Source organism: Mobula birostris, chromosome 7 (genome assembly GCF_030028105.1).
Source record: "Mobula birostris isolate sMobBir1 chromosome 7, sMobBir1.hap1, whole genome shotgun sequence".
Taxonomy (NCBI): domain Eukaryota; kingdom Metazoa; phylum Chordata; class Chondrichthyes; order Myliobatiformes; family Myliobatidae; genus Mobula; species Mobula birostris.
Window position 1 is genome coordinate 16,754,707 of NC_092376.1, and position 127,790 is coordinate 16,882,496.

General features: G+C 43.5%; 1 protein-coding gene across 2 annotated transcripts; it reads right to left on the reverse strand.

Annotated features, from left to right (window-relative positions):
* Positions 1–7,904: 7,904 nt before the first annotated feature.
* Positions 7,905–88,777, reverse strand: akap17a (A kinase (PRKA) anchor protein 17A). Of its 2 annotated transcripts, none has more exons than XM_072262662.1 (5): positions 88,658–88,777; positions 26,485–27,264; positions 23,384–23,532; positions 20,585–20,816; positions 7,905–12,072 (listed from the first exon to the last, which is right to left on the reverse strand). In XM_072262662.1, the coding sequence occupies exons 2-5, from the start codon at positions 27,244–27,246 to the stop codon at positions 11,014–11,016; spliced, it is 2,202 nt and encodes a 733-aa protein (XP_072118763.1). In that variant the 5' UTR covers positions 27,247–27,264; positions 88,658–88,777; the 3' UTR covers positions 7,905–11,013. The 2 variants fall into 2 exon arrangements, with proteins under 2 accessions (XP_072118763.1, XP_072118762.1); XM_072262661.1 differs by lacking the exon at positions 88,658–88,777 and adding an exon at positions 48,487–48,755.
* Positions 88,778–127,790: the final 39,013 nt, after the last annotated feature.

A 127,790-nucleotide genomic window follows, 5' to 3' on the forward strand; every position in this document is an offset into this window, starting at 1 on the left:
CATGTGATCGACTTTGACAATCCCTTTGATTGTAATGCTGTTTGGGATTTAAGATAAGAACCTACATTTTATGTAATTCCTTTTATGGCCTTTACAACCTGTGCTGGTGTGAGGTTTTTTTAAAGTCTTGAGGCATCATTAGGACTCCTCACAGACTTAACTCACTCTTTAATTTGTTAAAATAATTGTGCGGTAATATTTGACATTGCAGTCGATATACTCAGTAGCCCTTCTATTAATGCAAGTATCAGCCAATCATCTGGCAGCAACTCAATGCATAAAAGCATGCAGACGTGGTCAAGAAGTTCAGTTGTTCAAACCAAACATCAGAATGGGGAAGAAATGTGATCTAAGTGACTTTGACCATGGGACAGAGAGGATGATTTGAGTATCTGTGAAACTGTTCATCTCCTGCAATTTTCACACACAACAGTCTCTAGAATTTACAGAGAATGGTGTGGAAAACAAAGAAAAAATCCAGTGAGCTGCAGTTCTGTGGGTGAAAACACCTTGTTAATGAGAGAGGTCTGAGGAGAGTGGCCAGACTAGTTCAAGCTGACAGGAAGGCAAGAGGAACTCAAACATGTGTTCAAACAGTGGTGTGCAGCAGAGCAAGTCTGAACACACAACACATCAAACCTTGAAGTGGATGGGATACAGCAGCAGAAGAATATGAACAAACATTCGCTCTCCACTTTACCAGGTACTGCGTGCACAATTATTTTTGAAAACAAAACTATGGACCATCTGCTGTGCCTGCGTACTGTTCTTGTATGTGGAATACAGTAAAACTCCATTAATCCAGTAGTATAGGATTCTGGTGGCACAAAGCAGATTTTATGGACTGAAGCACAAAATGCTGAAGGAACTGAATAGGACAGGCAGCATCTGTAGAGAGAAATGGACGGTTGAGACCATTCATCTGGACTGAAAGAGGAGACTGTCAGAATAAAGAGCAGAGGAGAAGCGGTGGGGTAAGATCTAGTAGGTTCCAGGGGAGGAGGGGTGATGAGCAGCTGGAGGAGGCAGAGTGGAAATAGTGACTGTTGCTGGGAGGTGATAGGTAGAGGCAAAAAAGGACTGCAAATGGATTCTGACAGGAAAGAAAGGTGGAGTCACCCATTTATACTGCCTCTATCCCCATTATCTTTCAGTCCAGATGACGGGTCTTGACCCAAAATGTTGAACAGCCATTTCGCTCCACAAATACTGCCTGACTTGTTGAGTTCCTCCAGCTATTTGTATTTTTTTTTTGCTCCAGATTCCAGTATCTGCTGTCGCTCAATTTTCTTGGGCTATTTGATACTCTAACTTGGCCTCTACCATACTCTTATGTCACTTTTTTAAAGACGTTGCACAGTAATATAACACGCCACAGTGGCGTAGCTGTTTGCCCAACACCACTACAGCCGGTTGCATTCCGGAGTTTGGAGTTCAATTCCGGCGCCGATCTGAAAGGATCTCTGTACATGTATATCCTCTCCGTGGAATGAGTGGGTTTCCTCCGGCTCCTCCAGTTTCTTCCCCTAGTCCAAAGGCCTATCGGGTGGGTTAATCGGTCATTGTAAATTGTCCTGTAATTAGGTTAGGGTTAAATCAGGAGTCTATCTCCTAAAACACGCCAGCATCTATAGATGTACCATGGAGAACATTCTGACAGGCTGCATCACTGTCTGGTATGCGGAGGCTACTGCACAGGACCTAAAGAAGCTACAGAAAGTTGTAAAATTAGTCAGCTCCATCTCCGTAGTATCCAAGATATCTTCAAGGAGCCGTACTTCAGAAAGGCGACGTCCATTATCGAGGACTCCCGTCACCCAGGGAATGCCCTCTTCTCATTGTTACCATTAGGAAGCAGGTACAGGAGTCCGAAGGCACACACTCAACAATTCAGGATCAGCTTCTTCCCCTCTGTCATCCGATAGATATACTTTATTGATCCCGAGGGAAATTGGGTTTCGTTACAGCCGCACCAACCAAGAATAGAGCGTAAATATAGCAATACAAAAACCACAAACAATCAAACAACAAAATGCAAACTATGCCAGATGGAAAATAAGTCCAGGACCAGTCTATTGGCTCAGGGTGTCTGACCCTCCACGACAGGAGCTGCACGTTCGATGGCCACTGAATCCATAAATACTACCTCACCTTTTATATTATTTCTGTTTTGCACTTTTTAATCTATTTAATATACATATATACTTACTGTAACTTATGTACTTAATTTGTTTCTTTCTATATTATGTATTGTATTGTACTGCTGCCGCTATGTTAACAAATTACACGACATATGCCGGTGATAATAAATCTGAGTTGCTGGAAGGCACGGCTTGAAGTGGCGGAAGAGTCTACTCTGCTATTTATCGCTAAATAAAATATATGTACATAATACATTTTCTAGTGAACCCGATGAGTTTAAAGGAAGCATTTAAGCTGGAGACCTGGTGAGTTTAGGAGTGCAGAAACCAGAGGTCCAATGTGGCAAAGGAAGCCCCGAGACCAGTACACTGGTGAGTTAAATGAAGGACAGAGATCAGCGCTCAGAGAGCCAGAAATATCAGAATTTCCAAACAACAAGATACCAGATTATCGAAGTTTTACTGCAGATTTGTTTCTCTTTAAGTGGATTCTATATTGTGAAACCTGCCACTCGAACCAAAAATGTCGACTGTTTATTCCCCTCGGTGGATGCTGCTTGGCTTGCTGAGTTTCTCCAGCATTTTGTGTGTTGCTCTGGACATACAGCATTTGCAAAATCTCTTGAGTTAATGATACTTCTGCTCTTGCAAACCAATTAATTTCCCAGTCAATAACCATACAACAATTATAAATAAATTAATAAATAAATCAATAAATTACTTTCACAGTGATGTAGGAATACGCACTCAGCTGAACACAGCCAGTTTTGAGGATTAGAAATAGGTCAGAGGGTTACCGACCTGGAGAGGATTATAAGTAATACGTAGCAGCAATCATAAAGGGATTTGAAACCAAGGTTGATGATTTATTTAAGAAGGAGACAAAGAGTAAATATGATGTCAGAATGAAATGCAGAGTTCTGGATGATCTCAGGATCACAGAGGGAGGACAAGACACATTTAATATAATTATTAGACAAATTAGAGGGGAAATAAGTTTCGTTTTCACTCAGGTGATAGGATCGCAGTATGAAAGTGTGGTGGAGGCAGAATCCTTCAAGTTAAAGAAGCGACTGGACACACACTTCAAAACTTATGACCTGCAGGGATAGAGTTAGTGATTGATTGAAAGTGAGATGGTCTTTTGGATTGGTAGTGACGTGATAATTTGAAAACAACTCCTGTGCCGTCTTGGGGAAGCCAGTCAAGAGTGTGGTGACATAGTGAAGTGTAGGGGTTACAAAGACAGGGTTGGGGGTGGGAGGAAGGTGGTGGGTCAGTAGTAATTAAGTTGAAACAACAATGCCTATGACTAGAAAAGCCTACAAGAAGTAGTGGATACAGCCCAAGTCCATCACAGGAAAAGCCCTCTCCACCATTAAGCACAGCTACGAGGAGCAATGCCACAGTAGAGCAGCATCCATCATCAAAGATTCTCCCTTCCCCCAACCATCCAAGGCTATGCTGTCTTCTTGCTGCTGCCATCGGTAAGGGTACAGGAGCCTTGTGTCCCACACCAGCGAGTTCGGAAAGTTACCACCCTTCAAGCACCAGATTCCCAAACCAGTGTGGATAACTTTACTCACCTCGCTACTGAACTAGCTTCACAACCCAGGGACTCGCTTTCAAGGATTATCCAACTCATTTCTCAATATTATTATTTTGTATTTGCAGGTTTAATCTTCTATTGTACATTGATTGCCTGTCTCTGTAGTTTTTCCATTGATTCTAACGTATTTCTTTGTATCTACTGTGAATGTCCACAAGAAAATGAATCTCGAAATAGTATATGGTGACATAAATGCACTTTGATAATGCATTTACTTCAAACTTTAATGTGGAAGTTGATGCCAAAGTGACGGTGCAGACATATAGTTCACTTCCTTAAAATTAATCATCTTGACTTGCAACCCCTTTTGTCTCCATCATTACCTATGCTGCTTCTTCCAGAGAATTCTACATAGGCTGCCTTTGGTTCAAGAATTTTTACTGGAGTGTTTTTTTTTTACATACTATTTATTACAAATTACTATAAATCGCACATTCAGAGATGTAACCTAAATATCTTACTCATGTATGTGAAGGGTGTAAGTAATAAAGTCAATTCAATTTTATTTTATAACTAATCTATTTTATCTTATGACCAGTCTATCAATCATTGTTCAAAACTCACACCCTTGCATGAGTCTTTTGTGATTAGTTACTAGTGAACTCCCAAATCAAAATGCACATGGCAAGCAAAGTGGTGATGCAAGGAAATTTGAAGTGTTATGCACAAAAGATCAGGTGCAATAGAAAAGTTAACTAGGTAATCAAATACTGTACATACTTAAATTGGGTCATTCTGTTAGAGATACAGTGTGGAAAGAAATGTACTGTATAGGGGCTCATGCTTGTTTTATGTTACTTTAGCTCAAATTAATTCATTAAGTCTGTCATCCAGCACAGAAACGGGCCTTTCAGCCCAAGACATTCATGCCACCAAGATACACTCATAGTACACTACAGAACAGTAATAGGTCTTTCGGCCAATCTAGTCTGTGCCAAACTATATTGCCTAGTCCTATTGACCTGCACCTGGATCATAGCCCTCTATATCACACCCACACATGTACCTATCCAAATTTCTCCTAAGCGTTGAAATCAAACCCACATTCATTACTTGCACTGGCAGCTCACTCCACACTCTCACCACCCTCTGAGTGATAAGTTCCCCTTAAACATTTCAGCTTTCACTCTTAACCTATGACCTCTAGTTCTAGTCTCACCCAACCTCAGTTGGGGGGGGGGGGGAGGAGCCTGATCGCATAGACCTTATCTATACCCTTCATAATTTTGTATACCTCTATCAAATCTCCCCTCATTCTCCTGTCTTATAGTCTTAAACTTTTCCTACCCAGGTGCTTAAAAGTTGTTAATATAACTGCCTCAAGCACTTTCTCTGACAACTCATTCAATCAGTATCTACAGCTCTCCCCCACACCCACCTTCACCTACTGAATTATAGCACTGACATCCCCAAAGAAAGATTCTAAATTTTGCAACTCCATTTTCATGTAACAGCTTATTTTGTGATTTGATTATTCCATGTGTGAAAAATTTACAGACAACAATGTTAAATTTAACTTTGTATGAGGTTGAGTTTGTCCTCTTTTGCCTCACTCCTGCAATTTAATTTTAAATGGTAGATCAGATTTTTCTATTCCCTTAGATACCACGTCTGCCTTCAGCACAGCAGTAGGCTGGAATAGGAGAAATATCCATTGGGAAGGATCTCATTCTTCACACAATAAATTGGAAATTATTTAATTACAGTGTCTTGGAAAAAGTATTCAGCTCCTACAACTATTTAATGTCTATTTGTCTAAATTTACAATATAGTGAAGTAAGATTTTTGAGCTAATATGTAAAACATTGTGCATCATATCAAATCAAAACATTCCAAAACATGTCAACAATTTATTAAAAATTTCCAACCAAAATTTTGCTTCTGAGAAAGTATTCATCCCCTTGGTAATTACTTTACTAATTTTCCTCAGATACCTTACCAACTTGCTCAATTTGTTGATGTAGAAAATTGGAGGATGACTCGTTTCAAGTAATTTAAAAGAATAAATAACCTCCCTCTCGGTAAGGTCCAACTTTATAGCAAATTTTCAACAGACCAAATCAAAATGAAGACAAAAGAGAATTCAAGACAAGCCAGAGAAATGGTAATAGAGAAGCTCAAATCTAGGGAAGGGTACAGGACACTGAACATATCTTGGAGCTCAGTGCAATCCATTGTGAAAAAGCAGATAAAATATGAAATCTCAGCCACACTGCCTAGGTCAGGCCCCCCCTCTAAACTTAGTCGCCAAAGAATGGCACTTTTACGAGAGGCTACTATGACACTCTCTCAGTGAGCTGACAATGTCAATGGCTGCAACTGGACCCACAATCTCCATGGCCTTGCACAAAAAAAAACATATTTATGGAAGAGAAGCAAGGAAGAAACCTTGGTTTAAAAAAAAACAAACAGCATATCTTTGCCCATCTGGACATTGCAAAGTGTCACCTAGAAGATATTGTAAAGACGTGGAAGGTTTTGTGATTGGATGTAACTAAAGTGGAACTTATTGACCTCAACATCATGTGGTACCCGTGGCTTAAATCTAATACTGTGCACCAGCCAGGTAACATCATCCCTACTGTAAAGGTATGGTGGAGGTAGCAACATGCTACGGGGATGCTTTTCAGCAGCAGGAACTGGAAATCTGGTCAAGATTGATGGGAAGATGAAAGCTGCTAAATGCAGAGAGATCCTGGATAAAAAACTACCAGCTTTTGCCAGAAGGCTTAAACTGATGAGGGAAGTCAAGTCTTTCAGCAGGACAATAACCAAAAGCACATTGCCAGAGCAACCAAGGCTGATGTCCTTGAGGGGCCCAGTCAGTTATGACCTTGACCTCAAGATTGTTATGTACTGCCACTCCCCAAAAAACCTGTCACAGTTTGAGCAATTTTGTAGGGAGGAATGGGCAAATCTTGCTACACAATGTTGTGCAAAGCTAATGCAGACTTATCCAAAAAAGACTGCTGGCTGTAATAGTTGAACCACCTCCCACAGCTAAGTACTCAGCAAGGGGGGGGGGGGGGTGAATACTTCTGAACTGCTGACATTTCAGTTTGAGTTTTTAGTTTTTCAGGCTTTACTTTTCCTTGTTTTTTGGACTCTACTGTGAAAAAAGGAGCATGTGGTACACAATTAAAAATTCACAGTTAAGTTGATCAAAATCCTTGGTTGTAATACTCATTTGTGTGAACAAAGGGTGGGGGGGGGGGCTGAATACTACGTTAGGGAGTAAAAATGTTTCCATTATACATGATTTTATTAATACTCCTCTAATTTAAGATTCAGTGATTTGATTATGCTATTCGTATCTGTATAGATATACATGTTATTTACAACTTTACAATTGATTTATGGCAAATTGACACCACAGTTTCCTATCTCCCTATTTCCCTATCCATTACAAAACCTCTTTACAGTTTCGTGCTCTCACACATCTACCCATTCTACTCTTCTCATAACACTTTTCCATAGATGCTGCTTGACTTGAAAGCACTTCTGGTGTTTATTGTCTTCAAGTCTATCAGAAAAGACTTACTTCACAAATTGTATTTAAGTTAGCACATTGGTAAATGTGAGACATTCAGATATTAAGTCGGGATTAAGACAGGTGACCAAGCACTTTGTCAAAAGTGTGCCTTAAACAAGGCGTAGGCAGGTGGGGGTGTTTAAAGAAATCCAAGATCTAGAGTCCTACACACCTGAAGGCAAGGTCAGCAATTGGGGGGCGGGGGGCAGCAAATGTAACACACTCAGAATGGAGAGATACAGAAAGAATTTCATCTCAATTTTAGTCTTTAAAATCAGCTAATCCCTTGATATATTTAAAATAGAAAAATATGTATTTCAGATTTGATGCATTTGAACCTTTCAATTGGCACATGATTCATAGAAGAAAAATTCAAGATAAATGTTAGTAAATTTGTTGTAACAATTGGTTCACCACTTCCTTCTATGTTTCTGTAAATCCATTTCTTTGCTCCCATTGGCAGGTTTCTATTCTAACATTTTTACCAGAAACTTAAACCCATCTTTACTGTACAGAGATTTGGAGGACAAAATTGCACAGGAAATGCAGGCCATACACAAAACATTTAATATATTATTAACAGATAATATACAGCTTCAATTTCAGTTATATATAGATCTTAATCAGTTCATGGTGTGAACATTTAATATTGTGTAAAGCTTTGATAAAGTTACATCTTAATTTTAATTTAAAAAAGACAAATGAGAAAGGTATTTCAAAAAAACTTTTTACTAAACGATGCAAATGATTAACAGTTGATTGGATAAAATAAATATAGGGAAATTTTTTTTTTAGAAATTTGGTGGGAATAAAAGCAAACGTTGAAGATTCAGCAAATGATAGGAAAGAGACAAATGGAAACAGAAACAGCATTTATTACACAACTCTCAGTGAGGAATTTTATACAGAACAGGAAATGCACACCACTGAAAACAAAATGATGCATTACAGCATTTGACAAGCTCAACATTCAAGATAAAAACAAAGGTTTGGGCTTTTTCTTTTTAAAATAAAAGTCTCAGAGCACAATGCTCTTCATTCTGCTATCAAATTACTAAAATAACTTTCAGTTTTAAAGTGTAATCTTAGATACAATCATAGGTAAAGTTTTCACTGTGTTATTGTTGTTCAGGAACCAAACAAAACATCTTTTGGACACCCTATTTTTTTATCTTTATTTCTACCCAGAGAACTATTTATAGCTTCTTAAGCTCGAGTCCTAATATTGATCTTTCTGCGTTTAATACCATTGACAATTTGATAGAGCAAAATTAGGAATTTCTAAGTTTTTTTGTTGTTTCAGGACACACCAATGGCAAGTGTGATTCAGAACGAGTTTTGACCTATGTTTTGCTGCAGTTTTCAATCTTTGTTTTCCACTCACTACAGCAAAATAAAAGAGAAACAGTAGAACAATCAAAGCAAACACACTCGTGTCATTAAGGAAATCTTCCAATAAGAACAATGCAATTGCTGATAGGAGAGGAGATGGCGGGGTAACAAGATGTACTTTTCCCACCCAAGTTGTCCCTCCTGCCCACCCTAGTGTTCACGGTTACAAACCTCAATGGAGAAAGAGAAGATGCTGCAGAAAGTCACTTTCAGGGTATGGCCCTTGCTATCATGGATTGAGATACAATAGGAAGATGCAAGTGAGAAAACTGATGACATTCCAGCTTCCATTCAATTCTTCTTACAGTTCCAAAGGCTCAGAGGTAAGCAGTATTTGTTATTGACTGGAAGATGCCCATGTCAATAGCACTAGAGTTCCACTAACCAGTCTTACAACACAACACCTACCTGCAGTTACACATCATCTATGTTGTGTATCCAACTGGAAATATTATGGAGCAAAGGATGATCTGCTGTCAGCAGCTGAGGTATTGAGAATTGTTCAGTCTATTTTGAATCTAACCGTACCTGGAGTTACACCATGGGATTGCCTCATAGGCAACATTCAAGATTTCCACTCAAAGGTAAACCATTGTCACATATTTGCATAGAATGCTAATCTTCGAGGAGGATTGCTTGACAGGTTGGTCCCGTTACTTTAAAACTGGAGTGAATGATATTACAGTATCACCATCAGAATGATAGACAGAAGATTAGACAATCCAATGGGAGGCACATTTGGAATTCAGAAATAATTTCTATTCAACTTCAGAAGGTGGAATATAAAGACGACAAACCCGACTAATGCTAATACAGTTCAGACCAGAACTGGCTGCTCCTAACAGACCAAAGATGGTTTTTTCAATGCAAACTTACTAATCCAAGTGGCATTTGCCTTCATGGCTTAGATTTGTCACACATAGCAATTTTACCACACTATAGTACTATGCTAAAGTTTTAGCCACATGTATATAGCTCGGGTGCCTAAGACTTGTGCACAGCACCATACATTGGTTAAAATAGGAAGGTGGTTGGGAAACAAATAAGAGTACTTAGCTTTTTATTAGCTCTGTAGTATTAAGTGTTATTTGGTAACTGTAACAACATAATATATAGTACTGTGCAAGTCTTGGGCACCCTGGCTATATACATGTACCTAAGATTTTTGCACAGTATTGTACGTCTGCCCATGGTTCATGTAAACCTCTGAATCGTTGAGTCCGTTGCCCTCTGGTTCAAATTTCTTTACATTGAAAAGATACAATGGAGATCATATGCCACTTTCTAGACTCCACATGAATCAGATGAACAATGGATTCATGCTGAAGCACTGCCACTCATAAACAGCCCACTTTCCCTTCTCAGCAATTGCTGTACAATGAATCAGATAACGGGTCAGAAACCCAATGGTACAAAATCCTGCTTCACTTGTTCTGTCATGGGTCATTAAAATGGGCTTTGACCCGAAGGGGTTCTTTTTAAGTAGTTGATGAAGATTGCTCTCCCTTGCAGCTTCTCATAATTTTACTTACAGCAATTGTCAGAGTTGCAACTGTACTGTCCAGATTGTGGCCATACTACGTTTACAATTAGTAACAATGTCCATTAATGGAAGGCAGGAAATAAGATTTAATTGGTAACATTTCTAAAACCTACAATATCCGTGAGAAATACTGAGACATCTGACGACAATTTTAGGTGCCTCTTTAAAACAAATTTGTCATTAATTTTTCTGGTCACTATTTATATAAATTAGGTGTTTAATTAACAATAAGGAACTGTGTTTTAAGATGTGGAATAATTAGAATACGGCATGTACAGCAGTATACAAGAGATTACAAAACATTCTTATATACAGTACTGATTAAAATTCACCAGAGAATTTATACTCAGAGAATAAATGCCTTATCCAGCTGCTTGCCACAACACAGCCACTATGTACACTCCATGACAGTAATAATTTGCAAACAAAACATGAAAGGTCATCAGATTTACATTAAAAGATTGGAACTTCTACCAGGGAAGTTCCGTATTGTAAATACCAAATGATTGAAATGTTAAACAATCTTGTAATCATAGCCAGCTTCTGTGAAGTACAGTATTACAATTTGCTGAACCTTTGATTGTATGTTTTTTCCAATCTTGGCCCCTCCTACCAAAACAAAGAAGGCTTCTTCAATGCAAACTATCAATCCAAGTGGCACTTGCCTTTATGGTTTAGTTTTATCTCACACAACAATCTTACCACACTACATTTGTAAATTAGTTTGTCCATGGTTCACCTGAAGCTCTGAATTGTTGAGTCTGATGCCCTCTGCTGTTATCTGTGGCTGGCCTGACTACCTCCGATGATGACTGCGTCCCTTAATGGAGTCCCTATGGTGGCTGCGCTCCCTGCTGGAGTCTCTGTGGTGCCGGCTGCGCTCTCTGCTCGCGCTTTTCCGGTGACGGGCCCGCTCTCTGCTCGAGCTGGGCCGCCAGCGCCTCTGCTCCCCGCCCAGGTTCCTCTCCCGGCTGGCGGCCCACCGGCCACTGGCCCGCTCCCTGCTCTTATACCGTTTCCGCTCACGGCTGGAGTCACGACGACCGCGGCCCTGCTCCCTGCCATGCCGGCCGCTGTCCTTCCTCGAGCGGGACTGGTGCCGGCTCCATTCGCGATGGCGGCAGCTACTGTCACTGCTCGAGTCCCTCCAGTTCCTGCTATGCTCACTGCTACTGCTGCTGCTCTTGCGGGAGTTGCCTCCTTTGTTAGGGTCCTTTTGCAACTGGCGGGTTTCAGCACTGATAGGGTCGCTTTGCTGCTCTTTCTCTTTGTGGCTGGGGCCATTCTGATATCTACTCTTTTTACCACAGCATTCCTGTGAGGAAAGTCCTTGACTATTAGCCACTGCGGTAGCACACTGCTCATTCTGCGCACACTTGTCACCACTTCGACGTTCGGCAGAATTCGTATTCCTTTGAGGTTGGGCCTGATCCAAATTATTGACATACCTTTCAGCCGCATCAGTGTGCCCATTTACATCCGCATCAAGCGGCACACTCTTGCCATGCACAACTGCATCATGGCTTACAGTCCGACTGGTACCAGCCTGAGCAGATGTAGCAATAGCAGTTGCCAACACAGGGGATACACTAACTATAGCCTTCTTGTGAGCTACTTGGCCTGCCTGGCTGGGCTTTGACACCTCCTCCTTCTGCTGATTTTCACTCTCCTTCCGCTTGAGGTTTTCCAGTAGTTTTTCCCTCAGCTCCTTCTCCTTCTGCTGAAGCTCCACGACGCGTTCTTTCTCCTCCTCAACCCGCCTGAGCTCAGCCTCTTGCTGCCGTCGCTTTTCTTCCATTCGCTGGAGGCGGGCAGCTTCCGCTTGACGTGCCTCCAGTTCCTGCTGTTTACCAACCTGTAGGCGACAGTCAGAATCAACGAGAGATAAACTAGTCTATTTGAAAATGAAAAGACTTCGACAGGGTATGAACTTTGTGGATGTTGGAAATCCCAAATAAAAACTCTAGGTTTACTTAAGATGTTGTTGACCTAGAAACACTTATAAACAAGAGATTCTGCAGAGCAACACACACAAAATACAGGAGGAACTCAGCAAGTCAGGCAACATCTATGGAAAGGAATAAATGGACATTGATTTGAGCTGGGACCCTTCAACAGGGCTGGTGAGGAAGAAGGAAGAAACCAGGTGGTGGTTTTTTGGGGGGGGGGGGAGAGAGAGAAGAGTGAAAGAGTGCAAGCTGACACATAATACACAAATCCAAGTGATGGTAAAGGTAAGTAGGTAGGGGAGGGCAAAAAGAGAAGGTGAAAGTGGATAGGTTGAAAAGGTAAAGGACTGAAGAAGAAATCTGACGAGGAGAGTGGACGATAGAAGAAAGGAGAAAGGGGCACCACAGGGAGGTGAGAAGTGGTGAGAGGGGAGCTAGAATGGGGAATAGAAAAAGAAGGGAAGGGAAGGGCAGAAGAAATTACTAATTTAGGATGAAAATCAATTTCTGTCAGGTGAGGCTACCCAGATAGAATGAGGTGTTGCTCCTCCAAACTGAGAGTGGCCTCATCCTGGACCAACATGTTGGAATGGGAAAGTGAAGTAGAATTAACACATGGGAGCAGAATTAGGCTATTTGGACTGTTGAATCTGCTTGGCCATTTCATTATGGCTGATTTATTATCCCTCACATTCTCCTCATAATCTTAAGATCTTAATGGGTGGCCACCAGGAAAGTCTGTCTTTGTAGCGAATTACACTGTTTACACTTTACGATTGATTTCACTTTATCAGTTCTTGTGACAGGTGAACTAAACCATTACCTAAGAACTTTAAGTGCTGGTAACGCTGAGCAATTGGAAGGTATCTGTGTAGACAGAAGCAAAGTTAAGTGTGGCAGGTCAATGACCCTCCATCTGAACTGATGATAATACGAGTCATGGTGTTGTTATCAGCAGCGATGGAGAGTTGCAGCCAAATTTGAAGCAATTAATCAGGCTTAAAATATGAGGAGCATTTGATGGCTCAGCCCCATAGTCGCTGGAGTTTAGAAGAATGAACGGATATCTCATTGAAACCTACTGAATACTTTAAGACGTACATAGAGTGGACATGGAGAGGGAGTTTCCTGTCGTAAGGGAGTCCAGGATCAGAGGGTACAGACTCAAAATACAAGAACGTCCCCTTAGAATAGAAACGATGAGGAATTTCTTTAGCCAAAGGTTGCTGAATTTGCAGAATTTATTGCCACAATGGCTATGGAGGCCAACTCATCTGGTATATTTAAAGCGGAAGTTGCCAGGTTCTTGGTTCTTGGCATCAAAAGGGTTGAATGGGATAATAAATCAACCATGATGGAATGGTGGAGCAGACTTTATGGGATGAATGACTTAATTCTGTTCCCATGTCTTACGCTCTCATTTTTCTCTGTGCATATGCTGCCTGACTTGCTGAGTACAGGCAACCCCATGCATTATGGCTGTTCAGGTAATAGAGAATTTGCAGAATTGACAAATCACCACTCAAAATTTGGAGATACAGAATAAAGTTTACTCACAGAGAAAGTGAGCAAAATTTATTTCTCTTTCAGCCCATAGTTCATGGCGCATTTGCAATTACATTGTGGAAAATTATGATACAGACCATTTCACAGAAAGGTCACCATATCCCCTCAACTCCCCGCACCTTTTAACATGGCAGTGATGAAGATTATTTATTTAGTAGGTCCTTCAAGATACACCACCTCAGCAATCCCTGACAAACTCAACTAACCTTAACCTAATCAGGGGACAATTTACAAAGACTAAATAACCTACCCAATGTATCTTTGGACTGTGGGAGGAAACCAGAGCACTCAGAGAAAAGCCCATGCATTCCACAGGGAGGACATACCGATACTCCTTATAGAACCGTGCCGGAACTGAACTCTGAAATGCCCTGAGCTGTAATAGTGTCACACGAACCACTACGCTACTGTGGCTCCCTCAGTATTTTCTGCCCAGCACTTTTATTTCTGATTTTCAATACCTGTAACTATTTTTGCTTTCCAAACTACAACATGAATTAGCAATTTTGCAACCATAATTGAAAGATTAAAATCCTCATTCAAGTTTTAAAAGTATGACTATTTTTCTGTTTATCATTTCCTAGAAGGCCAGTAAATGGATGTGCTGAACATCAAGCTCAGTAGTATACAATTTTTATTATAGGGAGGACCAGAATAATAATCCAAACCTCTTCAGAGAGTCACTCATCAGGCGTAAAACATCGGTGGTGAGGAGGCGTACATGCATGAGAGAGTGCATGCATGGCTAGTTGAGTGGTGTTGCAACCACAACCTCACACTCAACAGCAGCATGACCAAAGAACTGATTATTGGCAAGAGAAAATCTGCAGGTGCTGGAAATCTGAGCGACACACTCACACACACAATCTGCTGGAGGGACTCAGCAGGCCAGGCAGCATCTATAGAAAAAAGTATAGTCGACGTTTTGGGCCGAAGCCCTTCGGCAGGACTGAAGAAAAAAAGCTGCGTAGGTTTGAAAGGTGGGGGGAGGAGAAAGAGAAATGCCAGGTGATAGGTGAAGCTTGGAGGGGGAGAGATGAAACAAGGAGCTAGGAAGTTGATTGGTGAAAGAGACAGAAGGCCATGGAAGAAAGAAGAAAAGTGGGGTAGGGGAAACAATAGAGGGATGCAATGGGCAGGCAGGAAGATAACATGAGAGGGACAAGGGAATGGGAAATGGTGAAGAGGGGGTGGAGGCATTACAGGAAGCTTGAGAAATTGATGTATTTTTTTAAATTTAATTTTAAGCCCAATCCTTATTTGGTATTGTTGAGGAAACAGCTATAATTTTGGAGCCTTCTCATTTGCGGGTACTGGCTTTTATTTCTCTTATGGCTAGGAGGGCGATCTTGTTTAAATGGAAGCAGGTTGCCCCCCCCACACATGCTCAATGGTTATGCGATGTTATGTCATGTTTAAATTTAGAGAAGATTCACTATTCGATTTCTGATTCTAATCAAGATTTTCAAATGTTATGGGGACCCTTTCTGAACTATTTTGAAAACCTTTGAATTGTTATTGTTATTAAAATATAGATCTGGGCTATTATTATAAAATACTATATGGTAAAGTACTCTTTTTTGTTTTTTTTTACCAACTAGCTTTGTCTTGGTAGTGGGTGTAGATTCTTTAAATAATATAATTAACCATATTATTGTATTTCATAATTCAATTTATTTTATTTGACTGATCATGAATATGGGATACCGTGATTGTATCAGTATGATTTATATATAGTGCATTATTTGCTACCTTATTTTGGTTTATAGTAAGTATCCTTATGAATTCTGTACATATATGAAATTCAATAAATTTAATAAAAATATTGGAAAAAAAAGAAAGAGAAATTGATGTTCATGCCATGAAGTTGGAGGTTAGCCAAACGAAACACAAAGTGTTGTTCCTCCAACCTAAGTGTGGCCTTATCCGAACAGTGAAGAAGGTCATGGATGGACATATCGGAATGGGAATGGGAAGTGGAATTAAAATGGGTGGCCACTGGGAGATCCCACTTGTTCTGGTGGATGGAGCATAGCTGCTTGGCGAAGCGGTCTCCCAAGCTACGTCGGGTCTCAACAATATACAAGAGGCCTCAAAAGAACACAATATATGACCCCAACAGACTCACAGGTGAAGTGTCGCCTCACCTGGAATTACTGCATGGGGCCCTGAATGACAGTGAGGGCGGTGATGTAGGGGCAGGTGAAGCACTTGTTCTGCTTGCAAGGATAAGTGCCAGGATGGAGATCAGTAGGGAGGGAAGAATGGACAAAGGAGTCACTTAGGGAGCGATCCTTGTGGAAAGCGGGGGGCGGGGGGGGGGGAGAAGGAAAGATGCATTTGGTGGTGGAATCAAGTTGGAGGTGGCAGTGGTTTCGGAGAATCATGTGCTGAATACAGAGGCTGGTAGGGTGGTTGGTGAGGACAAGCGGAACTCTACCTCTGGTAGTATGGTGGGAGGATGGGGTAAGAGCAGACGTGTGTGAAATGGAAGAGATGCGGTAGAGAACAGCATTGATGGTGGAGGAAGGGAAGCCCTTTTCTTTGAAAAAGGAGGACATCTCCTTCGTTCTTGAATGAAAAGCCTCATACTGAGAGCAGATGCGGCAGAGACAGAGAAATTGAGAGAAGGGGATGGCATTTTTACATGTAACAGGGTGGGACGAGGTGTAGTCCAGGTAGCTGTGAGAGTCCGTTGGTTATAGACTGATTATAGACTTCAAGAAGGGCAAGTCAGGAGAATAAACACCAGTCCTCATTGAGAAGTCAATGATGGACAGAGTGAGCAGCTTCAAGTTCCTGGGTGCCAACATCTCAGAGGATCCATTATGGTCTCAACACTGTATATTGATACAATCATGAAGAAGTCACATCAAATGCTCTACTTCATTAGGAATTTGACAAGATTTGATATGCCCAAGACTTTACCAAATTTTTGCAGACGTAATGTGGAGGGCATTTTCATTGGTTGCATCACTGCCTGGTATGGAGGTTCCAATGCACACGAGGCTGCAGAAGGTTGAGACTCAGCTAGCTCCTTCACAGGCTCAACCACCGATACCAACAAAGACATTTTCATGAGACGATGCCTAAAGGCGGCAGCATCTATATTATCATCATATAATATAGGTCATTAGAAGGTCAGCTTGGATCAAGAAGGTCATTAGGAAGGAAAAGATGAATTATGAAAGGAAGCTGTCGACTAATATCAAAGAAGATACTAAAAGCTTTCTTAAGCATATAAAGGGTAAATGAGAATGGAGGGTAGATATAGGACCAATACAAAATGGTGCTGAAGATATGGTAATGAGAAATGACGTCTGCAGTATACCAGACATTCAAGAGTGTCAGGGAAGTGAAGTTTGTGCAGTGAAAATTACGACTGAAAAGGTGCTCAGGAAGCTTCAATGGTCTGAGGGTGGATAAATCCCCTGGACCTGATGAAATGCACCCTTGGGTTCTGAAGGAAGTAGCTGGAGACTGTGGAGGTATTAACCATGATCTTTCAAGATACAATAGATTCTGGCACTGTACCAGATGACTGGAAAATTGCAAATGTTACTTCTCTAGTTAATAAGGGTGGGAGGCAGCAGAAAGGAAGCTATAGACCTGTTAGCCTGACATCAGTGGTTGGGAAGTTGGAATCGATTGTTAGGGTTGAGATTACGGAGTACTTGGAGGCACATGACAAGACAGTTCAAAGCCAGCATGGTTTCCTGAAAGGAAAATCCTGCCCAACAAACCTACTGCAATCCTTTGAGGAAATTACAAGCAGGGTAGACAAAGGAGATGCAGTAAACGTGGTGCACTTACATTTTCAAACGGCCTTTGACGAGGTGTCGCACATGAGGCTGCTTAGCAAGATAAGAGCCCGTGGAATTACAGGGAAGTTACTAGCATGGGTGGAGCATTGGCTGGTCGGCAGAAAACAGAGTGGGAATAAAGGTATCCTATTCAGGCTGGCTGCCAGTTACCAGTGCAGTTTCACAAGGGTCAGTGTTGGGACCGCTACTTTTTACGATGTATGTCCATAATTTGGACTACGGTATTAATGAATTTGTGGCTAAATTTGCCGATGATACAAAGATAGGTGGAGGAGTGGGTAGTGTTGAGGAAACAGAGAGCCTGCAGAGAGACTGAGGTAGTTTAGGGGAATGGGCAAAGAAGTGGCAAATGAAATTCAATGTTGGGAAGTGTATGGTCATGCACTTTGGTGGAAAAAATAAACAGGCAGACTATTATTTAGATGGGGAGAGAATTCAAAATGCAGAGATGCAAAGGGACTTGGGGGTCCTTGTGCAAGATACCCTTCAGTTTAAGCTCCAGGCTGAGTCTGCTGTGAAGGCGAATGCAATGTTGGCATTCATTTCTAGAGGTATAGAATATAAGAGCAGGGATGTGATGTTGAGGCTCTATAGGGCAGTCGGGAGACCACACTTGGAGTACTGTGTGCAGTTTTGGGCTCCTTATTTTAGAAAAAGGATATACTGACATTGGAGAGCGCTCAGAGAAGATTCACAAGAATGATTCCAGGAATGAAAAGGTTACCGCATGAGGAATGTCTGGCAGCTCTTGGGCCGTATCCCCTGGAGTTCAGGAGAATGAAGGGGGATCTCATAGAAACATTCTGAATGTTAAAAGGCCTGAATAGATTAGACAAGGCAAAGTTATTTCCCATGGTAGGGGATTCTAGGACAAGAGGGCACGACTTCAGGACTGAAGGACATTCTTTTAGAACTGAGATGTGGAGAAATTACTTTAGACAGAGGGTGGTAAATCTGTGGAATTTGTTGCCACGAGCAGCTGTGGAGGCCAAGTCATTGGGTGCATTTAAGGCAGAGATAAATAGGTTCTTGATTAGCCAGAGCATGGGGTGAAGGCAGGGGAGAGGGATAGCTGGAATAATTGGATCAGCCCATGATTGAATGGAACAGCAGATTCAATGGGCTGAATAGCCTACTTCCACTCAAATATCTTATAGTCTTATCATCATCTGGGACATGCACTCTTCTCAATACCACCATCAGAGGCGGTAACTTCTCTTAAGATGGCAGTGGCTTCTATGGGGTCAATCAAAGCTGTTATTGTCTTTTTCAAACATATTCTTTGCTCTCACATGACCCAAATGGACATTAAGAACATAAAGTACCGCAGGTCTACCCCATCAGCGAGCTGCTTGTTGATGGAGAAAGTGAAGGAGCTGCTTGTACTGCTTCCTGCATCAGAAGGCACATCAGAGCAAAGGTGCAGAGCGTGATTGCCTTAGTCACTTTTCTTGTGATCACAAGGCCCTGTTGGACATTGTTAATCTGAAACGCTGCAAGTCCAATTCACCGATTCAATGGCAGACAGCAGGAGAGCTGCATGGCTTCGGTCGTAAGGGGGACGAGGACTCAGTGCAGGGTTGCCTATTTACAATTCCCCAGGGTAGAGGCGTCAGTTGCTGCACTCCACTGGAGGCTGTGGTGCCACGTCCAAGCTGAAGTCGCTCGGCAAAAGACAAGCTGTATTATGTTCAACTGCAGATTGCTGTAACATTTATGGACTCAGGGGGTCTTGGAGTATATTTTTTTTTGTGTGACTGTATTTTACTGATATCTTGTATGTGCATTGTGCTGTGTGTGAATGTTGGTACTGTGTTTTGCTCCTTAACCCTGGGATAAAACTGTTTCGTTTAGCTGTATAAATGGGTATTCATGTAGGGTTGAATGACAATTAAAATTAAACCTGAACTTGAGGTACAGGAGCTGAAGAACCACACTCAAAGCTTTAATAACAATTTTTTCTTCTCTGCCATCGGATACCTAAACAATCCACGAACACTCCTTTATCTGCCTTTTGCACTATTCATGTATTTTTGTATTTACAATAATTTCTTTGTCTTGCATTGCACTGCAAGACAACAGGTTTCACAACATACGTTAGTGAAAATAAAGCTGATTCTGATCCTTGCAGTTAGCATCCAATGATGCATCCAATTTGGCTGTGATCTGCTGTCTCTACAGTGATGCAAAATCAAGCAGTACTCAAGTACCATGTTTCTAAATGCCTTTCAATATCATTTCACTGACATTGTCATTTCAATAATAAAAAAAAATCCATGAGTATCTTCAATTCCTATGTATATGGGCAGCTCATTGCCTTGACAACACCACTGAGAAGTATACAAAGAAGCTTTAAAATCCGATCAGCACTACAGCAGGTAATTTGGTCTGTTGTAGTAATAAACACTCCAATTTATAAAGCTTTCTTCTGTAAGACAGACGGCTAAATTCAGTCTTGTCTTTGTCAGGCAAGGATATTAAGGGATATGTAATCAAGGTATCTGGATGGGATTAAGACTCAGATTTGCCATGCACTTAAAATAAAAACCTTGCACACATATTCAGACGTTCCATAGGTCTTTCCAGCCAATGTCATTTTGAGTAGCAATGTTAGAAACAGAATCAGCTTTATTATCAATGACACATGCATGAAATTTGTTGTATTGCAGCTGCAGGCAGTGCAATACATAAAAATACAATAAATTATAAGAAATATATATAAAAAATTAAATAAGTAGTGCAAAGATCGTGAGGTACTGTTCATTGTCCATTCAAAAACCTGATGATGGAGGGGAAGAAGCTGTTCCTAAAACATTGAATATGTGTCTTCAAGCTCCTGAAACCCCATCTCTGATGGCAGGTTAGTTATATCCATTACAGATTTTATATTCAAAACAATAATTTGAGGTATTTCTATGAGTGGCAGGACAATCTCAAGATCTTAATGTCTTACCAGAGTGTAACAGGATTAAGCAGCAGCTGATGACGTTAAATCCGAACAATGCAGCTATAATTTTCAGACACTCACCTTGGCTCTGCTGAGAAGCTCTACAATAAGGCGGATAGACTGCAGGTTCCTCTGTGCCAACAGGAGTTTTCTTTCCTCCAGAGCTATTTTCTCCTGCAGCTTCTTCTGCTCCTCCCGCTGCAGCTTACGCACATTCCGCCGCTCCTCCCGCTCCTTCTGCTTTTGCTCCCTCTTTCTGACCTTTTCCTCTCTCTTCTTTTCTCTCTCCTGCTCTTCAAACTCTCTCTGTTTCCTGGAAGAAACGGAAGCACATTAAGTAAAGCCATTAGCACTCCACTCTGCAGGCACTGTAAAATTCCAAAAGGTATGACATAGGGCAGGCTGACTTAAATTGGGGTCTGAGTAGAAGGAAAAACACTTACAGTCTTGAACAAAAACTAGCAATAGAAATCTCCATCAATATAAATTTCCTTTCATTATTACCTCAGGTTATAGCTATCGTTCGAATCACATGTGTTTCAATAATATTGCAGTATTCCTATTAGCCTGATAAGATCAATGAAAATGAAGCTTACCGAAACAGCTCAATGACAGTAAAACTTATAAGCCCATTTTAAATAGGATCAGGCCTGCACAAAACAGCAAACGTACCACATTAGCATGGCAGTAGTTTCTGGACCAGTGTATTCTGACTTAACTGTGAATGAATGAGACCATAAGATATGGGAGCAGAATTCGGCCATTCAGACCATCAAGTCTGCTCTGCTGTCCCATCATGGCTGATTTATTATCCCTCTCAACCACATTCTCCTGTCTTCTCCCCGTAACCTTTGATGCCCTTACTAATCAGGACCCTATCAACCTTCATCTATTGCCCTCACAATGCATATTCTAGAGGCTAGGATACTCCACCTAACAACTTAGCCTCCACAGATGCATGCAGCAATGAATTCCAATGATTCACCACTCTCTGGCTAAAGAAATTTCTCATTTCTGTTCTCAAAGGGATATCCTTCTATTCTGAGGTTGTGCCCTCCGTCAGAAACATCCTCTCCACGTCCACTCTATCCGGGCCTTTCAATATTCGATAAGTTTCAATGAGATACTCCCTCCCCACCCCTGTTCTTCTGAACTTCAGTGAGTACAGGCCCAGAGCAATCTTGACTAGATTGCTAGGAAGCAGACCAGTTGGACAGACCATTACTAAGGCCTTCAACAGTTGATATAAAGACTCCACAATATTATGTTTTATATGTTTTATCTCCGCAATCAATGGACTTCAAGGCACAAAATCTGGTCAACATGCACAAAATTCTGGAGGAACTCAGTCAGTCAGGCAGTATGTATAGAGAGGAGAAAGACAAGATATTGTGCAGATACTGGAAATTCAGAGTAACGTGTACAAAATGCTGGAGGCACTCAGCAGGTCAGACTGCACCCATCCTTTCTATAGATGCTGCCTGACCTGCCAACTTCCTCCAGCATCTTGTAGTATCTACAGAGAGGAGCAAACAGTCGACGTTTTGGGCCAAGACCCTTATATTCTGAGCTGGCAGTGCACAAAGTGTCTGCTGCTTTTCCTATCTTAAAATAGCAAACACCCTTCAAAACTATGATGTGATGCACTCTAGGGCATCTTGAGATGGTGAAAGGTGCTACATCAATTCAAGTTTACCTTTCAATGATACTGCATCCCTTCTTCTCTGTAGTGGACATCATGAGGCTGAAAGAAGCTATCAAAGCAAGCAATTTCACATGACAAAGATATCGCAGTTCAGAGTCACATAAAAAATGTTTATAAACATTTTTTTTGCTTCCTTACTTTCTACACACAGTGGTCACTTTATTAGGCACACCTGTTCTTTAATGCAAACCACCCAATCAAATGGCAGCAACTTGACGCATAAAGTATGCGGACATGGTCAAGAGGTCAGACTAAACATTAGAATAGGGAAGAAATGTGACCTAAATGACTTTGACCATGGAATGTTTGTTGGTGCCAGAAAGGGTGGTTTGAGTATCTCAGAAACTGCTGATCTCCTGGGATTTCCAGCACAAGTCTCTAGGACTTACAGAGAATGGCGTGGAAAACAAAAAAGCATCCAGTGAGCAGCAGTTCTGTGGGAAAAAAAATGTCTTGTTAATGAGAGAAGTCGGATGAGAACGGCCAGACAAGTTCAAGCTGGCAGGGAGGTGAGAGTAACTCAAATAACCACAAACTACAACAGTGGTGTGCAGAAGAGCATCTCTGAATGCACATGTCAAACCTTGAGGTGGATGGGCTACAGCAGCAGAAGATCACAAGCATACACTCAGTGGCCACTTTATTAGGTACCTCCTATATGTTTAATGTGCCTCAATCCCCCATGATAAAATGAGGATGTGCTTTTCAAAGTTAATGTTTAAGACAAGGAGAAATTGGTTCCCTTATCCAAGCATTCCAAGCTGATTCTACCTTCTGTCAAGACTGATCAAATGACAGATGTGATGCTGAACTTACGGTATCAATTACTTTCAAACCGAGTTAAAAAGAACAGATGGTTGGACATGGGAAAGTTCAGCAGGTGACATCTCAGCTCAGTCATTTGTCAAAAGCAATCTCAGCAGGTGTGGTACCCTGTGCCAAATTAATTCTACCTTTAGGTATTTTCCAAATATTATTGATGAAGCAACAAAAATAAATTAAATAATGTGTCACCTATACGGCTGATGTCCTTCAAAATAAAAGCAACACCTCTCCCCTGCTGATTGGAGAACTGCAACCTCTCCTTGACTCAGCATTAGTGATGTTTATACTGCATGTCTGCTGTGAAATACTGCTGTTCATATGTTGATTTCATCTCAGTTAAGCCAGTGTACCTTTCTTCATCTTTTCGTCGCTCTTCCTCCTCTTTCTCACGCCGCTTCTGCTCTTCCCGCTGTAGCTCCAGTTCCTGCAGCTTCTGTCGCTCCATCTGTCTCCTCCTGATTGACGAGTCACTTAGGTGCTTTGTCGTGTCAAATGTCACCTAGAATACAAGAATGCCTCTGAAAACATTTTTGGACCCCATTTTTCTTCTCAAATCATCAAGTATTAATCCTGAAGGGAAACTTCTACTTTATTCTGACAGGCTTCCATTATCTTCATCAAGCACATTCCGTGTTTGTGGCCCAGTGTTATGAAGAGAATAATGCTAAGTACTGACCTAATGCACCAAAGGGCATCCTTCACCGTCATCATGACCTTAAGGATCAATATTAGGCACCAACTCCCTGGATCACCATTTATTAAAGCCTGATGCCCATTTCACATGTGAATCCCAAATGAAAGAGCGATTAATGCCCCAAAATTTCAGGAAAAGCCACGGGTACCCCAAGATGCAACGGTAGATAGCAGGCAGAGCAAAGGCACCTTGGTTTGACACAAGATTTTGCTTTAGACCTTGAACTGGTGAAGGGTCTCGCTTGAAACGTTACTCTTTATTCATCTCCATAGATGTTGCCTGGTTTGGTGAGTTCCTCCAGCATTTTGTGTGAGTTGCTTTAGACCAGGGGTCCCCACCATTTTTTAAAATGCCAGATTGGGAATTCCTGCTTTAGACAGAGCCAACTTTCTATTTCTTCAGTTGCTAAAGTATAGAGGCACTGAGTTGTAACTTCAGCTGAGAAGAAAACAGCTAGCCCAACTCATGTAACCTTTCTGAAATATTAGCAATTTGCCATAAGAACTTAAAATGTTAGGAATGCTCAGCAGGTCAGGCAGCATCTGTGGAAACAGAGTTAATGTTCCAGGATGACGACTCTGTGTCAGGACTGGGAAAGGGAGAAATAAGTTGAATTTGCAAAGAAGGAGGGAGGAAGGATGGACAGGACATAGGGAACATCTCCGAGGGTGATGCCAATGAGCTGCCGATGAGGCAGAGAGAGAGAGCACAATAGTGTGAGAAAACAATGGAACAGACAAGACAAAAATAGTGAAATGCAGTTCAGAGTTGTAAAAACTATAGCTGTGAATGAAGAGAAAATAAAAGATTATAGAGCATTGTGGGCATGCTATGTTGGCATCAGAATATGTGGCAACACTTGTGGACTGCCCCAAGCACATGCTTGTGTGTGTTGGTTTTTAATGCAAACAACACATTTCACTCTTTCTTTGAAAATAAACTTGAAATTTCAACAATCTAGCAGAACTGGACTGTCCAGTTCTGATACACCTCAGGGATGTGTGCTTAGCCCACTGCTCTACTCTCCCTATACCCATGGTTGTATGGCTAGGCATAGCTCAAATACCATTTATAAATTTGCCGATAATACAACCTTTGTTGGTAGAATCTCAGATGGTGACGCGAGGGCTTATGAGACTAGTGGAGTGGTTTCGCAGCAACAACCTGGCACCCAACGTCAGTAAAACAAAAGAGCTGATAGTGGACTTCAGGAAGGGTAAGACGAAAGAACACGTACCAATCCTCAGAGGGATCAGAAGCGGAGAGAGTGAGCAGCTTCAAGTTCCTGGCTGTCAAGATCTCGGAGGACCTAACCTGGTCCCAACATATCGATGCAGTTATAAAGAAGGCCAGACAGCGTCTATACTCTATTAGGAATTTGAAGAGATTTGATAGGTCAACAAATACACTCAAAAACTTCTACAGAGGTACCATGGAGAGCATTCTGACAGGCTGCATCACTGCCTTGTATGGGGGGACTACGGCACAGGACCAAAAGAAGCTGCAGAAATTTGTAAATTTAGTCGGCTCCATCCTGGGTACTAGCCTACAAAGTGCCCAGGACATCCTCAAGGAGGGGTGTCTCAGAAAGGCAGTGTCCATTATTAAGGACCTCCAGCATCCAGGGCATGCCCTTTTCTCACTGTTACCATCAGGCAGGAGGTACACACTCAGGCACACACTCAGCGATTCAGGAACAGCTTCTTCCCCTCTGCCATTCGTTTCCTGAATGGACATTGAACTCTTGAAAACTCCCTCACTTTTTAAATATATTATTTCTGTTTTTTTGCACAATTTTTAATCTATTCAATATACATATATTGTAATTGATTTACTTATTTTTTTTCTTCTATATTACGTAATGCATTGAACTGCTGCTGCTAGGTTAACAAACTTCACGACACATGCCAGTGATAATAAACCCAATTCTGATACAAACATAGAAAGCAAGTTACTTGAAATTGTTGAATTTGAATTTCTGTCCAGAGGTGGTGTTAGAACAGTACAATTGGCCAGGGGCAAATAGAACAGTGGTGGGATGGAGAATTAAAATATCTGGCAACTGGAGTTTCAGGGTTGCTCCTGTGGAATAAATGCAAAGTGGTCATCCAACCTAAACTTATTTTCTACAAAAGGGAACAGGTTATGACTTCATTCCTTCATACAAGCACTTTTTCCATTGAGGTTGGGTGAGACCAGAACTGGAGGTCATGAGTTAAGGGTGAAACGTGAAATGAACATATGGGGGAAACTTCTTCACCCAGAGGGTGATATAGTTCTATCTCATTACCTATATGCTAACTGTACCCTCGATATGCATAGAACACAGAACATTACAAAGCAGTACAATCCCTTCATCCCATGACTTTAACCTCCTCTAAAAATCAAAGTAACCCCTCCTTCCTCCACAACCCTCCATTTTTCTATCAACCATGTGCCTACCTGAATGTCCATAATGATTCTGCCTCTACCACCACCCCTAGCAGGGCGTTCTAAGCACCCGCCACTCTGTGTGGAAAAAAAAACTTACATACTTAAGAAGACCTCTGAGCTAAGGTCACCTCATTTGGTTGGACTCACAACAAAGAACCAGCAAGTATTTTATAAATGTCAATAGGCACCCTTCTCTTTCAATTAATACAATAATCTTATTTAAAAGTAAATAATTGCTAATTAAATTTCACACATTTTATATTATTCTACTTTTGCTGTTCTTCTTACCCAAGATTTGATGCACAGAACACATGAAGCACTCACCTTTATGCTACAGGCTACTGCCTTCGCATCATCACCTTTGTACAATAGTTTCATTCCCCTCAGGGCATCCATAGCTTTTACAAACCCTATGTACTCCTGATACTGGATATAGGCTTCAAAGTTCAAATGACCACCAAAGCTGAAGGTGTGGAAATTCTTCCCTGTCATTTCCTCCCTGTAAGGGTCCAACATTGGGATGTCCACATTGCGAATCTTGCCAAAGGTTTCAAACACCTTGTGCAGAATAAAGTCACTGGGCTTTTCTGAGCTAGAGTTCTTCACTGCAAACCACTTGCACGGCAATCCTTCCAAATGGATGGTATCTGGCCTCTCCCCTGGTAAAGTCTCATTTACATCCTTGGCATCACGGAAGAAGGAGTCCCAGTCGTGACGGGTTGGGAAGTCTATTTTTACCTCAGCTGCTCGTACCTTTAAAGTGTCCGTGAAGCCACTGAGTTTAATAGTTTTGGCGTCCAGCTTAGACAGAAAACTTTTCACCATGTTCTTGTTTTCAACTTCCCCTTCAAAGCGAACAAAATCCATTGTGCTCTTGGACACGCGGAGCGTGGCGAACTGCTCAGGATGAACCATGCACTTGAGTCTCTCCATCACCTCCCAGTTTGATATGGATTTCCCAGGCTGCTTCAGTTGAGGAAGCGACACACTAATGGTCAGCTTAGCGATCGGCTTCAGGTACAGTCCCTGCGGGGCAAACAACTCCACAGCCTCTGAAGTGTCATGTACAATTGTAGCGGCCATCATTAACACTGGTCAGAGTAACTAGAAAAGGAGAGAATCTGAATAAATTGGAGTTCAACAGCATTTAGAAACAACATTTGTGGAATTAACAGACTGTACAACTCTTTCACACTTAATAATTAAGATTGCTCCTTTTATAAAGTCTTTATCACTTTGCTACACTGGGGATTAATGGGGTACATGCATCACTGCACTATTTTATATTCTTACTGTAACTTATAGTATTGTTACATATTGCACTATACTGCTGTCACAAAACAACAAATTTCATGACTTATATTAGTGATAATAAACCTGATCTGATTCCAATTCTGTAAGTTACCAAGGAGTAAAATATAATTAGGTGTTGGGTGATTCATCATGAACTGCAGATCCACAGAATACCGGTACCCTGAACATATTCAAAAGTGAGTGTGACTGATTACTGGCTGAGGACAAGCTCAAAACATCAGATAGTTTAAAAACCAGATAACGCAAGCATGCTGCAATATGAAAAGGTGAAAAGTCAGAGTAAGAAAGTGGGTGGAGGGGAGGAGGAAGAAGTACAAGCTTATAGGTGAAAGCGGGGGGGGGTTAAGGGGTGAAGTAAAGAGCTGGGAAGTAGATTGGTGAAAGATATAAAGGGCAGGAGAAGGGGGAATCTTACAGGACAGGAGAGAAGGCCATGGAAGAAAGGGGAAGGGGGAGGAGCACCAGAGAGAGGTGTTGGGCAGGTAAGGAGATAAGGTGAGAGGGAAATGAGAATGGGGAATGGTGATAAAGAAGAGGGGGTAGGGCAATTACTGGAAGGTCAAGAAATCAATGTTCATGACATCAGGTTGGAGGCTACCAGATAGAATACAAGGTGTTGTTCCTCCAATCTGAGCGCAGCCTCATCGCGACAGCAGAGGAGGCCAAGATCTAACACAATCGGAATGAGAAGGAGAATTCAAATGGACAAAAGAGTTGCGTAGGGAGCGACACCTGCGGAAAGCAGAATGCGAGGGGAGATGAGGGAGATCTGCTTGCTGGTGGGATCCCACTGGAGCTGGCAGAAGTTATGGAGAATTTTGCCCCGGATGCAGAGGCTGGTAGGGTGGTAAGTGAGGACAAGAGGAACCCTATCCCTGGTGGGGTGAGGGCAGATGTGCGTGAAATGGAAGAGATATAGGTAAGGGCAGTGTTGATGGTGGAGGAAGGAAAGCCCCTTTCTTTGAAGGACGAGGACTTTTCCTTAATTCTGGAATGAATAGCCTTATCCTGAGAGCAGATGCAGTGGAGACAGAGGAACTGAGAGAAAGGGATGGCATTTTTACAAGTGACAGGGAGGGAAGGGATACAGTCCAGGTAGCCATGAGAATCAGTGGGTTTATAAAAGATATCTGTAGATGAACTGTCACCAGAGATGGTGACAGAGAGATCGAGAAAGGAGAGGAAGATGTCAGAAATGGACTGGGTAAATTTGAAGGCAGGGTGAAAGTAAGAGACAAAGTTGATGAAATCAACGAGCTCGGCATGGGTGCAGGAAGCAGCACCAATGGAGTCATCAATGTAGCATAGGAAAAGATGGGGAGTGATATGGTGTAAGGTTGAAACACAGACTATTCCACATAGCTGACAAAAAGGCAGCCATAGCTGGGACCCATGTGAGTGCCCATGACTACTCCTTTAGTTTGGAGGAGACAAAGGAGAAATTATTGAGAGTGAGGACCAGAAAGAAATGGAGAGCTTTGAGGCCTTCCTGATGGGGGATTGAGGTGTATAGAGACTGGACATCCATAGTGAAAATGAAATGACCCAGGTAAGGGAACATTGGTGGCAGTAGATGGGAGATCCCCAGAGTTAACAAAGTCAGTAATGGCATGGATGACAATGGCCTGGTGTTCCTTAGTGGGGTCCTGTTCAAGGGGTAAGAGAAGGTGTCTCAGAGTTGTCACCTGTCCTCAGCAAGGTACAGCTCAGTCTGCCAGACTACTACAGCACCCCGCTTATCTGCAGGTTTAGTGCAGAGAGTGGAGAGCAGCACAGTCGGAAGGAGTGAGGTTAGAGTTGGAGGGGGGAGTTGTGAAGTTGATGTCTTGTCAGCAGTTAGCAATGAAAAGACCCAGGACATGCAGAAGACCAGAGCAGGATGTTCAGGAAGACGAGGAGGGTTGAAGATGGGAGAAGAGGGTCATTAGCTCGGACTGGAGTCCTTGCCACAGGAGTAGGAATGGAAACAGAGGCAGCGGAAAAAGAGCTCAGTGTCATGGCAGGTGTGGAACTCACCACGGTGTGGGCGCAGGGGGCCAAAGGTGAAGCCCCTACTGAGGACAGAAAGTTCTGCCTCAGAGAGGGGGAGATCAGAAGGAATTGTGAAGACCTGGCATGGATGAGAGCTGGGATCGGCAGGTGGGCTGGCGTGTTGGTAGTGTCTGAAGAGAGGGGAGGGTGGGGAGTTCAAGGGAAGGTAGGGTGAGAGGAAGATGGGAGTACCCAAGGACCCAAAAGACACCGGATTGTAGAGTGGTGGTGGGGGAAGGAGAGACCGGGGTTCCAGCTGCAGCTCATAAAGTCCTGGCCTGGAGGTGCTATCGATCAAGATCCAGGCTGGAGTCAGAGTTGGAGGTTGCACAATAGGCACTCGAAAGTGCCCAGGGTTGTTGGAACCTGCACTGAGGTGGTAAAGTCCAGGTTCTGAAACTACTCAGTATTGTTAGAACCGTTGAGGTCGGCAACAGGGATCACAGTCTGGGGATGTCTGTGGCTGTCGGCTTTGGAGACAGCAGGCTCTGTTGCCTGTAGACAGGCGATCTCTGAATTCTTGCTGGACGCGAGAAAGGTAAAGAACCGGCAATTGAAAGTGTATCCAGAGGGTAAAGTATCGGACAGGTCCAGTCGAGAGAGGATAAAGTATCACACGGGTCCATCCAAGAGTTGGGATGCCTTGTTGAAATTGTATAAGGCATTATTTGGAATGTTGTATGCTGTTCTGGTCACCTATCTACAGGAAAGATATCAATAAGGTTGAAAGCGTAGAGAAAATTTACAAGGATGTTGCCTGGACTTGAGGACCTGGGTTGTAGGGAAAGGTTGAATAAATTAGGACAATTTATTCCCTGCAGCATAGGAGAATAACAAGTGATTTGATAGTTATGAGGAGTATAGATAGAGTAAATGCAAGAAGACTTTTTCCATGAGGTTGGGTGAGACTAGAACTGAAGATCATAGGTTAAGGGTGAAAGATGAAATATTTAAGGTGAACCTGAGGGTGATCATCCTTTTTAGAGGGTGGTGTGATGTGGAATGAAGTACCAGTGGAAGTGGTGGATACAGGTTTGATTTCAACGTTTTAAGAGAAATTTAGATAGATACATAGATGTTGAGAGTTATGGAGGGCTATGGTCTGGGTGCAGATCTATAGAAATAGGCAGAAGAATAATTTGGCAATGACTAGATGGGCCAAAGGGCCCGTTTTTGTCCCGTAGTGTTCTATGATCTGTGCAACCTAGACCTTCTTGATAGTGACTACCATGTATCTGCAGGGTGGGGTAGGGGGGTGCTGCTAGGATGCAGAAGCCATCTTGCTGCTTCAGGGAATATTGCTGCTTCTTCGATTTGAACAAAGCACAGACACAGTAGAAACGCTCCCATGCAAGTCCCAGTACAGAGATTTAAAACCCAGTAGTCATAAAAGAGGGGTACTGCCTAGAGGAGTGGTCATCGGAGTGGTCTAAGTCAGAGTGGTAAGGCTTTGGCTCAACAGGGCTACAGCAAGAACAGGTGGAGGGTACAAGGTAAGTAGGCAAGTTCATTCCTTATTTCTTTTTTCTTACTTAACTCTTGAGAGAATAGGGGTATGTCTATAGGGCCAGTGTTCTGTTCTAGGTGTCAGGTATGGGATTTCCGGGAGACTACCAGCCTCCCCGATGGCCATATGTGCACCAGTTGCATTGAGATACAGCTCCTTAGAGACTGTGTTAAGGAACTGGGGCTGTAGCTCAGTGACCTTCAGCTTGCTAGGGTAAGTGAAGAATAGGCAGGAGCTACAAGGAGGTAGTCACCCCGAGGCTACAGGAGACAGATAAAGGGGTGACTGTCAGGAGAAGGAAGGGAGAATATCAGATAGTGGAGAGCACCCCCAACGCTGTCCCCTTCAACAATAAGTACTCCATTTTGAGTACAGTTGGGCGGGGGGGGGGGGGGGGTTTGAAGGACCTACCTAGGGGAAGCAACAGTGACCGTGCCTCTGGCACTGAGACTGGCCCTGTGGCCCAGAAGAGTAGGAAACTGAAGAGGATGGCAGCAGTAATACAGGACTCTATAGTTAAGGGACAGACAGGCAATTCTGAGGGCACGAAGAAGAAACAGGAATGGGAGATTGCCTCCTAGGTGCCAGAGTCTGTGATGTTTCTGAACGATTCCACAATATCCTGAAAAGTGAGGGTGAGCAGCCAGAAGTCATGGTACATATTGATATCAATGACATAGGTAGAAATAGGGAGAAGGTCCTGAAAACAGAATACAGGGAGTTAGGAAAGAAGCCGAGAAGCAGGACCTCAAGATTGCTACCTGTGCCATGCGACAATGAGGACAGGAATAGAATGAGCTGGCAGATAAATGTGTGGCTGAAGAATTGGAGCGGGGGCATAGCCTCAAAATTGAGGGGCAACCATTTAGAACAGAGGTAAGGAGGACTTTTTTTTAAACCAGAGAGTAGTGATTCTGTGGAATGCTCTGCCACAGAATATGGTGGAGGCCAAGTCCATGGGTGTATTTAAAGCGGAATTTGATAGTTTCCTGATTGGACAGGGCATCAAAGGATATGAGACTGGGTTGCAGATGATGGAGTCTGACAGGAAAGGAAGGTGGAGAATGGAATGAAATATGGAAAGTGGGGTGGACAAATGTAAGCAATGGGAGGGAGTCTGGGTAATGAGCAGATTGTTCTCTATCATAGTTTTGTAATTTCCTACCCCCTCCACCACCCACCCAGTCCTCAAATATTTTCTTACCAACTCTGCTCCCCACAGTTTTTCAGGCTCTTCATTCCAAATTGCAAGAACATGCTATTAAAAAATCGTTTGTGCTGCCTCTGAAAGTCAAGAACGATACCTGTTGTATGGGGGGTAAGAAACAGGGACCCTGCAAATGGGTTGCAGGAACAAACTGTATTAACCCAAACAACAGGAATTCTGCAGATGCTGGAAATTCAAGCAACACACATCAAAGTTGCTGGTGAACACAGCAGGCCAGGCAGCATCTGTAGGAAGAGGTGCAGTCGACGTTTCAGGCCGAGACCCTTCGTCACGACTAACTGAAGGAAGACTGAGTAAGGGATTTGAAAGTTGGAGGGGGAGGGGGAGATTCAAAATGATAGGAGAAGACAGGAGAGGGAGGGATGGAGCCAAGAGCTGGACAGGTGATTGGCACAAGGGGATACGAGAGGATCATGGGACAGGAGGTCCAGGAAGAAAGACGGGGGGGGGGGGGACCCAGAGGATGGGCAAGAGGTATATTCAGAGGGACAAAGGGAGAAAAAGGAGAGTGAGAGAAAGAATGTGTGCATAAAAATAAGTAACAGATGGGGTACGAGGGGGAGGTGGGGCCTAGCGGAAGTTAGAGAAGTCGATGTTCATGCCATCAGGTTGGAGGCTACCCAGACGGAATATAAGGTGTTGTATTAACCCACTGTTCATTTCTTTCTACAATGATATGGCATATCTACAACAGATTGTAACATCATAACAGTAGTGCAGTGATTAGCACGACACTATTACAGCTTGGGGCGTTGGAATTGAACTCTGATCCAACGCTATCTGTAAGAAGTCTGTATGTCCTTCCTGTGTGTGTATGTGGATCTCCTCTGGGTGCTCTGGTTTCCTCCAACCGTTAAGTAGTTAAATTGGTCAGTATAAATTGCTCCGTGGTTGCGGTAGGGTTAATAGGTGGGCTGTTGGACAGTGTGGCTCGTTGAGCTGGAAGGGGCTGTTCCATGCTGGATCTCTGAATAAATAAAACTGGCATTTACCCCAGAATGTGCAGCCTTTCCATGTACAGTTCTGATAATCCAGCACGCTTGTGAAATTGCTGGTAGTGGGCCCACAGATTTTCCAGACTAGGGGATATAATTCAAAATGCTCCATTTCACTTACCTACATTGCAATATAATTTTTTTTTGTGTAGAAACCAGTGAATTTAAAGGCAGTCCTGCTGAAGGGTCTCAGCCTTAAACATCGTCTATACTCTTTTCCATAGATGTTGCCTGGCCTGTTGAGTTCCTCCAGCATTTTGTGGTGTGTTGCTTGGATTTCCAGCACATGTAGATTTTCTCTTGTTTGGAATTTAAAGGGAGCTGGAAATGTACAACCCTAGTTCCAGCTCCAAGCCTACTCACGCTCCTGACCTTTGGTGCCCAGGACACCAACACCAACAATGGACGCGCACCTTACTTTCACTATGAATAATTGGATCACAATCTGGATATCTGAGTTAATCAGGTACTAGATTGTCACGCTCTTTGAACAAACTGATCCTGAATTAAAACATATAAAAGTATGGCACAGTATGGGCTCTTCAGCCCATGATGTTATGCCAACCTATATAAACCTACCCCTCCCTCTTACACAGCAATAAATCTCCATTTTTCTTACATCCATGTGCCTTTTTAATGTCCCTATGGTATCAGCCTCTACCACCACGCCTAGCAATACCTTCCAGCCACCCACCACTGTGTTTAAAAAAAAACCTTCCTCTGACATCTCTAAACTTTCCCCGACTCACCTTGAGTGTCCTCTGGTATTGGCCACTGTCGCCTGGAAAAAAAGTGCTGCCTATCCACTCCATATCTCTCATAACCTTATAGACCTCTATCAAGCCACCCCTTAACCTCCATAACTCCAAAGAAAAATGCCCTAGCTCATTCAACTTTTCCTCCTAAGACATGCTCTCTAATCCAGGCAGCACCCTGGTAAACCTCCTCTGCACCTCTCTAAAGCTTCCACATCGTTCCTATAATGAGGCAACCAGAACTAAACACAAGACCATAAGATATAGGAGCAGAATTAGGCCATTTGGCCCATTAAGTCTGCTCCACCTTTTCATCATGGCTGATCCAATTTTCCTCTCAGCCCCAATCTCCTACCTTCTCCCTGTATCCCTTCATGCCCTGACCAATCAAGAATCTATTAACCTCTGCCTTAAATATGCATAAAGACTTGGCCTCTACAGCCGACTGTGGCAATGAATTCCACAGACTCACCACACGCTGGCTAAAGAAATTCCTCCTCAATACTCTTAAGTGTGAATCAACAAGTTTTAGAGCTGTAACAGTAGCTCGTGGCTCTTGAATTCAATCCCCTAATGAGAGCCTTCTTAGCCACACGAATAACTTGATCTACGAGGGATCTATGGACTTGAATCCCAAATCCCTTTGTTCATCCACACTGTGAAGAATTATCAGAATTTTACAGTACTCTGTTCCTTCACAACAAGAATTCAGTTTTACTGTACTGTCTTCAATTACCTTATCTGCACTTTCTCTCAGCTAAAATTTTACTAACTGGCTGTAACAGTGAAAAGCAGAGAGCTGGAATAAATGGGTCATTTTCAGGCTGAAAGGGTATAACCAGCAGGGTACCAAAGGGAGTGGTCTCGGCTTTCAACTGTTTACTATTTATATTTGTGTCCTGGGGAGGAACAAAGTACAAGATTTCCATGTTTGCCAATGGTCGGTAAATAGGTGGAAAGGCATGCTGTGCTAAGGACTTCGTCATACTGCAATGTGATATAGACTGATCGAATGACTGGGCTAAAACTTAGCAAATGTGGGGAAAATGCGAAGTCATGCACCTCAGTGAGAGGAAATAAAAGGCAGATTATCTAAACCAGGGGTTCCCAACCGTTTTTTATGCCATGGACTAAGCAAGGGATCCATGAATGTCAGGTTGGGAAACCGTGGTCGAAATGAAGGGAACTCCAAATGAGCAAAGTTCAGAAGGATTCAGGTATTCTAATGCACAAATCATAAAAACTTAGCAGGTAGATCCAATTAAGTGGTATCAGAATCACATTTATTATTACTGACACGTTGAGAGGATGCTGTCCAAGTTGCATGCCATCTTGGACAATGTCTTCCATCCACCACATAATGTACTGGTTGTAGAGCAGTACATTCAGACAGAGACTCATTCCACCGAGATGCAACACTGAGCGTCACAGGAAGTCATTCCTGCCTGTGGCCATCAAACTTTACAACTCCTCCCTTGGAGGGTCAGACACCCTGAGCCAATAGGCTGCTCCTGGACTGATTTCCTGGCATAATTTACATATTACCATTTAATTATTTATGGTTTTATATTGCTTTATTTATTCTCTATTCTTGGTTGGTGCAACTGTAACGAAAACCAATTTCCCTCGGAATCAATAAAGTATGACTATGACTAAATGTCTTGTTTTGTAGCAGTACAGTGCAATATATAAAAATTACTATAAGCTGCAATAAGAAATATATTTTAAAAAAGGCAACAGAGCAGTTTGACCTTTTGTTTTTGCAGAACAGTTCGAGCTTAAGAGTAGGGAGATTTTGTTACAGTGATGCAGGGTGTTGGTGAGGCCTCACTTACACTGTACACAGTTGTGGTCTCCTTATGTAGTACTGGAGTCAGCCCAAAGCAGATTCACCAGGCTAACTGCATATTTTTATACACTAAGCTGCTGCCGTATGATTGGCTGGATATGTATTTGCATTAGTGAGGTGTACAGGTATACCTAATAAAGTGGCCACACAGTGTACATCTCTGCTCCTTCATTGTCACTGGATCTAAATTCGGCAGCTCCCCAGGCAGTAACACCATGGCAGCATCTTCAGCAGAAAGAAAGGAGTGCTTCAAGGTGATAACTCAGCCTTCTCATCAATGGGTAATAGAGAGTAGCTTTTTTGTCAAAGAAACATCAATACATTCATTGCAATGCGTTGCTTTGCGTCAACGACCAACAGTCCAAAATGTAGCTGGGGGCAGACTGCAAGTGTCCCCAACACAGCACAGCCACAAAACTTACTAACCCTAAGTTGCATACCTTTGGAATATGGGAGGAAGTGGAACACATGGAGGAAACTGACGCAATCAAGGGAAAACAAACTTACAGACAGTGGCAGAATTTGAACTCCAATCTTACAGCTGATGCTTAAAAAGTGTAACATTAATAAATGCTGCACCTACCAGCTGCATTCAGAAACACGTAAATTATAATTGTGCAACCCATTTTCTCCGAATTTCAACCTCGCTGAACGCCATCATCCTAAATCTCCTCTTCACCTCACAAACTACTGAAGGACCATCCATCTCCCTCACAATTGCAGACCAAAGAGAAAACTTAAGGTATTGAGAGTTCAAAGAATGAGTTGGGTAATTTTATTTTTTTTAAATTTCCATGATACGGACAAGATTTTTATAACTAAACCTAGAAATATAACCTCAATCACGAAACTGATAAAATTTTACACATCTCCTTAAGGGGAAAAGACACCAAAATCTTATTCCACATACTTATACAGGTGTCCCCCGCTTTTCCAACGTTCACTTTATGAAACCTCACTGTTACGGAAGACTTACATTAGTTACTTGTTTTCACTAACAGGTGTTTTCACTGTTATGAAAAAAGGCAGCACGTGGAAAAAGCATCGCACGATAAAAAGCAGCACGCACTCCCAGCAGCCGCTCCTCCCCTGGATTCGGAACTGCATTCTAGCTGGCATTGCTTAAACACGTGCCTGTGAGCAACTGTTAGCAAGATGAATTCTAAGTTATCGGAAAACCTAAAAGAACTCGTAAAGGTGTTACACTTAGCGTAAAACTAGACATAATTAAGCGTTTCGATCGTGGTGAATGAAGTAAGGACAAAGTAAGTTTGGCTTGTGGAAGTTGACGAAGATGATGTTGAAAAGGTTTTGGCATCCCATGATCAACAACTGATAGATGAAGAGCTGATGCCATTGGAAGAGGCAAGGATAACAATTGAAACCGAATGCAGTAGCAAACGGACCGAAAATGAATTCGTCCAGGAAGTGAACATGAAGCAACTGCGTGAGATTTTCGCTGCAATAAATACGACTTTAATTTTGAAAGGGTACGTCTGTTTAAGGCATATTTGCAAGATGGTTTGAGTGCTTACAAAGAACTGTATGATAGAAAAATGCGCGAGGCTAAGCAGTCAAGCATACTGTCGTTTTTCAAGCCTTCCACATCAGCCACAGCAGACGACAAACCTCGACCTTCGACATCGAGGCAGGCAGACATAGAAGAAGATGACCTGCCTGCCCTGATGACACCCCAGCCCCCAGGCCGCGGACAGATACTGATCCGCAAAGAATGCAGCGGTAGCCGGGATGCACCCAGCACATCTTTAAGAAAAAAAGCCGAAATAAACAAACTGATTAATTAGGTGCCGCTCGGCACATAATTGTCGGCCCAGATCAGAGGCGATTGCCGATTACGTCGCCTCTAATCTGGGCCGACATTTACATGCCGGGCGGCACCTAATTAATTAGTTTGTTTATTTCAGCTTTTTTCTTAAAGATGTGCTGGGTGCGTCCCAGCTACCGCTGCACCACTGCATGCTTCGCGGATTGGTATCAGTTGGTGGTCTGGAGGGTGGGGGCCACTGCACCACCCCAACTTCTGACGACTCAGCCTAACACACCATCATCAATGCGCTCGCTGTCTTCCCAATTCTGATAAGTGATACTACACTGTACATACATTATTTCTACTTTATATAGGCTGTGTATTTTTATGTGTTACTTAGTATGATTTGGCAGCTTCATAGCTTTAAGGCTACTGGAGAGAGTGTTTTTGCCGACAGCACTTGCATGAGATTTTCGCTATGGAGAACAGTGCAGACATTGATTGTAGAGAAGTATCTCTACTTTATATAGGGTGTGTATTAATCGTATTATTCCTGCTTTTACTATATATTACTGTTATTTTAGGTTGTATGTGTTATTTAGCATGATTTGGTAGGTTATTTTTGGGTCTGCGAACGCTCACAAATTTTTCCCATATAAATATCGTAATTGCTTCTTCGCTTTACGACATTCCGGCTTACGAACCACTTCACAGGAGCGATCTACCTTCAGATGGCGGGGGAAACCTGTATACACATACACTATGCAGGTAGATTGGTATAATCAGGTTGGTGCTGGTTCCCAAGAGATGGAATTTGTACAATGCCTATGAGATGGCTTTTTAGAGCAGTTTATGGTTGAGCCCACTAGGGGAAAGGAAAGGCAATTCTGCTATAGGTGTTGTGTAATGAACCAAATTTGATTAGAGAGCTTAAGGTAAAGGAACCCTTGGGAGGCAGTGATATGATAGAATTCACCCTGTAGTTTGTGAGGGAGAAGATACAGTCCAATGTATCAGTATTACATTGCAGTGAAGGGAATTACAGATGCATGAGAGAGGAGCTGTCCAAAATTGATTGGAAGGGGACACTAGCAGGGATGACAGCAGAACAGCAATGGCAATCCAGAAGTCACAGCTTAGATACATCTCAAAAGATGAGGAAGGATGAGGTAATTGTGGCTGGCAAAGAATGTCAAAGATGGCATAAAAAGCATAAAAGCAAAAGAGAGTACATATAACAAAAATTAGTAGGAAGTTATAAGTTTAAGAAGCTTTTAAAAACCAACAGAAGGTAACCAAAGGAAAAACCATAATGAGAAAAGACGAAATATTAAAGCTAGCCAATAATATCAAAGAGGATACCAAATGTATTTTAGATACACAAAGGGTAAAGGAGAGGCAAGAGTAGATATTGGATCACTGGAAAACAACACTGAGTTGTGGGGGTGGAGGGGGGACAAATAAATGGCGGATGAACTTAATAGTAATTTATGTCAGTCTTCAGCGTGAAAGACGCTAGCAGTATGCCAAAAATTCTTGAGTGACAAGGGGCAGAAGTCAGTGTAGTTGCTATTACGAAGGTGGTGGTGCTGGGGATGCTGGAAGGTCCAAAGGTAGATAAGTGACCTGGACCAGTTGGATTATTTCCCAGGGTTCTGAAAGAGGCAGTTGAAGAGATTGTGAAGGCATTATTAATGATCTGTCAAAAACCAACAGATACTGGAATGGTTCCAAAGGAATGGACATTTACAAATGTCATTCCACTCTTCAAGAAGGCGGGGGGAGACAGAAGAAAGGAAATTATTGGCCAGTTAGCCTAACTTCAATGGTTGGGAAGGTACTGGAGACCATTATTAAGGATGAAGTTTTGGGGTACTTGGAGGCACATGTTAAAATAGACCAGAGTCAGCATGGTTCCCTTAGATGGAAATCTTGCCCGACAAATCAGTTGGAATTCTTTGAAGATATAACAGGATAGACAAAGGAGTCAGTGGATGTTGTTTACTCAGATATTCAGAAGGACTTTGACAAGGTGCTGCACATGAGGCTGTTTAACAAGGTAAGAGCCCATGGTATTACAGGAAAGATTCTAGCATGGTGGAAGATCGGCTGACTGGCAGGAAGCAATAGTCAGCATTAAGGGGGCCTATTCTGACTGGTTGCCTGTGACTAGTGATGACCACTTTTCACGTTATATATATCAAAGATCTGGATGACTGAACTGTTGGATTTTTGGCCAAGTTTGCAGATGATACAAAGATAGGTGCAGAGGCAGGTAGTGAGTGCTAAGGAGGCAAGTAGTCAGCAGAAGGAAGAATTGCAAAGAAGTGGCAGATGGAATATAATGCAGGGAAGTGTATGGTCATGCACTTTGATAGAAGGAATAAAGGGGTAAACTATTTTCTAAACGGGGAGAGCAGTCAAAGATCAGTGGTGTGAAGGGTCTTAGGAATCCTTATGCAGGGTTCCCGAAAGGTTAATTTGCAGACTGAGTCAGTGGTAAGGAATACAAATGCAATGTTAGCACACATTTTGAAAGGACTATTATTCAAGAGCAAAGATGTGATTGAGGCTTTAAAGTATTGGTCAGACAGCACTTCGAGTATTGTGAGCAGTTTTGGGTCCCTTATCTAAAGAGTCCAGAGGAGGTGCATGAGAATGATACTAGGAATGAAAGGGTTAATGTATAAGGAGTGCTTGATGGGTCTGGGCCTGTAATCACTGGATTTTAGAAGAATGAGGGGGTTATATTGAAAGGCCTAGACAGAATAGATGTGGAGAGGATGTTTCCTATAATGGGTGAATCTAGGGCCAGAGGGCATGGCCTCAGAATAGAGGGGCATCTATTTAGAAATGAGGAGGAATTTCTTTAATCGGAGGGTGGTGAATCTGACGAATTCATTGCCAGAGACAGCTGTGGAGGCCAAGTCACTGAGTATATTTAAAGTAGAGATTAATAGTCTGGGAGTCAAAGGTACAGAGAGAAGGCAGGAGAACAGGGTTGAGAGGGATAATATATCAGACATGATGGAATGGCAGGACAGACTCGATCGACAGAGTGGCCTAATTCTGCTCCTGTCTTATATTTACATCTTGAGTCTAATTACCCAGGAAGAAAAACGCTCATATTTTTCAACAGTAGTTAACTTTTGTGCTAACATTCCACTTCAAAGACAAATCCATTGGGCACCTGAACAAATAAGAACATAAGAAATAGGAGCAGGAGTAGGCCATCCAGCCCATCGAGCCTACCCTGCCATTCAATAACATCATGGCTGATCTGTCCATAAACTCAGCTCCATCTACCTGCCTTTTCCCCATAACCCTTAATTCCCCTATGTAAAAATCTCTCTAACTGTATCTTAAATGGACAATAGACAATAGGTGCAGGAGTAGGCCATTCAGTCCTTCGAGCCAGCACCACCATTCACTGTGATCATGGCTGATCATCCACAATCAGTACCCTTTTCCTGCCTTCTCCCCATATCCCTTCACTACGCTATCTTTAAGAGCTCTATCTAACTTTTTTGAAAGAATCCAGAGAATTGGCCTCCACTGCCTTCAGAGGCACAGCATTCCACAGAACCACAACCCTCTGTGTGAAAAAGTTTTTCCTCAACTCTGTTCTAAATTGTCTACCCCTTATTCTTAAACTGTGACCTCTAATTCTGGACTCCCCCAAATATATATAGTGAAGGAGACTCAAATGCTTCCCTGGGCAGAGAATTCCAGATTCACCACTCTCTGGGGAAAACAGTTTCTCCTCATCTCCGTCCTAAATCTTCTCCCCTGAATCTTGAGGCAATGTCCCATAGTTCTAGTCTCACCTACCAATGGAAACAACTTTCCTACTTCTATCTTATCTATCGCTTTCAAAATTTTGTATGTTTCTATAAGATCCTCTCTCATTCTTTGAATTCCAGAGAGTATAGTCCCAGGCGACTCAATCTCTCCTCAAAGGTTCACCCCTTCATCTCTGGAATCAACCTGGTGAACCTCCTCTGCACTGCCTCCAAAGTCAGTATATTCTTCCTCAAGTATGGAGACCAGAACTGCACACAGTACTCCAGGTGTGGCCTCACCAGTACCCTGTATAGTTGCAGCATGACCCGCCTGCTCTTAAATTCAATCCCTCTAACAATGGCCAACATTGTTTGCTTTCTTAATAACCTGTTGTACCTGCAAGCCAACTTTTTGTGATTCATGAACAAGCACTCCCAAGTCCCTCTGCATAACATCATGCTGCAATCTTCCACCATTTAAATAATAACCTGCTCTTCTATTATTCCTTTCAACATGGATGATCTCAAATTTACCAATGTTGTACAGGTTTCCCCCGCCAACCGAAGGTACAGCGTTCTTATGAAACGGTTCGTAAGCCGAAATGTCGTAAAGCGAAGGAGCAATTACCATTTATTTATATGGGAAAATTTTGTGAGCGTTCGCAGACCCAAAAATAACCTACCAAATCATGCCAAATAACACATAAAACCTAAAATAACAGTAACATATAGTAAAGCAGGAATGTTATGACAAATACACAGCTTATATAAAGTAGAAATACTTTTCCACAATTATTACTGGACTGTCCTCCGGAGCAAAAATTTCACGCAAGTGCCGCAGCAGAAAATCTCACACAAGCGCCGTCGGCAAAAACACGGCACAAGCGCTCTCCAGTAACCTTTAAGCTATTAAGCTGCCAAATCATACCAAATAACACGTAAAAATACACAGCCTATAGAAAGTAGAAATAATGTATGTACAGTGTAGTATCACGGGAATGGGGACAGCGCCGAGCACACTGATGATTGTGTGTTAGACTGAGTCGTCGGAGTTTAGGTGGTGCAGTGGCCCCCCACCCTCCAGGCTGCTGAGCGATACATTGCCGTGAAGAACGCAGGGGTCCAGCGGTAGCCGGGAGGTACACATCTTTTAAAAAAAAGCCGAAACAAACATGCTAATTAATTAGGTGCCACCTGTAATTGTCGGCCCAGATCAGTGCCGATTTCGTCGTCTCTGATCTGGGCCGACAATTGCGTGTCGACTGCACCTGATTAATTAGCATGTTTATTTTGGCTTTTTTCTTAAAGATGTGCTGTGTGCCTCCTGGCCACCTTTGCATTCTCTGCGAATCGGTATCTGTCCGTGGCCTGGGGGTTGGGGTGGTGGGACACTGGGATGTCATCTCGTCGCTTGTTTCCATTGGAGCAGGCAGCTCATCTTCTCCTATGGCTGCCTGCCTCGATGTCGAAGGTCGAGGTTCATCGTCTGCTGTGGCTGATGTGGAAGGCTTGCTTGACTGCTGAGCCTCGCGTATTTTTCTATCACACAGTTCTTTAATAAGGACTCAAACCATCCCGCAAGTATCCCCTAAACCGACGTACCCTTTCAAAATTAAAGTCGTACTTTATCATTACTCATTCGGTTTCGATTGTTATCCTTTTTTCTTCCAATTGCATCAGCTCTTCATCTGTCAGTTCTTGGTGATGGGATGCCAAAACCTCTTCAACATCATCTTCGTCATCTTCCACAAGCCAAACTCACGTTGTCCTTACTTCGTTCACCATGATCAAAACGCTAATTATGCCTAGTTTTACCGTAAGTGTAACACCCTTACGAGCTCTTTCAGGCTTTTCCGATACCATAGAACTCATCTTGCAAACATGTGCTCACAGGCTCGTGCTTAAGCAATGCCGGCGAGAACCCGGGGGAGAGCGGCTGCTCAAGGCGCGCTGCCTTTTATCGCATGCTGAATTTTTTTTCGTAACAGTGAAAACACCTTCTGAAAGCGAAAATAGGGTACTAATGTAGGTCTTTCGTAACAGTGAGGTTTCGTAAAGCAGACGTTCGAAAAGCGGGGGACACCTGTATTCCATCTGACAGACCTTGACCCACTCACTTAACCTATCTATATCCCTCTGCAGACTCTCCACATCCTCTGTACAATTTGATTTTCCACTCAGTTTAGTGTCATCAGCAAATTTTGCTATGTTGCACTCAGTCCCCTCTTCCAAATCATCAATGTAAAAGGTAAACAGCTGCGGGCCCAACATTGACCCCTACGGCACCCCATTCACCACTGACTGCCAACCAGAGAAACACCCATTTATATCAACTCTCTGCCTTCTATTGGTTAACCAATCCACTATCCAATGCCAATATACTTCCTCCGACTCCATGCATCCGTATCTTATCGACAAGTTTCTTGTGCAGCACCTTATTGAACGCCTTCTGGAAATCCAAGTATACGACATCTACCTGTTCCCCTCTAACCACTGCATTCATTATGTCCTCAAAGAACTCCAGTAAGTTTGTCAAACAGGAGTTGCCCTTTCTGAACCCATGCTGCATCTGTCTAATGGAACCACTCCTTTCTAAATTTTTTGCTATTTCTTCCTTAATGACAGCTTCAAGAATTTTCCCGACTACAAATGTTAAACTAACTGGCCTATAGTTTCCTGTCTTTTGCCTACATCCTTTTTTAAGAAGTGACATGACATTTGCTGTCTTCCAATCCGCCGGGACCTGCCCAGAGTCGAGAGAGTTTTGATAAGTGATTACCAACGCGTCTATTATAACTTCCACCAATTCCCTCAGCACCCTGGGATGCATCCCATCAGGATCAGGGGACTTATCTACCTTCAGGCCCTCTAGTTTGCTCGTCACTATCTCTTTAGTGACAGTGATTTTATCGAGGTCCTCACCCCCCATTTCATCCATAACATCCTTCTTTGGCATATTAGACGTGTCCTCCACCGTGAAGACCGACACAAAATAGTCGTTCAATGCCTCAGCCATTTCCTTATCACCCAATATCAATTTCCCCTTCTCGTCTTCCAAGGGACCTACGTTAACTTTAGCCACCCTCTTCTGCTTTATATATTTATAAAAACTTTTGCTATCTGTTTTTATATTTTGTGCTAATTTACTTTCATACTCTATCTTCCCTTTCCTTATTTCTTGTTTAGTTGTTCGCTGTTGCTTTTTAAAGTTTTCCCAATCCTCCAGTCTCCCAATACTCTTTGCAACTTTGTACACGAGCTTTTAATTTGATACTATCTTGTATTTCCTTAGTTATCCAAGGCAGGCTCTCCTGACACTTACAGTCCTTACTTTTGACTGGAATATACTTTTGTTGAGCACTGAGAAAAATCTCTTTGAAAGTATTCCACTGTTCCTCAACTGTCCTACCAAATAGCCTGTGCTCCCAATCCACATTAGCCAACTCCTCCACCATCCCGTTGTAGTCTCCCTTGTTCGAGAATAATACACTAGTTTTAGATCTAACTATTTCACCCTCCATCTGAATGCAAAATTCAATCATACTATGATCACTCTTTCCAAGAGGATCCCTGACTACACGATCGTTAATCTTACCCGTCTCATTGAACAGGACTATATCTAAGATAGTATTTTCCCTTGTAGGCTCACTAACATGCTGCTCAAGAAAGCCATCACGGATGCATTCTATGAAGTCCTCCTCAAGACTTCCTTGACCAACCTGATTCACCCAATCTATGTGGAAGTTAAATCCCCCATGACAACTGCCATTCCGTTCTTACAAGCCTCAGCTATTTCTTGATTAATCGCCTCTGTCACTGCAATAGTTTTTATTAGGTGGTCTATAGACAACACCCACCAGTGATTTTTTTTCCCTTCACTATTCTTAATCTCTACCCAGATGGACTCAACTTTCTGCTCCGTAGATCTTCAATCACCCTGATCTCTCACAATCACCCTGATCTCACCCCTGATCAAGAGCACCACCCCACCTCCTCTGCCTTCCTGCCTATCTTTCCTTGGATGTTTAATTCCCAGACATCTCCACCTTGCAACCAGGTGTCTGTAATTGCCACTAATCACGTGCCTTGGTACTGATCTGTGCCACAAGTTCACTAACCTTGTTTCTAATACCACGGGCATTTAGATAAAGTGCCCTTATGCTCATTGTCCTTTTAGAATCTAGTGACCTATGCAATTTTTGCCTTTTTACTTTTATGCACTCTACTTTTACTGTTTTTCTTCACTAACTCTAGCTTTGGTCTCTGCATCACTTCCCTCTTCCTTTCTGTGTGGGTTCCCATCCCCCTGCTATATTAGTTTAAAACCTCCCCAACAGCACAAGCAAACAATCTCCCTAGGACATTGATCCCGGCCCTGCCCAGATGTAGACCGTCCGGACGGTACTGGTCCCACCTCCCCCAGAAGCGGTTCCAATGCTATTTGCTTCCAACAAGTATCCCTACAAGTTCGGGGAAGCATTACGGTAACACTAACGGGTTAGTAATCCAAGTATCTACAGACTACAAATATCTGCTTAATATAACCGCAATTGGTAGATTTAAATCTTATTAAACATGTAGCTCCTCAAAATTTGGTTGAAGGTAGTGGATTCTTATTGAATTAAAAAAAAACAGCTTGGCTAATGGAGACAAGAAATTACAGATGCTGGAACCTGGAGCACCAAACAACTTTTGGAACATCTCAATGGGTCGAGCAGCATCTGTGGCGGAAAGGAAAAGCCAACATTTTGGGTTGAACTCCTGCATCAGTACTCAGTGAATAAATCCTAGGTTAGGAATTCCAGCCTTGCCAGAAATGCTCACATCCTGCAAATGCATTTTAGAAAAATCTCTTCCCCTAACCCACTTCCCAGAAAACATAAAAACAATAATGCATCAATCAAGCCCTGGCTTGTGTCTTACAGTGCAGCCAGAGATTTGGGCTTGTGCAACAAGAACAGAAGTTGATGAAACAGCAAAGCAAGTGGATTTCAGTCTGCTAATTCACGAAACTTGCAAATGACAACACCTGGATAGAATTCCCTGACTTTAAGATCAAAATTATTCTTTTAAAATGTTCACTATTTAGGATTCTTATCCATCAATAAGCAGTTTGATTTTTGGTCTTTATTTATTTAGAGATACAGCGTGGTAACAGATCTTTCTGGCCCAACGAGCCTGAGCCACCCAGATACATCCAAGTGCCCAATTAACCTGCAAAGCCGAACACCTCTGCAATGTGGAAGGAAACCGAACAGCATCTGGAGAAATGTCACACGGTCACAGGGAGAATGGGAAAACTCCTTGCAGACGACAGGAATTGAACTATAAGGTGTCACGCCAGCTGCCACACCACCGGGTACACCTCCCAACATACATCATATTGAAACAATCCAAATTGCATCATGCAATTCATTTTTCGTGGGAGTACAGAGACTGTTTTTACACAAGAAAACAGATCCTTCCGTGCCAACAACACCCTGCAAGGAATAACAGAATGAACGATTAGACAGTAACAGCTGAGGAATTATACAGGCAGCACTGGGAGCAGAGCCTGCTCTTTAGCAACAGAAGTCAAAGATTAGCAGGGTTTTTTTTTAAAACCTTGCTTAACCCTAATTAACCTGATGAAATAGAGTCTGTTTCCCTGTTCTGTAGTACAGCACAATATCTCTTGGAAATGTCATCAGGAACACTTTGAAACTTCACTGGCCTTTTCAGAGTATTTTGTTAGCCACCTCCTTCTACACTGTCAATTCTATCCCACCATCTGTGACGACAATTACCACTGCTTCAACCTGTTGCAATTCAGCTCAAGTCCGTCTATATAGTGAAACCCAATTATGAAAAGATTAATTATCTACTGTTGAGATTTCCAAAATAATATACTTGTTAATGTGCCTCACTGAAACAACCTGATAAGGAAAAAATGTGCAGGTACAGTTACATGAAAAAAAAACTCCAGTATCTATTGCAAAATCAGAATAAAATTCTGCAACATCACTTAAATTATTTTTCATAAAATGTTTTTTTTCTCTCAGTATGCAAATGTTTCAGATGAGGAAGATTATTCTCTGACTGGTGGTAGATACGTGTTTATCACAGAGAAACAGGTCATTTGAGTTACTCAAGCAACACACATAAAAGTTGCTGGTGAACGCAGCAGGCCAGGCAGCATCTGTAGGAAGAGGTGCAGTCAACGTTTCAGGCCGAGACCCTTCGTCAGGACTAACTGAAGGAAGAGTGAGTACTTACTCTTCTTTCAGTTAGTCCTGACGAAGGGTCTCGGCCTGAAACGTCGACTGCACCTCTAGAGATGCTGCCTGGCCTGCTGCGTTCACCAGCAACTTTTATGTGTGTTGCTTGAATTTCCAGCATCTGCAGAATTCCTGTTGTTGGCATTTGAGTTACTCAATAGTTTTCCAGCTATCTACACCAGCAAAGCTCGACCCCAGTCGCCTCTCCACACACCGCCCCCCCACACCCCAATCTTAACAAACACAAAATTCAGTATAATCTTGACTTGAATCCCTTCACGTCAAACAGATTCCTTTAAAATAGACAGGGTTGTCTTTAAAAACACTTGCAACAGTGCAAACTAAATTGTCAACACGACCACTGTATAGAAACGTTTCCATCTTCCCCTTCAATTTGGACCAATCCCTTGATGATATCATCTCAAGCATAAGAGTCATGAATTTGCTTTACATTGCATTCATCAATATTGTTCATTAATAAATGCCATTTATGTCTTTGACCATCTTAGAAAGAGCTCATCTCCAATGCAGATGCATCACTTGAGAACGAAGAGATTCACTTCCAAGTGTTGTCCGCCTTCAGTAAGTCTCCTCCTGCCCAACTGGTGCTGGAAGGGATTTCTTCGGCCTCCCAAAGGCCAGGTGAGGAGGGTTTGGAGTGCGTCACCTGCCCGTTGCGGCCAACAATTCGGCCCGACTCCGGGGCTTCCGGCGGCCCATTCAACACGGGCCCAAAATAGCCGGCGTACAAGTTCCCTCCTTCATCTCACCCCTCCCCACCCCACCAGAGACGGTAAGCACGGCCCGGAGCCCCGCCAGTGGCAAATTCCCCTCACTTACTTCGCCGTCCTGACACGGAGAGTTTTCGCTCCGGGCTCCACCTCCGCCAAAACCGCAACGCCGTCGCCTGGCGCCTTCCAGGCCGCGACTCCCCTCAGGAAGGACCCAAATCCAGCCAACTACCACTCGCAACTCCAGCTCCACTCCATTAAAATGGTTACATGCATAATATGGGCATGGTTTTATGTATTTTTTTTGTGGATACCGGTCTCAGGAGTGTTTTCCAAATAGAAGGCAATGTTACCCGGCGACGAAAATAACAGGCTTCCCCTGCAGATGGCACGCATGCTCAGTGATGAGACGAGCGGCAGCCATCTTTGTGAGGGGAAAAGTGAGAACTGAGTGGGCTAGGACGTATCAGGCAAATGGGGGGTGGTGGAGACAAGAAACTACAAATTCTAGAATCTGAAGAAAAAATAAGTTGATACAGAGTCTCAGAATCATATAAGCGTGGAAACAGGCCCTTGGTTACAATTGGTCCATAGACCCGAAATGTCCTGATGAAGGGATTCAGCCCGAAGCGTCAAATGTTCATTCATTTTCATAGATGCTGCCTGACCTGTTGAATTCCTCCAACATTTTGTATGTATTGTTCTACATTTCCAACATCTGCAGGATCTCTAGAATTTATATTGCCTATCCAACTAATCCAATTTGCCTACGTTTGACCTATATCCCTATACATCTCTCCTATTGGTATATTTGTCCAAATATATTTTAAAAGATACAAGTCTTCCTCTGGCAGCTCATTCCATACATGCGGAAAACGTTAGCTATCAAGTTTCTATTAACTTTCCCCCCCACCAAAGGATTGCTGAGTCGTCCTGGCGGTATTCTTCGACATAGAGAAGGCATATTGATATGCTCTGGAAAGAGGGAGTGTTAATTCAATTGAAAGAATTAGAGGTGGAAGGAAATTATATAACTGGGTTCAAGACTTTCTTTTTGGTCGAACAATTCAAGTCAAGGTGGAAGCAGAGTACTCCAGGACATATTTGGTTGAAAACGGAACACCACAAGGTAGTGTCTGCAGTCCATTACTATTTACTATAATGATAAATGACATATTTGCGCAAGTGTAGGGAAATCCTTATACAGGTGTATGCAGATGACGGGGCTTTGTGGGTGAGGGGAAGAAATTTAATTTATATACAAAGGAAAATGGAAGATGCAATAAATAAAGTGGAGGAGTGGGCAAATAAATGGGGTTTCAAATTGTCTATAAGTAATTCACAAGTGATATGTTTCTCAGGAAATCACAAACCAGTTTCTGTGAAATTATATGAACAAAAATTAGAGCAGGTAATTGGGTTCCTTGCTTTGTTATTTGATGAGAAACTTATGGAAAAAGCAAATCGAGAAAATTACAAACAAATGTAAAAAAAAATAAGCAACTTATTGAGGGGTCTTGCTGGACGTGATTGGGGTGCGAGCAGGATACAGTATCGCTATTAAATATTTATCAGGCTTTAATGAAGGCTACATTGGATTATGGATGTGTAGCAAACACGTCAGCTGCAGAAAGTAATTTAAAAATGCTGGATGTTGAGCAAGCTCAGGCCCTCAGGATATGTAGTAGTGCTTTCAGAACATCACCTATATCAGCTCTTCAAGTTGAAATGGGGGAAATGCCATTAAGACTTAGAAGAATAAAGCTAATGCTACATTACTGGGTTAACATCATGGGACATAACTACTCGTATCCAGCTAAAGCTATATTAACAGACTGCTGGGAGCATAATAGTTCAAATTATAATAGCTTTGAATGGATCGGGGATGCAGCAGCACAAAAATATGGTCTACACGAAATGGAATATAGCGCTACAGTTCCAATATCAGCATACATCCAAACATTCAATTTACAATGAAGGTGGAGAAGAATGGTTGCCTCCTGTTCCTGGATATTCTAATACGATAGAAACCAAATGGTAGCCTAGGGCATGGTGTCTATCAGAAACCCACTCACATGGACTTATACCTCAACAATAATAGCCGCCATCACGCCTCCCAACGTAGAATGGTTCTTTCTCCTTTGATTACCGTGCAAAAACTATTTCAAACCCGGAGAGTCTCCCCAAAGAACTAAGATGATACACACTATGTTCCTACAGAATGTCTACAAGGTGAAGGAAATCAATAAGGTCCTTAAAAGGGCTGACAGAAAAATCAGGAAGCCTAACAATGAAGATGAACCCATCACTGCTGCCTGAGTTCCTTGTATTTCCATGGTTTCTGGAAGGGTCGCCAGGATCCTGAAGAAATACCAGATTAATACCATCTACCAACTCAGCTTGGTTGGCGTTGACAGGATTCCCTGTGAATGTAGGAGCAGTGTATATCGGACAGATGGGACGCACAGTGGAAACCTGCATCGAGGAGCACAGGTAGTGTATCAATTTGGATTACATGGAGAAATCAGAAGTTACAGAACATTGCATTCGCAATGGCCATAGGATTGACTTCAATGGCACAAAGCTACTGTGCCATTGGGACCTCCTGGTGATGAAAGCCAATGAAAAAAAATCAGAGGAAAAGAACTTTAACAAAGACGAGGGCCTCGCTCTAAGTAAGAACTGGAATTTGATTGTAAACAAGGTGGGAGAGTGGAAACTTGATTGGATGAGCACTAACCAATCGGAAGGAACAGACTACCTGGGTATAAATGCCACCAGACTAGACTTGCCCAGGCATCATCCCTAAAGAAGACGGCAAACTTTCAATGAAACATTGGTTATAGTCGAAACCTGTACCTGCCTGAAGCCTGAGAAGAGTTTACTAACCAAGTGCAGGGTCCACACCAAGGTGAAGCTATACCAGAGCTGTGTTCTGTTGACTCTCTTGTACGGGTCAGAATGCTGGTGCATGACAGAGAGTGACCTTGCCAGGCTGTCGTCATTCCACACCACGAGCCTCCGGAAGATCCTCTGTATTTTCTGGCCAAGAGAGATCTCCAACCACATTCTACTCCTTCAGTGTCACCAAGAGGACATGGCCACAATCATCATGAGGAAACATTGGAGATGGATTGGGCACGTGATGAGAACAGAGACCAACTCCATCATCAAGACAGCACTTCATTGGACCCCTGAAGGGCAGAGGAAATGCAGGAAACCAAAGACAACTTGGCGCCGTACTACAGAGGCAGAAATGAGGACCCTGAACCACACCTGGGGAACAATAGAGAAGATGGCCAAGGACAGACACAGATGGAGGACCTTCATTGCTACCCTGAACGCCAGTGGCATAATGGACAGAAGTAAGTTAGTTGGGGAGAGGTGGCAATGAAATTTTAACTCTTTATTTTATTCAGATAAATGCTTAAGATTTCAAGGTCATTAAAGGTTGTGAAGAAAGCAGAATATACTGTTGAACAGTATAGCCCAGTATAGACCCTTCATCTCTCACCTTTTTGCCTACTCTAAGACCAATCTAACCCTTCCCTCCAACATAGCCCTCCATTTTTCTTTCATCCATCTACCTATCAAAGAATCTCTTAAATGCCTTTTAAGTATTTCTCTCTATCACCACCCCCAGGAGTGCTTCTGACATCCCCCCTCCCAATTCTTTCCTCCAATCTCTTTAAAATTATGCCCCCTTGTATTAGTATTTACTGGGTAAGTGCAAAGTAGGGTTAAGATGAGATTCCAATGATGATACTTCCCCCATTGTCTGCTATATAGAATTAAAGATCTTGAAGATACTTAACATTAAAGATGAGTTATTAACAATTATGTCCCCCCTCCATAGCCTGCCGTACAGGATACTTTACTCACTAACTGATGTGATATTTGGTAGGATATCTTAATGTAGATTTTCCTGCTAAAATATGCTGATCTCTAGACTTTTCTTAATAACTGGGCCTCACAGTGACACAGCTAGTGGATTTGTTGCCCCATGGTGCCAGAGATCCAGGTTCAATCCTGTATTTGTGGTGTCTGCAAGTTCCCCCTGTTACTGTACGAGTTTTCTACATGTGCACCTGCTTCTTCCCAGATTTCAAAGCTGGTAATCACCCCGACTCTGTAGATGGGTGGTAAGATCCGAGGAGAGCTGGTGGGAATGCAAGGACATGTCTTTACACCTAGTTAAACTTTCCGTATTTGAAGTCACAGATTGTCAGGTAGATCTATCTAGAGACTGCAGATACTGGTACCTGGAGTAACAGACTTTCCCTCTGATGCCTGACATGCCGAGCTCCTCCAGCAATTTTCTTTTTGATTCAGGTAAATCTAAAACCCACAGTGATGGTGTACAGTTGTAACAGTGTGTGACATTATACCTCTGATTGAAATCATTAAATTCAATTTTGAAATTGGTATGCAAAATATTGCAACCACTCTGTGGCAGATTAGCCCTAATAACCTATCCTGGGCCCAGCAAAAAGGTGCAACCACAAGGAAGACACACTAGAGTCTTTACTTTATTAGGAGGTTAAAGAGCTTCAGATTGTCAACAAAACGCTCTAACAGATTTCTGTTAAGATACTGTATACTGAATGCTGATTGGTTCCGTCACGATCTGATACAGTGATGCGAATGTGCAGGAACTTAAGAAGCTGCAAAGAGTCGTGGGCTCAGCCCAATATATCATGAGTACTGATGCACTGTCAATTACTCCAAAAGACTGGAAGTAGAGTAAATACTGAAAGGCTTTTATTAACGGTAAAATGGATCTATGTCCATGCTGTCTGTCTGTTCTGGACCGAGGGAGGAGCAGTGTCACAATCGCCTTTATTCAGGGGTCTGTGGGAGGAGCCACAGGAGCAGTCAGCAGAGGGGCGTGTCCAGGCATGTCCAGACAGGTAACTCAGTTACAACCTATATACATGGTTTACCACGTCTGTCCTTCTCCCTTCATCAGTACTACCTACAGGAGGTGCTGCCTCAGGAAGGTGACATCCATTATCAAAGCTCTCCACCATCAGGGCCATTCCATCTTCTTGCGGGTACTATCGAGTAGGAGGTACAGAAGTCAGGAGACTCACAACACCTGGTTCAAGAGCAGCAACTTCCTTTCAACTTCATCATATAAAAGGTCGACTGCTTACTCTTTTCCAAAGGTGCTGCCTGGCCTGCAGAGTTCCTCCAGCATTTTGTGTGTGTTGCTTGGACTTCCAGCATCTGCAGATTTTCTCTTGTTTGTGATTGGACTGCTTTTCAACTATTCAGTTCCTGAACCAACCAGCCTAACCCCTGGTCACTACAGTTCAGCAACACAATAACCACTTTGAACACTTTGCATTAAAATGGATTGTGTTCTTTCCTGTAAAAATTATATATAATTTATGTTTAATTTCAGTTCTTTTGTAAATGCTACTTATCTGAAGTTATGTTCCTGTGTTGAAGCTGCAAGTAAGTTTTTTATTGCACATGTGCACACGTGCACACGTATACTTGTGCAAATGACAATAAACTTGACCTTGACATTGACAATACATTTCCAAGCAAGTGAGTTAATTAAACTGTGGTAAGTGAATCTCATTGTAGAATCATTCATCTCAGATCTGGAAAGGACAAATTGGAATATAAATAGGGTGAATGTATACGTAGGCTTTTTCCCCTGAGGTTGGGTGAGTCAGGAACCAGAAGTCATAGGTTTAGGGTGGAAGGTGAAATATTTAATGGGAATTTGTTTCTCTCAGAGAGTGCTGCTGCATGAATGAGCTACCAGGGAAATTTATTTATTTGAGATACAATATGGAATAGGCCCTTCCGGCCCTTTGAGCCATGCTACCCTGTAAACCCCCAATTTAATCCCAGCCTAATCACAGGACAATTTCATGGGGCAATTTCCAATGAGCAATTCACCTACCAACCCATATGTCTTTGGAAACTGGATTAGATTAGATTAGATTATGAGGACACGCAGTCCTCTTTTATTGTCATTTAGTAATGCATGTATTAAGAAATGATACAATATTCCTCCGGTGTGATATCACAGAAACACAGGACAGACCAAGACTGAAAAACTAACAAAAACTACATAATTATAACATATAGTTACAACAGTGCAACAATACCATAACTTGATGAAGAACAGACCATGGCACAGTAAAAAAGTTCAAAGTCTCTCGAAAGTCCCACATCTCACGCAGACGGGAGAAGGAAGAAAACTTTCCCTGCCATGCCCGACCACAGTCCGACTCTGAGTCGTCCGAAAACTTCGAGCTCTGATCAGCCATCCGACACCGGGTACCGAGCACCATCTCTATCCGAACGCTTCGACCTCAGCCCCGGTCGCCAGCAGCAGGCAAAGCCAGGGATTTTGGGGCCTTCCCTCTGGAGATTCTCGATCGCACAGTAACAAAGACAGCGAACTGGCATTTCAGAAATTTCTCCAGATGTTCCTCTGCTTCTCACATCTGTCTTCATCAAAACAGAATTGTCCACAGCCCCTATTTAACAGATACGATATCATTTCACCAGAGAGCTGCGCACGCTGCCATCTTCTCCTCCCGCCAAGAAAGCAGAAGGGACAACATACAACTCCTTACAGGCAGTACAGGAATTGAAACCGGGTCGCCTGTACTGTATAGCGTTGTGCTAACCACTATGCTACCGTGGTAGATGCATGTTCAACTGTAACAGTTAAGAGAAGATTGGGTAGGTACTGTACATAGATGAGTGAGGTATGGTGGTCTATGGTCTAGTTACAGATAGATGGGACTAGACAGAGATCAGGTTGGCATTGATTAGATGGGCCGAAGTGTCTGCTTCTGTGTCGTAGTGCTCTGTCATGTTGCAGCTTTATAAAGCAGCTTCTTTACACTATGGCACATAGGTGGTGTGAGAAGAGAGCCAAAATGAATACAGATATCACAGATACAGAGCAAGGAAGACAAAAAAAAAAAAACAAGCTATGCCTTTCATATGAGTTGACATGGCTTAAGCTTATACTCAGCTGCAGCCAAGCTGCTGATGGTTATTAAACAATATCATTGGAATCATATTGCAGTGGGTAAATCTCGTACCACATCTAGCACAATCTCAGTACTGTCCCAGTCTGGCAAGTAGTTAAAAAGACTATCGCACAGCTAGTATACAACAAAGGCTTTAGAACAGATGGAAACACTATTGAAATTCTAAAAATAAAGTCCTAGAAGCAGTTCGGAAGTTACCATAGCTAGAAAGAAGGTTCTTGGGAAACTGAAAGGTATGAAATAGATAAGTCACCTGCACCAGATGGTGTACACCCCAGGGTTCTGAAAGAGATGGCTGAAGAGATTGTGGAGGCATTAGTAGTGATCTTTCAGGAATCAGTAGATTCTGGAATGGTCCTGGAAGACTGGAAGATTGTAAGTGTCACTCCACTCTTCAAAAAGGGTGCAAAGCAGAAGAAAGGAAATTGTTAAGGATGTAGTTTTGGGGTACTTGGAGGCACATGATATAATAGGCTGTAAACAGCATGGTTTCCTCAAGGGAAAATCTTCCCTGACAAATCTGTTGGAATTCTTTGAAGAAATAACAAGCCGGATCGATAAAGGAGAATCGATTGATGTTGTGTACTTGGATTTTTAGAAGGCCTCTGACAAGGTGCCACACATGAGGCTGCTTAACAAGCTACAAGCCCATGGTATTACAGGAAAGAGTCTAGCAGGGATAAAGCAGTGGCAGATTGGGAGGAGGCAAAGAGTGGCAATAAAGAGAGCCTTTTCTGGTTGACTGCAAGTGACTAATGATGTTCCACAGGGGTCTTTGTTGGGACCGATTCTTTTCACATTATGTGTCAATGATTTGGACAATGGAATTGATGGCTTTCTTGCAAAGTTTGCAGATGATATGCAGATAGATTGGGGAGGCAGGTAGTTTTGAGGAAGTAGAGAGGCTACAGAAGGACCTAGACAGATTAGGAGAATGGGCAAAGAAATGTCAGATAGAACATAGTGTCAGGAAGTGTATGTGCATGCACTTTTGTAGAAGAAATGAAAAAGAGTTGACTATTTTCTAAATGGAGAGAAAATACAAAAAACTGAGGTGCAAACGGACCAGGGAGTCCTTGTGCAGGATTCCCTAATGTTTAATTTGCAGGTGAGGAAACCAAGTACGATGTTAGCATTCATCTCAAAAGGAGTAGAATATAAAAGCCTAGATGTAGCATTGAAACTTTATAAAACACTGGTGAGGCCTCACTTGGAGTATGGCGACCAGTTTTGGGCCCCTTATCTTAGAAAGGATGTGCTGAAACTAGAAGGAGTCCAAAGGAGTTTCATGAAAATGATTGCAGGTTTGAACGGCTTGTCATATGAAGAGTTTAATGGCTCTGGGCCTGTATTCGCTGGAATTCAGAATAATGAGGGGTGACCTCATTGAAACCTATCAAATGGTGAAAGGCCTTGATAGAGTGGATGTGGAGAGGATGTTTCCTATAGTGAGAGAGTCTAAGACCAGAGGACACCGCCTTAGAATAGAGTAACATCCTCTTAAAATGGAGATGAAGGAGGAATTTCTTTAGCCACAGAGTGGTGAATCTGTGGAATTCTATGCCACAGGCAGCTGTGGAGGCCAAGTCTTTATGTATATTTAAGACAGGTTGATTGATTCTTGATTGGTCAGGACATGAAGGGATATGGGGAGAAAGCAGGAGATTGGGGCTGAGAGGGAAAAGGCATCAGCAATGGTGAAATGGCAGAACAGGCTTGATGGACCAAATAGCCTAATTCTACTCCTATGTCTTATGGTCTTGTAGTTATAATGAACAGAAATAGGCCCTTCAGCCCAACTCATCCATGGCGACCAAGTTGCCTGCATGAACTGGTTGCACTTGCCTGTATTTTACCCTTATTCATCTAAACTTTCCTATCCACATATTGGTCCAAATGTCTTTTATAGATTCCGATTGTATCTTCCTCTACCACTTTCTCTGCCAGTTTGTTCCATGTATACACCATACTGTGTGAACATCTTTCTCCTCAGGTTCCTGTTGTCTTTCCATTTTCACTTTAAATTTCTGATACTCCTACCCTTGGAAAAAGACAGTGATCCTTCATCTTATCAGTGCCCCTCATGAATTTATATACGTCTATATGGTCACCAACTCCATCATTGACGGGCATCAAGCTCAGCTATGAAATGAGGCGGGTTGGACATGGGGCTTGCAACCTCATCCTTTAAAAACCCAGTGCTACAGCTCCAAAGACCTCATCCCTGGGAGAGGAAGATGGGCTACACCTGGGGATAATTTGAAAGACTGGCCCAGGACAGAGATCTCTGGTGAGCTGCTGTCAGCAGCCAATAGCCCAGAAAGGGTGATATGATTATATGGTCACCCCTTAGTCTCCTTCACTCCGGGAAAAACAATCCCAGCCTACCTAGCTGCTCTGCATAACTCACATTCAGACACAGATTTATTCATCACGTGTACATCAAAACATACAGTGAAATGCATCGTTGCGTAAACAACCTACTAACTCAAGAATGTGTTGGGGGCAGCCCACAAGCGTCACCACGCATTCTGGCGATGACGTATCATGCTCGCCATGTTTGGCAGAACAACACGGGACACAAAACAGAACATATCAAGCAACAACAGTGAAACAAGCCCTGTTCCTCCCTCCCTCCCACACAGATACAGAGTCCTCTGACCCCAGGACAGCTGACTGATGGATTTGCAGACACTGGGCCCCAACTTCCCCAGCAGACCTGCAGAGATTCACAAACTCACGCCTCGGCTTCTGGATCTCCGATCGGCATTCGGGTTTCTGTCAACTTCAGACTCAAGGCTTTCAGTGCCAGTAACGTCCCTGTGAATATGATCTTCACCCTTTCAAGATTAATGACATACCACTGATAGCAAGGTAATCAGAACTGCATAGAATAGCCCAAGTGTGGTCTCACCAACATCTTGTACATGATATCCCAACTCATGTACATAACACCCTCAACTATGAAGACAATTGTGTCAGGTGCCTTCTTCACCACCATGTCTATCTGTGCCCCCATTTCCATGTAAATACACAATTGTATCCCTAGGTCTTTATGTTCTACAACACTCTTCAGGGCCCTACTATTGACAATGTAGGTACTGTTCTTGTTTAATTACCCCAAATATCCCAACTTCACACTTCTCTGAGTAAAATTCTATCTACCAATACTTTGCCCATTTTCTCAATTGATTTAGATTCTATTGCAATCTTACACAACCTCATTCACTGTTCATTATACAACCTATTTTGGCGTCATCTCTAAAATTAATAAATATAACATCATCTAAGTCATTAAGACAAACAGGAGGAGCAGAACAAGTGTTAAGGTTAGTATTAGGATTTGAGTCTGCTTCACCATTTAATTCATCATTTAATTATGGCTGATTTATTATCCCTCTCAACCTCATTCTCCTGCCTTCTCCTCATAACCTTTGACACCCTTACAGATTAAGTACCGGTTGACCTCCACTTTCAATATACCCAATGAGTTGGCTTCCAAAGTAATGGATTGCACAGTTCACCACTCTCTGGCTAAAGAAGTTCCTCCTCATCTCTGTTGTAAAGAACCATCCTTGTATTCTGAGGCTGTGCCCTCTGGTCCTCGTCTCTCCCACTATTGGAAATATCTACTTCACGTCAACTCCATCCAGACCTTCCAATGTTTGGTAGGCATTTAATGATGATGTCAAACACCAGTGATCCCTGCAGCATATCATTTGTCACAGGCCTCCAATCTGTAAAACAAACGTCCACCATCCCCCTCCAAATTCTTCCACAAGACAAAGCCAATTTTGTATCCAATTGGCAAGCTCACCTTGGATCCCAAGTGATAAACCTTATCTGTCAACGGCCTTGCTAAAGTCCTCGTGGACAACATCTACTGCTCTGCCTTCATCAATCATCTAGGTCATCTCTTCAAAAGATTTGATTACCCACACGCAAGGTGATGCTAACTATCCCAAATCAGTCCTTGCCTTTACAAATAGATTCTGTCTCTCAGAATCCCGTCAGGTAACTTTCACCCAACTTAAGTTAGGCTCACCAGTCTGTGGTTCCGCAGCTTGTCCATGCACTTCTTAAATAAAGACACAAAATTAGCCACTGTCTACTTTTCTGGAGCTCATTAATGATATCAGTGATACTAATATCTCTTTCATGGCCTCTGGCCTCAGCAATTTCTTCCCAAACTTCCCACAATGTCCTAGGATACACTTGATCAGGCCCTGGAGGTTTATCCAACTTTATGTGTCTTTAGATTGCCAGTATCTCCTCTTGTGTAATGTGGACATGTTTCAAGACACCACTGTTCCCCTTCTTGATTTCACTAGCTTCTATGACCTTGTCCATGGTAAATACAGTTGAATAATTTTCACTTTGAATCTCACCTATTTCTTGTGGCTCCACACATAGATGACCACATTGATTCTTCAGAGGGTCTATTCCCTCCTTGGTTACCCTTTTGCTTTTAATCTGCTTCTAGAATCTCTTTGGATTCACCCCTCCCTGACCTGCCAAAGATATCCGCTAAAGGACTTCTGATACAAGTTTATTACCTCACTGAAGAAGAGTTCTGGTTTCCTCCCATATTCCAAACATGTACAGTTAGGGTTAGTGAGCTGTCGGCATGTTATGTTGGTCCCAGAATGTGGCGATGTTTGCGGGCTGCTGAGCAAAATCCTTAATGCAAACAGCGCATTTCACTGTATGTTTCAATGTACACGTGACATATAAAGCTAATCCCCTTTTAAGGCCAGTGCTGACGAAGAATCTTAGCCCAAGATATCAACACTTTATTCCTCTCCAAAGATGCTGCCTGACCTGGGGAGTTCCTGCAACATCTCTCTTCAAGAGAAAAAATTTCCATTAGATCTCATAGATAGAGGGTTCAAGAAAGGAATCAAATCTTATTGTAGTAATTATTGGAATGGTATCCCTGTGATTTTCTGTAGAGAAAACTATTGCAAAGAGCTCTGTCTGATTCTTTCCACCCAAGGGTCAGAGGGCACACTCAGAGTCACCTAGCAAATTCTCCCATTAGGTGGCACGGCAGATGTAATTGTTGCTGTCACCAGTCCAGGAGAGATGTATAGAACATCACTAACTTCACCACATAAGCTACAGTACTTATGAAAAATCTTCAACCCCATCTACAAAGAGTTATGGAAAAACCTTCTAAACCTAGGGTGCCCTCAGAAATTTGTTTCTATTCGACATTATTGTTTGTTGATTTTCAAGTCAACATCCCAGTGATTGGTCCACTACACTTAATATCATATTGCAGACCAGGTCAAGCAAGACTGTATCTTAGTTCCAACCCTCTTCTCAACGTTTCTTGCTGCAATGTTGTGCTGACCATGCAACCTACTCTAGAAACTGCCAAGAGTTACCCTATCACATAGTCCTCTATTTTACTAAGTTCCATGTACCGATCTGAGAGTTTCTTAAAAGACCCTATTGTATCTACATCCACCACTATCATTGGCAGTGCATTCCAAGCACCTGCCACTCTGTGTGAAAAACTTACCCCTGACATCCCCTCTGTACTTACTTCCTAGAACCTTAAAACTATGCCCTCATGTGTTAGCCATTTCAGCCCTGGAAAAAAGCCTCTGGCTATTCACATGATCAATGCCTCTCATCAACTTTTACACTTCTATCAGGTCACCTCTCATCTTCCGTCACTCCAAGGAGAAAAGGCCAAATTCATTCAACCTATTCTCATAAGACACGGTCTCAAATCCAGGCAACATCCTTGTAAATCTCCTCTGCACTCTTTCTATAGTATCCACGTCCTTCCTGTGATGAGGTGACCAGAACTGAGCACAGTTCCAAGTGGGGTCTAACCAAGGTCTTATATAACTGTAGCATTACCTCACAGCTTTTGAACTCTGTCCCATGGTTGATGAATGCCAAAACATCATACACCTTCTTAACAACACTGTCAATCCGCGCAGCAGCTTTGAATGTCTTATGGACACAGACCGCAAGATCTTGCTGATCTATAGGGAGGATGTGGAACCATTAGAGAGAGTGCAGAGAAAATTTCCCTCTTTTTCTTTTTTCACAGCTGCACAGACCAGTTATTGCTCAGAGCAGGAAGTTTTTACATGGCCTGAAAACTGCGCGGTACCTTAAATTGTTTTTGCAATATGCATACAATGAATATTTAGAATGAAAATAGAAAAAACACATACTTTTGATTTTATTTATTAATTGAAGGGTATAATGAATTAATCACAACAAAGAAAATCTTTCACATTTCATAAACTCTCTTTATTCCAGCTGTGCGGCAACAAAGGTACGTGCACGGGAGCATTTCAGTTATTGTGCGGCCACGCAGTTGTGCCACTTAGAGGAACAGTGGTGCAGAGGAGACTTACTAGGATGCTGCCTGGATAGACAACATGTCTAATGAAGATAGGTTGAGTGAACTAGGGATTTTCTCTTTGGTGCATAGGGTTGTTTTGAGAGTTGACTTGATTGAGGTATATAAGATTATGAGGCATAAAGAGAGAGAGGGAAGCCGGCATTTTTTTTCTCAAGATGGCATCGGCTAAAACCTGGGGATATCCTTTTAAGGTGAATGGATGGAAGTTTAGTGGGGATATCAGAGATACTGTAGGTTTTTTACACAGAGAGTGGAATGTACTGCTGGGAGTGGTGGTAGATTAGATTTATGATTAGATTAGATTAGATTATGAGAACACGCAGTCCTGTTTTTATTGTCACTTAGAAATGCATACATGCATTAAGAAATGATACAATATTTCTCCGGAGAGATATCGCAGAAAACAGGTCAAAACCAAAGACTAACACTGACAGAACCACATAATTATAACATATAGTTGCAGCAGTGCAAAGCAATACCATAATTTGATGAACAGACCATGGGCACAGTAAAAAAAAGTCTCAAAGTCCCGATTCGATCAACTCCCGAGTCCCCAATAGCAGGCGGCAAAAGGGAGAAACTCCCTGCCATAAACCTCCAGGCACCGTCAACTTGCCGATGCCTTGGAAGCAGCCGACCACAGCCAACACTGAGTCCATCCGTCCGAAAACTTCGAGCTTCCGACTAGCCTCTCCGATACAGCTTCCCGAGCGCCATCCTCTGCTGAGCACCTTCGACCTCTCCCCGGCCACTGAAACACGCAAAGCCGAGGATTTCGGGGCCTTCAGCTCCAGAGATTCCGGTTACCACACAGTAGTAGCGACAGCGAAGCGGGCATTTCAGAAGTTTTCCAGATGTTCCTCCGAGCTCTCATATCTGTCTCCATCAAATCAGAATTGTGCACGATCCCCTACTTGACAGATAACAGACATCATCACCGAAGTGGCCGCATGCGCTGCCATCGCGCTGCCATCTTCTCCTCCCTCCTGGAGATCGATACGTTCAGGACATTTAGGAAACTCTTAGATAGGAACATGGACGAAAGAAAGATGGAGGATTATGGACTGTGTCGAAAGATTAGATTGATATTGGAGAAGGTTAAAAGGTCGTCATAACATCATGGCCGAAAGGCCTGTTTTGTGTGGTACTGTTCTATGTTCTATGATCTTAGCTTTCTCATTTCCCGCTGATGGGGTGGTGCTAATCTCAGGATGAATAGGAAGCCGTTCATTATTTGTTGTTTGTACACCTGAACCTAGATCACGCTGTCCTCACTTATCCAGTACACAGACTGAATTTGTGTATGTGTATACATAGAGACCAGGCTCCAAGGCAGTCAGTAATTTTCTCACAAAAGCATAGAAATGCTGTAGGATAGGCCTTAGACTGAAAATCTAGGATAGGCCTTAGACTGAAGATCTGCATTCAAATGTCCTTCACCAACCTCCCTTGCCTCCCACCCACTACCCTTTACCCCAATCAAAGTCCATGTAAAGTCCACAAATTATTTTCTCTATTGTGGACCGAGAGTAGGAAGGGGACAGAGACCGGGGAATCATGATTGGGAAAAGGGGAAGGGAGGGGGGGAGGGACCAGGAAACAGCAGAGAGATATTCTGTAATGATCAATAAACAAATTGATTAGAATCAAATGACTTGCCTGGTGTCAGAACTGGGTATGTCTGCACCTGAGGCACCATCTGCCCCTCGCACTTTGCCAACCTTGCTGTGGTGCTCCACCCTTGCTATTCCCAACATCCTTTGCTCCCGCCAGATCTGAGGAAGGACATTCTAGCTATTGAGGGAGTGCTGCGTAGGTTCACGAGGTTAATTCTGGGGATGGTAGGACTGTCATATGTTGAAAGATTGGAGCGACTGGGGTTGTATACACTGATATTTAGAAGGATGAGAGGGGATCTGATTGAAACATGTAAGATTATTAAGGAATTGGACGCAATAGAGGCAGGAAACATGTCCCTGATGTTGGGGGAGTCCAGAACCAGAGGCCACAGTTTAAGAATAAGGGGTAGACAATTTAGAACGGAGTTGAGAAAAAACTTTTTCACACAGAGGGTTGTGGTTCTGTGGAATGCTCAGAAGGCAATGGAGGCCAATTCTCTGGATTCTTTCAAAAAAGTTAGATAGAGCTCTTAAAGATAGCGGAGTGAAGGGATATGGGGAGAAGGCAGAAAAAGGGTACTGATTGTGGATGATCAGCCATGATCACAGTGAATGGTGGTGCTGGCTCGAAGGGCTGAATGGCCTACTCCTGCACCTATTGTCTATTGTCTATTGTCTATTATCTACAAACTTGTTCTCTGCTCCACTTTGACAAATACAGTACTATGTAAAAGACCTAGGCATCCTAACTATATATATGCCTAAGACCTTTGCACAGTATTACACATTACAATTCAATTATTTCTCATGTGAGTTAATTCAAATAAACACAACCTTCCTCCACTTAGTTTCTCGTGCAACAGCCCACCGTCTCAATGATCTGTTGAAACTTTATTGTACTCCTTCAGAATAAGAATCACTGACGTATTTCATGAAATTTGTTGTTGTGGTAGCGGTACATTGTAATATGTAAAATTAATATGTTACAATAAATAAAAAGAACTGTAATTAGTACTAAAGAGGAATAGTGAGGGAGTATTCCTAGATTCATGGACCGTTGAGAAATCTGAGGACAGTGGGGAACAGGCTGTTCCTAAAATGTTGAATGTGGTTCTTCAGGCTCCTGTACATCTTCTCTGATGGCAGTAATGGGAAGAGGACATGTCCGGGATGGTGAGGGTCTCTAATGATGGATGTTGCCTTCTTGAGGCACTGCCTTTAGAAGATGCCCTCGATGGTAAGGAGGTTGTGTCCGTGATGGAGCTGGCTGAGGCTGCAGCCTCTTCTGATCCTGTGCATTGGAACCTCTGTAATGCAACCAGTCAGAATGTTCTCCACCATACATCTGTAAGTTTTTTGTGACATACCCTAACCATGAGAAAAAGATTATGACTATCTAACCTATCTATCCCCCTCCTAACTTTATACTCCTACATTACTTTTCAGCCAAAGCAAATCTGTCCAAACTCTCCTCACAGGAGAGTATTGCTGCTAAGCCTGATCTCCAGCCTCCTTGGCTATCCTTGCCTCTGGATCAAGACCTCACTCTGTCAACTTAGGATAACAGCTAATATGCAAAATCTATCCTAAGTTAAGAGCATCGGCCTCTACTACACCACAGGGTTCCGGCCCAAAACGTTGACTGATCATTTCCACAGATGCTGCCCAACCTGCTGAGTTCCTCCAGCGTGTTGTGAGTGTTAGTTCACAAAAAGATTAGTGGCTGTGCCTTCAGCTGCCAAGGCCTCAAATTTTCTCCCTAAGTCTTTCCTCCCTATAGTGTGATGGGATGTTTTGAGCTTCTCTATATAAGCATATTATTGAGGCTGGTTTTAGTATCATCTGAAAAATCTAAGCAATAAAATGGCCTTGTATAGGAAATCCTTCCAGTTTCTGGTGAGACAGTAGGTTAGTGATATTTGTTTCTTTCCCTTCCTCCATCCACTTCATCTGCCCATCATATACACAGTCCTCCTCTGGGTACCCTTCCTCACCGTAGCCTTCTGCCTTCCCCACCTCCCTCACATGATTCCATGGTCCACCTTCCTTGCCTATTAGGCTCCGTGATCTTCAGCCCTTTGCCATCTCCACCAATCACTGCCTATTTCCATCCTCGGTTCCTCCGTTTGCCTCTCTCCCTTCCTCAATTGGAACCACCTATCACCTTCACTCCTTAGCTCTGCCATTTTATACTGGCTGTCGCCCTTCTGTCATTCAGATCGATCTTGGACACTGACTGTCCACCTCCCTTCACGAAGGCTGTCCGACCTGCTGAGTTTCTCCAGCACCAGCATCAGCAGTCTTGGGTCTCCATAGCGATATTCTATTATGGTTAACGTGTGCTAGAATCATAAATCCTGGGCCTAAAGGACAAAATCTGTTCCATACAGAATCAGGTTTATTATCCATGACATACTGCATGTTGATACATGCGTTGCCTTGCAGCAGCTGTGTTGTGCATGTTACGTACCCCGTAACTGGGTTGCCAAACCAGCAGAAATGGACCACTTAGTTGGAGTCTGGATTACTGGAACTAAGTAAGTTTTTATTAAAGAAATAAGTAACACAGTACTCTAATAGTAAGGATATAAATGCAACAGGTTAGCAATGGTAAAACCCACATGTACACAGAACTAGGATAATAGGAATCAATCAAGCTCTATCGCAGTCTAGGGGTAAAATGATCAGTCTCAAGTGACGCAGAGTTCAGTTCAGCTTAGTACAGTTCGCAGTAATCGCTGTTGTGCTGTTGGAGAGAGAGAGAGCGAATATGCAAATTTCCTGATTCAAAACAGACCTTTGATGTTTTTTGCAGTTAGCTTTCGGGCGAGCCCTTTTACTGTCTTCTGAGCTCACCGACTGTGACCCCTCCGTTCTGGATACAATCGTACTTCCGTGGTGAACCCGGCACCCAGGCAAGGGCAGACACACACACCAGGTTCCCGCCGATCGTACTTTTTCACCCTGTGCATCTATGGTCGGTCCCGCAATCAAACCTCCAAAACTCCCACCAACTTGTGGGGGTGCACTGCACTTCCAGGGTCTCGTTATCTCGTGATCTCGTGGTGTCTGTCTTGCCTTAGCGAACCTGTTCCTTTTATCCCCCTGCTGGGGTATCGCCTGTCCATCAAACTTCAAACAGTTCAGGTTCAAAGCAACCGGTCTGACAATACTCGGAACTGTGTCTCTTTTCATTAATCTCTCTCGTCTCTCATTAACATTTGGAATGTTTCTCTCTTTGTCTGTCTTATCAGCATCAATCTTCTGATAACTTGGTCTTTTGTCACATGCAATACACACAAAAAAAGTTATGTTACAGTAACAAATATAAAATAATAAACAGGGCAAAAAGAAGTACTGTTTGTGGGTTCATTGTCCATTCAGAAATCAAATGGTGAAGGGGAAGAAACTAATCCTAAAACATTGAGTGTGCAATCCCTGTTGAGTGATAAAAAAACGGGTTTGGTGAAGAGTCAGAATTAGAATAGTGTATTGGTTTGGAGAGTTTTAGGTCAGGGGCTGGTTAGGGAGATAAATATTTCTGAAGTTATAGAAAGTGTGAATAATAACGATTCCTTTTTCCAGTCCTGATAAGGAGTCTTGGTCCGAAATATCGGCTGTTTCTTCCCTAGATGCTGAATCAGAATCAGGTTTATTATCAATGATACTGAGGTCCATTCAGAAATTTCATGGCAAAGGGGAAGCTGTTCCTAGAAGGTAGAGTGTGCAATCCCTTGTCAAGGTGGAAAATCAAGAAGCAGTATTTCCCAGAGGGTGATTTGTCCCAGAATCAAAAGATGGCAGAATCTCAAAAGCTTTGTCAAAGAGATCAAGAGCATTTTGTTGGAATTAAAGGAGAATGAGGTGGGCTAGTTCAGAGTAATAATTCTAGGGAATTCAAGACCCAGCAGCATTAGGGACAGCCATCATAAACACAAGAGGTTCTGCAGATGCTGAGAATCTATTGAATGTTGAAAGGCCTCAGTAGTGTGGATGTGGAGAGGATTTTTCCTCTGGTGGGGGAACCTAGGCCCAGAGGATGCGGCCTTAGAAGATAGGAGTGTCCTTTTTGAATGGAAATGAGGATAATGAAGAGAGTGGTGAATCTGTGGAATTCGTTGCCACCAGTGGCTGCAGAGGCCAAGTCATTAGGTACATTTAAGGCAGCGGTTGATAGATTATTGATTAGTCAGGGCATGAAGGAATACGGGCAGAAGGCAGAGGATTGAGGCTGGGAGGGAAATGGATTATCCCTGATGAAACTGAGGAACAGACTCAATGGGACAAATGGCCTAATTCGGCTCCTATATCTTATAGTCTTATGGTCTAAAACAGATGCTGTCTGACTTGTTGAGTTCCTCCAGCACTTTGTATACGTTCCTCAAGATTTCCAGCATCTGCAGAATCTCTTGTGCTTAAAACTTATGTTTATAAGGTGGGTTGGGAAATTTTACAGCACGCAAGATTGTTTACATTAGGGTTAAAGTTATGGTTAGCATTAGGGCTCATTTTAAGAGATGATTGGTCTGAGATATTCAAAAAGTTGAAATGTGGCTCTTATGAAGATTGCAATCAAAGATGTGGTATTGAAAAGAACAACATTTAATACAACCACAAAATAAGCTGCAGAAACAGCTTAAATTATTTTCTTTAATGTCTTTTTTTTTCTTCTCAAGGTAGTTGGAGTACTTTCAGGGTTCTGATCTGCAACGTCACTCAAACTGACTTTGTTTTAATGGCGAATGAGTTCCTCTTCCTGGAGCTTGCCGGCTGACCATTCTCCAGGCACAGTTTAGACGATGGTGCCTCCGGGGCGTGGCCCCTGTGGATGACCGATTCCAGGCTGCTGTTGCCAACTGAGCTGTCGCGGGAGATGGAATATCAGGATTTTGCTGTGGCGGATGTATGGACGGAGAGCTCTGTAGTCGAGCAGTCGTACTGTCTCTCGCTCTCTCTCTCTCTCTCTTTCAATGGGGGAAGAGTTTCCTGTCGAATCTCGGGTCAGGAATCACAGAGTAAAAATCGACATGGTAGATTGTAACACCGTAACAGCAACTGTTAGTCTCCCTTTTCGCTGTGAAATGGGTGATATCTCTCTGTCCCTTGTTAGTGAGAGAGAGAGAGCCTATGGAATGTCGAACTGTCGGGTAAACAATAGTTTTTGTTGACTGCAGAACATGGTCTCTCTTTGGGTGCTTTGCTGTTGCTTGATGGGTGGTTGATGTTGACACATTTTGCCGAAATGGCTGGGGTGGGGGAGGGGGGAGGTTGATGCATTGATACTTGTTGCTGCCTGAGTGGGGGGGGGGGAGGGGGGCTTTGGGGTTCTAATGTCTTTCTGTCGTTCATTCTTTTGGGGTTCTCTGTTTTTTGTGGATGTCTGCAAAGACAAGTAATTCAGATTGTATACTGTACACATTCTGTGAATATTGTTCAAGAATTAAAGCATTGACTTTCCATGAGGGCAGCTAGAATGTAGAACTTTTCTGAAGCCAAGCGTATCAATTCATTTTTGTTAAGGAGATATATTAAAAAAAGGATGCAAGTGTGAATGGGATTATTTTCAAACTGAGATTAGTTTCTTGTCATATACACCACAGTGCAATGAAATTCCTCGATCACATCTAATTATTGATCAAATAATGGGCAGAATAATAGCTCAGCATAGACTAGATGGGCCGAAGGCCCTGTTTCTGTGTTGTAGTGCTCAATGACTATGATTATGTAATGGGTAGTATGAGAGAGCATAACTTTAAGGTGATTGGTAGAAAACGTAGGGAGGATGTTAGAGATAATTTTTTTTTCCACGGAGAGTGATGAGTTCATGGAACATCTTGCCAAGGGTATCAGTAGAGGCAGATGTAGTGGGGCATTTAAGAATCTCTTAGATAGGCACATTGATGATATAAAAATGCAGGGCTATGTAGGAGAGAAGGGTTAAATTGATCTTGAGTAGGTTGAAAGGTCAGCGCAACATTAAGGGCTGAAGAGACTGTACTGTGCTGAAGTGTTCTACGTTTGAAAAGAACACAGAAGCTGTGCAGAACTGTGTTCTATATAACAGCCACAGAGTAAAAAGTATACATGATATACCACAATATACAATTAGATACCTCCTGTACCTAATGGAGTGGCTACTGAGTGTATGTTAATAGTTTCCTGCTGCTGTAGCCCATCCACTTTAAGGTTTGATGTCTGGTGCATTCAGAGATGCTCTTCTATACATGACTGTTGTAACATGTGGTTACTTGACTTACTGTCTCCTTCCTGTCTGCTTGAACCAGTCTGGCCCTTCAGAATCAGAATTAGGTTTGATATCACAGGCATATGTCGTGAAATTTGTTATCATTGGGGCAACAGTACAAAGCCTTCCTCCTTTGACGTCTCTCATTAACAAGTTTTCGTCCACAGAACTGCTTCTCACTGGATGGTTTTATTTTGCTTTTCAAAACCTCCTCTGTAAACTCTGGAGAATGCTGTGCATGAAAATCCCAGGAGCTTCTGAGATACTCAAACTATCACACCTAGCACCAATTCCACAATTAAAATCACTTAGCTTATATGTCTTCCCCATTCTGATTTTTGTTCTGAACATCAACTGAACCTCTTGATCATAACACCATAAGATATAGGAGCAGAATTAGGCCATTTGGCCCATCGAGTCTGCTCTGCCATTTCATCATGGCCGATCCAATTTTCCTCTCAGTCCCAATCTCCTGCCTTCTCCCTGTATCCCTTCATGCCCTGACCAATCAAGAAGCTATCAACCTCTGCCTTAAATATGCATAAAGACTTGGCCTCCACAGCTGCCAATGGCAAAGAATTCCAGAGATTCACCACTCTATGGCTAAAGAAATTTCTCCTCATTTCCATTCTAAAAGGACACTTCTCTATTCTGAAGCTGTGTCCTCTGGTCTTTGACTCTCCCATCATAGCAAACATCCTCTCCACATCCACTCCATCCAGGCATTTCACTGTTCAATAAGTTTCATTGAGGTCACCCCTCATTCTTCTGAATTTTAGTGAATACAGGCCCAAAGTCATCAAACGCTGTTCGTATGACTAGCCATTTAATCCTGGAATCATTTTTGTGAACCTCCTTTGAACCCTCTCCAGTTTCAGCAGATCCTTTCTAAGATTAGGGGGTCCAAAACTACTCAGGATACTCCAAGTGAGGCCTCACCAGTGCTCCCCATGGCTGCATGCCTTTATGCCTTGAGTTGCTGCTACATGATTGGCTGATTTACATTAACGAGCAGGTGCACGGGAATATCTTATAAAGTGGCCACTGAGTGTATACAGAAACAGGTGCAAACCTCAGAATGGTGCAGAGATAGTAGTCGGTGCAAGCTGAAGCAATGCAAAAAGAAATTCTACAGTGACAATAACGAAAGAGATAAAATCAAGGGTTTGAGAATGTGGCAGCACCTCCTGGAAAGGGGTGTGAAAGAGGTGATTGGTTCAGAAGCCTCACAGCAGTGGGAAGGAAGCTGTTCTTGGGTTGGATGTTTGGGCTTATAAGCTCCTGTATCTTCTTCTGGAAGGTAGAGGAGAGAAAAGGGATTGGACAGGATGGTGGGTATCTGTGGTAAACCATGTATATATGTTGTAACTCGGTTACCTGTCTGGACATGCCCCTCTGCTGACTGCCCCTGTGGCTCCTCCCACAGAGTCCTGTATAAAGGTGTTCGCCTTGCCCCTCCCCCTCAGTCCGGGGGCAGACACTCACTGTGGAGGTCGTATTGTACAGCGAATAAAAGCCTTTCAGTATTTTACCAAACCTCAGTCTTTTGGAGTAATTGAAGGTGCTTCAGTATCCTTGATGATACTGTTAGTCTCACTTATGCAACGGACTGTGAAGATGGACTGGAAGCGAGGAGCCCGTGTCGAACAGGGCTCTGACAGAACACAGAATGTAGAACAATACAGTCTATGGAACTGGCCTTTCAGTGCATGATGTGTGTTGAATTAATAAATCTAATGATGATGATGACGTCGACTCAGACCTGAGAGGCCAGCGTCGGGCATTTTCATGCCTTACAAGGCACAGTTCGAAAGGCTGTGTGGGGCGCCACTCCTCGTACAGACATTTCGCAGTATTATTTTACGAGGCCAAGTTGTGAGCTTGCCATCAACCCGACGTGGATGGAGAGCGCACACGGGGGCGGTCTGTCACCGGATCGAATTCGGGAACCTCCGTTCTCGAGCCCGGCACTGAACTCACTGTGCCACCAGCCGACCTAATGAAGAATTATGTAACTTAATAGTCTTGCTGTCCATATCCCCCATACTCTGCCTATTTAAGATACTGTTCAACACCTCTATTGTATCTACCCCCACCACTACCTCTGACAATGCATCCCAGACACACCCCACCTTCTGTTTAAAAACTTGCCCTGCACATCCCCTTTGAATTTTCTCCCTCTCGTGTTAAATACACACACTCTAGTCTTAGACGTTTTAGCCCTGGGAGTAAGATACTGACTATCTGCTCTATGCCTCCCATAATTTTATAAACCTCAATAACATCCACCCTCAGTCTCTGCTGCTCCAAAGAGAATAAGCCCAGTTTGTCTCACCTCTCATTGCACATGTCCTCTCATCCAGGCAGCATCCTATAGATGTGTGGTGGAGAGTATATTGACATGGCTGCATCACAGCCTAGTATGGGAACACCAATGTCCCAACAGAAAATCCTCCAAAAATTAGTGGATAGGACCCAGTCCATCACGGGTAAAACTCTCACACCATTGAACAACGTTGTCACAGGGAAGCAGCATCTGAGACCCCCACCACTCAGGACATGCTCTCTTCTCGGGGAAAAAGGTACAAGAGTCTGAGGACACACACCACTAGTTTCAAAAACAGTTATTAACCCTCAACCATCAAGCTCTTGAACCAAAGGAAACAACTTCTCTCACCTTAACTTTCCCCATCACTGAAATGTTCCCACAACCAATAGACTCAAGAACTCTTCATCTCATGTTCTCGATACATTGCTTATTTATTTATTATTACTATTTCATCTTTTTGTATTTGCACAGTTTGTTGTCTTCTGCACTCTGGTTGAATACCCTAGTTGGGTGGTCTTTCTTTGATTCTGTTCTAGTTGTTATTCTATACATTTATTGAGTATGCCCACAAGAAAGTGAATCTTAGGGTTGTATATGGTGTACATTGATAATAAAATTTACTTTGAACTTTGAATGGATTGGACTCTCAATTGAAGAATATCAGCACAGACTTCAAATAAGGTTACTTCCTTAAAGGTCCAGTAGATGTCAGTATTGGCTTAGTTCGCAGCACTCTTGGCAAAGCAGTTGAATGATTGTGGGTTCAAGTCCCATTCTTGATACTTGAGTACAAAGTCCTAGTTGGTAATTCAGTCAAGTGTAGAAGGAGTCTGATGTTCATAGAGAAGAAGTTTCTCAAGTAAAAATTCAAAGTACAGTTCTGCCTAACTTAGGGAAGTTATTGGTATTTGTTAAGTAGGTACCGTGCACAATCCTGATTTGATGGAGATAGACGTGAGAAGAATGGAGGAACATCTGGAGAAACTTCTGAAATGCCCGCTTCGCTGCCACTGCTACTGTGCATTAGCGAATCTCCGGAGGGGAAGGCCCCAAATCCTCGGCTTTGCCTATTGCCTGTTGCCGGGGCTGGGGTCAAAGCCGTCGGCAAAGATGGTGCTCGGTGCTCGGTGTCGGAGGGCTGGTCAGAGGCTCGAACTTTTCAGACAGACTCAGGAGTTGGCTGTGGTCGGGTGCTTCCAGGGTGCTGCATCGGCAAGTTTGTGGTGCTGGAGGTTCATGGCAGGGAGAGTCTTTCTTCCTTCTACCGTCTACTTGACATGATGGGACTTTCGAGAGACTTTGAGACTTTTTTTTTTACCGTGCCCATGGTCTGTTCTTTATCAAATTACAGTATTGCTTTGCACTGTTGTAACTATATGTGTTTTTTGTCAGTTTTTCAGTCTTGGTTTGTCTTGTGTTTCTGTGATATCATTTTGGAGGAACATTGTATCATTTCTTAATGCATGCATTACTAAATGACAATAAAAGAGGACTGTGTGTCCTCATAATCTAATCTAATTTGGAGTTACAGCACAGGTCCTTCTGACCCAGCAAGCCTGTGTCACTCAGTTACACTCATGTGACCAATTATCTACTAACCTGTACATCTTTGAGATGTGGGAGGAAATCGGAGCACCGGGAGCAAAACCATGTGGGAAGAATTCTTCAAAGTTCAACTAAAAATGTATTTATCAGAGTACCTACATGTAACCACATACAACCCTGAGATTCTTTTTCCTGCGGGCATACTCAGCAAATCTATAGAATAGTACCTGTAACAGCATCAATAAAAGATCAACCAGAGTGCAGAAGACAACAAACTGTGCACTTGCAAAATAAATAAACAGCAATAAATAACAAGAACATGAAAGAACAAGATAAATAGTCCTTAAAGTGAGACCATTGGTTGTGGGAACACCTCAATAGACGAATGCAGTTATCCTCTCTTGTTCAACAGCCTGGTGGTGAGGGGTAGTAACTGTTCCTGAACCTGGTGGTGCGAGACCTGAGGTTCATGTACCTTCTATCTGATGGCAGCAGCGAGAAAAGAGCATGGCCTGGGTGGTGAGGATCTTCGACGATGGATGCTGCTTACTTGCGACAGCGTTTTGCGTGGGTGCAGATTCTTCACTGGCTGGTATAATTCATCCATAATTTATATTCCGAGTGTTGTCAGCACCCACATGCCTGTGACGCTGCTGTAAACAAGATTTTCATTGGACCTGCACCTCACAGTACGTGTGCACAAGACAATAAATTTCACTAGACAGAATGCAAATCAGAATCAGGTTGATTATGCCTGACATATGTTGTGAAATTTGTACAGTAAATTTCAAAGTAAATTTGTTATCAAAGTACAGTGCAATACATAGTACAAAATTGTAAGTTACAATAAGAAATAAAGTTCCAAGTTGAAAGTAAATTTATTACCAAAGTACATACATGTCAGTACATACAACCCTGCATTTCATTTTCTTGTGGGCATACTTGATAAATCAATAGAATAATAACCATAACAGAGTCAGTGAAAGACCACCCAGCTTTTGCATTCACCTAGGGTGCAGAAGACAACAGACTGTGCAAATACAAAAAGAAAGAAATGATAATAATAAATGAGCAATAAATATCGAAAGCATGAGACGAAGAGTCATTGAAAGTGAGTCCATTGGTTGTGGGAGCATGTCAGCGATGGGGCAAGTGACATAGAGTGAAGTTATCCAGTTTGGCTCAAATGTAAAAGGTAAGCAAAATAGTGGCGTAGTATTCTTAGGTTCGTGTGAGCACGTGGCCAAGTGGTTAAGGCATTCGACTAGCGACCTGAAGGTTGTGAGTTCAGGCCCCAGCCGAGGCAATGTGTTGTGTCCTTGAGCAAGGCACTTAATCACACAGTGCTCTGCGACGACACTCGTGCCAAGCTGTATGGGTCCTAATGCCCTTCCCTTGGACAGCATTGGTGTCGTGGAGAGGGGAGACTTGCAGCATGGGCAACTGCTGGTTTTCCATACAACCTTGCCCAGGCCTGCGTCCTGGAGAGTGAAGACTTTCCAGGCGCAGATCCATGGTCTCACAAGACTAACGGATGCCTTAAGATTCTTGGGTTCATGGATCATTCAGAAATCTGATGGCAGAGATGAAGAAGCTGTTCCAAAAATGTTGAGTGTGTGTTCTCAGGACCCCATTATCTCCTCCTTGATGGAGAAGGCATGTTCTGGGTGGTGGGGGTCCTTAATGATGGATGAGGCAGGGCCTTTTGGAGATCTCTTCCACGGTGGGGAAGCTAGTGGCCAAGATGCAGCTGGCTGAATCCACAACCCTCTTCAGCTTTATCCAATCCTGTGCATTGGAGCCTCAAAACCAGGCGGTGAGGCAGGCAGTCAGAATTTTCTCCAATGCCCATTTGTACCATGGAGTGGTAAGGGCAGCACAGCAATGCAGCGTTAGCATAACACTTCCGAGCGGCAGCTGTAAGATTGGGGTTTGAATCCCGCTAGCTTGTATTATCAAACTATGTATACTTTATACAATCTTGGTATTCCCAGGACCACGTAGATTTTCTCTGAGTGCTGAGGTTTCCTCTCACATTCCAGAGACGTATGATTGGGGGACATGATTTGTGGGAATGCTATGTAGGCACAAGAGGCATGACACTTGCAGGCTGCCCAGCACAATCCTCGTTGATCTGACTTGATGCAAAATGCTTTTCACTGTGTGTTTCTGTGTACCGTGCACGTGACAAATAAAGCTGAGCTTCTACTGTAGAGATTTGCTGATACACCAAACTTAACCCGACTTCCTTCTTCCAGAGACGCAGCAGAATCTCCACTGTGCCTCAGCCAATTTTTTTTTACCCGTGCCGATACCTAAAAAACACATGCAGCATTTAGCACGTCGCTGCTTGTGGGATCCTTCTATGCACAAACCAGCTGGCACGGTTCCTGTAACTCAGAACTGACTGCACGTCAGTGACTTGTGAGGTAGTCTATTGAACAACAGTAGATGGAGGTAAAAAGGTTTAAATGGAAGCTATTGATTCACTGTCATTCTTCAGCATCATTGTTCAAATCATAATTACCCCCCCGTGAGAAAAATATTTGTGGATTGACTCCATGTAATTGTTTAGATTCTCATTGCACTATTTCTATTGTCCCCAGTCTCGCACTTATCTCGTAAATATTTAAATTTCCCTTTATCTTTGTATTTTGATTCTCAGTGAGTCTCTGACTTTACTTGCTTAATGACTAAACTTTAGACGATGTATTAAATCTAATTTATTTATTATTTATTGTTTTCAATTTCATGCTAGGATATTTCATGGTAAATTATTAATGCCCTTTGATGTGTGAGAGAGATTAAATTGAGATTAGGTTTATTTGTCACAGGTACATCAAAATATCGAAACGTACAGTGAAATGAATCAATGACTAACACAGTCCAGGGATTGTGCTGGGGGCAGCCCACAAGTGTTGCCACGCTTCCACTACTGACTGAGCATGCCCACAACTTACCATCATTAACCCTAACTGTGGTAACTTCTACTTTGGAAAAGGCACACTCAGCAACTTCATGCCCAAAGAAACAACTTTATCTCGAACATCAAAACCATTACGTACATACAGAGGCTTTCACAACCTGTACGGCATGGCAGGAACACTATATACAAAGCACACCAGAAGTAAAAGGAACGGAAGTAAAACCATCCATTATCCTAATCAGTATTAACTTACTTTTAATAATGCTCACATTACAATACTTCTCCCCCTTTAAAATCCAACATTTCCCAAATGTTAAACACTATGAAATAAAAGCAGTGATGTTATTAACTTGCGTACCCCTGAAAACTTATACTAGTATCTCTGCAACAGTTTATCAATACAAAACATCTGGAAAACATGACAGATTCCACATTCAATATAACAACAACAAAAAAAAACTGTCCCATCAAAGCTTCAGTCTGTCAGGAGGTTTACGAGTGCACTGTGATCTGCGCACTACCCCCGGTGACCCAGCAGGTACCACTGGTGATGGAGCTTTGGGAGGGTCTGGTGTTGGGGGCATGAGAGGGGTCTGTGTGTCAGCGTGAGAATGTCCATCCTCTTCAGTGGACCCTGACCCCTCTGCCAGCGTCTCGCCCTCTGGCAAAGTTATTGGTGGACATGCTTCCACTGTAGTCTGTCTCACAAATGGAAAATCCATGGAACTGTCTGCCTCTGAGCCGGTATCGTGATGCGGGCGCACATGGTCCTGATGTCTGCGGAAAACACGTCCATCAGTCAGCTTAACAACATAGGAGACGGGACCTCTCTGCTTAAAAATAACCCCAGGCAGCCATTGCTGATTGTTTCTCACATAGACATTGTCGTCCGGTTTTAACTGTCTCTCTCGCACATGTTGATCATGTCCCTCCTTCTGCTTTTCCTGCTTTCTCTCCACTTTTGCCTTCATGTCTGGGCGCAGCAGGTCCTATCTTGACTTGGGCCTACGCCCCATCAGCATCTCTGCTGGAGTGCGGGCAGTCGTAGTCTGTGGCGTGAGGTGATATTTAAACGGGAAACGTGAAAGCTGCATGCTAAGGGAGTCCCCTGTCATCCACTTCAGGCCCTCCTTCACTGTCTGAACAGCCTGCTCAGCCAAACCATTGGAGGCTGGGTGGAAAGGGGCCGTCCGAATGTGATGAATGCCATTCTGCTGCATGAACTCACTGAACAGCTCCCTGGTGAACATTGGGCCATTATCAGTGACCAGAGTGTCAGGCAACCCGTGGACTGCAAACACTTGCCTGAGTTTGTCTATGATTGAGGGGGCTGTGATGATGATGATGTGAGCTTCGATCCATTTAGAATGCGCATCTACCATTACAAGAAACATCTGCCCCATAAAAGGGCCAGCAAAGTCCAAATGTTGCCTAGACCAGGGGTGGTCTGGCCACTCCCGTGGATGCATAGGAGCTGGTGGTGGCATATTCTGATTAGTCTGCCATTGCGTGCATAATTTTACCTTGTTCTCCAGATCCTGATCGATTCTTGACCACCAGATGTAGGATCTTGCAAGACTTTTCATTCGAGACACCCCTGGATGAATCTCATGAATTTCCTCCACAATCTGTGAATGGCCAGGGGGAGGCACGATGACCCTTGTCCCCCAGAAAATGCATCCAACTTGCATATTCTGTCTTGCATTTGGCATAAGGCCTCAGTTTCTCTCCTTCCACGACTCTGGGCCAACCTTGTAAAAGAAAAGTCTTGACTTGGGACAAGACTGGGTCCCGCTCTGTCCACTGCTTGATCTGGGTCGCCTTTACAGGTGTCTCTGACAGCCTCTCCAATGAAAACACGGTCTCTGGAGGCACATATGTAGCAACAGGTGTCTCAGGTAAAGGTAGTCGACTCAGTGCATCGGCGTTTGCATTATCCCCACCTGCTCTGTGCACTATAGTATACTGGTAGGCTGACAATGTAAGAGCTCGACGCTATATTCTGGCTGAGGCTAGCGGTGGGATGCATCTAGTCTCACTGAACAGGCTCATTGGTGGTTTATGGTCCGTATAAATTGTGAATACGCGTCCATAAAGGTACTGATGAAAGTGTTTGACCGCAAAAACAATGGCCAGACCTTCTTTGTCTAGCTGTGAATATCCCTTCTCAGCAGCTATCAGGGTACATAAAGCAAAACCAACAGGCTTCTCTGAACGGTCCTCCATTACATGTGAGAGAACTGCCCTGACTCCACAGGGCGAGGCATCACATGCAAGGGTGATCTCCTTGTCTGGGTCATAGTGAACAAGCAGCTTCACTGAGTGGAAGAGTTCTTTCACTTCCTTGAAAGCTTTCCCTTGCTCTTCACCCCACTGCCACTTAGTGTCATTGGGAAGCAGCTTAGACAGTGGGGTCAAAACTCTTGAGAGGTCAGGAAGAAACTTGCCATAATAATTCACCATGCCCAAAAATGATCTGAGTTCCGTGACGGTCTTAGGGCTTGGGGCCTCCCTAATAGCTCTCACTTTGTCCTCCACAGGGCAAAGCCCCTCAGCTGTGATCTTGTGTCCCAGGTGAGTCACACTCGATGCCAGGAACACACATTTTCTACGTTTCAACCGCAGCCCTGCGTCTGAGAGCCTCTTCAGCACCCGTTCTAAATTAGCCAGATGCTCCACCTCTGTAGCCCCCGTGATCAAAATATCATCAAGGTACACTGCTACGTGTGGAATCCCCTGCAGAAAAGTGTCCATTGTCCTTTGGAAAATGGCAGGGCTGGACGCCACTCCAAACACCAGGCGATTGTACTTGAATACTCCCTTGTGTGTATTAATTGTGATGTACTCCTTTGAATCCTCATCGAGCAGCAGCTGTTGGCAGGCGTGGCTCATGCCCAGCTTTGTGAACAGCTTACCCCCTGACAGGATCGCAAACAGGTCATCCACTCGTGGCAATGGCACTCCTTCAGCCTAGAGCCCTGAGTCACCGTAATCCCCACATATCCTCACTGTTTTGTCTGCCTTCAAAACTGAAACAATGGAAACCGCCCACCTTGAAAACTGAACGGGCTCAGTAATGCCCAGCCTCTGTAAACGTTCTAGCTCCTCCTCGACTCTGCCTTTCAGGGCATAGGGCACCGACCTGGGCTTAAAAACACGTGGTGTGGCCTCAGGGTCGACATGGAGTTTCACTGTCACACCCTTCAGTGTTCCCAGCTCGTCCCTGAAAACGTCACTGTACCGCTGCAGAATATCCTCTGTCGTATGTGCATATTTAGTTTCATGCCAGTTTGGCAGATCTTGCAAAGCCAATCGCGACCCAAAAGACTGGGCCCCCTGCCCTTAGCTATCACTAGACTGGTTTCAGCCTTCTGACCCCCAGCTGAAATGTTCACATATAACACCCCTAAATGAGGTATGGGCTGCCCCATATAGGTCCTAAGTTTGAGCTTTGACAGTCTAATGGGAGGCGGGTTGGACCCCCATGTCCTCCTGTAGGTCTCCTCACTAATGACTGATGCAGTAGCCCCTGAATCAACCTCAAACTTAATGTCCTTTCCCCTGACAGTGACTGTGGCATAATATGGTTCAGGTGGTTCCTCATCTGTTTCCATTCCAAATATGTTGTAGGCACACGCTGCCTCTTCATCTGCTTCTTCTAGATGGTGCGTGGCTGCCTGAGCCTGTTGAGCTTTCCCCTGCCCGGGCTTAATCTTACCCTTTGAACTTCTGTACTTTTTAGCTAAATGTCCCTTTTTGCTACAAACATGGCAGACAGTGTCTTTGAATTTGCAATCATCTGCATAGTGCGTCCCTCCTCACCTGAAGCATTCCACCCGCTTTGCCTGTTTACCAGTCTCCCTCCTGACTTGGTACACTGCTGCCAACTGCAACCCCCCCATGTCCTTTCTGGATATCCCTGACTTTATTAGCAGCCATCTCCATGCCTTGGCAATCTCTAAAGCTTTCTTGAAAGTCAACGGTGGGGTTTCCCCTAACAGGCAGCATTGTATTCTGTCATTATTAATGTCGCATACCAATCTATCACGGAGCATGTCTTCCAACACCGCTCCGAAATCACAATGCTCTGACAGCTGCCGAAGCTCGGCCACAGAATTGGCCACAGACTGGCCTGGCTTCCTGAAACGGCTGTGAAACTTACACCGTTGGACTATCACAGGAGGTTTCGGATTGTTGTGGTTTCCCACGAGCTTGACCAGTTCATCATATGGAATGTCCCCTGGTTTCCGCGGTGTGGCTAAATTCCTTATTAGTTTGCAAGTCTTTGCCCCACACACACTCAGGAGAATAGAGCGCTTCTTAGCCTCCTCAGTAATTCCATTAGCACAGAATAAGTGTCCCAACCTTTCCTCATACTCCGGTCAGTCCTCCGTTAACTCCACCAATTCAACGATCGTCCCAAGTGTAGCCATCAGAACGTGAGGCCCCTTATCGGCGTTGCTGCTCCCGTTCGAAACGTGCCGATACGTCCACAAAACCAGTTTACCTCGTCGCCAAAAATATGTGGTAACTTCTACTTTGAAAAAGGCACACTTGACAACTTCACTCCCAAAGAAACAACTTTATCTGTAATGTCAGAACTGTTAGGTATATACAGAGGCTTTCACAACCTGTACGGCATGGCAGGAACACTATATACAAAGCACACCGAAGTAAAAAGAACAGAAGTAGAACTCCCCCCGCCCCCATTATCCTAATTAGTATTAACTTACTTTTAATAATGCTCACATTTCAACACTGCAGGTCTTTATGGTGTTGGTATAAACCAGAGTGCCCAGAGGAAATCTGTGCAGTCATAAGGAGAACGTATAAACTTCTTAGAGACAGCGGTGGGGATCAAACCCCAAATGGTGGTCGTTGGTGTTGTAAAGCAATTGTACTAACCACTATACTACTGTTTCACCCTCACAGCAGCTGCGCATTTCAACAGAGCTTGCTTCATGTTGCTCATGTAGACTGTAACGGTGGGGAGGAAACACAGACGACTGGACCATCCCATTCAGGCTTGTGTTATCAGGAGTCTGGTGCAGCTTGTCGAGCCACTGTCTCACTGAGGGACTTGGGTTCAATCCCGACCTTGTGCGGTGTCTGCGTGGAGTTCGCACGCGTCGGATCCTCATACATTTGTGTTCCAAATCTTCTTCGGAAATCAAGAATGAGGCATAAAACTTATTGTTTACTATCATTTTACTAAGTGTTACAGGAGCAAAGAAGAACAAGAAGTGTCAAGAGAACAAAGAAACAACGTAATTAAAAAATAGTCGTGGTCTTCTCGTACCCAAAATTCATTGATAACAATTAGCCTATGAAATAGCCAGATTCATGTGGGGTGACACCTGCTGTTGAAAACTAAGATGTTTCCAGCACAATATAATGCACACAAAGTGCTGGAGGAGCTCAGCAAGTCAGGCAGCATCTATGGATGCGAATGAACAGTCGACGTTTCAGGACAAGACCTTTCATCAGACCCGAAAATTCCCTTAGTGTGCAGGTGAATAATAAATTCTGGGAATAGTTAATGAGATTGTGGGATTAACGTGGGATAAATTAACTCACCCCTCCACACCCCCAGCTACCACTACTTTATCACTTCCTGTCAGTCATCTTACGTACAGACACTCTAATCTGTGTGTATAAACTACCTTATGTATTCATTTTTATCTTGCATATTATCTTATATCTATCTAATGTATTTATATTTTTGTGTCTTTTTTACTACTATCGTGTTCCTTATCTTACTGTGTAGTTTTTTGAGCTGCATCGGATTCAGAGTAACCATTACTTCCTTCTCCTTTACACTTGTGTACTGGAAATGGCACTAAACAATCTTGAATCTTAATGTTTGGCAAGGTGTTGGTGGGATGAAGTGCCTGTTAGTGTTCTGTATCTCTTTATAAGTTTAAAAGAAGGGGATGATGAGGCCAGAGCGATAAGAGAAAATTATAGGAATGGAGAGAAAGGGGAGATAGAGAAATCGATGTTGATGTCATCAGGTTGGAGAGCACCAAGACACAATATGATCTCTGAGTGACAATCTATTTCAATTCAACTTCCTAATCCCACAACGGTATGTCTGTCCATGGCCTCCTCTTCTGCTGCTTTGAGGTTAGATGCAGATTAGAGAAAAAACACCTCACGTTCTGTCTTGGTCATCTCCAACCCGGCAGCTTCAACATCTCTAACTTCCATCTTCCCCTCCCCCTTTGATTTCCCTGCTTCTCTGGTCGCATTATTCCTTCTCCTGTCCTCATGACCTGCCCATCACCCACCACCTTCATCCCTTTGGTTTCCCACCTCCTTTCCTTTTTTCGATGGTCTACTGTCCTCTCCCATCAGATTCCACCTTGCTCACCTTTTGCCTTTTACCTATCACCTCCCAGCTTCCTCACGTCATACGCACTTCTCCTCTTACCCCACTTACCTACCTTCCCCCTCTCCTGGGTTCAAGCCAATTTCCTGCTAGCTTGTGCTCCTCCCATTCCCCCCACACTTTTATTCTGGCTTCTGTCTCCTTCCTTTCCAGTTGTAATGAAGATACCAGCCCGAAATGTCAACTGTCAATTTCCCTCCATTTACAGCGTTCCTCCAGCAATTTTTGTGTAGAACACTCACCTTGCATGTGTTTTCCAAACTTTTGTCTCTTTCCAATCCTCCTCCACTCCTCCCATTTCTGCCCATCATCGCTTTGTGCCCACCCTCACCACCCCGCTCAGTTCCATCCAAACGTTTCACCCACCCACTCCCCCTTCCCCGGTTCTTACAAGACCATTAGAGTCTGCGGAATTAGGCCAATCTGCTCCACTATTCCATAATGGCTGATTTATTATCCCTCTCAAGCCCATTTTCCTGCCTTTGCCCCGTAACCTGTGACACCCTGAATAATCAAGAACCTATCAACCTCCACTTTAAATATACCCATTGACTCAGCCTCCACAGCCGTGCGTGACAACGATTCACCACCTTCTGGCTGAACAAATTCCTTTGTTCCTGTATTCCGAGGCTGTGCCCTCTGGTCCAACACTCCCCCAATATATCAAGTGTCCTCTCTACACCTACTCTATATAGGCCTTTCAAAATTCAATAGGTTTCAGTAAGATCCCCCTTATTCTTCTAAAGTCCAGGGAGTTCAGGCCTAGGGCACCTGCCCTTCACCTACATAGACCACTTACTAGGACAGCACAGGCACTGGCCCTTTGGCCCACAATGTTGTGTCAAGCCAATTAAATTAATCATCAAATGTCTAACTGTTCTGTCTACACAAAGTCCATTTCCTTCCATTTGCCTCACATTCTGAACGTCTCTTAAAAGCACCCATTGTAGAGTAGGTACCTTTACCACCACCCCTGGCAGTGCATTCCAGGCACCCAACACTCTCTGTGTAAAAAACCTGCCCCTCACCACTCCTTTAAAATTACCCACTCTCACCTTAAATGCATGCCCTCTGGTATTAGACATTTCAACCCTGGAAAACAGATATCGTCTGTCTCCTCTATCTATGCTGCTCGTAATCTTATAAAACTCTATCAGATCTCCCCTAATGGTTCCCATTATCACCTTCCATTCTTATCAGATTCTGGCACCAATAGCCCTTGGTGTTGCTGATCAGTACCCCCATCCCTGTCTCAGCATCCCCCTTCTCCTTTTTATGCCATCTTTCTCCCCTCTCCACTCTCAGCCCTAATGCTGAGTTTCGACACAAAGCACTGATGATTCCTTATCCCCCCCAAGCTGCTCATCTTACTGTATTCCTTCAGCAGTTTGTTCGTTGAAAACAGCCTGATGAATCTTCACCGCATTCCCTCGATGAGAATTATACCTTTTCTTCTGGTAGGAAGGCCAAAGTTATCCAGATCAAGTCTCAAAATATCCCCATGTAATGGGAATTACAGGTAGTCGAGCAGGTAAACAAGGAGTTGTCCTTCCCTTAAAGATGTTAGAGATGGATGCTACATTTTCCAGAGACTACATATTAAGTTTAAGTTCAAGTTTATTGCCGTTTAACCATGCCAAACGAAACAGCGTTCCTCTGGACCAAGGTGCATAACACAGTACAGAACATATAACTCACACACGACAATAGAGTATTATTACTACAAATAAATTAACAAATAAAATATATTACAGAAGATTGGCATTTAGCATGAGGTGTATTTATGATACAGGTTAAAAACTAAACACTACAAGGCTACTGGAGCTTCATGAATGATGAGACCTGGGTGAAGAAGAAGCTGTTTCCTGGTCTAACAGCCCTTGTCCTAATGCGCCGGTAACTCCTGCCTGATGATAGAGGGTCAAAGATGGGAGGGATCATTGACAATGCTAAGGGCCCTGTGGTAAATATCTCGGATGGGACAAAGAGAGACCTTGGTCATCCTTAAACTGATGCGTTTCTCCGGAAGTTTATTTTCTGCTCATCATCTGCAGTACAAAGTAAATGGCAGGATACTTGGTAGTGTGGAGGAGCAGAGGGATCTCGGGGTACATGTCCACAGATCCCTGAAAGTTGCCTCACAGGTAGATAGGGTAGTTAAGAAAGCTTATGGGGTGTTAGTTTTCATAAATCAAGGGATAGAGTTTAAGAATCGCAATGTAATGATGCAGCTCTATAAAACTCTGGTTAGGCCACACTTGGGGAGTACTGTGTCCAGTTCTGGTCACCTCACTATAGGAAGGATGTGGAAGCATTGGAAAGGGTACAGAGGAGATTTACCAGGATGCTGCCTGGTTTAGAAAGTATGCATTATGATCAGAGATTAAGGGAGCTAGGGCTTTACCCTTTGGAGAGAAGGAGGATGAGAGGAGACACGATAGAGGTGTACAAGATAATAAGAGGAATAGATAGAGTGGATAGCCAGCGCCTCTTCCCCAGCTCAATACAAGAGGATATGGCTTTAAGGTAAGGGGTGGGAAGTTCAAGGGGGATATTAGAGGAAGGTTTTTTACTCAGAGAGTGGTTGGTGCGTGGAATGCACTGCCTGAGTCAATGGTGGAGGCAGATACACTCGTGAAGTTTAAGAGACTACTAGACAGGTATATGGAGGAATTTAAGTTGGGGGCTCATATGGGAGGCAGGGTTTGAGGGTTGGCACAACATTGTGGGCCGAAGGGCCTGTACTGTGCTGTACTATTCTATGTTCTATGTCTCTTTTGAGTCTCCAACACAAGTGTGTACACAATTCTTCGTTCCGCCTGCTCCAGGGAGTAGTTTATTTCCTCTGGCCACAAGAGGTCACTGTCACAGCTGTCTAAGGTGCAGTTAAAAGTTACAGGTTATTAATGATCAAATTTACATTTTTTAGTATGTCAATGGATTTGATGGTAATTGTTTACAGTTATAAAGCAGTATTTTCATAGCAAAACTTACTCAACAAAGCCTAATGAAGGAAATTGTTGGATGATGTTATTTATAAAGCATGTATTGTTATTATAAGCAACACACGCACAAAATGCCGGAGGAACTCAGCAGGTCAGGCAGCATGCATGGAAAAGAGTACAGTTGACGTTTTGTCCCAGGCCTTCATCAGAACTCATTGTTATTTCTTTCATTTTACAAATCAAACTTAATTACTGGTTTCCTGTTCTGACTTGCATTAGCAGTCTCCACCTCCCCCCTATTCTGTAATTCTGACTCAGGTTTGAATTTTACGTTCTTTTGTTGTTGTGTTATGCACAACCTGCTTTGGTCCAACTGTAATTCCACTTGGGAAAAGTCTGATCCAAACCAGTTTTTATTTCATAGAACATATGCCAAGCTGTCAACTTACTCTAAGATCAGCTTAACCTCTCCCTCCCGTGTGGCCTTCCATCTTGCTTTAATCCACCTGCCTGTCTAAGAGTCTCTGAAATGCACCTAATGTACTTGTCTCTACCACTATGCCTGACAGCATCAACCACTTTCTGTGGAAAGAACTTACCACTGACATCACACCCCCCCCCCGCCCCCGATACTGGCCTCCAATCACTTTAAGACCAAGCCCTGTCATAGCTCCATAAGACCATAAGACATAAGACCAGAATGAGGCTATTCAGCCCACCAAGACTGTTCTGCCATTCCATCATGGCTGATTTATTATCCCTCTCAACCCCATTCTCCTGCTTTCTCACTGTGACCTTTGACGCCATAAGTAATCAAGAACCTATCAACCTCTGCTTTAAGTATACACATTGACTTGGCCTCCACAGCCATCTGTGGCAATGAATTTTTGCCGACAATACGAAGATGGGTAAAGAGGCAGGTCGTGTTGAGGAAGCTGGGAGTCTGCAAAAGAACTTAGACGGTTTACAGCTGCCACAGGACCACAGACATCTGTGTGGGGTCTCAGTTTGTGGCCATGTTTCCGGTTTACGAACAGTTCAACAGGGCAGAACCCTGCTGTAATCTGGAGACAAGCTCTACACAGAATTGTGGGGAGGAGGGGTGGAATAGATAAGGTAAACCACCTTCCCTTTTAGATGAGCTGTCTGAAACCAGAGGGCATCGATTTGAAGTAAAGTGAAGGAAATTTTGAGGGATATTTTGAAGAATGTTTTTACTCAGAAGGTGGTTGAAATCTGTAAGACGCTGTGTACAGTATTGATTCAGTCTGAGCTGCTCATGTAAGTACTCCCACAGCACTTAAATAGAATTTAAGTGAGTTCCCATAATATTATGGCATAGAGGGCCAAAGTGCCTATTTCTATGCTCCATCTTTTAATGCCTCTAAAACATAATACATTGTTGATATGGTCTCTGCTAGTCAGTTGAGAGCTATTGTTATCAGTGAGGATATTCTCTATATTGGTATACCTCCAACTGGGTAGTGGTGTGGAGATACATCTCTACCAAAGGAAGTGACAGGTGCTCCTTCCTTCCACTAGCCTGCAGGTCATCCTTGGGCAAGGTGTAGCACCCGCTTAGCCACCCGATCAGGGTCATGTGAAGCCAAGGGAACAGGTGGTGGATGGTCGTACGAGCAGCTGGTGCATATCACAAGTCCTGGTTATCCGACCACTGATGCCAGGAAGACAACCTTTAAAGAGTATTGATAATGGCTGGGGTCACCCGTCTTGTAAAGACACTGCCCAGAAGAAGGCGGTGGCAAATCACTTCTGTAGGAAAATTTGCCAAGAACATTCATGGTCAGGGAGACCATGATCGTCCACATCATGCAACACGGCACGGAATGATGATGTCATACGACACAGCGCACAATGATGATGATCATCCATCTAATTGTCTGGTTTTGCAGCAATATACAGGAACCCATAGATATTACAGTGGAATCTCAGTTTGGTTTTGAGAGCAATTAGAGAGTGAGAACATAGACAAAAGAACATAGCAGTTGTGATACACGGAGCAGAAAGACATGCCTGGCAGGTCAGGCTGGGTGTGTCTTCCACTCCCACAGCGCAAGCTGGGTGCGACTAGAGATTGAAGGAGTGTGTGGAGAATGAAATAGGATTTGTGTAGCATTATCGTAAAACGGGTGTTTGATGATCAAAACGGAATCACAGGTCAAAGACCTGTTTCTTTGCTATATGACCATATCAGGGTATAGGAGGCTGGAATAAGAACATTTAACACATGTAGAACATAGAACAGAACAGGTCCTTCTGCCCACAATGTTGTGCTAACCCTTTAACCTATTCCAAAATTAATCTAACCTTTCTCTCGCACATTGTCCTCCATTTTTCTTTTACCCAAGTGCCTGTCTAAGAGTTTCTTTAATGTCTCTAATGTATTTGCCTCTACTACCACCCCTGGCAGTGTATTTCACACACCCACTACCCTGTGTAAAGAAACTGTCTCTCGCTTTTTTTACACCTTCTTCCCAACACCTTAAAGTTATGCCCCCTCGTATTAGCCGTTTCCTTCCTGGGAAAATGTCTCTGACTAAGCAACCTATCTATGTTTCTTATCCTCTTGTACTCCTCTGTCAAGACACCGCTCATCCTGGAGTTACATTCACATCTACAGAATCTCCTGTCTGCTCCCCTAACTACTGAATCCCCTATCACTACTGCTCTCCTCGACTTCCCCCCATGAGGAGCAGGAGTTGGCTCTTCAACCCCTTAATAGCTCAAGTTATGCACCCTTGGGTTAGACATTTCCTCCTCGGGAAAAATTCTCTGGCTGTCCACTCTTATCATCCTGTACACTAAATAATTAACTTGAAATTACAAAAAAACTTTACATACCGCAATGTGCAGGAGAGGGAGGTAAAGAACGGCGATTGATGAAGTGGTTGTATTTGAAAAGTCCTTAGTTTAGATTATTGAACCAAGTGGGTTGCTTCTGTGCAATAATGTTTGCAAATATATAAATCATATTAGGCAAAAAAAAACCAAAAATCTTGAAACAAGTAATCATTTCCTGTTTTGGGCAGTGATATCATTATAGTTGTTAATGTCACCAATGATGTAAGCAGATCTTTCAGGGTGTAGTCTCTCTGTCACTAGCCCTGTACTTGTGGCAATGACACTGAGATTAGAGATGACTTATTGCAGAATTACAACACTTATCATGATAAACACATGAAAGGGAAATACGTTAACTGCTCTGTTTGGGCCACTTCAGTTTTTCCTGTGCCTGGTTTGCCCACACCACCATTGTGTTCTAGACACTGTGGTTGCAGAGTTTCCTCGGGGTGCTGTGGTGGAGTCGGTACACGTTCAGTTTAATTCCATTACTCATCGCTGGGCAATAACTCAGTGTCTGACTTGTCGCTGGACACACAGCCAGCAGCTAACCTGCGGCTCCCGATGTTCCGTGTTCTGCTGCGACGCCTCAGTCAGGGGCACGGGCCTTGAATCAGCCTGTCTCCAGAGCTACAAAAATCCAAAGCCCTGAAGGCACGCTCGCCTTCCAGGCCGTGTCCATGGGATATCAAAAATGCGGCCGGTTGTGAGGCCCTAAGAGCGGGTCCCATTCCCACAAAGAACCAAAGTCAGAGTGTAATCCCAGGTCAGAGTCTTCAAAAGTACATTGAAATGAAAAAAAAAAGAGATATCAAAGATAGAAATAGAGCTGTTTCCAAAGATGCATGCAAAAGAATCGCCGTTTAGTGCCACTTTGACTTTGCTCCGCCTCCGAGTTCTAAATGTAAGCAACACACATCAAAGTTGCTGGTGAACGCAGCAGGCCAGGCAGCATCTCTAGGAAGAGGTACAGTCAACGTTTCGGGCCGAGACCCTTCGTCAGGACTAACTGAAAGAAGAGCTAGTAAGAGATTTGAAAGTGGGAGGGGGAGGGGGAGATCCAAAATGATAGGAGAAGACAGGAGGGGGAGGGATGGAGCCAAGAGCTGGACAGGTGATTGGCAAAGGGATATGAGAGGATCATGAGACAGGAGGCCCAGGGAGAAAGAAAAGGGGGATGGGGGGAAAATCCCAGAGGATGGGCAAGGGGTATAGTGAACGGGACAGAGGGAGAAAAAGGAGAGAGAGAGAAAGAATGTGTGTATATAAATAAATAACGGATGGGGTACGAGGGGGAGGTGGGGCATTAGCGGAAGTTAGAGAAGTCAATGTTCATGCCATCAGGTTGGAGGCTACCCAGACAGAATATAAGGTGTTCTTTCTCCAACGTGAGTGTGGCTTCATCTTTACAGTAGAGAAGGTCGTGGATAGACATATCAGAATGGGAATGGGACGTGGAATTAAAATGTGTGGCCACTGGGAGATCCTGTTTTCTCTGGCGTACAGAGCGTAGGTGTACGTCCAGTTTTCTATTACAACAATGGTTGCACCTCATAACGTAATTAACAAAACTCCTGAATCTTTGACGTCATCACTGCTGCATTCCATGTCTCTGAGGCTTTGCCTGCGGTTCTGTTACCACATTAGCATAATCCACATCCTTATTTACTAGGTGCTAGCCCTCATTATACACTCCCCGACAACAATGGTTACGGGGAGAGATTTGAGAGTCTGATCTGTGCCAAACTTGCCTGGTGCCATCAACTTGCACCCAGACCATAGTCCTCCATACCCCTCCCATCCAAGTACCTATCTAAATTTCACTGAAATGTTAAAATCAAACCAACATTCACAACCTCCTCTGGCAAATCATTCCACATTCTCACCATCCTCTGAGTGAAGAATTTCCCTCTAATATTCTCCTTAATCCTTTCACCCTTAACCCGTGATTTCTAGTTCTAGTCTCACCCAGCCTCAAGTGAAAAGCCTGCTTGCATTTACCCTGTCTATACCTCTAATAATTTTGTATACCTCTATCAAATCTCCCCTCATTCTCCTACAGTCCATGGAATTAAGTCCTAACCTATTCAACCTTTCCCTATAACTCAGATCGTGACCCGGCAACATACTTGTAAATTTTCTTTGCACTCTTTCAATCTTATTGATATTTTTCCTGTAGATAGGTGACTGGAATTGCACACAATACTCCAAATTATACCGCATGAACACCTTATCAGCATAACATGCCAAATCCAGTATTCAATACTCAATATAAAGACCAATGTAAAAAGAGCTCTCTTTCAGACTCTATCTACCTTTGACACCTCTTTCAAGGAATTCAGTGGTTTGGTTCAATGGTAATACGTAGATCTGAATTTGCAGATCCCTCTGTACTATTGCACTCCTCAATGTCCTACCATTCACTGTGCAAGTCCTAACCTGGTTTCTCCTTCCAAAGTGCAACACCTCATACTTCTCTGCATTAAGCTCCATCTGCCATTTTTCAGTCCATTTTTCCTGCTGGCCCAGTCCCACTGCAAGCTTTGATAGCATTCCTTGCTGTCCACTATTCCCCCAATCTTGGTGTCATCTGAAAATCTGCTGATCCACTTTAGCATGTTATCCAGGTCATTGATATACTGTAGGTGACAAACAACAGACCCAACACTGATCCCTACAACACAGATAAAAGTTGCTGGTGAACACAGCAGGCCAGGCAGCATCTCTAGGAAGAGGTACAGTCGACGTTTCGGGCCGAGACTAACTGAAAGAAGAGCTAGTGAGAGATTTGAAAGTGGGAGAGGGAGGGAGAGATCTAAAATGAGAGAAGAAGACAGGAGGGGGAGGGATGGAGCCAAGAGCTGGACAGTTGATTGGCAAAAGGGATATGAGAGGGTCATGGGACAGGAGGCCTAGGGAGAAAGAAAAGGGGGAGGGGGGGAAGCCCAGAGGATAGGCAAGGGGTATAGTGAGAGGGACAGAATGAGAAAAAGGAGAGAGAGAAAAGGAATGTGTGTATATAAATAAATAAATAATGGATAGGGTACGAGGGGGAGGTGGGGCATTAGTGGAAGTTTGAGAAGTTAATCCCTGCAGCACACTTCTGGTCACAGGCCTCCAGTCAGGGAGGCAACCATCTACTACTATTCTTCAGCTTCCCTCATGAAGCCAATGTCAAATACAATTTACTACCTGGGTGGTAGGCTGGGCTTATTTTCCCTGGAATGAAGGAGGTTAATAGAGGGATATAAGATTATAAGAGGCAAAGGTAGGGCAAATAGTCAGAAACTTTTTTCTAGTGATAGGGCTATCAAAAACAAGGTGCATAGGGTTACGTGAAAGAAATGAGATTTAAAGGAGATAGGATGGGTATGTTTATGATATGATTATGAAGACACGTAGTCCTCTTTTATTGTCATTTAGTAATGCATGCATTAAGAAATGATACATTATTTCCTTCGGTGTGATATCACAAAACACAGGACAAACCAAGACTGAAAAAACTGACAAAACCACATAATTATAACATATAGTTACAAACAGTATAACAATACCATAACTTGATGAAGAAGTCCATGAGCACAGTAAAGTTCAGTTTCTCAAATGTCCCACATCTCGCGCAGACGGGAGAAGGAAGAAAAACTCTCCCTGCCATGCCGACCACAATCCGTCTCTGAGTCATCCGGAAACTTCGAGCTTTGATCAGCTCTCCAACACTGAGTACTGAGCGCCATCTCTGTCTGAACGATTTGACCTCCTTCTCGGTTGCCAAAAGCAGGCAAGGCCGGGGATTTTGAGGCTACCCTCTGAAAGATTCCCGACCGCACAGTAACGACAGCAGCGAACGGGCTTTTCAGAAATGTCTCCAGATGTTCCTCTGTGCTTTCACATCCATTCTCCATCAAATCAGAATTGTCCACGGCCCCTATTTAACAGATACGATATCATTTTTCACCGGAGAGCTGCGTACACGCAGGCGCGTCGCCATCTTCTCCTCCCACCGTTTTTGATATGGATAATGGTTGTTTTCTGGGGCATGCCTGCAGAATGGAATCAAAAACAATTACAATGCTTAAGAGTCATTCAGACAGATGCTTAAATAGAAAGGCAACAGAAGGAGACATGAGAGACTGCAGTTACCAGAATCTGGAGGAAGAAACGAACTGCTGGGTGGACTCAGTGCGGAGGCGAAGGGATGCTCGACATGACCTGAAGACATAGGAGGGCCAGAACATGGAGAAAGGAGGAGGAGTCAGACAGAGACCAGTGGGTGATAGGGCAGAACCGGGTGAGGTGATAGGGAGGAGCGTTGGTGGTCACACAAGTGGGAGAGAGGGAGGGCGAAGTGTTGGTACTGAAGCTGGCAGCTGAATCAGAATCAGCTTTGTTATTGTTGTCTAATGTAAGGTGAGATTTGTTGTCTTGCAGGAAGAATATTAGGCATGTGTTGGGCTGGAGGACAATTAAGGATAGAGACGTGCTGGTAGATGATAGATGGATTCACATAAGGGAGGGTAATTGGCAGTTGGAACTGAGTGGGGGAGGTGAAAGGAAAGATTAAGATCAGGGAGGAGAACAGATGGAGCCGCTTATATGGAGTCACAGAACAGTACAGCACAGATCTAGGTTCTTCTGCCCAACCAGACCATGCTGACCATGGTGCCCACTCATCTACTCCCAGTTTCTTGAGTTTGGCCCATATTCCTCTGAGCCAGGAGCTCCCCACCTGGAGCCCACAGACTTCTTGCTTAATGGTATTGGTCCATGGCATAAAAAAGGCTTGGAATCCCGTTCTAAGCCCTTCTCAATCGATCTATCCAAGCTCCCACTTTTCTTAGAAGAAAGAGACGAGTAGACTTTAGCTAATAAGGGGCTGAATAGACAACTACTGCTACAAATGGGGGGAGAAGAAAAGAGCAGTGGTGACAGTGGAGCAATAGTTAGGGGAGCAATTCTGTGGACGTGAAAGAGACTCTAGGATGAGCGGTGACTTGATAGAGATGTACAAGATGATAGGAGGCATAGATAGAGTGGACAGCCAGAGACTTTTTCCCAAGATGGAAATGGCGAATACGAGGGGACATAATGTTGAGCAATTGGATCATTTAGATACTATTGTCTCTGCCTCAACCACTTCCTCTGGCAGCTCACTCCATATACTCCCCATCCATTGAGTGAATAATTCGCTCCTCAGTTGAGGAAGGGTAACAAGTATTGGTGATGAGAGGGGGGAGGGATAGAAATAGTGAACTGGAGGCAATTGTAAAGGAACATGGGGGAGCGGTCATAACGCAAGAGAGTCTGCAGGTGCTGGAAATCATGAGCAGCGTGCACAAGTTGCTGAAGAACTCAACAAGTCAGTCAGCGTGTAAGGAAGAAAGTAAACAGCCAATGTTCTGGGCTAAGACTCTTCATCAGGAGTGAGTTTCCCAAAACTGGAAAATTCAGTGTTTAAACCACTCGGTTGGAGGCTATCCAAGTAGAGTATGAGATTCTGTTCTTCTGATCTGTTTTTGCCCTCTCGCTTGCAGTGGAGAAGGCCAAGGACTGACAGGTCGGTGTGGGGAGTTGAAATGCCATGCGATTGGGAGCTCAAGGTAGCCATCGTGGACAGAGAGCGGGAGCTCTGTAAAATGGACACCTAGTCCTCTCCCTCGAGCAGTTGTGAGGAACCGCACATGAATATCTGCTTCACCTGAAAGGCAAGGAAGGATGTGGTCCTGTTGCAGGCAGACGAGATTGACGTAGGTTGGCAAAAAAACACGTTGGCATGGACATGGCGCACTGAACAGCCCGTTTCTGAGCTGCACTGCGATTGGTTTGTGTGATGGATGGTTTCTCACAGGAAAGCGGTTAACCAGACCAGATTGAAACTCTGATGGGTTTAGAAATGTGTAAAGTGATCTCATTAAGGTGTACTCAATTCTTTTAGGTCTAAAGAGGGTTGAGACAGAATTGATGTTTCCTCAGGGTGGGGTGCCCAGAAGCATGGATCACAGTCTCTGAATAATGGTCGGGCAATTCAGGACTGGGGTGAAAAAGAAACACTTTTACCTTGGCGGTAATAAACGAGGCTCCCTGTTGGTTGTGGTCGACCACGGATGTTGCGTCCTAGATGCCTCTCGTGATTCACAAGCCAATATGCAAGCCAAGGCATCACAATATGGGGAGCAATGTAGCGGGCTCTCCCTCTCCAATCAGCTAGTTAATTCAAAAGAAATGACAGAGGCCGATACAGTTTGGCACCAGTGGTGTCACAGGATTTGACAGTCAGCACCGAACGCAGCCCTGGACTGCCTAAGGGACTCCAGCTCCGGATGTTTTCTTAGGGTTTACTCCCAAAGCCTCCCCCACACCTGGGTATAACCGCAAGGCAGGAGAGGTTTGAGGTCAGTTTTCATCCTCCTGGATGAGCTGCCAATCACTGGTGATGAGCCTTATTTACCTGGTGACTGATTTTAAGGTGCTAGTAACCCATTTTTGCCTCTTCTCCTGTCAGTAAAAACAGTTCGGCCAGGCTTAGTAGCCAAGCCAATAGGCCAAGAGCTGATCTTGGTTATCAGGGCCTATTTGAAATGCACACCATTGAGAACATTTAATTGATAGTGGGAGTTTACCTCTACTACCTCCCCCGGCTATGAGAACTAGGTGGGAACGCTTGGAAATCTCTATACTAAAGGGCTAAGGAGGGTCAGTTTTTTTGAAGAAAGACCTTAGATATAAACAAGCTGAATAGTCAACTTCTGTTGCTAAGGGGGTTGGGGGATGGGGAGAAGAGAAGAGCACTGGTGATACGGAATTCAGTAGTTAGGGGAGCAAACGGGAGATTCTGTGGACTTGAATGTAACTCCAGAATTACATTCAATAATTTGATAGAGGTGTACAAGATGATAAGAGGCGTAGATTTGATTTGACATTCAGAGACTTTTTCCCAGCGCTGTAATGTCTCATATGTAGGGGTTTACTTTTAAGGTGATTGGAGGAAAGTATCGAGAGAATGTCAGAGGTAAGTTTTTTGGTGATTGGAATGTGCTGCTGGGGGTGGTGGAGGAAGCAGGTACATTTGGGGCATTTAAGAGACTCTTAGTTAGGCACATAGATGACAGAAAAATAGAGGGCTATGTGAGGGGGAAGTGTTAGATTGATCATAGAGTAGGTTAAAAGGTCAGCACAATGTCTTGGGCTGAAGGGCCTGTACTATGCTGTAATGTTCTACATTCAACGTTCTTTATGTTCTATATTCTATGTTCGATGTAAACAAAATCTTGTTTGCTCAGTCTCTGGAATGGGGCTTGAACCTGTAGCTCTCTGATTCTGAGAGAAAACACCATTTAGCTGAAGCCATCATTCCATAATTATGAGCTCCAGCGCCCTAACTCAGCTAATAGATTTGAAGCAAAAAGACAAACTGCGCATCCTGGAAGTCTGAAACAAGGCCAAGAAAGGCTGGAAGCAATTGGCAGCTCAGGGACAACTTGTGGGATGAGAAATAAAGATACTTCAGAACTGGAAAATGAGGAAGAAAGGATGTGTTAAATTGGAGAGAGGAGTTTGGATGGAGAGAACTTATTCCCCAAACAAAATTGTTAGGATAGCAATTATAAAAAAGGAATAGTAGCTGGCTGCTAAAGATACAACTGAAAAGAATGTAGTTTTATTGAGGGAGCATAATTTTAAGGTGGTGAAGAAAAGTATATAGGGCATCTGGGTAGCCTCCAAACTGATGGCACAAACATTGACTTCTCTAACTTCCATTAATGCCCCACCTCCCCCTGGTACCCCATCCTTTTATTTATGTGTGTACGTATGTATGTATTTATTTATTTATTTGTCTCTTTTTTTTCTCCCTCTGTCCTTCTCACTATAACCCCTTGCCCATCCTCTGGGCTCCCCTCCCTCTTTCTTTCTCCCTAGGCCTCCCATCCCATGATCCTCTCCCTTCTCCAGCCTCATATCCCTTTTACCAATCAACTTTCCAGCTCTTAGCTCTATCCTTTCCCCTCCTGTCTTCTCCTATCATTTTGGATCTCCCCCTCCCCCTCTCAGATCTCTCACTATCTCTTCTTTCAGTTAGTCCCGACAAAGGGACTCGGCTGTACCTCTTCCTATAGATGCTGCCTGGCCTGCTGCGTTCACCAGCAATTTTTATGGGGTGATGAAAGAGGCAGCTGTATCAGGGGCATTTAAGAAACTCTTAGATGGAGGGCTATGGAGGAGAGAAGAGTTATATTAATCTTCGAGTATGTTAAAAAGTGACACAACATCGTCGGCCGAATGACCTGTACTGTGTGATACTATTCTATGTTTTATGAATGCAATGCACTTAATTGAAAGAAATGCAATGGGCCGGAGGAACTCTTTTACTCCCAGCCCCAGATGACAGAGAGAGTAATGAGGCAGGATGGCATCTGTAGTTGCATGGGGCAGCACTGTGATGGGGGAGTGAATGTAGACCAGGGAGTCACTGAGGGAAAGGTTCCATCACAATGCTGAAAGTGGAGGGGAGGGGAAGACAATTAATGATAATGCTAATTTGCCATGATTATTTTGTTTAGGTTTATAGTACAGTAGTATGCCCTTCTGGCCCAATGCTCCCATGCCGCACCATTACACCCATGTGACGAATTAACACACTAACTGCATGTCTTTGGAATATAGGAGGAAACCAGAGCACCTGGAGGAAATCTATGAGCTCTCAGGGAGAACGTACAAACTCCTTACAGACAGCAGTCGGAAATAAAGAAGTAGTGAGGTTATGTTCATGGGTTCAATGTCCATTCAGAAATTGGATGGCAGAAAAGAAGAGGCTGTTCCTGAATCATTGACTGTCTGCCTTCAGGCCTCTGTACCTCCTTCCTGACGGTAGCAAAGGGAACAAGGCATGTCCTGGGTAAAAGGGACCATTAATGATGGATGCTGCCTCTTTGAGGCATTCCTCCTTGAGGATGTTCTGGATTCCATTGAGGCTAGTGTCCATGATGGAGCTGAATGAGTTCACAACTCTCTATTTGCACAACTGGAGTGGTGGCTCCAGTTTATTCTGGCCTCTTCTCCCTTCCTTTCCAGTCCTGATGAAGAGTCTTGGCCCAAAACACCGACTGTTTATTCCCCTCCACAGATGCCATCTGTTCTGCTCAGTTCCTCCAGCATTTTGTGAGTGTGTAGACGTTTATTGACTTCTCTCATGTGGGCGTGTGCTTCAGGACGTGTAAATATTATGCTGAGGGGAACTACCCTTTTCTCCTCATGGTTCACATTTTTCCTTTTGCATTTCATCTTTGCGTGCACGAAGCTTTTGCTTTCCCTGCGAGTCTAGGATCACTGTGGGGGAGGTTATACTGATGGTTACGGGGTGGAGACAAGGGGGTTTTGTGAGGTCGCGATGGAAAAGCAAAAGTCCCTTCAAACCCCATTTTATCTTATCTAGAATAATACAGCACAAGAACACGCCCTTCAAAACACAGTATTTGTGCTGAACATGTTGCCAAATTGCACTTAGTTGAAAGAAACGCAATGGGCCGGAGGAACTCTTTTACTCCCAGCCCCAGATGACAGAGAGAGTAAAGAGGCAGGATGGCATCTGTAGTTGCATGGGGCAGCATTGTGATGGGGGAGTGATTGTAGACCAGGGAGTCACTGAGGGAAACTAATTCCTTTTGCTTTCGCAAGACCCATTTTCCTTCAGTTCTCTGCATATTCATGTGCCAATCTGAAAGCTTTTTAAACAACACAATCACATCTGATTCTACCACTACCTCTGATAGAGCATACAGATACCTCTCACTCTCTGTGTAAAAATAAACTTGCCCCGCACTCCTCCTTTGAAGGTCTCCCCCCGCCCCGCTTCACCTTGAATGCGTGCTGTCCAGGGCCCTCCACACTTCACCCATTTCAGGAAGTTCCGTCCTTCCATCCTGAGGACATGGCATATTGCACTCATTTTCATCCACCTCAATACAGGAAGGATGTGGAGAAAGCGCCAAAGTGGTTTACCATGATGCTGCTTGGCTGAGGAGGCATGTGCAATAATGGGAAGTTGAACAAATGTGGGTTGTTTTCTCTGAAACAGCGGCTGAGGGAAGATCTGATGGAAGCTTATAAGACTGTGAGTGGTTTTATAAGATTGTGACACGTTATGACTTCATGCATGCTTCAATGAGTCGTCTAACCAAATTACTATTCATTTTCCTAGAACTTACCAAAGTCTCCAAGCACTAATTAGTCAGCACTTCCAGCTCTCCTTCTTGGTGCTCTTTCAGATCTTGGAAATTAGAGGCCGGTGGTAGGACAGCTACTGGAGACAATTCTTAGGGATGAGATCTTTGAGCATTTGAGAAAGCTCATTCAGGGATAGTCAGCATGGTTTTGTTCAGGGCAGGTCACCTCATACTAGATTTTTTTTTGTGGAGGTGGCAAAGGTTATTGATGAAGATTGAGTAGCGGATGCTGTCTATGTTATGTATGCGCAGAGCAAGAACTGCAACAAAGCAGTATGATTAAACGTTTCTCTTGAGTCACGTTAGTAACGGCACATAGTGGGCAACTTCCAGCACGCGAGCAGCAAACTAGGTCCATTGTGACGAAAGGGCATATGCACTCGAAAGCCCACACCCAAAGGAGAGAGAGAGAGAGAGAGTCCTCCATATGTAGGAAAAGATTTTCCATGAGATTGATCAGCCACATGTCCACGCACCATTTTCTCACTATCGGTCTGATACGGTACAATCCTCTCCCTCCATAGATTGGATCTGCAGAGAAAGGGAATAAGTGAGGTAAACTGAGAAAAGGCATCCCTCACAGTAGGCGCATCCAGAAGACTAAGGTGCCTGGGATTACAGCGACATGCCCATTTGGATTTAGAACTGGCTTGCCCTGCCACCACCAAGATCTCATTATTAGGACAGTGAGCCGTTTACTGTTTACCTGTGCTGCACACTTCACATGCATCTTGAATTTATTTATTAACTTATTTCTGGTAATATTTTATTTTATGTGCTGTGTGCAGAATATAAAAGCAAAGATGTAATGCTGAGGCTTTATAAAGCACTGGTGAGACCTCACTTGGGATATTGTGAGCACTTTTGGGCCCCTTATCTTAGAAAGGATGTGCTGACATTCGAGAGGGTTCATGAAAGATTCATGAAAATGATTTTTGGACTGAAAGGCTTATCGTATGAAGAGCGTTTGATGGCTCTGGGCCTCTACTCACTGGAATTCGGAAGAATGAGGGGTGACCTCAGTAAAACCTATCCAATGTTGAAAGGCCTCAATAGAGTGGATGTGGAGAAGATGTTTCCTATGGTGGGGGAAGTCTCAGATCAGAGGACACAGTCTCAGAATAGAGGGGTGTTCTTTTAGGATGGAGATGAGGAATTTCTTTAGCCAGAGAGTGGTGAATCTATGGAATTCATTACCAGAGGCATCTGTGGAAGCCAAGTCTTTAGGTGTATTTAAGGCAGATGTTGATATATTCTTGATTAGTCAGGGCATGAAGAGATATGGGGAGAAGGCAGGAAAATTGGGCTGGGAGGGAAAATGGATCAGCCACGATGAAATGGGGGAGCAGACTCGATGGGCCAAATGGCTTAATTCTGGTCCTATACCTTATGGTCTTACAGCTTGTGATATATGTATTGTGGGTGCACCGTGGTCCAGAGGAACATGGTTTTATTTAGTTGTACATATATTCAATCAGATGACAATAAACTTGAATTTGAACAGAAGATGGAGGGTACGTCTAATAGGTCTTATTCTGGCTATAGGTCTATGAGTAATAGTGTTCCATAGTGATCCCCACTGGAATTCTGCTGTTTATGATATTTAGATGGGTGTGTTGGTAAATTTGCAGATGACACAGAGATTGGTGGCATCGAGAACAGTGTAGAATAGGGGTTCCATACCTAGTGACCATGGGCCCCTTGCTTAATGGTATTGATCCATGGCTTAAACAAGGTTGAGAAGCCCGGGAGTAGAAGATTGCCAAAGGGTATAGAGTGACGTAGATCAATTGCAGATATAGACAGACAAATGTCAGATGGAGTTTAGTCCAGGCAAGTGTGAGCTGTTGCGCTTTGGCATATTAAATGTAAAGGGAAAGTACACAATTAGTGGCAGAACCTTCAACAGTGTGATGTTTGGAAGGATCTTGAGGTCTAAGTCCCTAGCTCCCTGAAAGTGACTTACTTTACTACCTGTTATGCTGCTGGCATTTAGGGCAGCAATGAAGGTCCTCCATCTCTGGTTTCCTTCATCGTGTCAGTAGCTTCCTCTCAGTTTTCACTACTGTCAGCCATGCAGGTCCTGGGTGGAGACTCAAGAATACCATTATGCTCCGACGTAGAAGGATTCTTCATTGCTGTTTCCGAAACAATTTTGTTTTACCAATCAGTGCTGTTAGCCTTGAGTTGAACCCCTGAACCCAGAGGACCAGTGGAACACTCTTAGTCTGTCCTCTACCCTTTGACCTGCTTGGCATGGGTGACCCTACCAAGAACCAAAGCATAAAGCCCTGACTCCAGCCAACATAGCTCTCCCGGTCACTGAGGCACGCAAGCCTCCAAACCCAACGACAAGGCTGTGGCGCTCTTGGGGGCATCTCCCTGAAAGTGGCAGGGGAAATTGGTCAGGCGGTAAAGCAGGTGTATGGCATGCATGCCTTTCAGTCAGGACATTGAATTCAAGTCAGGAAGTCATGTTGCAGCTTTGTAAAATGCCAGATGAGAAATTAGAATGGGAATTGGTTTATTGTTTTCACACGCACCAAGGTAAAAGGAAATTCATTACCCAGTGCACTAAGGTAAAACTATAAAAGAGTGCAGAATAACGTGTAATAGTGACAGAGAAAGTGCAGTGCAGGTGGACAATAAGATGCAAAATCATACTGAGAGAGATTGTGAGGTCAATTTTTTTCGGGGGTCTTCAAGAGTAATTTGGATAGATACTGTATGCAGTGGTGAAAATTTTGCAAGAGTTACGGGAAAAGGGCTAGGGTGTGGATTGTTCTAGCTGTGTGCCAATGCAATACCAGAACAGATGGCCTCTTTCTCTTGTGCAATCATTTGATGATGCTGTAACCTAGCTGGGTGGCATTAGTCAACCTAAATGAGTGAACAATTAGCCGTAATAAATGTAATAATTCTCATCAGCACTCGGTTTCAAATGTGGAACTATAAATGTGGAAAGGAGTAGTTGTCCAGGTGGCCCAAACCAGCACAATGAGTTAGAAAGTCACAGTTTTGTAATTGGCTTATTATTGTCTTTTGTATAGACATACAGTGAAAAGCTTTGTCAGCATGCCGTCCAGACAGATCAGTCCATAATCAGTACATTGGGTTAGTGCAGAATATACTTCTAAAATTACACAGAAAGTGGTGCAGTGCAGGTGGGTAAATAGGGCCATGACAAGGTAATGCGAGTGATCACGAGGCCATCTTCATTCAGATTTCACGTTTCGAGGTAGTTTATTGTCATTCTTCAGAGCACAAATGGAAAGGAGAACAAAATGAATGTTACTCCGGATCTGATGCACAATTTACAATAAGCATACAGAACACAATTTAAAAAAGCACAATAAATATAATAAATAAGAATCCTTTTAACACAATGTGCAAGTTATTGTTTGAGTGTGACTGTATATATAGTACATAAGGTTAGCTTACTGTGTATACCCAGTGAATGTGCAGCTAATACTTAGTTTATAAGAGGTCTGCTCAAGGTTGTTATAGCAGTCGGGTGGAAGCTGTCCTTGAGCCTGGTAGTATGCCTTCTCAAGCTTTTGTACTTTCAGCCCAATTGAAGGAGGGAGAAGAGAGAATAACCAGAGCGGGGAGGGGGGGTCCTTAATTATGTAGGGCGCTGTCTCGAGGCAGTGGGAAGTGCAGACAAAGTCAATGGAGGGGAGGATGGCCAGCCTTTACAATTCCCTGTAACCTCTTCTGGACTTACACAGAGCAGCTGCCATACCAGGTTGTGATGCATCAGACAGGATGCTTTCTATGTCACATCTGTAAAAGTTGGTGAGGGTCAATAAGGACATGTCTTCTAAAGAGAGATCTTCAAGATTTAAGACTGTTAAGATTCATTCTTCAGTACTCAAGTGTAATGGAGAATAAAATGATTGTTACTCCGGATCAGAATCAATATAAAAAAACACAACGAGCATGAAGAATCAAAAGAAAAACAAAAAAAAAGCAAAATAAAAGGAATGTGGTTAGACTAGGACAAGTTTTGGTGACATTTACACCTGGGAACTTTAAACTCTTAACCTCAGAAGCATTGATACTGACAGGGATGTGTACTGCGCCCTGATTTTTGAATCAGGGACACTGTACGTTCTACTGTCAGGGCGGGATTCCCAAAGCATGGCTTCCTCACATTCAACAAACACACATCCAGAAGGATGTTCACACTTACCACTGGAGTTCACTGGGTTTATACTTTATTTATGTTTTTAGAGAAATAGAGCAGTAACAGGGCCTTCCAGCCCAACGAGTTGGTATTGCCCAGTTACACCCATGCGAGCAATTCACCTGCTGAGCCGTATGTCTTTGGGACATGGGAGGAAACCGGTGGGTGCTTCTTTAGTCAGAGGGCAGTGAATCTGTGCAATTCATTGCCACAGACAGTTATTTAGGCCAAGTCATTGGGCACATTTAAAGTGGAGGTTGATAGGTTCTTGATTAGTAAGAGCATTAAAGGATAAGGGGAGAGGACAGGAGAATGGGGTTGAGAGGGATAATAAGTCAGTTATGATGGAACGGTAGAGCAGACTTGACAGGCTGAATGCCCTTGTTCTTCTTCTATATCTTATGGTCCTATTGAAGGCAGGAAAAGGGTACTGACTGTGGATGATCAGCCATGATCACAGTGAATGGTGGTGCTGGCTCTTGCACTTATTGTCATGGGGAGAAAAGACTAACTCCTTACTGACAGGGGCGGATTTGAATCAGGGTTTGCTGGCACTGCAGTAGCGTCGTGCTAATCACTGGGCCACCATGTACCCTCAGTGGCACAAGGCTAACAACTGACAACTATAAGGTTGTACATCGCAGCTTATTAAGTTTTAAGCATGAAGGGAAACGTGCAATCCACAGACTTCTATTAGTTATAACAGCAGGGTAATCTGCCTGAGTGAAGTTGACTGAGGATAACGACACAAAACGCATCTATAGTAAAAAGTACAGTCGCTGTTTCAGGCCGAAACATCAACTGTATTTTTTTCCATAGATACCGCTTGGCCTGCTGAGTTCCTCCAGCATTTTGTGTCTGTCCCTCAGATTTCCAGCATCTGCAAGTTTTCTCTTGTTTAGGATAGTGGAATTCAATGATGGAGTGGATGGCTTTGTGGTCAAGTTTGCGGATGATAATAAGATAGATGGGGGTCGGGGGCTGGTGATTTTCAGGAAGCAGAAGGACTTAGACAGATTCGGAGATTGGGCAAAGAAGTGGCAGATGGAATACGGTGTCAGGAAGTGTATGGTCACGCACTTCGGTAGAAGGAATAAGAGCATAGACTATTTTCTAAACGGACAGAAAATACAAAACTCTGAGGTGCAAAGAGACTGGGAGTCCTCACGCAGGACTCCCTAAAGGTTAATTTGCAGGCTGAGTCAGTGGTGAGGAAGGCAAATTAATTTTGAGTGGACTAGAATATAAAAACAAGGATACAATATTGAGGATTTCTAAGGCACTGGTGAAGCCTCACTTGGGGTATTGTGAGAAGTTTTGAGCCCCTTATCTAAGAAAAGATGTGCTGACATTGGAGAGGGTTCAAATGAGGTTCACAAAAATGATTCTGGGATTGAAAGGCTTATCATATGAGGAACATTTGATGGCTCTGGGCCTGTACGCACTGGAGTTCAAAAGAATGTGGGGGGGGGGTGGTTCTCATTGAAACCTATGGAATATTGAAAGACCTCAATAGAATGGATGTGGGGAGGTTGTTTCCTGTATGGGTGACATCTAGGACCAAAGAACACAGCCTAAGGGTAGAGAGATGTCCATATAGAATGGAGATGAGGAGGAATTTCTTTAGCCAGAGAGTGATGAAACTGTGGAATTTGTTGTCACGTGGCTGTGGTGGCATAGTCATTCAGTATATTTAAGGCAGAGGTTGATAGATTCTTGATCAGTCAGGGCATGGAGGGGTACGGGGAGAAGGAGATTGGGGCTGAGAGGGAATTGGATCAGCCATGATGAAATGGCGGAGCAGATTCGATGGGCCAAATGGCCTAATTCTGCTCCTATATATTATGGTCTTAAGGTCTTGTGATAAATATTAGCTAGGCACCATGGATAAATTTGTTGCTCTTCATCATAATCATATTTTGCTTTGTTTCTTTATTGATATCTTCATCAAAGCTAGAACCCATTATTTTTCTTTATTTTCCTTTTGATCCTTTTGGATTTGAGGGCTGGAGGCCAAAGGCAGCCTGTCCTGGGGTTGGAGAACTGTGTGTGTGAGGGGTAGATGGGTGGGAGGAAGGAGTGGGACTTGCTTTGCTGTTATTGTTTCATTGCTTGTTGTGTTCTGTGTTGTTCTGCCAAGTATTGCGAGCACGCTACATTAGGCCTGGAACGTGTGGCGACAGCTGTGGGCCGCTCCCAAGCATCCGCGGGTGTGTTGGTTGTTAATGTAAATGACACATTTCACTGTATGTTCATATACATGGATGCAATATATAAATTTGAATCTTGAAAGGTCATCGTAAATCCTTGAAGGGTCAGGGATAATTTTTTTCTTTGCTTAAGAAAGTTAATGAACTAGATGAGATGAAATAATGATCTAGTCGTTTCATAGTCACCACTGGTGATATTTGATTTTCATTCCAGGATTACTTGGATTTGAATTCTCCAGCTTCCTTGTTTCCCAATCAAATCAACCAACAATGTTGAGTAACTGTCTGTATACACAGATTGCAAAATGAACAGCCTGTAACATAAACATGGCAGGAAATAGGCCTAGGTGTTTCTAGAGTGGAAATTAGGAACATGATGAATGTAAGGACTTTGAACAGCAAGGGCAAGGTGGTGTGCTGAAAAACAAACAAACCTGGGTCAGTAAATGCTGAGAACCAAGAGCTGGAGGTTTATCCTTAGATATACAATATGCTCTAACACACTATATGTATAGCACCATAAAATGGTCTTCCTTAGGTGTTTATGGAGATTCAGCATGACATTTAAAACTTTGACCGACTTCTATAGATGTGTCGTGGATGTCCTTGATTTTTCTTGACTGGAAAATCAATGCCCTTCAATGGAAAATCCTACAAAAGTTAGTGGATACAGCCCAGTCTATCGCGGGTAAAGCCCTCCCCACCATTGGGCACATCCACATGAAATGCTGTCGCAGGAAAGAGGCATCAATCATCTGGGACCCCAACCACCCAGGACACTTCTAGCTGCTGCCTGATGGTACAGGAGCCTCAGAACTCACACCACCAGGTTCAGGAACAGTAATCACCCCTCAACATGAGAGAGGTCTGGAGGGGGATGAGGACCATCACTGGGTTCCGGCAAACTAGCAACAGAGGAGCTGAAGGCAGTGTGGACAGGGCCAGCGAAGTTAACCTGTTCTTTAACAGATTTAACATTGTGGCCCCTGCCCACCTCCCACGTGAGCCATCTGTTGTTGGCCCCCAACCAACACATATTCCACTCTCCCCTCCTACCCCTCCTCACAGTCCCCCACCCTGCTCTCATGACTATACTCCTTCCCCACACGAAACCACCACATTGGGCTTCACAGCTGAACAGGTGAGAAGACAGCTGAGACGTCTCAAACCAAGCAAGGCTGCAGGACTGGATGGTGTCAGTACCAGGGTGCTCAAAGCCTGTGCCCCTCAGCTATATGGAGTACTTCACCATGTATTCAACATGAGCCTAAGGCTCCGGAGGGTTCCTGTACTGTGGAAGACGTCCTGCCTCGTCCCTTTGCTGAAGATGCCGTGCCCCAGCGGCCTCAATGACTACAGACTGGTGGCATTGACCTCCCACATCATGAAGACCCTGGAGAGACTTGTTCTGGAGCTGCTCCAGCCTTTGGTCAGGCCACACTTAGATCCCCTCCAGTTCGCCTACCAGCCCCGACTAGGAGTTGAGGATGCCATCGTCTTCCTGCTGAACCGTGTCTACGCCCACCTGGACAAGCCAGCGAGCACTGTGAGGGTCATGTTTTTTGACTTCTCCAGTGTGTTCAACACCATCTGCCCTGTTCTGCTGGGGGAGAAGCTGACAGCGATGCAGGTGGATGCTTCCCTGGTATCATGGATTCTTGAATACCTGACTGGCAGACCACAGTACGTGTGCTTGCAACACTGTGTGTCCGACAGAGTGACCAGCAGCACTGGGGCTCCACAGGGGACTGTCTTGTCTTCCTTTCTCTTCACCACTTACACCTCGGACTTCAACTACTGCACAGAGTCTTGTCATCTTCCTACGTGACCTGCATTTCTAGCATTTGCAGAATCTCATGTGTAAACAGTTAATATTTTATGTCCAGATCCCTTCATCAGATCAGAACATTCTTCTTATGCCCTAATGAGTTTTGGATTCAATCTGCAGATATCTGGACTTGCTCATTTCAGCTGCTGCACCTAAGTCTCATTTCTCTCAAGCAGATTGAGGAATTGAAACACATTTTGTTTGTCAGGCACTTCTTGGAAATTGCACACTTTCCCGAGTTGATGCCACTGTTTTTGCAGCTATGTTACTTCTCAGTCAGTGATATACTCCACCATCACTTCCTTCCACCCCAACTGGACCCCTCCTTCTTGGCTCCAGGAGGGGAACTCAGTGGATTTCTTTTCAGCTGCCTAGAAAACTTTCAATACAAATTGCAATTAAGAGCCAATTAAGTAAGAAGCAGTGATGGATTTTCTGTCTATAGATTTTCCACTTCTTTTCATTAACATCAAACACAAAATTACAATCAAAGTTCAAAGTAAATTTATTATCAAAGTACATTTGATAACAGACGTACTTAATTTTCTCACAAAGAAGAGAAAATCTGTAGATGCTGGAAATCCAAGCAACGCACACAAAATGCTGGAGGAACTCAGCAGGCCAGGCAGCATCCAAGGAAAAAAGAAAAATCAACATTTCAGGCCGAGACCCTTTGGCAGTCCTCCAGCATTTTGTGTGTGTGCTTATTATTATTATTATTACTTTATTTCACCAAACAATTGATACAAGAGCGCACAATTATCACAGCGATATTTGATTCTACACTTCGCGCTCCCTGGAGTACAAATCGATAATAAATATAATAAAAATTTAAATTATAAATCATAAATAGAAAAATAGAAAAATGGAAAGTAAGGTAGTGCAAAAAAACCGAGAGGCAGGTCCGGGTATTTGGAGGGTACAGCCCAGATCCGGGTCAGGATCTGTTCAGCAGTCTTATCACAGTTTGAAAGAAGCTGTTCCCAAATCTGGCCGTACGAGTCTTCAAGCTCCTGAGCCTTCTCCCGGAGGGAAGAGGGACAAAAAGTCTGTTGGCTGGGTGGGTCGTGTCCTTGATTATCCTGGCAGCACTGCTCTGACAGCGTGTGGTGTAAAGTGAGTCCAAGGACGGAAGATTGGTTTGTGTGATGTGCTGGGCTATGTTCACGATCTTCTGCAGCTTCTTTTGGTCTTGGACAGGACAACTTCCATACCAGGTTGTAATGCACCCGGATCTGGGCTGTACCCTCCAAACATCCAGACCTGCCTCTCGGTTTTTTTGCACTACCTTACTTTCCCTTTTCTATTTTCTATGATTTATAATTTAAATTTTTATTATATTTACTATCAATTTGTACTCCAGGGAGCACAAAGCGTGGAATCAAATATCGCTGTGATGATTGTGTGCTCTAGTATCAATTGTTTGGCGACAATAAAGTAATAATAATAATAATCATCATCACACACGCAAAATGCTGGAGGACTGCCGAAGGGTCTCGGCCCGAAACGTCAACTTTTCTTTTTTCCCTGGATGTTGCCTGGCCTGCTGAGTTCCTCCAGCATTTTGTGTATTGCTTGGATTTCCAGTATCTTCAGATTTTCAGCACTGGGATTATCGCTCCTTTTCATTGACTACAATTCTGCCTTTAATACCATCATTCCAAATAAACTGATTCCTAAATTATTGCTTAATTTTCTTGTTGTCATTTACAGGAAAATAAAATGCAATAGAATTTATGAAAAGCTATATAAACAGAGATCGACAACTAATGTCAAAAATGACAATTAAATAAAAAACTAAACAATAGAAAGGAAGAAAGATAGATAGATAACACTGAGAACATGTGTTGTGGAACCCTTGAAAGTGAAATTATTCTTATGGAATCAGTTCAGCATTGAGGCAACTGAAGTTATCAGATTTTTTCTTGATTATGAAGTTATCCAAGCTAGTTCAGGAGCCTGGTGGTAATAATTGTTCCTGAAGCTGGTGGTGTGGCAGCTAAGTGTAAATGTGTGCAATGTTGGGGAGGCCTCTGACTGTGATAGACAATCTTCCCAGCACTTAATTAGAGGAGATTTCCACACAGCTAAGGTTGGAAGCAATTAAGAGTAGTCTGACTCTAGGCTCAGGAGAAGGCATTTAAAATATAATAGCTTTTTTATTTTAATTCATTTTTGGATCTGATTCATAAGACACAAGAGCAGATTAGGCCTTTAAGCCCACTGAGTCAGCTCTGCAAATTGAATATAGCTGATACATTATCCCTTTCAACCCCAATCTTCTGTCTTCTCCTCATAACCTTTGACACTGTTCCTATCAACCTCTGCTTTAAATATATCCAATGACTTGGTTCCCAGAGCCATCTGTGCTAATGAATTCCACAGATTCGCCATCCCCGGCTAACAAAATTACTCCTCATCTTTGTTCTAAAGGAATGTCCTTTCACTCTGAGGTTTTGCCCCCCCCCCCCCCAGTCCTAGACTCTCCCACTTTTGGAAACATCCTCTCCATGTCCACTCTATCTAGACCTTTCAATATTTGATAGGTTTTCATGAGATCCCCACTCATTGTCTTCTCCTTGAGAACAGTGATTCTGACATGTAGGTTTAGCTGATGCTCTCATGAATAACAGAATAATTTCGATAGGCCAGGAGAGCCTGTTTAACCACTGCAGAAGCTTGGCTGTGGCCCAGAGGGAGTTCCTCTGCTTTGGCTTTGTCAAAGGGTGAAAATAACTTTGCAATTCAAATGAATCTTGAATTTTTTTTCCCTCTTCTCAAAAAGACAAAGGAAACCTGTAAACAAATAACCCCTCTTTTAAGAAGCTAAACGATTTAGTTTAATGGATTACTGTCACCATTAATTCCAACAGATAGTTTTTTTTTCCAAAAATACTTTATTCAGAAATATTACACAATAAAAATAATTACATACAGAAAAAGAAAACCATTCGTTGACTGTGAGTCCTTATTCAATACAGTTACTAACAATAAAATTTTGCGTTGACTCTGTTCATTTACAAATGAAAGATGTTTACAGTAAATCATGCGTTTCCTCTCAACTCTTGGTCAAGTGTTAAGACTTATTAACAATCAAAATTTTCAACAATAAAGGCAGGCAATGGCTCTAATACTTTCCCAAATTAACAATTGCACCCACTCCTTGGGCACCATGTTGATTATCTGTCCACACCGCTGATGAGGGTAGGTCTCCTCCCCACCCAACCTCTCCCCCTCCTACGGGTGATGAACGTTAAACTGTGGTCCTTCCCCACCGGGCCTTCGCGGTGGCTGCACCAAGTTTGAGTTAATTCCAACAGATAGTTGAGAAGCTTCACCCAGTACAGCACAATGCTACAGATAGAGCTCCTGGACCTTCAGCTCCAGTGACCTGGGTTCAATACCAACTCCTGAAAGTTAATATGTGCCTTCCTCCAGGTGCTTTTCATGCCCCAAAGGACATGCAGGTTGGTATGTTAATTGGTTGTTGTAAATTGCCAATTGTGTATGTAAACCTCATATGGAAGTGTGTCAGAATCTGGGAAGAGCTGATGGAAATGTGACAAGAACCAAATGAGATTAGCGTTTGAGCGGTGTTCAAAGAACATAGAACATAATGGCAGAGGGAGGGAAGAATAAAGATAGGTTTAAATGAAAAATGTGAGAGGAAACTTTCATGATGTGGACCCAGTATGATAATATTATAAGTGCAGATAGGGGCTTGATAGTTCAAACTATCTGATTATCTGGAAAGACGGAATATCAAAGTCAGTTTTATTGTCAATTGCACAACTATATTTATGCACATGCAAAACTTACATGCATCACAAACACATACTGTAGCACCATAAGCACCATTCACTAGGAAAAACTGACATAAACTAAACAATTTTTGCAAGGAATGACATTTAAAACAAAGGAAAAAAGTTAAGTTTAACTCTAAGTGATTAAAGGTGTTGCTAAACTGTAGTGACAGGGAAAAGGGTGGGGAAAAATTTAAACAATAATTATGAAGGATTACATCTCCAAAACTTCCCTCTTCGTCTGACTCTTTGATTTTAAGTGACTGCTTATGTCTGTTTTCTATTCGGGTGTATGCCGGAGTTATAATATATAGCAAATACTAATTTTAACAGCAGCCAGTCTTCAGACCTGAATATGGATTGTAGATTCAACTTAAACTGCAGTTCTGAACAATGGTCTTCTGGAGCTCAATTCTGGGGTTTGATTGCAAACAAAGAAACACTCCATTTGATTGCAGAAGCCTATATACGCATAAATGCATCCCCAGAGTCAGTGGGAATTAACATTCATTTTGGATGTCTGGAGTGCAGGTGTAAAGACAGATTTGTTTGAAAATTATATGTAAATCAACAGGAGCATCTTTGATCTTCAACATAAAAATGCCATGCAATATTGAGTTGGGCAGGCCTTTTCTTCCAAGAGTGTATCAAATGCCAAATAAAGACTTCTATATCCACTAGCTTCAGTGTCTCTCTGGTGACTTTGTTCACTGTTACAACTTCCCTGCTCTGAAGGTAGGTCATCAGCTTGAGATATCAACTGTTCCTCCCACTGCTGTGACTGTCTGAACTGCTGAGCATCCACGGTATTTTCCTTCGTATGGAACTAATCGACAAGAAATGAAAATAAGTATGAGGAAGCAAGCCTGCTGCACAGAAATTAGAACTATACCCTTTCTGCCCTTCTCTCACAGCATTATAATCTCCTCGAAGAGATAAAATGTAGGTCCTGGAGGTTTCAAACTATTGTGGACAAACTTTGGAGGAGCAACACCTTGATGGTCTGCGACCTGATGCTGTGAGCATTGATTTCTTTAACTTCCAGAAAATGCTCCCTTTTCCACCTTCTTTTTCCATTCTGGTTACCCCCTTACCCCTTCTCTTCTCAACTGCCTATCACCTCTTTGGTTCCCGTCCTCCTCCCCTTTCTCACATCATCCACTGTTGAAGATTTCTGCTTCTTTAGCCCTTTAGCTCAGTGGCAAGGATGAGTAGTTTCAAGTTCCTTGCTGTCACCATCACTGAATATCTAGCCTTGGTCCTACATATTGATGCAACCACAAAGACCTCATGTCAGTGGCTGTTTTTCATTAGGAGCTTGAGGAGATGTGGCATGACACCAAAGACTTTGGCAAATTTGTACAAACGCACGATGGAGAGTAGTCTAACTGTTTGCATCACCATCTGATATGGGACGGACCACTGCACAGATTCAGGAAAAGCTGCAGAGGGTTACGAACTCAGCCAGCTTAATCATGGGCACTAGCTTCCCCTGAGTCGAGGGCATCTTCAAAAGGCGATCCCTCAAAGGTGGCTTCCGTCATTAAAGACCCCTATCACCCTGGACATGCTCTCTTCCCATTACTACCATCAAAGAGGAAATGCTGGGGCCAGAAGACATTCAATGTTTTAGGAACAGCTTCCTTCCCTCCGACATCAGATTTCTGAATAGTAGTCATACTTTATTGATCCTGGGGGAAATTGGTTTTCATTACAGTTGCACCATAAATAATTAGTGATAGAACCATAAATAGTAATATGTAAATTATGCCAGTAAATTATGAAAAGTCCAGGACCAGCCTATTGGCTCAGGATGTCTGACCCTCCAAGGGAGGAGTTGTAAAGTTTGATGGCCACAGGCAGGAATGACTTCCTATGACCGCTCAGTGTTGCATCTCGGTGAAATGAGTCTCTGGCTGGATGTACTCCTGTGCCCACCCAGTACATTATGTAGTGGATGGGAGACATTGTCCAAGATGACATGAAAGTTTCCCTCAGCCCCAGAGTCGATAAAAACTGGAACGGTGTGTCTCCTCCCTTCAGCCAGTATAAAAGCAGGTAGCAGGGTTTGAGTGACAGAGGACTGGGGGAAGGAAGTACTGCTCGCCCGTAGTCTCCTCCTTACAAGCGAGCGTTGGTTTTTTACAGGACAGGTAGATACATAGTGACCAGCCTGACCACAATACAGACAGGAGTTGGTACTGACTCTCCGCCTTTCCAAAGGAGACAGACAGGTACGATCAATCTGCATGAGCTCCGTTGGGCTGGATGGGAGTGACTGAGGCCTCAGGAAGGAGATCTGGGTGCTGGCTGGGAAGGGGTCAGACACCCCCTGGTGGTTCTTCATGACCCCCAGACATCATGCTCCTGCTGACACTGTTTTATGCAGCTGTCAATCTTAATGGCCAAATCGACCAGCTCTTGGAAGCCAGCAGGCAGGTCACAGGTGGCTAGTTCATCCTTAACCTCTTCACTAAGCCCATAAAGGAACACGTCAGATTGGGCCGCCGAATTCCAGTTGGTCGTGGCGGCTAGTGTGCAGAACTGAATGGCATAGTCCAAAACAGAACGGTTACCCTGACGAACTCACAACATCTCTTGCTGCTTCTCACCCCTGCTGGGAACAGTCAAAGACTCTTCTCATCTCCTCACAAAAGTCCTTAAACACATGGCAAAAAGGGGCTCTGCTGTCACACACAGCCATACCCCACTCTTGCTCTTCCTGACAGCAGCATGATAGCATAAGCAATACAGGATCGATCAGTGGGAAAGGTAGTGGGCTGCAGCTCAAAAATCAGTAAGCATTGAGACAGGAAAGATCTGCAGGTGCCTGGTTCACTATTGTAAAATTCAGGTGGAGGTAAGCAGGGCTCTCAGGCTGGTTGAGTTGGGTTGGGTCTGTAGGGCTGATGGCACAGCAAGAGAAGGCAGGTTAGAGCTCAGAGCCAGCAGAATCTGCTGTAGCTAGGAGGCCATGCCAGTCAGAGTGGCAGAGAAGGCTTCCATTGACTGGTTGATAGAGGCAAACTGCATTTCATGTCTCCCTAACAACACACCCTGTCAGGAGAGGGCCTCACACACCTGCTTGGGGTCCATTGAGTCCATCTTGGCTAGTTCATTCTGTCAGGTTTCAGCAGGACTCAAGTGCAGACCAACAAATACTTTTTCACCAGCATTTATGAGGGAGCACAAAGGCAACAGTCTTTCAAAAACAGAAGGCAGGCACAAATCCAAAATGGCAGGCCAAGGTCTTACCAGGAAAGGCAGTCAGACAAGGGCAGACAATCCAGAGCACAAGGCAAAAATTAGGTCCAAGAACAGGCAAAATCCAAAACACAGAATCAGGCAAAATCAGTTCACAGAAGTCATAATGACAGGCTAAACCAACACAGGTCAGAATCTAGGACAAACTAGTAGAGGGTGCTAGTCAAGGTAGGGTTTAAATGGACAGTGTAATGAGTGAAAATTAGACACAGGTAGGTGCAAATGAGGAGACAAGCTGGTAATTGGAGGAAATCCAAAAAAGGAAAGTGGCTGGGCCAGAACCCACATGGCCAGGTGAAAGAAAACAGAAATTAAAGACTGTCATGATCCAGAGCTACCAGCAGAAGCCCTTCGACCCAGTGTTCAGGCCGGATCCTTAACATATAAAGCCTCAACATTACATCCTTGCTTTTATATTCTAGTCCTCTTGAAATAAATGCTAACATTTCATTTGCCTGCTCACCACAGACTCAACCTGCAAATTAATCTTTAGGAAATCCTGCACAGGGACTCCCAAGTCCCATGTTTGTATATTCTTTTTGTACTGTAGAATGAACTTCTACAGAGAAGGCAATTAGTTCACACCATTCGGAGCTGGAATCAGGTTTATTCTCACTGACATATGCTGTGAAATTTGTTGTTTTTTGATGGGAGTGTAGTACAGGCATAACAAAGGACTAAAAGTTACGATATATAAGAATAGGTGGGCACGTGGCCAAGTGGTTAAGGCATTGGACTAGCGATCTGAAGGTCGTGAGTTTGAGACCCAGCCAAGGGAATGTGTTGTGTCCTTGAGCAAGGCATTTAATCACACATTGCTCTGCGACGACACCGGTGCCAAGCTATATGGGTCCTAATGCCCTTCCCTTGGACAACATCGGTGTCATGGAGAGGGGAGACTTGCAGCATAGGCAACTGCCGGTCTTCCATACAACCTTGCCATACAAGACTTTCCAGGCGCAAATCCATGGTCTCGCAAGACTAACGGATGCCTTTACTATATAAGAACAAGAAGTGCAAAAAATCTAGTGAGGTAGTGTTCATGCGTTCACTGTCTATTCAGAAATCTGGTAGCGGAAGGGAAGAAGTTGTTTCTAAAACATTGACCGTGTCTTCAGGCTCCTGTACCTCCTCTCAGCTGGTAGTAATGAGAAGAGGGCATGTCCCAGAGGGCGAGGGTCCATCATTGAATGCCACTTTCTGAGGTAACACCTTTTGAAGATCTTCTCGATGGTGGGGAAGCTTGTGCCAGTGAAAGAGCTGACTGAGTCTGCAATCCTCTGAAGCCTTATTTGATCCTGTGATAAGGAGCCTCCATACCAGGCAGTGATGCAGCTAGTCAGCATGCTTTCCACAGAACTTCTGCAGGAATTTGCTCGAGCCTTTGGTGACACTCCAAAAATCTCAGACTCCTAATGAAGTACAGCTGCTGGTGTGTATTCGTCATTGATTGCATCAATATGTTGGGCCCGGAATAGATTCTCTGAGGTAGGCCCAGGATAGATCCAGGAGCTTGAAGCTGCTCACTCTTTCCACAGCCGTCCCTTCAATGCGGAGTATTCTCCTGACATCCCCTTCCTGAAGTCTACAATCAATTGTTTGGACTTGCTGACGTTGAGTGCAACATTGTTATTGTGACGTGACTCCACCAGCCCATCTATCTTGCTCCGTTACGCCTTCTCTTCGCCATCTCGGATTTCTACCCACAACAGTTGTCCTCATAAGTAATGCAAAAGTGCTCCTAAAATCTATTACTGTCAGCTGTGATCTTTTACTGCATTTTACACGAGATATTTGATGATGTTTTAGCCAATGTCAATGTCAGTATTTAAATGTTATTTAGAATGGCACAGTAGCACAACTTCACAGTACAGGAGAGCTGGGTTTAACCTTCAACTCAGGTGCTGTCCTTGCTGAGTCTGTACATTCTCCTGGTGACCACGTGGACCTTCTCACGATGCTCCCTTCTCAGGGACGCGTGGGTTGGAAGAGCAATTGACTATTGTAAATTGTCCCGAACATGTGGTGGTGCGGGGTGGAGCATGAGAATGTGAGGAGAATTTAAAAAAAAATGGGATTAATGTACGGAAAGTGTAAATGCTGGCTGACCCTTGTGTGGGCCGATTCCCAGCTGGAGTAGTAGCTGGTCGATTTCAGTATGATCTTCACTTATCCTCTGAACCCTGGTGAGTGAAGAGAATGTGAAGGGAGTGGACCACGTGCAGGTAGAGGAGATTTAGTCCTGATGAAGAGTTTTGGCCCAAAACATTGACAGTTTTTTCCCTCCCATAGATACTGTCTGGCATGCTGCGTTCTCCAGCTCTTTTGTATGTGTTACTCTGGATACCCAGCATCTGCTGCTGTGTACATACATCTACTGATGCTTCTGGACACGTCGTCAGTGATGTTCCTGGAATCATCGGGTGTTTCAGGTCTTTCAACATCATACAGCCTCGTCCAGGTGACCCAGCCAGGGCTGATCAGACCCCAGCTTGTGTCCAGATGGCTAGCTACTTATGACTCCATGGCTCCCCTCTTTTGAGCCACAGCCATCTTGAGGCCCTCTCTGCCGCATCGGTGGTACTGCGGATGGCTCTCCTCTTCCCCTCTCCCTTGATGCCCAAATTGCTGAAGGCTCTAACTAAGGAACGGGCTGCGAATCCCCAACAACCAACCTCCACTGGGAGACACCTCGCTCTCCATCCAGCCTGCTGACAGTTGCTGACCAGTCCTGCGTACTTGGAGAGCTTCCTTTCAAAGGCCTCTTCCAAGCGATCTTCCCATGGGACTGTCAGTTCCAGTAGCACCACTTGCTTAGTAGACTCAGACACTAGGACAATGTCTGGTCGCAGGGTGGTGGCTGCGATATGGTTGGGGAACGTCAGCTGCCGTTCGAGGTTCACCGACAGCTGCCAGTCCTTTGCAGAGGTCAGGATGCCTGCAGATGTTCTTTTGGCAGATATTGGCTGCTCCCCAGCTCTGACAAAGGCGATACAAAAGTTCTTGTGTTAGAAATTTAATTTGGCATTGAATTTAGAGCAGACATTGTAGACTGAAGGTCCTATTCCTGTGCGGTACTGTTCAGTGCTCAATAATCTATGAATTTAACTTTAAAATAAGTGAGAGAAGTTTCAATTATCAGAAGTCATAATTTGTGGAAAAGATTGCCACTCAAAGCAAAGGCAGTGGCCATGCAATTGCTCGAATCATGCATGACATTCTCCTGAGGAGTTGTCTATTGGTGGGCCCTCAGGTGGTTGTAGAAGCCAATCGGAGATCCACTGCTACAGTGTGAGTGAGAGTAGCTGGTGGCTGTGGTTAGTGGTTGGGTCTTTGGGTTGTTTCTTCTCTCCTTTCGCAGCTGCCGCTTGTTCTCTGCAGCATGTCAGAGGTCCTTCTTATGTGGCTCAGCTCTCTCTTGAACAGATCTCCTTCAGGTGTATCTCTTAAGTTTTTACATGTAATGTTGAATTTCTTCAGGATGACTTGAGGCAAAGTTATACACTTGCAAACCATACTGAGAAACAGAAGACGTAGGTTATGTGTTTAACCAGATACAATTCAAACTGATTGAAGCCAGCGATCTTAAAGCCCCTTTCAGTTGTGACTTTCTCTGAAGGATGGTTGTTCCTGGGCCTAGCGAGTTCAGTTATGAGCCGAATCTTCACAGGCTTGGCTTTATTTCTCAGGTTATTGGCCTAATTGACACTTCTAAAGATAGAGATTCGAATCAGAATCAGAATTAGGTTTAATATCACCGGCATATGTGGTGAAATTTGTTAACTTTATGGCAGCAGTACAATGAAATATATGATAAATAAACAAAAAAAACTAAATTACAGTATGTATATACCGTATATGTATATTAAATAATTAAATTAAGATAAGTAGTACAAAAAAACAGAAATAAAAAGTAGTGAGGTAGTGTTCATGGCTTCAATATCCATTCAGAAATCAGATGCAGAGGGGAAGAAGCTGTTCCTGAGTCGCTGAGTGTGCGCCTTCAGGCTTCTGTACCTCCTACCTGATGGTCACAATGAGAAGACAGCATATCCTGGGTGGTGGGCGTCCTTGATGATGGAAGCTTTATTTGTCACATATATATCACAATGTACATTTGAGGCAACGACCAACATCGTTTGATGGGGTGCCGGGGGCGGCCCGCAAAGGTTGCCATGCTTCCAGCACCAATATAGCATACCCCCAATCCACTAACCCCTCATCCTTACGTCTTTGGAATGTGGGAGGGAACTGGACAACCCAAGGGAAACCCGCACTGTCAAGGCAAGAATGCCTTAACTCCTCACAGACAGCGGTGTGAATCAAACCCTGACGTGAAGTGTTAGGCTCGCAGCTGTGCTCCAGTACCACACACAAAATGCTCAGGTCAGCCAACGTCCATGGAAATGAATAAAACAGGCAAAGCTTTGGGTCAGGAGCTTTTGTCAGAACTGAAAAGGAAGGGGTAATATGCCAGGAGAAGAAGGTGGGGGAGGGGAAGGGGTACGAGCTTGAAGCTGATAGGTGAAGGCAGGTGGGGGTAGAACGGGGGGGATGAAGTAAAGAAGTTGGGAGGTGATAGGTGGAAAAGGTAAAGAGCTGAAGAAGAAGGAATCTGATAGGAGAGGAGAGTAGACCATGGAGGACAGGGAGGGAGGATGGGCACCAGGGGGAGCTGGTAGGCAGGTGAGGTACCTAGTGTTTGGATTTGGTTGCCATAGATAAAAATCTGATTCACTCAGCGATGCTGAGAAGAGAGAGGGTGGCAGAAATCCCCAAAAGTCCCCGTCAAGCTGTTGCGCTGAGACCAAATGAAAGCTTCATTAACAGGATTCCTAGTGCTTTGTGAGGGAGAGCTTTATGTAAAGGGAACCATAGGGAAGGTGGACTCCCAGGACTGCAGTTCCTTTAACAATAGGTGAACCTGGGGACACGGGCAGCGTGACACCTTCCGTTCAGCTGAGTAGGTTGTGCTGTCTATCAACCACACAAGTGGGGGTGAAGCTCCCGGAGGAATGTCTCAGACACTGGGTGTGACTGTGCATGTCTGGGCCTCTCCTAGTCAATTCCTCAGAGCATTTACAGCCTTTGAACTCAGACAGTACAGAAACAAACCCATCAGCCAAACACATCCCCACAGGCCATCAAATATCATTGCAATTACAGTGCTTAAAAGGCATTTAGACAATTACTCGATAGGAAAAATAATGGAGAGATACAAGCCTAAAGAAGGTATCTGGGATTAGTGTAGATAGGCATTATGGTTGGCATGGACAAGTTTGGATGAATGGCTTAGTTTTGTGCTATACAGATTCAGAATCAAGTTTAATATCATCAGCATGTGTCGTGAAATTTGTCCCTATGTGGCAGCCGTACATTGCAAAACAAAGTAATAAAACTATAAATTAGAACGTATAAAATATACAATATATAAAGAAAAACATCATACAGGTCTATAATGCTGATTCTTTCTTTGGGGCAAAACAGTAGTGTAGTGGTTAGCACAACGTTTTACAGTACTAGACCTGGATTCATTTCCCATCGCTGCCTGTAAGGAGTTTGTACATTCTCCCTGGGACCGTGCGGGTTTCCTCCGGGTGCTCCAGTTTCCTCCTACAGTCCATAGATGTACCGGTTGGTATGTTAAAGAGTCATTGTATATTGTCCCATGATTATGCAAGGGTTAAATCGGGGGATTGCTGTGTGGAACAGCTCGAAGGGCCAGATGTGTTTATTCCATTCTGTATTTCAATCAATCAACAAACAAATAAATAAAACTATACTAATTCCATATATCAGTTCTGGGACTATAGTCTTCTATGCCTTGGTGATTCAAATGCTCATCTTCATACCTACATATGACTTATGAGGATAGGTTGAGCAAACTTGCATTTTACTATTTGGAGTGAAGGATCTATCAACTTCTGCCTAAAATATACATAAAGACTTGGCCTTCACAGCTGCCTGTGGCAAAGAATTTCACAGATTCACCACCCTTGCTAAAAAAAATTCTTCCTCATCTCCATTCTAAAAAGATGCCCCTCTATTCAGATGCTCTATTCCTCTGGTCTTATGGTCTTATTACATATCACCCAGTCCAGAATGGGCTCAACCAAAAGCTGCTCTAAAAGGCTATCTTGTAGCCACACACACAGAGACACAAATGCAGAAAAATACACACACACACAAACACACACACACACACACACACACACACACACACACACACACACACACACACACACACACAAATTAAAAACAATCACAAGCACTGAAGTTATGTTAATCAAATATGTTATGTTAAGTTATGTTAACAACTTCCATTCCCTTTCACCCAGTAACGTGTTCCTTCTTTCTATTTGAATGTGAAACAGCTGCAGATTTATTTGACAATTATATCCTCAATTTGGGTTGGATGGACTGACAACCCAACTGGGATTCCTGGGAAAGTATATATTGTCCCTTAGACTCCTCAAGCAGCAGGATGGAGCCTATTAGTTATGGTTGGCACCACCGCTGGCCATGTGGAAGTTGATGCCACTGGGTTAGGGTATATATCAGTGTGAGGTATGAATGAAAAAGTAAGCAAACACATCCTGTCCTATTAAATCTCTTGTAAACTGCTCAGTCAGATCATAACTCAGGTCTTCCCAAATTTCCCTCTGTTTAAGAAACACAAAGCAAGGTAAAGTTAGGCCAGCACAGGTGTGTAACACAATTATAGTGGCAGCAAACCAGAGTTCAATTCTGCTACAGTCTGTAAGGAGTTCGTGTGTTCTTAGTTTCTCTCCGTGACCATGTGGGTTTCCCCTGGGTGCCATGGTTTACTCCCACATTCCAAAGATGTATGGGTTAGTGGGTTAGTGGGTTAATTGGTCATATGGGTGAAATTGTGCAAAGAAGACTTTCCTTTCTCGTACCTCTGAAACCTTTTCCTTTGCTTTACAGTGCCAGCTGTAAGACTGGGGTTCGATTCCCACTGCTATCTGTTAGTTTTCCAGATGACCGCATTGGTTTCCTCCCACACGCCAAAGATGTACGGGTTAGGGTTGGTGAGTTGTGCACCGGAAGTGCAGCGACACTCGCAGGCTACCCCCGAAACAACCTTTGCTGATTTGATTTGACGCAAATGATGCATTTCACTATATATTTTGATGCACAGATGACAAATAAAGTGAATCACTCTCTTTTTTCTCTTACGTGTGCAACTACTTCTCTTTGCTTCTTTTGTGACTCACCCACACCAAAGGGGTAATTTACAGCCTGTCAGCATGACTGTAGGATGATGGGGGGGGGGGGGCGGTTGCTGGGGTTGCTGTCTGCAACTGAAGCACCTGATCCCACGTATTAACAGGAAGAGTGTGCAAACTTCACAGACAGCACAGGAAGCAAAGACTGCGGACGGCTTTGAAAAGTCCTTTGTTTGTTCTCGCACAACTCCTTGCAACATCTCTCCATCACTCACCTTTTCACCTTCCCCTTCAGCTTTCATCTACCAATATACACTGTTCACCCACAGACTCTCCCACCCTCCACTTCCCTATCTGGTTCAGCTACCATCTGCCATACACCTCTCCCCTAATGGTTCCCTTTCTCATCCCCTTTGCTTATCAGAGTCCAGCTCCTTGTGTTCCTGCTTTCCCCCCTGACGAAGGGTTCCGGCCCGAAATGTCGACTGATCATTTCCACGGATGCTGTCTGACCTGCTGAGTTCCTCCAGCATGTTGTGAGTGTTGCTTTGAGCCCAGCATCTGCAGAGTATTTTGTGTTTGCAGCTATCCCCACCTTCACACCTCCACCTTGTTCCACCTGTCTCAGTCTCTCCCTCACCCTTCCCATTCCCCTCTCCCTCCCACTCTCCCTCCTCCTCACCCTACCCCACTCCTTCTCCCTCCCCTCCTCTACCATCTCCTGCTCCCTCCTCTCCCTCCCCTCCCTAGTTCCTCCTGCTCCCCCCTTCCTCTCCCTCCCCTTCCCCTCTCCCTCCCATTCTCCCTCCCCCTCCCACTCTTCCTCTCCCCTCTCCTTTCCCCACTCCTGCTCCCTCCCCCTCCCACTTCCTCTCTTTGTCTCTCTCGCCCCCCCCACCTACCCTTCCCCTACCCTCCCTTCCCTTTCTCCCTCTCCCTCTCTCTCCCCTCTCCTTCCCCTTCCCCTCTTCCACTCCCTCCCTACCTCTCTGCCTCCTCTTCTCCCTCCCCTCCTTCTCCCTCTCCCTCTCCTCTCCCTTTTCCTCCCCCTTTACCCCTCCCTTTCTCTCCCTCCCCTGCCTCTCCCCTCTTCCTCCCCTTCTCCCTCTCCATCCCTTTCCATCACCCCACTCCCTCTCCTTCCCCCTCTCCCTCCCTCTTTCCCTTAGCTCTCTCCCTCTCTCCCCCTCCTATCATTTTCCTGCCACTATCCCTCAACATCAGTGCCCCACTCACCTGCCCTCCCTGTAGCTACCTGCCTGTCACCTTACACCCCTGCTCAGACCACCAACCACCAGCAATCCTGTCTCACCACTCTCTCGCTCCTTTTTTATACTGTCCATCTCCCCTCCACACTCTCAGTCCTGATGCAGGGTTTCAACCAAAAGCCGTGACAATTCCTTTCCTCCCAAGCTACTGCTTGACCCATTTCATTCCTCCAGCAGATTGTTTGTTTTTGACAACATCTCTTGGATACTGTGGAATTTACACTAACTGAGATAGGAAGCAAATGAGGCAATTTGTTAGTAATACAATCATAAGACACAGGAGCAGAATTAGGCTATTCAGCCCATCAAATCTGTTCTGCTATTCCATCATGGCTGATTTATTATCCCTCTCAAACTCATTCTCCTGCCTTCTTCCCATAACCTTTGATGTGATTACTAATCAAGAACCTATCAACCTCCACTTTAATATACCCACTGAAATAATGCAGAGAAATTATTTTAATCAGAGGGTGGTAAATCTATGGAGTTTGTTACAATGAGTGGCTGTGGAGACCAAGTCATTGGGTGTATCTAAGGCAGAGATAGAGAGGTTCTTGATTAGCCAGGGCATCAAAGGGTATGGGGAGAAGGCAGGGGAGTGGGGATGACTGGAAGAATTGGATCAGCCTATGACTAAATGGCGGGGCAGACCCAATGGGCTGAATGGCCTACTTCTGCTCCTATATCTTATGGTCTTATACCCAATTCCCCACCTCCAAGGTCACAAGGTGGTTAGTGTGATGCTAGAACAGTTCGGGGCATCAGAGTTCGGAGTTCAATTCCAGTGCCATCTATAACGAGTTTGTACGTTCCGCTTGTGAACCACGTGGGTTTCCTCTGGGTGCTCTGCTTTCCTCCCACAGTCCAAAGATGTGCCAGTTGGTAGGTGAGCTGGTCATTGTAAATTGTCCTGTGATGGGGCTACTGTTAAATAGGCGGGTTGCTGGTGGTGCAGCTCGTCGGGATGGAAGGGTCTGTTTCACGATGGAGCTCTAAATAAATAAAATATTAATTAAAATGGGGGATTTCTTCAGCTGTTATCAGCTAGAACGTTTGGCAACTTCGCTATCGTTTCCCCTTGAAAACATTACATTGTTTGTATGATAATGCTGAGACCTTCTCTGGTCCTTTAGTTTAAACCGTCACTGACTCGAATATGCTTCATTCTGATCCTCGCTGTCACCGAGCCCCAGCTTACTTACCATTGTGGTCAGAGTCAGTTTAACAGTTCTTCAGGGGATGCAGCTTTCATTCAGGATACCAAGATGGTTTACCTCATCCTGTAAACAATGAAATGATCAAGACCACAGCTTATGACAATTGTTCTTTTTTTCCAATCAGAAATAATAATGATGCAGTGTTCGTTCCTATTTTGATTACAGCATCCGTAGCACCAAGATATTTTTATTAACAAAATGTGAGAAAATCTGCAGATGCTGGAGCTCCACAGCAACACACACACCAAATGGTGGAGGAGCTCAGCACGTCAGGCAGCATCTATGGAGAGGAATAAACAGTTGACATTTCGGGTCCTGAAGAAGGGTCTCGGCAAGAAACAACAACTGTTTATTCATTTCCATAGATGCTGCCTGACCTGCTGAGTTCCTCCGGCATTTGGTGTGTGTTACTCTAGCAATATTTTTATTGATTTGCTGGGTGTGAAAAGATCAAAAGGTATTATGCAATGCAGAGTGGAGGCTTAAACTCTGGCCTAATGTCTAATTCAGAATCAGAATTAGATTTAATATCGCTAACATATGTCATGAAACTTGTTGTCTTTGCAGCAGCAGTGCAGTGCAATACATGATAATAGAGAAAAAAAACTGGAATGTCAGTAAATATATATATATTTTGGAATTAATTTGGATGATGTGTAGCCTGGGCGTTTGATGGTCAGGTTAAGTTGTTCTCTGATCTTGGCAATTTACTTGCGAACAATGCATTACTATGCAAGGGAACAATGTCAGTCCACTGTTGATTGTAGTGTGTCCTCCAAATGCTATGTATAGAAAGGCCAAGCATTCAAAGGGCACACTACAATCAACAGTGCACTGACAATGTCCCCTCGCATGGTGACGAAACTTTTGCAAGTAAGTTGCCGAGATCAGAGAACAACTCAACCCAACCATATATATATTAAAATACAATGCATAAAAATAAAATAAAATGGTGAATTACAGTGTGTGTGTGTGTATGTATGATTAGATTAAATAAAACAGTCAGATTAAATAAGCAGTGCAAAAAATAGAAATTAAAAAATAGTAGTGAGGTAGTGTTCATGGGGTCAATGCCATTCAGGAATCGGATGGCAGAGGGGACGAAGCTGCCCCTGACTTGCTGAGTATGTGCTTTCAGGCCTCTATACCTTTTTTCCTGATGGTAGCAACAAGAAGAAGGCATGGCCTGAGTGATGGGAGTCCTTAATGACAGATGCAGCCTTTTTGAGACACCGCTCCTTAAAGATGTCCTAGATACTTCTTCCACATCCCTGTCCTTAAACCCTCGTCTGATAGCTAGCTCTCCTGTCTGTCCCCAAATTCACCTCTACAAACCCAAAAAGAAAACCTTAGTCTGAGCCAACTAAGTAACCACAGATCACACTGACCACAGCGGGTTAGCTCACTTTCCTGTGAATTTCATTATATAAGATGATGGTGCAGTTACTGAGGAGGGGCATTCTGCCACCAAGGTCAACCTTGCCCACTGCATGATGTTACAACTGCTTCACTGTTCAGAAAGTGGGAAACCCTTTGTTCCCTCACTGGAGAGTGCATTTATTCAGCCTCCCTGTTTCCCTTGTCACCAGTATCATAATCAGAATCAGGTTTATTATCACCGGCATGTGTCATGAAATTTGTTAACTTAACAGCAGCAGTTCAATGCAATACATAATATAGAAGAAAATAATAATAATAAATAAATAAATGAGAAAATCAACAATAACCAATAACCAACAAGCAAAAGGTAGCATTGTAGTATAATGCTTTACATTACCAGCAACCCAGGTTCAATTCCTGCCTCTACCTGTAAGAAGTTTGTATATTCTCCCATGAATGCATGTGTTACGTCCAGTTGCTCCAGTTTCCTCCCACAAGCCAAAGACGTACTAGTAGGTATGTTAATTAGTCATTTTAAATTGTCTAGTGATTAGGCTAGAGTTAAATAGGTGGGCACGGCCACTGTTGCTTCCCCCAGGTAGCCCATCAAGACTGTTCTGCCATTCCACCATGGCTGATTTATAATTGCTCTCAACTCCATTTTCCTGCCTTTTTCCCATAAACTTTGTCACCCTATCTAATCAAGAGCTTATCAACCTCTTCTTTAAATTATATCAAATGGCTTGGCCTACATTGCCATCTGTGACAAAGAATTCCACAGATTCACTAGCCTCTGGCTACAGAAATTCCCCTGTATTTCTGTTTTAAAGAGATGTCAGTCTATTCTAAAGCTGTGCCCTCTGGCCCTAGACACCCCTCCCCCATTTTGGAAACATTCTCTCCATGTCCACTCTATCCAGTTCCTTCAATATTCTATAAGTTTCAATGAGATCACCCTCCCATTCTTCTAAACTCATCTCCTCCAAAACCCTTGGACCATTCTATTGTTTCTTCGCTAGTTGCTCTATTTCTTTTGTTTTCATTATTACTAAGTTGACTCTGTGAGTTTCACATGAGCGAGAAACCTTTTTATGCGAGGGTGAACAGTAAACTTACCTGAATCTGAATCTGTTATCAAGAACGAGTTCACAGAAGAGATGGTATAGATAGAGTATACTATAAAAATTATTCAACCCCCCCCTCAGAAAAGTTTTCATGTTTTCTTGTTTTACAACATTGAATCACAGTGGAGCGATTCGTGTTCACTTTGACATGAAAGAGTCTTTTTTCTGTTGATCAGTGTCAAAAAATTAAATCCACTGTGATTCAATGTTGTAAAACAAGAAAACATGAAAACTTTCACGGAGGGGGGGTGAATACTTTTTATAGGTACTGTAATTACAATGCTTAAAAGGCATAGGGGATATGGGTTTAATGGAGGAAATTGGAATTATATAAACCTAATGGCCACTTGATTAGGTACCTCCTGTAATAATATAGTGGCCACTAAGTATGGTCATGGTCTTTTGCTGCTGTAGCCCATCCACTTCAAGTTTTAATTTATGCTTTTAGAGATGCTCTTCTGCATGTCACTGCTGTAATGCACGGTTACTTGACCTAATTTCTCCTTCCTGTCAGTTTGAAACATTCTGGACTTCTCCTCTGACCATTCTCATTAACAAGGCTTTTTTTTTTGCCCACAGAACTGCTGTTCATTAGCTGGTTTTTGTTTCTCACATCTGTAATGCCTGGTAGAGGTTTCACTGCTAATATAGTGGTCTTTCTGTAGAAGCAGTGTTTGGGTTATGGTTAGAAATAACAGGTGCTTTGGAATATGAGTCACCTAATCCAGGAAACATCTTTTTTTGTGAGCTGGGGTCTTTGTTTAGTGGGAGATAAAGAGAGAAGTTGGAGAGAACTGGTCATAGGATTTGAGCTGCTGGGGAACGTGATTTGATTGAGCAAGGTGCAGAAATCTACTGAGGACTGGTGAATATGACTTTTGGAAGAGTTGAGCTTCAACTTGTGCACATTTCACTGTTTAATTATGATGGACCCTTGTTTTTTTTTTAAACTAACCCTTTAGTTAAGTTAACATTCATAAATATAATTCCTTTAATCGTATGCAGTGTGCTGTTTGTTATTTCATGGCCCCGAGTTGTAACAGGGTAGCAAAATGCACAGTATCCACACAAACCAGGGTTTGGGGCATGAGGGCTGTCCCAATCTCACAGACTTGGCGGGATTGGAGTGTGGGTGGGGGTGGGGTGGGGAGGAGGGTCTCAACATTTTCTGTAAACTCCAGGGACAGTTGTGTGTGAAAATCCCAGGAGATCAGCATTTTCTGAGATACTCCACCTTCAAAGTTAAAGTCACTTAGATCACATTCTGTCATAAGGGGCGTTGGGAGCAGACCCAAATGCACGGCGAGGCTCAGGTTCTTCGAGGCGAGGACACGGCGAGGCTCAGGTTCTTCGAGGCGAGGACACGGCGAGGCTCAGGTTCGGACTCCGAGCCAGAGACTGGACAAGGACCCAGAACCTAGGTCTTGACTCAGGCTCAGACTC

Excerpts from the sequence above, each read along its gene's own strand:
- akap17a (XM_072262662.1), bottom strand. The coding sequence starts at position 27,246 with ATGATGGCCGCTACAATTGTACATGACACTTCAGAGGCTGTGGAGTTG. Across the intron at positions 20,817-23,383 it reads CGACGAAAAGATGAAGAAAG|GAAACAGAGAGAGTTTGAAG; the intron begins GTACACTGGCTT and ends CGTTTCTTCCAG. Across the intron at positions 12,073-20,584 it reads AGCTTCTCAGCAGAGCCAAG|GTTGGTAAACAGCAGGAACT; the intron begins GTGAGTGTCTGA and ends TGTCGCCTACAG.